The sequence below is a fragment of the Strigops habroptila genome, chromosome 14 (genome assembly GCF_004027225.2).
Source record: "Strigops habroptila isolate Jane chromosome 14, bStrHab1.2.pri, whole genome shotgun sequence".
In the NCBI taxonomy this organism is placed as follows: domain Eukaryota; kingdom Metazoa; phylum Chordata; class Aves; order Psittaciformes; family Psittacidae; genus Strigops; species Strigops habroptila.
The window spans coordinates 5,124,550-5,246,832 of record NC_044290.2 but is presented as its reverse complement, the minus strand read 5'-3'; the positions used below and the strand labels follow the sequence as shown (position 1 = coordinate 5,246,832).

General features: G+C 43.2%; 1 protein-coding gene and 1 long non-coding RNA gene across 3 annotated transcripts; both read right to left on the bottom strand.

The window, feature by feature from the left end:
• Positions 1–11,292: 11,292 nt before the first annotated feature.
• Positions 11,293–114,889, bottom strand: LOC115616504 (protoheme IX farnesyltransferase, mitochondrial). The gene is made up of 7 exons (XM_030505810.1): positions 114,781–114,889; positions 114,106–114,230; positions 112,477–112,801; positions 104,483–104,607; positions 46,266–46,336; positions 26,791–27,023; positions 11,293–13,578 (listed from the first exon to the last, which is right to left on the bottom strand). Exons 1-7 carry the CDS (start codon positions 114,821–114,823, stop codon positions 13,136–13,138), a joined length of 1,365 nt encoding a protein of 454 aa, XP_030361670.1. The 5' UTR covers positions 114,824–114,889; the 3' UTR covers positions 11,293–13,135.
• LOC115616508 lies at positions 16,665–24,841 on the bottom strand. Of its 2 annotated transcripts, none has more exons than XR_003994310.1 (2): positions 24,813–24,841; positions 16,665–16,701 (listed from the first exon to the last, which is right to left on the bottom strand). It is a non-coding gene; the product is annotated as an uncharacterized LOC115616508 (long non-coding RNA). The 2 variants fall into 2 exon arrangements; XR_003994309.1 differs by lacking the exon at positions 24,813–24,841 and adding an exon at positions 23,942–23,986.
• Positions 114,890–122,283: the final 7,394 nt, after the last annotated feature.

Below are 122,283 nucleotides of genomic sequence, written 5' to 3'. Positions count from 1 at the left end.
ACCCGGTGCGATGGCCGCATCCTTCCTTTGGAGGCTGCAGGACAGAGAGAGAAGTGTGGAAGCCCTTCTCCTGATCTGATCCCAGCCAGGATGGGATTTCCCACTCCCCACATTCCCCATGGCTGCAGGGAATTGCCAGCTGGGGGTCAGGCACTGTGGCATTACGGTGTTGGGGGTATCCCAATCATTTCCTCCTCCTCTTTCTCCCCAAATACTTGGATTTACTTATTCTTGTGATGTGCACTGGCTTTTCCAGGAGCACTGTATTTGCTGAAATCCTGACCTGTACAATCTGCCACAGTCCACATATTGGGAGCAACACCTAGAGACCAAACACAACACAACAGCCCATGAACACTGAATTGAGAGCATTTGGCCAAGGAGACTCTTCCCATGACACCACCAGCTCTGGGACCCTCCTTTCCATTTCCTTGTGTGTCAGAAGCAATAGCATGATGCTGACTTATATCAGCTTTACATCGGTTCATGAACAGTGGATTGTTCTGCTCACACTGGCTGTGGTGTGAGCATCTTGTAAAATAATCCCAAGCTATAAACTAGACTTTACAAACTAATTAAACCAGGCAGACTGGAAAGGGGAACTAAGACTCTGAGAGGTGGAGCTCTAAAAGCTGCTCAGTGGGTTAACAGAGAGTTAAGAACAGTGCTCGGGCCACCCAAACCCCCATCAGTACCAGTGCCGCCGGTCCCCATCCTCCTGGCACCAGGTATTTGCAAAGCAGATTTGGGGATGAAGCAAGATGTTTTGTGCTTCAGCTCCAGAGGCAAACAACCAACAATTCCAAAGCATTTCTCTGCTGTGAGATAAAATAGATGGCCCTGCTGGGCTCTCTGTGGTGTGAAGGGTGATACCAACCAAGCAGAGATGAAATGCAGGAGGAATTGCTTTTTAGTTTCCCTCTGTGTGCTGGTAGAGCTCTGCCAGCTGGCCCAGACTGGTAATTGTGAAGGGAATTAAAGAGGACGCTTCCAGGCAATGCATGAATCACAGTTGTGGGCAGCAATCATTCCACAGTGGACACAGGCTGGCTCTCCTGGACCCAGCTTTACTCACCCCTTTACTCGGTGTTCTGTACAACTCAAAACCTGCTGCTTCCGTGCATGGGTCGCTCCATTGCATGTTTCTACACCCACAAGGCAAGAGGAAAACCCTTCATATGGAATAATTCTCCTTGTTCCTTACATCCACCAGCGCTAGCCAGGATAACATCAACAAAATGTCACAGAAAGTTTGGCTTAAGCCCTTAATATATGTCAGCTGTAGGTTGTAAAAGTTGGATTGGCTTTTTAACAAAAATAGCCCCAAGACAGGTTTTACTGGAATTGAATCTTCAACAGTTGGATTTTTTCCCTAGGAATGGCAAATGGGTAAGTGATCAGAAACAGCATCCGAGCAACGGTGGGTCAGGAGGAGGGATGAACCCGCTTCGTCTGAGCTCTCCCTGGAGCAAGGGGTGCGGTTTGGATAAGCGGGTTGGGAACCAGTTATGGCTCCATCCTCCAGACTGACCCATGGGTCTCCTCCATACCTGCTGCCGCCTCTAGAGCAGGGCTCCAGCTTGCTTTTGCCTCTTGCAATTAGTTTAACATCCTACATGCAGCCGTTGTGGGAGGAACACGTGTGTTGTGCCCCACTGATGAGGGCAACAAAGCAACGGGGGCTACACAGTGAAGAACCTGGGGTTGGAAAGAAATGGGCACAAAGAGGAATTCAAGACTGGGTTTGCTCTGTGCTGTTGCTGCAGAGCTCTTGAATCATAATAGTAGCTGTCTTGCTGGCTGGTTAATCAATAAACTAATTGAGCTGCATCAGTACAGTCTCTGGATCCTGTTTCTTGATGATTGATTCATTACACAGATGGCACTGGGAAGCTCCACTTAGTGGAGCACCACTGAGATGGGCCTGGAGGTGCCCAGGTCTGTGGAACACTTGTTAAAGCAGGGCAGGAAGCAGAGAACCAGCACACCTTCAAGCCAAGGTGATCGAAGAACCCAGCAAGGACAGAGGAAGGGTCAGGTCTGCAGGCTCACCTCACCAGCATCCACCTTGGATGGCTCTTCCCAGGCCATGTCCCCTTCCAGCATCTTCTTGGAGTCTGACACAAGGCAGCATCTGCCAGTGCTGATCCTATCCTGCTGGCATGATGCTGAGTTTCACCTGGTTGCTTTATCTCTTCCCAACTAGAAAATCCGTGTTTCCTTCTGTTTTCCTCCCACTCAACAGGCCAGTTCTGAAATGCTCAACATCTTCTTCCTTTCTTCCAAAGACTTGTATGTCAGTGATGGGGCACACTCAGCTCTTCACAGAGCTGCAGGACCCAGTCCTGCTGGCAAGATAAATAGGAGCAGATACCCAAAAACAAGTCAGGGTACTCTTGGAGGTGACCAGCCAACACCACCTCTTTTTTGGGAACACACAGCATCTAGCATACTGAGATGCTGGGCTTTTGTGTGGGACTTCGGGATCCTATTGTGTCCTCTTCCATATGTATGTATCTATAGTGGGGTTTTTTGTCCTTATTGGTCTTTTGCAGTACTCTGAGACGTTCCTCAATCATGGGTCCCAGGGAGAGAGATCCTTCACCTCATTATTCCACTTCTTCTACCCTATGAAGTCCTCAGCGCTGTCCTCTCTCTTCCTATCTGACACACGTGTCCTTTGCAGTGCACCCTGAGCTGCTGGACTGGAGCAGAGGGGAGCTGAGCATTGCTGATGTAAAGATCTTGTGCACTTTGTCCTCCTCTCCTTGTGTACCACAGCAGCTCCATCACTGCACGCATCTGCTGGACTCATATTAATGTCATGATAGTGAGGTAAGAGCCAGGGGAAAGGGCCCAGGGCATTTGGGATTTTGTCCTGAGAAATGCAGGTGTTAGGATTAACCCGCAGAGACACAGCCTGCAGCGTTACATGGATTGGGATTGCTGGACCATCCCAGTGACAGCCAAATGGGTCAGGAGCCACCCTGGGGTGAAAGGCAGGAGGGTGACTGTGCGTAGCATCACTGGGATTGAAACCAGGTCAGCCACCAGCAAGGGAAGTGCCAGAGCTTTATGCAACCCATGAGCCTAAGTGCCACGTACTGCCCCTGAGCCCTCAGACACGGCTCTGTAACCCCACCAGCGCTCAGGGACATCCCAGGGACATCATTGCCTCTCACAGCATCTTGCTGCCGAGTCCCGGTCGTGCTCCCACCGGGGCAGCACCGCTGCACAGATGTAAGAGGAGATCTTGTTTCTCTCAACCTGAAACCATTTCCTTTCCCCCACTGCCCTCCCTCCCCTCACCCCCTAATTCATCCCTAGGGGTTTAATATCTATTTCTCCAAGTGCCACAGGCCAAATTTACTGCTCGCATAACTCCACCGACTTCAATGGAGAAGAGCGTTTAGGGTGCTCCAAGGAGGCGTAAGTAGGAGTGATGTGATGGAATTGAGTAAAGGAAAATATAGTCTGACTGTCAAGAAGAGTTTCCTACCAGCGAAATCTATAGACTGTGGAAGTTTCCCATGGGAACAAGCAGAGACCAAGTTGCTGAAGTCATTTTAAAACAGCACAAGAGAATAGGAAATCAGGCCAGTGACTGGCCAAAAGGAAAGGTGAGATGACATAATGCTACTTCTCCTTCTCTAATTTCTGTGGCTGCATTTGCTTTGTCCATGGAATGATTTTCACGCAACTGGATTTCTCCTTGTTTTCTGAGAGAGGCGACAGCCCTTGCTGCTTCTGGAGAGGTTTCAATTCCTCCGCTAAATTCTGCCTTGGATTAAAGCAATACCCATTACAGCCCCCATCAGTCCTCCTGTTATTCCTGCTGCTTGCAAACCTCTTCTGAGATCTTTTCAAGCTTCTTCCCTGAGCCTTTGGCTCCAGTTCTGTACTTGAGTAGCTGTACAAAATGAGTCAGCCTAGTTTGGGAGTAGTGGCAGGGCTCATCTAGGTCAATGCAGAGGTGTGCCAGGCTATGGAGGCTATCAGATGTGGATCTGTAACTTACTGGCAAGCGGAAGAGAGACAGAGATGGAAATCTTCCTGTCTTTAGGCATCCTTCAGGTAGATTCCTGGTAGATCATCTGCTGGAAAAGCATAAAGGGAAACACTGCTTTCCCTGGTGACTTGTGGTGACTGCTGCCTGCCTGTATGTAAAGCCAGGTCTGCACACGCGGTGGGCATGCCCAGCTACCACCCGCCAGCTTTTGCAATCTCTTACCCACGGACCCTCCTAATGCCTTTCTGAATGACTTCCCATGCGCTCACCGTCTCCACACCAGCAACCCAAAGCTCCACTGTTACAACCTCCTACCTCGCACAGTTCCCAGATAATTACAGATTAGAAGCGGCTAATTTCTATTTTTGTCAAGCTGTCAGAGATCTATGTTTGTTATTATTGTCTCCTAGGTTGCCAGTTGCATAAATACATATGTAAAACCCCCTTTGATCTCGAGGTATAATGACACAGATTTATCAAATGTTTGCCTTTTTCTGTCTCTTTGAAAAGGCTGATTTATGGAGTGCAGTCCCTACCTCCCTTCCTCTCTTGAAATATGAAGTGTTTGTGAGCAGCCAAGGTAATATTTAATATCCTGCCAAGAATCCTTTGCACTTCCTAACAAATGAACTACAACCTAACCAAATGGTTCACATCTGTTTAGCCTCTTCTCCTTTTTAACTAAACAAATTAGCATTAGAATACCTGGGAGGCACACAAAGTCCCTTTCTAGATGACAGAACACAGACAATTATTAGCAAGGGGAGTAACTGTACTGAAAGGAGCAGGCATGGACCTAGCAGATGTTTTCACATCTCCTGTAGTGTCCATGAATGACCCGCACCGCAGCGGACATGCTGCCACAGCCTTTTGAAGTGGGTGAGGAGTCCATTCACAGCCCCCTTCTGAATGAAATTAAAGGCAATTGGCCTCAGCTAGTTAAATGTTTCATTTAAACCCTTTCCAGCAAAGATGAGTTTTGCTGGGTGGGTTTTTCCCCCTTTATAAAGTGGCTAAAATAAAGAGCATCACCCCTCTCCTCCTCACCCACATGCCAAGCTTGGTGATAGCATCCTCAGGGGAGGCAAGAGGCAGCTCTGGGTTTATTCCTCTTTTCACCACTGGCTTCTTGTCCCAAGAGCACCAAACCACCCAGCCTCATTGCCCTGTCCCTCTGCTATAAGGGGTTATTTGGGTTTGAGGAGAATCACTGGGCCCAAACAAACATCTGCAAAGTGTATTTTGGATTATTACAGGCTTCCACAGGCTGCACAGAGGCAATTACAAACTCACACCCCTGCAACCACGCGGGGCCTTTTGAGCACCCCTGCTCCCAATGCAGCCTCAAACACCTTTTGATCAGAGGGTCAGGAGCAGGTTTTGGGGCTGTGGATGGGATGGGGTGAGATGGGCCCTGCACTAAGCACTCATTTAGTCGGGTTCAGCGTGGAGGAGGGAGCCAATGAAGCCCATGTTTTATTAGGGCAAACACTTAGCTTTTGTTGTAAATGTTTTGGAAAAAAAAACACTCTCACAGAGATACTGCTATTAATATATCATCCGACTAACAAGTGATTAAAACCAACAGCAGCTACTATGAAAATGTGGCTTTGTAGCCCTGGACCGCATGGGACGCAGCAGGGAAAATCATTCTGAACACACCAGCGGGGTGCAATTATAAATAAGAACAGCTCTGTAAAGGCTACAAAAGCAGCAATAATCAGTGCAGCCTGTGGTTTAGTCAGGACTAAAGACATGTACGGAAGGTGCTATTTATTACCAGAGACAGGGACACCGCTGGATGAAGGGGTGCAACTTCAGGATAAGTCAACAGAGGGAGTTCATTGCCATCGTGGCCAGGCGAGCCACAGCCAGCGCATCCCTGCGAGCGGCCCGAGTGCTGCGTGTGTGTGTGTCTGTCTGTCCATCCAGCACGGCCTCCCTGCAAACCTCACTATAAGCAAAGCTTATGAGGGGCCAGCAGCGCTGGAGCAGGTCCATTAGCTCCAAGCTGTGGATTCAGTGTCTCCGGCACAGGGCATGGCTCCAAAGACAGACCCAGCAATGCTGAGCCCTGCAGTAGTTCACACAGTGCTTCTTCCAGTGTGGTGGCTCTTCACCTCACCCATGGGCACCTCATGAACATCTTTGTGGAGCAGGAAGCCCAGCGAGGCTGCTCCTGAGCACTGCAAATGCCATTGGAGATGCTGGGTGACTCCCAGGGACCAGCCCTGCTGGGCAGCAGAGCAACAGCGCAGGGCACAGACCCCTTCCCATTCCCAAATGGAACTGTTTGGCATCTATTGCCAAGTCCTGGAGGCAGTGCCGGGCTGGCTGAGGTTGCTGGGGGTCCCCTGGGGTGGGGACAGACCCGCACCCCGCACTGTGCTGTGAGTGAGGAGCACAGGGCAGAGCTGCTGCGGGAACATCTGCCTGCACATGCCTCTGCTGTGCTCATCCCACTGCTCATCTTGGCAGTGAGGAGGGTTAATCAGCCCCACTCCCGATATACTGCCAGTTCCTGCCATTCCCTGTTCCTGCTGAAAGCCAAGTGCACGTAACAGGCAGATAGTGGCCTTAAGCAGCAGGCGAGGGGCATCAGAAGGAGGAGATCTGAACAACGCTTCCCTGTTGCTGGCGTTGTTGAGACATCCCTCTTCCCCTTGGTGTGCCTCAGTTTCCCTTCTGCCCTGGCTGGGATGGCCAAGGTGCAGCGTGTGGGTCACCCGGCCCTTCGGCTGCTCTGCAGTGTGTATCCCTGCAGACTATCCCTACAAACCGCCGGGTGCAGCTGATAAACTCAGGCTGTTCCCATCTTGCTTTGGATGCGGTCCAGCAGCTCCCCTGGAAGCGCAGCGGAAATGCCTTAATCACCTCGCTTGCATCTCTGTTTCAAGTCTAATTTGATGCAGGGCCTCCTCTGCCTGGCCAGGAAAACATCCCAGACATCTCCCAGCCTTTCTCAGCAGCACTAATGTTGATCTTCCTCGTTGCTCAGCAAACAAAAGACGAGTCCCTGTGCCAGCAAAGGAGCTTTGACTGCCATGTGCCTGTCTGCATCTGTGTGCATGTCTTGTCCCATGTGTTGGGATAAGAGGGTCAGCGTTGGAGCCTCTCCTACCCGGCTGGAAGCTCTGTCCTCCTCTGGCACCGTGGTCTGGTCTCTAGCCTGCACCACCACAGAGATGCCTCTTTCTCTCTTCCCCCTTCTTGCTTTTTGGAGGAGGAAGGTGGTCGAGACGTCCGTACTGGTCCCAGTTTGGTCAGTGTGGGAGGTCAGAGCCCTTCTGTTTCCAATCACTCACGGCAATTCTCCAAAGTCCGTGTTTCTGTTTAAGAAAAGACATTCTGGTTACAGCAGCAGTTCAGATGGGTACAAACAACGTACATGTATTTTATAGAACATATTTAATGCAAAAAATGAATCAAAGGGAAGCTGTAGTTGCAATAGGAAGCGTTAACAAGGGGAGCAGGGGGCAGAAGGGACCTTGGCATGCATCTTGCACAGCAAAACCAGGGGGAAAAACTCAACCACCAAACAGCCCCACTCTGGAGAGATGTGAAACCCTCCCTCTGGGTATAGAATCATAGAATGCCTCATTTAACTGGCAGGACTGAGCAGGGCTCCTAGGAAAACAGTGATACAGGTATGAATTTAGGGCAGCTTTTCCAGCTCTAGCAGGGGCAAGCAGGCATCCTCCTTTCCATGCACCTCTCTTTAGTCCTTGTGCTCCCCTACAGCAGCAGCAGCAGCCCCCCGCCAGCTCCCCACTATGGTCAGAGGTGTCAGCAGCGATGCTCAAACAAGCATTTGGGAGCAATAACCCTGCAGGGACTCAGGGAAACACACGGTACCTCCCCAGACCGGATAAATGCACCAACCTGATCCCGCTGCCAAATCGTCTGTTCTCGCTCCAAGGCCCGGAGGTGCCAGCACTGGTTCGGAGCAGAGGGAAAAGCGTCTCCGCACTGTGGGAAACCGGCTCGTTTTGCCAGCCTGGCTCTGTGAAACAGTTGAACTGTGCCTTTCTGAAACACTGGAAACCAAAGCCCAGCCCGAGGCACTGACCCGCTGGAAAACCTTCAGTGCAAACAGTTCAAGTCTGGAAGCAGGAAAGCAGAGGTGACGGAAAGTGTACGAGGCAGAGCTGATGAGAGAGGTCCCTGCCAGCTCTCTGAAGCACGTGTACTTCTGAGGGCAGTCTAAATGGCTTTGGGACACTGTACACTGTGCTCAAAAGACCTTTTCTTTGGGTCAGGGAGAACGTGAGCCCCCTGGTCCTGACAGCAGCCTTTTGGAGGGGTTGGCATCCTTGTGACACGGCAATCCAGACCATGCAAGCGCTAAGAGCACAGCAACTGTCTCACGTTCAATACTGCAAGCTCAGTTGAGAGAAGGATTAGGAAGGCAGCTCCAAAGCTTGCTAAATGTTGTGTCGAAGCCCTAAAAGCGTGTGGTATGTTTATTTCAGAGGGGACTAAAAGCCATCAATGGAACCACCCAGTAAGTCATAGTCTGAGGGACTCTCACAGAGGAAGGCCTGACCTTCTGCAACACCTCTGACCCCGCAACTCAGTTGTCATCCTTGATCCCTGAACTAACAACACGCTGTTTGGGAGAGGATGAACACTGGAACCAGAGGAGTTCCCTTTGGCAGGGCCAAGCACTGGACATGCACTTGCAGGAGACAAGTCCTGCTCTGCAGGAATGACCTCCTCCTTGACTGGAAGAAGAAAGAGCAGCACCAAGAGGCAAACAACCCACCCGAGGCCACCCCACCAGCATGAATGGCATCCTGCATCCCTTGCTGGGGCCGGCTCTTTGCCTGGTTAAGAAATACCATGACTAGAAATGCCATTAGGGACAGCCTGCAACGGAGCGTATAGTGTTACCACCTCCAGCAGAGCTGCTTGGTAAGAAAACAGTGCTGATAGTTCTGTTTTAAAAGCAAAGTGTTCTGTAGGCAGCCTGTATTTCCAAGCAAGGGGGGATGGATATCTAATCACCTCTGGAGAGCAACCAGGACAACATGCTTTCTATCTGTAATGATAATGATTTCTAATAGTATCACTCTGTTTCCATTCCTACTCTCCTGGGACTGTCAGGACTGAAAAGGACGTGTGTGTTTTGTGTAAAGCCTTGAAATGCCGTGGCCTGGCTGAGTGGGAAACGCTGCTGGAGCCAGGAGAGTGTGAATGTGTTACTCTGCTGGGGCAGATTATATCCGAGATTGATACAGGAAGCGAGAAAAAAACAAAGCCCAGTGGGGGAAACGAGAAGGGAAAGAGCTGTGTGCGCAGGGATTGGGTTTCCTCATTCATGCTGAACAAAGCGCAGAGCCCCCCCAACTGCCCAGCTCGCTGGGATGCTGCCACGGTGCTTCCCACAGGACTTGGGGGTCCTGGAAGAGCTTGGGGCACCTCACCATCTCATGGCTCAGCTCCTCGCACTGTCCTGCAATGCAAGTGTTGTGCTGAGATTAAGTGATTTGCTGATGGTCAGAGCAGAGAAGACATGCGGAAGGAATCATAATCGCAGACTCGTTTGGGTTGGAAGGGATTTTAAAGCTCATCCAGTTCCAATCCCTTGCCATGGGCAGGGACACCTTCCATTAGCACAGGTTGCTAATCCAGCTGCAATGCTCCTCAAACCATCACTCAGCACTCTCTTTACAGAACCGTACACAAAAAGGGGTATGGGACTGACAAAAACATGGGCTGCTTACTTGCCCAACAAGGTGAAACATCATCATTCCTATTTTATGGATGGAGTACATTTCTTCAACAAGGAATCTGAAAAAAATGAACATCCCCTGCGCCTCAGGGCTACTGTTTTATCCACAAAACCACACAAAAGGGTTGAAGTCCAAATAGACCGAAACCCAGCTTCATCCTCTTGAGTCACTGCTCAGATTCCTCTGTGAGCTTCAGTACAGGCTTCTGTTGGTGCAGAGCTGCCTGCTGCCACAGCAGCACACGGATGGGACCATCTCACCTACCAGCAGACCCAGGGGTAGGAGGTCCATTGCACGTTGCTGCTGGGTTTTCTCACTACCACATAACTAGCAGGTATCCTCCAAGTTCATGGGGAGATCCTGAGTAACCAGGATAATGGGATGACAAACAACCTATATTCAAGCTCTCCAAATGGAATAAGGAAACAAAACACTGCAATTCTACACAGGAACTGCTGTTTTGGATTCAAGGAGCTCTGCAAAGCCTGATGCTTGCCCAAGTTTCACTCCCAGTTGCGCAAAGCGACCACATCCAGACACTTCAGTGCACCTCAGCTGCAGGATTTGGGCAGCAATAGTACCGGATGGGGATGTCTGACATTAACCTTCCATGTAGGGTCACAGGGACCAAAAACACCCCTAGATGAGGGCAGGAGGTTCAGTATTTGTTTCATTTCCATGCTGGCACCAGCAATACTGAAAAGGACACCTGAAAGCAGCCCCTGTACTATCTGTCTGCAACCCAGATCTCAGTTTGGCAATGTTCTTCTTTTCAAAGCACATGCACCAGCAACAATTCCTAAAGGTGGTAAAATGATAGTAGATGCTTTCATCCATACCTGACACATTTGGTAGCAAAGCAGAGAACACCTTCTAGGTGAAAAAAAAAGCTTCTTTTCAACAAAATAAGGTATTTCTTACCTTTAAATCCCACATCCACTCATTCTAAACCCAGGCTTTCTCTCCTGCCAAACCGACTGGGTGTGGAGATGGTGCAACCTGGTGACCTGCACTGTGCAGACACTCAGTGATGATTATAAAGCTCCTGTCTAGCCCTAAACCCCGCAAATGTCACACATTTAGGTCCAAGAAATGAAGATGACTGCTCTTCAAAACAGACCCACAGGCATGTCCTTGGGACCTCTCATCAGAGCAGAGTTTGTCAGGACAGCACTGACAGGCCATTCCAAAGCCTGGCTCTGTAATGACTTAGGAGAAAACCACAACCCTCCTGCCTCAGCACAACTCGCTGCCTCTGGGAGCAAAAGCTGTGGGATTTGTGAGCCATCGGCTCTTTGCAGGTTCCTCTCCCAGCTAAAGGTTGACCAAATTCTTCGGTTTTGCACAAACCCCTTTCCACTCACATGCAACCTCGTTTCAGTGTGCTTTTTGCACAAGAAACCAGGATTTCACAAGCTCTCCTTGCTCTTGCAGTGACCAAGAATATTGTTGCTGCAAGAAATGCCACAAAACGATCAAATACCTTTGCAATTAAGCAGAGTTTCAGTAAGTGAATTGTTTAGAACAGATCTGGAGCATTCACCTCTCTTGCTTTGTACAGTATGTACTTTATTGCAGAGAAGACCGGATGCATTTTTAAAACAAATTCAGGAGTTGCACAGTTTCCAGACATTTCTACCAAGTGCTGCCCACAGTAACTCGAGTACAACAGACACACAGTAAGAGGGAACTTGATCCTGTCATCTGCAATCACTTGAGAGAGGCAGGAAACCTTGCAGCTGATTTAAGAGCCATGTCAAAGAGGTGGCTCTGCTCCTGGAGCACCTCCACCAGCCCAGCAGAGGTTAACCGTGTCGCTCCTGATGCACACCAGCGTAACCGAGACCAGACGTTGGTGTGGTGCATCATGAAAGCAGGCAGTGAAGGTTTTATGTCGGTGTGATACGCACGCGGTGGCAGATTTGTGACGCCTCCGGAAGGGTTTTATTCGGGATCAGATGAGAAACTGTGTCTCCTGTTGCTGTACCTTTGGATTGATGCGCGGCCGTGCTGCCCAGTCCCTCTCCACATGGGAAAGAAATCTTGGCGTGAAAACACATCAAGTCATAACAGGCACTAACTACCACAATAACACAGTCTTTGTCTACCCTGGGTGCTGCTGTGCTTGGAAGCATCCCAGCAGGGCATAGCCAGCCCCAGGTAGGCTGAGGGCGAGCCAGAGCCCCGTGCTGGGATCACAAGCACATTAGACTGTGGCTAGAAATGTTCTTCAGCGTATCAGTTAACAAAGATAATGCAATTCTTAGTGAGACCATCCACAGCAATTGCTTTTGAGAGACACTGGCTGCATCAGCAATTTGAACATTTTAATATTACATAAAAAAAAACCCAGCTTTTTTCCTGGAAAATGTGTTTCCTTATCAATTAGATACCCTCAAAGTGAAGCCTTGTCCCTGAGCCACCACAGTGGGATACTAAATACAATTCAAGCTCTTGGTGCAGGTCCAGAGATCATCTGAGGACACCAAGACTGAATGGGCTGGCACAGGACACATCAGCATAAAAAAGCCTTCAAACTACCAGACTCTGAGATCTGGTTCTCACCTCCTACACCTTTTCAGAGCTTCACTGACATAAGCAGTAATGGGCATTTTTTTACCAGCTGAAGATCTGACACACAGGGCTCAAACTCTCATGGCATAAAACCACATGGGAGTCTGAAATTCCCCGTGATGGATGTACAGCAGAATGGCTCAGAGTGTGTTCAAGGAATACCCTAGAGAAGAGCTGTTCATCTGGAGGCTGGTTAAATGCTGATGTGTGGTGTGCTGAGAGTCTTCTTTACTCCACTAGCATGTATGAAAGCTACAAATCTACTGTGATGAATGGGAACCTTGGGAAAAGTAACCGAAAAGCCTCAGGAACTGAAGGCTTCTGTGTAACATCAGAGCGGGGATGGCACAGACCGAGACAAGAAAAGTTCACCCAACCCACCACATGCCTCAAAGCTGAATTTGGAAAGGATGCTTGGGGAGCAGGGGTGATCAATCATTCATGTGTCGCTGCCTGACGGCTTCGCCAAGGCTGCCAGTGCTGGCGGTTAGTGAGTGTGCGCATTGAGACTTGCTAAGTGAAAACCTACCCACGAGATGAGAGACCACGACTCATGGAGGCTTTGGAAGGCCATTCCAAAGTGATGTGCTTCTGACATCGGCTAAATCATAACCCGTGATGAGTGAACAGGCCTGAGGCCCGTGAATGCTTTAAGCTCTCCTGTCTATTCCCTTTCAGAAGAAAATAGAAAGTTATCGCATGAAGTGGTCGCTAGGCACAAATAAGTCTTCTTCAAGCAGATCCCCACAGGTTTCCCCCTTGTAATCACTAAAAATACACTACCTGATGTGTCACAAGGACGACAAGTAATGGACATTTAAGGCAATCTGATTTCCATAGCCCTCCCATGACTTTCACCGAGCAGATCGCCTTTGTCTTCCTTCTCTAGGAACGATTTCTTGCATGTGAACATGACGAGCAGCAGCATTGGTAAATGCCACAGGCTGCAGAAGAAGAGCTTCCTGGAGCTTCTGCGGTCTGCATCCCTGTAGAACCGGAAGCCGAGGTAGGAGATGTAGAGGTTGATAGGGAGTGAAATGATGGGGAAAGTCCACGTGGTGATGTCGAGAACAGGAGCCACCGCTGAGAGTCCGATTAAGGCCAAGCAGTGGCGCAGAGCCACCCGCCTGCACAGCCCTGGGTGGGTGACGGACATCATACAGTATCCTCCTCGGGAGTAATCCTCCCTTAGACCCCAGCTCAGGGCGTTGAAGTGAGGGAACTGCCAGGAGTAGAGGATTCCTCCTAACAGCAACGCACCTGCAGTGGGAGAGGGTTAAAGGTGTGTTAGAGGGACACTGCAAGAGAAAGAGCTCAGCCCATACAGAAGAGCAGCACTATGAAGCTGTGCAGAAGACAAGGCTTGCTCTGTCAGGTAGGATGTGCTCTGTTCTTAACAGCATTTACATAGGGTTGCACGAGGTGGTTCTGCTGTTTTCAGAGCACTTAATTTGAAAAGCATTTCAACAAGTCGCTTCCTCTTAACGAACAATTGCTAATTGGTTTCTGCACCCATTCAGTCTCTACCTGAGGGAAGAATGATGGAAATGAAGCAAAGCCGGGCAAGGGATTGTTTTCCCAGGAGCCTTTAGCTTCTCCTCCCGGGTTCCCAAGTTGCTGTATCCAGAGAATTAAAAAGCCAGTAGGCAGAGCAATGTCACATTGACCAGGACCAGGCAGCCCTGCTCCATGAGAGCAGAAAAGGAGGATGAGCTGCTTTCTGCTGAGAACTGGGGCAATACCAGCACCGGGTAGCCCAGAGCAAGGCTAAGCTTTGTGTGTGCCTATAGTGAGAAGTGAGGGAACTGCTCAGGGAGTGCCTGGATCCCCAACCTCGGGCAGGAGCTGCTAATGAGGTGACAAAGATGATGAACTTTTATCCCTTCAAACCCATTGTAGCAACCTCTAAGTAGTTTGCTCAAGTAACTCTACTCACACCAATTAGCTGCTTTTACATTTAATAAAGAGCTATGGAAGCACCACATGTTCCCCAGTTATCCTTGGGACATGGCACAGGGCTTATCAAGGCAGAAGCAGCTTATATGCTGATTTCAAGGAGGCCCTCAGACTAAACTCCCTGCACTAATTTTGTCTGAAGACACAAAAAAATCCCCCAAGGCTGTTGCACATTATGAGCATTCCTGGATTTTCCTTTTGTTTCCCCAGCCCTGCTCCAGCATTAACACTTTCTTTGCATCTCCCTGTCTCCATGAGCTCATTCTCTATGGAAACTACTTCTCCATCATTCTCTTAATGACTTGATAGAAACAGAAACAGCAACACTTCTCTGCACTCAGGTTAATGTATTTAAATTCCTCCCCAAATGCTCACTTCTTTCCCAGCAACAGCTTGGGCTCTAAAAAAGACCAAGTCCCTGTCTCCTTGGAACTGTTTCATGGTTCACATCTCTCTGGCTGTACATTCCTTGGGGCATGTCTAGTTCTTGTCTTAAATAGCACACCTCACTCTGGTGGTGTCATGCAAATTACAATAATCTAAGCTTGCAAAAGAGCCTTTGTTTTTTGCCCTAACTTATCAATCAGTGAAGGATGGTCTATTACACTTAAGGCAGGTTTTCCAGTTGCTTATAAGATCCAGTAGTGGTATAGAAGACCCATCTTTTTAACAAATACTCCACCAGGTGAGTACGTGTCTCTGAAAGTTGATTACATGAAGCATGGAGATATATCCTCATATACTGGGCATGCAGCTTTCAGAACACCACTGCCTGCTATGAAATCCAGGTGATTTCCTGGACTACAGTCCAAACCACTTGCATATCCTGCCCTTCGATCCTACTGAAGTGGACTTTCAGCCGTCGGATGCTTAGCCCCTTCTCTGAATTGGAACCTTTTAAGAAGGTTCACAATGGTGCACCCCGAAATTACCACTGACTTCACAAAATCATGGCAACAGAAATGCTTTTGGCCCTAACAAAATAGCATTTGATTCAGTTCTGTGGAAACCTGAGGGAGTAGCTCTTCTGAAATAAACTGAAATAAAACTTCATAAAGGAGCAGCACTCCTTATACTGGGAGAAACAACAGGGGAAATGATTTTGTCATATGTCATTCTATAGCTTTTTCCTTGTCTTCTAAAACATAGTACTGCAGGAAAGATCCTGAATGTGATAAACCTAAGATCGTACTATTTCAAGTTTCACATCTGAAGTGCTTTAGAGACATTAGCTTGTCACTTTTCAGAACGTAGGGCAAGGTAACCTACAATTATCCACCAGCTGAGGAGCCAGGGCCAGGATCCAGAGGCTGTCCCTGCTTCCCACGGCTATGGATGAGCCGGCTTTTCAGCTGGCATGTGCTGCGTCCCTGTGTTTCGGCTGTAACGCGGGCTTTGCTTATTCAATTGTTCAAATGTTTTGTGCAGCCAAGCTCAAAACACACCCTAAACCTCAAACACACAAAACCCTTTAACAGTTCTCTAACTATAACACCATTAAAATGAAAAAAGAAGTCATCTGGAGAAACTTCTAAACACAGACCAACTAAACTACTTGGGGCTGGATTCCCATTTACAAAGCTCTGGTTTTTACATGCAAGCCTTTGGAATTTAATTACTTTGATTACATTACAACCATTGAGATAATTGATATTTTACAGAGAAACTCAACAGTAAAACAATTTAATAGCCCATTATGAGGATTTTAACCGACCTGATCTTTCTGTTAGTTCCCATGTGCCTTGGCCATCCTGCAATTTCCCCTGGCCAGGCTGAGACTGCCAGCTTGTCAGAGATCTTTAAGTGTCACGTAAGACTGATGACTTGCAAAGCACAGCACATGGTACAGTACAATTCAGCATCAAACGAGCTCACAGTAGGAATCCTGTCAAACCCAGAGCAGACACTGTAACACTCATTAATTACTAGATGAATGTTAACTGTGTCATAATTAAGTCAGCAGTGTTTTTAAGCAATCTTACAGCGAGACTAACTCTGGAGACAAACCTGGTTCAACGCAGCGCAGGCTGTTCTGCTGCTTCCGTGCAGTTCCCAACAGTTTGGGAACTCAGTCTAATCAATGCAAATCTCATTTTCCTTTACAGAGTTTATAATGAAGTGAGCACCAGACGAGGTCATTCACAGCCATAACAACTGGAGCTGGCACGGAGGCTGCAAAAGCAAAGCTGGCCATCAGAGCAGAGCGAGAGACAGGCAGCACCCAGGGATGCTGCAGCTCTTGGCCTCCCTCAGCTCCTCTGCTGCACATGGAAAAGCTGAGCGCAGGCAGGCTGATAGAAATCATAGAATCATAGAATCCCAGCCTGGTTTGGGTTGGAAAGGACCTCAAAGCTCAACCAGTTCCAAGCCCCTGCCACAGGCAGGGACATCTTCCACTAGACCAGGTCGCTCCAAGCCCTCTCCAACCTGCCCTTGATACTCAGACTGAGCTCAGGCTACTTGCACAACAACCAATAGCTAGATGTCAAGAGCTTTATTCCTAAATTGGTGAGGAATAAAATGGAGCCCATCCAGAGTGCAAGGGACTGGATTAGTTCGGAGCAAAGGCAGTAGAACATGAAGAATCCACCTGGATTAAGATTGGTACAACATCCACTCACCCTGCTCCTGGTCAGGGTTTGTGCTGATGAACTGCTAAAAACCAAGTACCTGGCTCACGGATATCCCAAACTCTTTGCCCTTTTTGGCCAGATTTTTAATAGCTGAAAGTTTAGCCCATTTATGAGCACTTCCAAACTTGTCACTTCTCCATGTGTGAGAAGCTGGGACAGCCACAAGCAGACACTTACAAATCCTGTTTGATTTGGGAGAGAAACAAAGTCTATTTAAGCAAACAGGACCCAGGTCTCCAGTGTTCTTTCACTCTTGTGTGCAAAACAGGTACAAATGTTTCCTTGTTGAGTTCCTATTATTTAATCACTTTGTACTAGCTTAAATCATCTCAGAAGTCACAGGGTTGCAGAGAACCAGGTAGGCCCTACGACATCCACAGAGTTAAAGATAAATAACAGGTTTTACTGTTCATCATGAATTTTAAGGTTAAGCTATTATTTCTTTTCTTAAATTCTTTTAGAAGTATTTAAATAGTAATAGAGCTTCTTTTTAATAAACAAGAACAAGCTGAGATTTTTATTTTAATATCTAAGATAAAGCCAAAATGTCAAGTAGGTAGAAAATGGTTCTTTCTTTCTGCAGATGTATTTTTATCTAGTGAAATACTAAAGGTTTATAAATTGCACTTTTCCTAAAACAAACAAGACACTAAATTCCAGAGTCATTTGGAAATTGCTTGGCAAGATGATTTAAGGCTCAATAAATTTGGGTAGGACTTGGAAATAATTATGAGATGAGACTTCCAAAAGCAACTAGTGATTCTGGGCTTGCAAACCGCAGGAGCTGACAGTCTGATTTTGACAATTAGAAGAGCAAGAAGCATCCCCCTATGAAGTTATGCTCCTCATGGTGTCAAATAAGACCATGTGGCACCACTAAAATTTGATTAATTTTCACATTGATTTGGTTAAATTTCACATGTTATTCCTTTTAAAGCAATTTAAGATGACCTCCTTTGCTGGATGGTCCAAATCTCAGGCAACGGAGTACTGTCAGTGCCTGAGCCCATTGAGTCTTTGGCCTCTCTGCTAAAAAGAGCACCTAAGAGCAGGGAACTGCAAGGTGGTTTTTAGGGTGTAAGCCCTTACAGGGTGCGAGCTCTGACCACTGGTTAACATATGGAGAGGAGAGCAGAGCAATCAGGTAGCAACAGCTTCTTGTCCTGCCATCCTGGGCTTGCACTGGGATCAGTGACCCAGGGACAAAAAGCTCCAGACCCTAGTGGGAGTCCCCCAAACTTCCAATGTCCTGGAAAAGGTGCGGAATCTGTTCAAGTCTATACATCAGCTCCTCAAGAGCGAGCTGGCACATTCAGCTGCTGAGCCATCAGTGCCAATAGAAATCATGCCCACAGCATCATTCTGAGAAAACCATTTCATTCACGTAAAGCACCCTGAGGACTGCAAACCTGTTTTCTCATCTACTAAAGGGCAGAAGTAATGTTTGGATCCTGCTCGACTGTCTTGTTCTGAGGGTGTCATTCACTTAAGCAGCAATTTGAAATATGCCCCTTTCATGGTGGCAATACCTTTCATCATCAAAGAGCCTTATACATTGTGCAGTTGGCACACGGGGCAGTAGCTGAATCATTTCAGCTGTCTGCCTTAAATAAGACATTATAGTTTGGGATGAGCCAATTGAAACTTTCCAAAAACTTTCTGAAGGCAAGTTCTTCCCAGGCAGAAAAGGACCTTGGCTACAAGAGGGTGCAGGATGGAGCACAGGGTGTGTTGGTGGAGCACCAGGCTCCTGAGCAGGGCAAGCTGGAGCCCAACCAGCCCCGGCAGGCAGATGAACATGGGCCTGCCTGCACAAGTCAAGGCAAACACGTCCAAGGTTATCTACAGAGACTGCTGTATCAGCATCGTGTTCCTGAAAACACACTGGAGACAAACAACTTATTCTCTCTTCTTATCCTTCTCATTGTTCTTTAGACAACACACAGTGCCTTCCCTCCACACAGCGTCCTGCAAACCTCTTGTATTGCTTTCAAGCTCTAGACAGGGCAAACACTCATTTACTTAATAAAACAAAAGGAATAAGGAAGGGGGAGCTGATCTCTAATAGCATCAATTCAAGAATGGACTCGCTCCTTCTGTCTTCGCTTTGGTGCTGCATATGTATGACTGGGAAGAGGCCAAGCAGGCATTAAAATAAACATGGAATGGTTAAAATATCAGCTCCAAAACAGATGTTGAAATCTTACTGCATTTCCCAAAGCTGGTGTTTACTGCCTTGGCAACCCAAGAATGCTGTTTTGCTTAAAGCACAATTTTAGTAATTCTTCTGCCTTGAATAATGTGAAGGAATTTCAAAATCATTTCCAGACCTTGGTAGCTCCTGACTTAGTAAGAGGAAAGCACTGGCCTTTTGTCTCTAGGAAACTGGTATGAGTTTGGCTGCTGCCAGGAGGGGAAGGCTTTCGTAGCCTAAGCTCAGCCTTTTAATGGCTCGTAGTCAGGAAACAACCACACACCGTTTTACTTGATAGCACACAACTGGCTCGCCTCCCTTAAAAGATGTTGAACAAATTACTCCTCTTTAATCCAGACAAGGTAGATTAGAGCTCAGAGACTTGACTTCGTCCAGCTGTATCCACCTGCTTGCGAGCAACCATGCTGTCTCAGACCACATTTTTCACCTTTTCTACAGGAAATCTAACATAACCAGGCCAAAACTGTTCACTGTGGTCCTGCATGGTTTTTACAGGATGTTATGCTTGCAGGAAATGTACTGGATACATCCCCAAAGCTTTTCTTATCTAGCTTTTCTTTTGTGCTCATTCACAAGCTTAACACAGAAAATCAAGATTTCTAACTATGAAGCAATTACGGGGGGAAAGAAAAGATTCTGAAGCCTTGTCACAGCCTTGCTGCCCACTGCAGATGCAATGTGATATTGAACACCCAAAGGATTACATGGGGGAGCTGGTACAAATATTCCCAGTGGTTTGGAGTCACATCCATAACACAGATGTAGTGCCCTGATTCATAAGGACTGGTTTATTAAGCTGGCAGTGGCACTTTCTGTTTGTGAAGGAGAACTGGAAGGGGCAATAATTGCTGCCTCTCCTTGTTCTGGTGATGGAAAATGACTGTTAGGGGAGATCAATTGGCCTCTGACTGACAAGCGTTCAAGGTGTTGCGGCTGCTCCATCCCTGGAAGTGTTCAAGGCCAGGTTGGACAAGGCTTGGAGCAACCTGCTCTAGTGGAAGGTGTCCCTGCCCATGGCAGGGGGCTAGAACTGGGTGAGCTTTAAGGTCCCTTCAACCCAAACCAGTCTGGGATTCTATGATATTGCCCTGATACAATCACTCCTTAGGAAAAAGTTACCTACTATTTAATTCTTCCCATTGCCTTTGGAGGTAGAAAAGGGATCAGCACTACAAAATTTACACCTTAATTTGTGATTATGAAGCCTTCTCAAACATAAAGACATTTGGGAAACTAGATGATCTTAAGGTCCTTTCCAGCTCTCACCATTCTATGATTCTATAATTTTCCAGTCACAAATCTTAACCAAACTGATGCAGTTTGCCTCTATTTTGCCACTGCGGCGTTTCCTGTATTAGCACCACAGCAAGACAACACCCGGCACTTCTGCTTCCACTGGAAAACAAAAGCAGATGCTAGCGCTTGTGTCGGATGCTGTGTGAGCGGCCAAGCAGCCTTGAGAAGGAAAAAAGGGAAAGTATCACTACTAAAGCTTTGCACAAGGTCTCTGGGCTGCAAACAATGGTCCCGGCTGTCAGTGCGGGCACGCACAGCCCTGATTGTGTGCCTTCAAGGTTACACGGTCATGTAAACCAAGGGCGAGGAGGAGAACACTGGGAAACTCAAAAGCTTCATGGTCATGGGTTTCAATAGCTGTTTCTTTTGAAGGATGGCACAAAAGGCTTGTGGAACAGGGGCTGCGATAGACTCCTCTGCTCAGCACATAAAGGGAAGGGATGTTGGCCATGTGTATGGCTTGTCTGCAAAACAAAAGGATGATCCTCAGTGTCCACCAGGAATGGGAAATGAAGTTGGCAGTGGGGTTCTGCACCTCAACGGAGCATTCCTGGCCATTGCCTTCAACAGGAGAAAAGCAGATGTCCCTGGGTATGCTCGCCATGCAGAGAAAAGCTGTGGGCATATGGACACATGCAGGCAGGCACGCTTTTGTGTGACACACAACAGGTTATTACAGCCGAGAGCCTCACAGGGAAACACCTTTCATTATACAGACAAGGTTGAGAAAAACAACAACACTGTACATAAGTCATCTTAGCTAACCCCAGCAACAGATGCCATAAGAAAAGTGAGCCTCTTGGGTAAGACGGAAACACACTCTTTGCACAGACCATTTGTTATGTGCAAGTATCTTTAGGAAGTGTTTGCCCAGGGACTGCAAACCTGCAGAGCCATGCAGATGTTCCTCCTCAACCACCTCTTCCAGGCTCCTCTGGGGCTCCCATGTGTAGCCCAAGGATGGGAGTCCCTGCTGCAGAGACCCCCGTGATGCTCCTGCTGTGTCTCACACCCTGGGGCTACCACACAGTCCCATCTCCTCCTGGTGCCCCAACAGCCACGCATGGAGTAGAGAACTGGGTATGGACACGCTGCCTGTGAATTCATGGGGTCGGTCCCTAGGTGCCCCAGCACTGAAAGTGCTATTTTTTTGCCTCTTGTGAAGATGGAAAAGGGAAAAGAAAAATAGCCCACTGGCTTTTGTCCTAAATTCAGACCAGCTGCTTACTAGTATTGTCCCCTGCCTCGGTTTTTACAGTTTTTACCCCCACAAAGCACACTCCTGGGCCCCCAGCTTCCAATTCTCATATGTCAATGACATGAATATCTCTGCTTCCTCTGCAACAGACCACAAATTCTGCTGTCTTTCGTCTGAGAAGTGAAACCCCGAAAGCTGAGTTTACTGGGGGGAGTTTATAGCCGGAGCCTCCTCTGCTCCCGCTACAGGACAGAGGCCGGCAGCTCCCAGACCTGCTCACACATCAAGGGGCTTTAAAGCTCAAAGTGCTTAACTGGAAGGGACACAATGATCCTCAAGCTCATTTTGGATGCTATTAAGTTGTTGCTTTGCTCTCCCTGCTCCTGGCAGACAAGTGCTACACAAGGGAAGGTATGAGAGGCTCCAGCCTTTGACAGGTTGGGTGCAGCCCCCCCTCACCCCTATTCTCTTTTTTGTTGTTACTGAAACCATCCATCTGCCAAACGTCACCAGCTGATAAGAACTGCCCCTTTTTAAATCCCCATTTGTAAATAGATGTTGGCTGACATAATTAATGTCTACCATACAACACAATTTGAATTACAAAGTAAAGGCAATTTAAAAATCAGCCTCCACATGATTACAACTGATACCCAAGTCTATAAATTCCATAGCCTCAGGAATTATTTAAATTTCTGAAAATGAATGAAAATCAGTACAAGATGTCTTGCAGGAAAGCGAGACCAGAAGTGGAGCATCTGAGATAAACTAAATAGTCTCTTGAGATAAACATTCTTTGGTGCAGTAATACCTACGGCTCCCAGGCCACCATGGGTCTGTAATGTCTGCTCTAGTGTCAGGGCTGTTATCTGCTATGCCACTGCCACCTACTCAGAATAAATCCCCTTAACTGATAAGCACATTATGTTGAGGACCCCTGCTTGTCACTTCCATCTAACTGGGTGGTTTGTATGGACTCTGTGGCACTGAATTGCTCCGCTCTAAGACACCGATACCACTCACTGCCTGGGATCAAGCCTTTGGTGCATCAGCACAGGAAGGTCGGAGGAAGGAGTGCAACATGTCTAAGGCAAAACTATGGCACTTGGAAACGTTTACCCCAGATTCGGTTTTTCTGCTAACTAGAAATAACAAGTTTAAAACGACAGCAAACATCTCTAACAAGCAAGCTGCGGCATTAGGCTGCGGAGAGCCCAGCAACACAAGAGTAATTGAAAGCATGCACACGTTGTGCCTCTCGCACGCCAAAATAAACAGCTCTGTTACTTCCTAAAGATGCCTGTGCACAGGCTCAACAGCAGCGTGGCACAGCCTGCAGCTCCTCCTGTACATGGATCCTGTGCAGGAGGAAGATCCAGCACAGAACAGGACATGCTGCCAAGTTCTGCCTCTTTCTCCTGTCTTTTAGTATAAGGCTTTAAGTGATTTTCATTATTTCCCTGCTAGTCCTTCCTTTGTAAAGTCAGGGGAAACAATCTGAGGGTGTCTAGATTTACTAGGAAAACAAACCACGTTAGAAATAAATAGCACCACAAAGGAGCAATGAAGTCTGCTTTCAAGGAAGCAAATGTGTTGCTGCAAATCACAGCCTGGTAGTTAAGTTCTGCATAAATACACCAGATACGTGGCAGTGATATCCATGTGATAAATTACATTTATCATGCACCTTTGACCATCTCACCTGCACTCGGCTCCCCCAGCGAGGAAATGTTAACATTCCTGATCTTTCATCAGTTTCAAACAGCTGCCATTAAAAAACAACACACACCCCCCTCAACCCCACAACAAAGAATTCCACATCTTCCCAGAGATAACCTTATCTTTCTCTTTTGAAATGTGAGGTTTTCCCTAAATTACGTTGGCAGAAAGTCCAGGGTTTCGGGCAGGATGTTTAAGAGCATAGAATTAAAGGTACCTATCAGGGTAGAAATGGAAGCAAGCATCACTGGGAATCACTGTAAGAGCTGAAAAGATGTGTAGTGTAAGAAATACCAGCAAGTGTTTGCATCACTAGAAATACAAGGGTCCCAGATTTTTATCTGCAAAGATGTGATATTTGCTTCTTGTTTCTTGTGCAAGAAACTGACAAGTATTCATCTCTGTAATAAAGTTATAAACAAAATAAGGACAAACTAAACCAAGGCTGCTCCAATCTGAGACATTTTGCTACTGCCTCTGGAATAGGACACTAGGAATCACAGGTTTGGGTCAGAAGGGAGCTTAAAGCTCATCCAGTTCCAACCCCCTGCCACGGGCAGGGACACCTTCCACTAGAGCAGGTTGCTCCAAGCCCCTGTGTCCAACCTGGCCTTGAACACTGCCAGGGATGGGGCAGCCACAGCTTCTCTGGGCACCCTGTGCCAGCGCCTCAGCACCCTCACAGGGAAGAGCTTCTGCCTAAGAGCTCATATCAGTCTCCCCTCTGGCAGATTAAAGCCATTCCCTTTGTCCTGTCCAACTCAAACAGCCACGAGCATCTCACATCAGTGTCTGTGGACGGCACTGGTGAGGTTACGGCGCTCCCAACGTGATGGAGGGGTGCAGACACGGCTGTCCCAGGGTACCACACTGTACAGTGTAACACTTGGTGACCCCCCTCAAATGCTAATAAAAGGTCTACACTTAAGCATTGTTTTCCTTACAACCAGCAACATGTACAACAATGCGGCTGCTGTGAGAAGATTACAAGGAGAGAAAATCCACAGGAAAATGTAAACTCAAAAAGCCACCAGTTAAGTGGTGAGAACCTTCCTTCTCATTAGTTTCCTCCCTCCCTCCCTTCACATTCCTCTTTGTTATTGAGTGAAATGATTCTCTTTTTTTTTTTTTAAACGAGGTGCAAATGCATTTTCACACCTCTACTGAAAACTAGGTTAAGTCTCCAAGCTAATTACACATTATTAATGAGTTCAACAACTGTGGGTTGGCTGGTTAAAGGAGGGATGCAGGTCTGCATGTCGTCATGCAGATGCACGCTTGTACTCTGCATGGGTCTGATGCTGCCAGGTTTGAAAACTCTTATTGTTCACAATAGTAGAATGTTTAACACTGAAAATCATAGAATCACAGAATGGTTTGGGCTGGAAGAGACCTTAAGATCACCCAGTTCCAGCCCCCTGCCACGGGCAGGGACACCTTCCACTAGAGCAGGTTGCTCCAAGCCCCTGTGTCCAACCTGGCCTTGAACACTGCCAGGGATGGGGCAGACACAGCTTCTCTGCGCACATCAGAGTCTACAGTGCAATCCTTTTCTTCTATTTCCCTCTTTTCTTTTTAAAAGTGTTTGTGTTGGTTTTTAATACTGAATTGTACTAAAATATGACATCCAGGTCACCATTTTCAGGACTCTCCCCAGGTATGCTTCATTACAAAGTCCAGTAGCAGCTCACTAACATTTCTTTCCCTATTAAACAAGCTGCCTGGCCTCTCTGACACAGGCTGGGAGGTGACTGTAAAAAGTTTTAGCTACCCAGAACAAACAATACAAGACTGAGTTATGCACCAGCTCAGACCATAGCGTTCTGACAAAGTCTGCCCAAGTGGTTTAAAGTTATCATCTTCCACTGATGGCATCACTGCCAGGGATTACCCCCTCCAGAGCTGCCAGAGGGACACGTAACCACAACTCAGTTGCAAATTACAGAGGAAGGGCTGACTTGGGACACCAGTGGTGCTCTCTGCTGCCTGCTCTGCTACCGTACAGGGACAGCTTAAGCTCCTTACAAAGCAGGTCTCCAAGAGCAAGTTGTAACTTGACAAATTGAAGATAATGAAAATCAGTGCCAGTTTAGTTTAATGGGCTTTAACTGCAGCAGTTTAGCTGCCATTTTAAAGCCAGGGGTGAAAATCTGAACTGTGACATCCTCTACAGCAAGATCTCTGGTGAGTATGGAGCTCTTCAGCTCCTCCAGGCTGGACTTCGCAGGTGAAGCATGGGCCACATGAGAGTCATCTTCTAACGTCAACTCTGCAATGAGGTGCCAAACCCAAACAGAAATCCCTAAACAAAAGATCCAAGGTCTAAGCATAATTCATTTTCTTCTCTTTCGAAATAGAGCTTCTAATGATGACTTACGCATTCCTTAACATGAGACACTATACATACACATATATACCATTTATAGGTCTAAATATAAAAATAACTTTCAGAGAAGAGAATGTTTGTATAGGAGAAGTACACACATTAAAAAGAAACCACCACAAAACCTTTCATCCCAGCTGCGGATTAGATCCATATCAGAACATGAGTACTCAAAGCCAGTTCATACTGACTTTTATAGGAAGTGCATAGCACAGATGAAGAATGGATTTTGCACAGATTCTGGTAATTTCTGGTTAAAAGCCTTGTTGTTGAAAGTATTATTCAAGACTTAAACATGCCACGCTGTGGGATGAGTGTGAGCTGAAACAATTCTTAACAGACCTGCTAATTGAACTTTGTTAGTTTCTTCAGAATATAAGTCTGTGGAGCCACTTTGATTCTTAAGTTTCTAGCTGGCAGGAAAAACAAGCCCCAATTGTGTCAGAGTTTAGCTGCTGAAGAGATCAGTGTTTTACGAGGGACGTAAAACTGGTTCGCAGTTACTAAAATAGAAATCTTCGTTTGCTTTTCAAGGAGGGGGGAAGGAACATTTAGAACTTAAGACTTTCGAAATGGGCAATTAAGAAATGCACCAATAAATTTATCTTCCTGGGATATTTTCTGGCTTGTGGAAAGACACTAATAAACACAACTGGGAATTTTCCAGCTGAAAGCTCCCGAAGCTGGATCTTACTGAGTATGGTTTTAATCCTCAAATTATGCAACATTTTCTCCCATATGAAGCCCAAAGATGTTATTTTCCTTCTAAATTATTTTTTTTAAGATGGCCTAAACAAATATTCAATAGGACACAGTCTTTCATCAGCTCCCGTTTGCCCCTGAATTGCCCTGTAAGGAGAATGCTACCATCGTGCCTACTCATTTGGTCCTCATAGTATCGCGCTATAACAGACTTTGGTATTACAAACAGCAGAATATATCTGCTTTTGAAGCAGGTATCAGCTCAACAAGCATAAAGAATGAGGTTTACTGCCTTTTGAGGAGGTCTTTTTAGTTATCCCTAAGGCAATGGTGTCAATTGCTCACCCAGATCCAAGGGTTTCATACTCACCAGCATCAAGACTACCTGTAGCCGCCGTCCAGCCCATGACAGGGGGAATGGCACCGACGACAGCTCCTACCCATGTGTTGGCGATGCTCATTCTCTTCATGGGTGTGTAGCAACACGTGTACAAGAAGATGTTGAAGGCTCCCAGAGCCCCGGTAAGAGGGTTTACTCCAAGTGTCAGCAGGGCGATTCCCGGGACTCCACAGGAGGCAGCAAAGCAGACAGCGAGTAGAGGGCTGTGGGAAGAGACCGGAGACACTGAGCAAGAGTCTGTCCTAAAGGATGAGCACTGTCCCGCTCCTTTGCCCCCTCCCAAAATCTAACATTGGATTTTTGTTATTTTTCTTACCCAGCCCACATTTTCCCATTCGAATCCCCATCCTAAGAAAAGCCTTACTCAAAAATTAGGACATTCTTGCTACAGATTAGCAACGATCGGAGATTCTTATTCTTTGTTCACCCAATAAATTCCACTTCTGCAGATAAATAGTCCTTATGAAGAACTGGTGCTTCCAACAGATCTTTCTCTTTCATTTAAATCTTAGTATATTTTGACCTCTGGAAAAGCACCCAGGGGTTAGAGTAAATGAGAACGGTTGTCACTTGTCAGATTTGTAACTGATTGTGATTATCCTTTGACTGAAACACAACAGGGTTAGACACAAAATTAGGAAGCATTTGCAAGGAAAAAGAGAGTACATTTAATCATTTTGAAATTACATCAACAGGAATAAAGTATTTTTTGGCTTTGCTGAAAAAAAAGGCTGAATTTTCTACATTCCTTATGCGCTGTGCTAAGCAGGGCTGGCACACCAAAGCAATCCTGGCAACAGGAGCAAAATTAAAACTCTATTCTAAGTATGACTAGAATTAACTGAAGATAGTTTAAGTTTGGCTAAAAGGGGCAAAAAACAGAGATGCAAATGTGATTCCTGCTGCAGATCAGCTAAAAGCTCAGGGAAGGTTGGAAATTCCTGTTCAAATCTGTAAGAAAGTGGCTGAAGCCCACAATAAACATCCAAATACAATGAACAAGGATGTTTTGTCTGGCTAGCAAACCCACACTTCCTAGGCAGCACTGTGATGCAACCCTAAGGAAGCTTTATTTGTGATCCCTTGCACCAGATCAACATGTTTGCTGCTGGTGGAGATCTCACCACATGGGTTGGTTTGAGGGTGTTTGGTATAATGGGAAGAGAGACCTAAATGCCACTAAGAACTAATGTGGTGTGGGAGACCTTTGGAAGGGTGGAAAATGCCATTAACTGAGTTGTATTTAATAAGCCATGTGGCTAAATACACACTTCTAGTCATCCACGAGAGCAGAAAATATGTGTGCTTGCAACAAAAGTCTCTGCATGAAGTTTAGCTTTACACGTTTTGTCTAACTGAAAACTATGCAGCCTTTGTATTCTATGATCACTTAGCCCTCTGGCCAAATCCCTAACCCTAAAGTACGTGTTGCAAGCACTGCTCCAGCCCTCATAAGAAAAACTTGCTGGTGGGGATGAATTTTATGGGACTTTTATCAGCAAAAAATCCTACCATTTAAATTTAGATTTTTAAGACCTTTGTTGTCCCAATATGGAATGGAGATCTCAAATACCTGCAAGAACTAACACGAGCAAATCTAACATTAAAGATCTGCCTTGAATTTAAATTAAATTAAGTCATTTTATCCAGCTTTTCAAAACCATCAACAGATTTTAGCTCATGGAGCATGCACAGAGCACATTTATACTCCAGAACGACCAGTTTTGGTGTTACTGATGTATCAGGAATAGAGGCAGGGTACATCATTGCTGTCCATTGATAAGGAGATGTATAAAGTTTGTTTTCAGGAGCCACAGCGTGCTGAGCCCTCTGGTTTTGCAGCTAGTGGTGCTCTATTGCAGAAAAGCAGCAAAACACAATCTGTGCTGTTGACTATAGGTGCCGTAGTTCATAATGTTGCCTCTCTGTAGCGAAAGCCTGACTGGGTTGGGTTAAACAAATCGATCTTGACTGATTCCTGAATAAAATACAGTCAGACAGTAAACACCACATTTACACAATACACGCTCTTGAGGTGACAAAAGACCAGTGTGACCCTGCGAGGCCGGGCTACCCATGTTCGCTCCCGCGGGGCTCATAGACATAAATGAGGACACAGTTTGACCTAATGCAACGAGCACTTTTCTCACTAATCAAGAGTGAAGACTCCTGTACACGTCTCCAATTCAAATGAACACCACACACCATGAGCCAGACACGCAGCAGCAGACACCAGCCCTTCATGCAAAGCCTTCCTCTGTGGTTGAGCCCAGCATCACGTCATCCCATGTCGCTCCCCTGCAGCAGTGATATCCCTGTGGTGCCAGCCCTGACACCAGTTGCGTGCTGCCTTCACATCCAACTGATGGATTGGAAAAGCACCTTTAAGAAGGTGCTTTAAGAAGAAAAAGCACCTTTAAGAAGAGGCTTTATCAAAAGGGAAGGGAGGAGTGATGTGGCTGAGACCTCCAAAAAAGAGTTGTTCTGTTCCTGGTGGATGAAACCACGTTTTTGTTTCTCAGTTTCTTCCTTTTTACCTCTTTCAAAGGAAGCTCCCAAAGGCAGTTTGGTTAGTGTCTATAATAGCCCAAATGACCTCAGGGGAGGTTATCAAGTCAATGTGGGTTGTTCTTCATAAGCAGTTGGTCTGTATTACTTTCAGGCATCCTGAAAGTGTCACATTTTCTACTTCTCTCCAGTGTTTCCTTAACAATGAAGGAACTGTGAAATTCTTCTACAAGAGTAATTGTCCGACTTGCAAGTGCCTGCCCCTAAAACTCCAACTGAGATCAGAAACTCAAACTGTGATCTAATGATTCAGCTATGTTATTTCTGTCCCCTAAAATACTACTTGGCATTACAAAAACACTGCAATCAGAAATTGGGACTTTGCTTTCTTGTTGAGACATGAGACAGAGGATTCAACTCACTCTCATGCAAACACATAGTGTTTTTAAGGTCTAGGAGAAGTGTAAGCAACTCCTCATTGGGAGAGAGAGTATTTGAGGAAAATGCAGACATTTCAGTCACTGGTGCAGTTCTTTCTGCTTCAGTGACTCCCAGGATTTCAAGAAGAAAAGAGTGACCCTAGGTTTAAATCACAGCAATTTATGGGGTATTCTGATTTCCACTAGTTTATGGTCTTCTAGGGACCAGTAATAGGGACCATTATGCATCTCCATTCTCACATTAGGTCTGTGAAAACTCAGACATCTGGTGTGAGGCTCATTGATTTGGTGCATGCTCCTTTGCTGGGCTGCCTGTGTCTCACCGAGGGAGCACAGGAGATCTCATTCTGGAGCAAGAGAAGGGCTGTGATGCTGAGTTGCCACTGGATTTGTCCCATCACCTAATGTCCATGCAGTTCCTCCCACAACAGCCTCACGCCACCAAGCAGTCCAGTGTGCATCACACGAGCATCAGCTTTGGGTAACCCAACGCCAGGGAATTCTCTCATGGTGCTCAAAAGTGACTGCAGGGTCTCTGCTGGTTTCCTTCATCGTTAAACCCTGCCATGCAGTAAGTGCAGGCTGATGACAGGCACGGGTACATAAGCCTCATTTCACTTGGGCGTTCACTTATGCTAAGGGAATTGCTCCCATGGGAAAAAAGGGCAATCTTCCATTGGAAAATTGGCCAAGGAGCTAGCTCAGAAAGCAAACATATTGAGCAAGAAACTAGGTTTTATGATGGATTCTTGGGAGGAGTTGGTTTCAGTTATTTGGCTGATTAAAATCAGACTTTGGAAAAATACGACAAGTGCCAAATGAGTTCTCTTCAAATTTCAACTCTAAAATACCCAGTATGTCACCACATTGGACACCTCCTAAAGGAAAACCAAAAACTGGTAGTTCTGCCTCGTTCCTCTTCTCTCATATTGCGAATGCAGATGCCAAAGTCTGTCTAATTTTACTGCTAAAAGACATTCACATTCAAGTAAAAGCTTAAAAGAGAACTTCGGCTTGAATGGTGAATAATCAAACCTTCCCTGATCCAAAGAAAATGTGTTGATGTTTCACTCCTACAGAACTCACCCAAGATAGACCTTCCCCAGTCACACTCCACTGAGAGCATCCAAGGGGAAGAGGAGCAGGAGGAGGAGAAGAGAGCCAGGTTTCTCTTCATTCAACTCAAAGCTTTTGCTGACACAGGGGTGTCTGGAGAGATGCTGTCAGCCAGGCTGGGGAGGATTGCTCAAGGACAGCTCAGAGTGCTGGGGGGGACAGGGAGCAGGCAGGAGGAATCCCATATGGGTGATACTCAGGCACCCCCTTCACACACGACCACAAGGCATCCATGTGGATCCTCACTCACTGTATCACTGATGAAGACTTTGGACAATGCAGCAACCAGCCTATTTTAATTCATGTGCAATAGCATCATCTCTAAATCTAGTTGCCACTTACAGATGATGTGGTTATACGTATATCATGATCTTACACACATGTGCATGAAATATTTGTATTTAATAGACTCTAGAGTCATGGATGATATTAGTTATTGACTCAGAGCGTTACTTGGAAAAATTGAGAGGGGAAAACAAATTAAAGCATTTGCCCATCTGTAAAATGAACGTATTATTTTACCTATTTCACAGCAGAATCAGCAAGCTTAATGCCTATAAAGATCAATAGTGTCATGACTACACATGCTTTTCTATGCTGTCTTTGGCAAAACATTTTGTGAAGACGAATGTCAAAGCGCAGTATGAACTACAATTTAAATAACAGTATTAAAAAGGGGAAAAAAGCATAAAGGAAATTTAGGTTGGAAAAAACCAAGCAAGAAGCCAGACAAAATTCCCTCTTAAAACCTATCCATGTTTAGAAATGTGGAAAAATCCTGTATCAGCATCTAATGCTTCGACCTATCTCTGTGAATGTATTGATGCTCCTATGCTAATAGAGACACAAAGGCCATATGAATCCTGAACAGACGCACTTGTGCCACCAGCGGTTGTCTGCAATTCGTGTTCAGATGTTATGTAAATACATGAGAAACTTAATTTGTAACCTTGTGTTAATGGGGAACTGGCACGCAAAACATATTTACATAAAAGCATAAGCCTGAATGTAAGTGTCCATTTAAGACGGCCTGTGCGTTTTTCAGGTGAAGCTGAAGTGCTTAGAGTTGAAAATGAGATTCAAAGCCTAATCCAGAAGGAAATAAAACAAATTCTGTCTTCTCCTTGTCTGTCAAAAACCTTTTATAGAAACATCACCCACTTCTAAAAGGGCAAACTGAAAAAAAACCCCAACCAAAACAATAATGCCCTTTGGCTTTGCTGCAGCATGCACTGAATACCTTAATGGATTGAAACATTTCAATTCCTGGATGATTATTTTGTGTTAGATCTTATTATTATTGACAACTGTCCCTTGAGCCACAGGGCCAGGGATCCATTCTGCTGGTCCCTGCCCATGGTGGGGGGTTGGAACTAGATGTTCTTAAGGTCCTTTCCAACCCAAACTATTCTATGATTGATTTTATGAACGCAGGGTGATGATCTGAAATGAGCAGGACAGGGATGGTGAAGAATAAAGTGTGATGAAGGGCAGAGACTGGGTACAGCACCCAGCTCTGCTCCCCAGCACCTCCAGCCAGGCTGCACCTCCCCAACCCCATCCTCTGCATCCAGGCATGGGCTGGCAGGGAGAAGGGAGGTGGGAAGAGCAGGAACTTACTTAGAGTCATTTCCACATCCAGATGAATCATAGAAACATAGAATGGTTTGGGTTGAAAAGGACCCTAAGACATCTCACACTAGACCATGTCACCCAAGGCTGGTGACCAATGAAGCCAAGATATGCATCCTTGCTTTCCTCTGCGTGGGATTTTAGTAACAGCAAAGACTCTGCACAGACTATACCCTTTAATTAAACTGCAATTTTACTTAGTTTTTCATGAGACAAAACTGGTTTTGTTTTTTGGTGAGTTTTCTGTTTTGTTCAAGACAGGCTCAGCAAGACCACCACATTCCCTCCTCTCACTTCTGCCTCAGAAATGGTCCTGAATTATCCGTGACTTCAGCATCTTACATGGTGGCAGGTATCAGTGCCGAGACAATAAAGGTGAGACTGACAGCTCAGATTAATCTCAATATTGCTACTCTGGGTGCTAATTCTGTCTGCATAAAGTGTCAAAACAATCTGTAGCAGAATAAGAAAAAGAGCATCCTGAACCCTCACACACAGACAGGCTGAAAATAGCAGGAGCTCGGAAGAAGGTATTTGGCAGACAAAGAATACAAGAGTGATTCTCATCTCTGCAATTTCATTTCAATAGGCTGAGATACGAGTCCAGTGCATGAACACTGTTCCAAAGCCGTAATTAAAATCAGATTTCAGGAGGAAGCATCATAAGTTGCTTATTATTTCTGGAATCTCTAGGTACTAAAAATGTCCCCAGACTACTCGCCAGTACAAGGCTGCTGGAGGAAGCCCCCTCCTCTTCCTAATTTTTTCCAGGTCAGCAGTAAGCTATGAAGGCTTCTGAAGCCACTTAAACTCAGACAAAAGCATCAGCCTGATGTTTTTACATTTTCCAACAGCAATGGGAGGTTACATAAACTGAAGTGCAGGTCACATCCCTTTGAAGATCTCTTTGGCTGCAAAAGCCCATGGTCATTTCAAGAGGAGAGGATGCCCATGGAGATCCCCAGCACAGATGCACCTAACCCTGTGCACAAAACCATCGTTTTCCCCAGCAGCTGGTTTAGAGTTTTGCTCATCTTCTTTTGGCATCTTCTCAATCCCTGTGGCCAGGCAACACTGATGGTTGCCAAAAACCAGTCCCAGGGTAGGATCTGAGCATGCAATCACCATGGCTGTCATATGGTACTGAGCTATGACTCGGCCACCTCCCTCAGCTAGATGAAGATCAGCCAAGAGATTCTTTAAAGATTTTAGTTATATCTTTAAAGATCAGCATCCAAAAACTGCTGAATCCTCCTCAGCAGCTTCCAGAGATCCACCAAGAAAACCAGGGACCACCACCAACCCCAGGAGTTACACCAGGCAATCCCATCCCACTGGGATTGAGACACAACGAGCAGAGGACATTACGCACTGCGGCACCATATGACTATTTGAAAGCCTTCCTGCTCCTAGGACTTAGGTAATGGGGAAGAAGGGCCATCATCTCCTTCAAGCACACATCTGGATTGCATTTGTGTGCCTTCCAGCTCTGCTTCCCCAGATGGACAGATGCCTGAAACCAGCAGTGGGGTTGTCTGCTGGCGCAAGAGCTGTCAGCTCAGCTGACTGCGAAAAATGAGCTGTAAAAGGCACATTTTGCCCTGAATAGTAACGGTAGCTTCCCTGGAATTATTTTTGATGGGAGGTTAAAAAAACCACTCATTCAGCTTCTGAGCTCGAAGTAAAGCACAGAGCATTCAAAAGCAATCAGTAATCATGGCAGAAAACTGAATGATGGCAATCTACCAACAGTGAAATTAAATGTTAACTTTCCACACAAATCCTTTTAGGCTGCATATTTATATATTTAGTAATAAAAACCATATTCATGACCATTGTCAGCTGTGAAAGTTCTACAGTAATAACACCACCACTAATGGAAACTGAAACTGGAACAACATTGCCTGGATCAGTAGCTTCATCACTGATGACTTCTCTAAAACAATTCTATTTTTCTATGCAAAAGACATTAAACTCCAGAAGAGTCTTATAGATAGACTGAGGATGTACCTGATAGAAAAACCATGGCCACACTTCAATCTGAGATTTTAAATCAAAGTGGTTACATGATGCTACATTATGACCCATAATTAGCATAGTTTTGAGGCAGCATGTCTTTTTTTAAGGATTCAAAGCATGACTGACAAAATGTTTTCATACTCAACTACAACTTCCAATTACAGATTGGATTAGTCTCCAGGAGAGATCTTTCTTCCCAATTAAAAGGCAAAAATAGCTTTAGCATTACCAGAATGGACATGTTGCCAGAGCCCTTTATTTCTTTCACGTAGATCTGATTCAGCATCAGTCAGAAGCGTTAGTAAACACAAGCAATCTGTGCTCTCGCTTTTGGTACCATCTTCCACAGGTACATTGTGAAAAGCCCCCAAACCTGCTGATTGAGGCTTAATCTTGTAAAGTACCAGAATTATATTCAACAGTATCTATCAATGAGCTAAAATGGTACTATTTTAAGGGGGGGGGGGGGGGAATGTAGACAAAGATCTTAATAGATATTAATTTATTCTCTCTCAGTCATGCAGGAAAGTTCATGACTCATGACAAGGGATGAAGGATGATGTATTTTAAAGCCAGAATGTGAAACTAAATTACACTTTTAATTGGGAATTCAATTTTTCCCCATCAACTCCAAATATCAGAGTACATGCTTGTCTATCATTTACCACCGAAGACTGACAAGACGTCCTTTAGGAGGTGCAAATAAATGGGGAGCTTTGTCAAGTCTCTTAGTTTTTCCTTAATGAATTATTTAACTTTGTCTTCACAAGTTACAAAGCAGTATCTACATTCTGTCAGTGTCTGGTATGTCATCCCCAAAAATGTGTTGCTGTGGCAGATCAGGCTCTACATGCACTACAAATATTGAATTTTATATCAAATCCCCTTTAACTGGGTATAAAACTACCGCAAGTTTTGAGAATGCCAGAACATGCTTGTTGCAATTCTGCCTCCTTCTGGTTTTGTAACTGGCTTTTTCTGATTTGGTTTCTGATATTAACTATGACAAAGATGTTGATAATCTCAGATGGCACAATAGTTTTCCCCATATACAAAATATAGTAGTGTGAAAAACAGTGGAAACATTCCAAAACCAACTTGTGACACAAAATCTGAGCTGTGGGGAAACTCTGTTTTAAGAGGAGGTATGAAACTTGTAGGTGCTCCCAAAAACCCTAATGAGCTGGGTTAATGGGTAGCATTTAAGCACACTTAAACGAAGACTCCAATACCATAGCATTGTGTCTCCAGATTAAGAGTTTACAGACCCAAACCTCAAATAAACCTCTTTCAAATGCAAATGTTTGGGAAAGAAATCACCCCTAATACCTCTTCTTTGCCCACAGGGCTCAGCCAGGCCAGTCAGCACCAACCTGGATGTGGTTTTGAATGACAACTGGACCATCAGCAGGGAGAAGGGTCAGGATTCAGTGAAGTGATGTCTAAATTTCCCAAGGAATGTCATACAGTAAGAACTTGGCCTATATGGAGCTCAGTGATGGGTAAACATGTACAGCTACATGGGTTTCCTCATGGAGTTGCCACCTTGAGATTTGGAACTAACTTGCCAACCCAGTTCTGGCTTTGCTATCTAATATACTTGTTCAGGAGTATACTCAGTGTAAATAAATACAGACTAGGATAAAATATCCTGTGTCTGTCTCAATTTACTTCTCCCCCACTTGAAAACACAACCCATGTGTGGAGCCCAAGCTGCCCTGTCGTGGCTGTGTATCTCTATTGCTTAAGAGCACAATCAACGCTGTATTTTAAGCAAACTGGAGGCAATTAGTTCCCCTCACTCCACAAAAACCTGAGCTACAGATGTTCTGCCTCCCTTGCCAGAGCGAGGGACTTGAAAACTATCATAAACAAACACAGCTCATTTAAAAGAATCATTTCATCTTGAAAGGGACACATCTCTCTTTTTTATGCTTGTGTAAATCAAAATGGGCTTGATCGATTCTGCTGAAAGTTCCACAAAGACGCGACGTGTGTGCTAAGATGAGGCAAGAGGAATTTCAACTCAGCTGAAAATAGAGAACTGAGTCCCACCCTCAGCATAGAGCTTTCTCCTAAACATATCCCACTCTCATTTCTACCAGGCTAACTCCACGCAGATGATGGTCTTTCACTGTTCATGGGTTCGAGAGTCTGCCTGGAGAACCGAGACCAAAGCAACCAGAGGTTTGGGATGAGACAGCTCACCGAACCCTGGGGACACTTGCAGGTCGTGAATAGCACATTCAGACAGAAACAGAGCTTTTTATGCTGCCCTTTGTTATTAAGCAGAAGGTTCAACTGGGCCTCATAGAATCATAGAATCACAGAATGGTTTGGGTCGGAAAGGACCTTAAGATCATCTGGTTCCAACCCCCTGCCATGGGCAGGGACGCCTCACTCTAGACCATGTCGCCCAAGGCTCTGCCCAACCTGGCCTTGAACACTGCCAGCGATGCAGCATTTACCACTTCTTTGGGCACCCTGTGCCAGCGCCTCACCACCCTCACAGTAAAGAACTTCCTTATATCCAGCCTAAACTTCCCCTGTCTAAGTTTGAACCCATTCCCCTTGTCCTATCACTACAATCCCTGACGAAGAGTCCCTCTGCAGTAACCTTGTAGGCCCACTTCAGACACTGGAAGCTGCTCTGAGGTCTCCACACAGCTTCCCTTCTCCAGGCCAAACAGCCCCAACTTTCTCAGGCTGTCTCCATACAGCCTGTCTCATCACTTCACTTGAAGTAAAAAAATTAAGAAGACCCATACTTACAACATGTTTATGCTCTTGTTACACTTGCTGTACACACCGGAACGCTAATCATAACAGCCCTAAGCAACCCTACAGAGCCTTAGCACGCTCCTTGCCGTATGGCTTTATTAGGTAGGAGTGAAAGGGTGAATAATAATATTCACAGCTTCCCTGCTGACAGGGAAATGTAAATATTTCTTTAAAGTGCTTACAAGACAAACCTACAGTACATTTGAAAAATGTCCCCCTCAATATTTAAACGAAATCCTCCTTTTTCACCTAACAAACCTAACCTTACAGCACAGCAGTAAGTGAGCCATTCATTTTACTTCAAAATCTCAGTCCTCTGTTTAAGAACCAGAGACCAGCTGACAAACAGGATGGATAATATGGTCTCTCCAGAAACATTTTTCTCTGATTTAGCATGATTAAACCTAACGTGCTTCTGCTGAGCCCTCAGTCAGCATTTGGAAAGCAGTGGGTAAAGAAGTCTCAGGCCAGTTCTCAGCCTCAGTAAGATGGAGAAAACTGAAGCTCTAGAGTATTTATAGAATCACAGACTGCTTTGGGTTGGAAGAGACCTTAAAGCTCATCCAGTTCCAACCCCTGCACCAGGCAGGGACACCTTCCACTAGAGCAGGTTGCTCCAAGCCCCTGTGTCCAACCTGGCCTTGAACACTGCCAGGGATGGGGCAGCCACAGCTTCTCTGGGCACCCTGTGCCAGCGCCTCAGCACCCTCACAGGGGAGAATTTTTTCCTTATATCTAATCTAAATCTCCCCTCTTTCAGCCTAAAGTCACTCCTCCTTGTCTTATCACCACAACCACCTGGTTTTTATCAACCTGCTCTTCCAAGAGAAAAGATAGTCCAGCCATTGAGATCACTGACTCTAAATACACCTCCAGGAGCAACACAAATGAAGGAGTTTGTCTATTCGCTACAGCCATAGACAGCAGGACAAGAAGCAGTGGTCTGCAGTGGAAGGAGGATCAGGCTCTCCACACCATCAAGTGGAAGAGTCATCACACAGATGAACCTGTCAAATTGCAATTTAAATCAGACCCTTCTGTCTATCTGCAGTTTGCTCTGCAACACTGCAAGCATGCATTTGGTATTTGTGCAATTATAGCACTCTACAGCATGCTCTTAAGGAGGTGCTATGTTTCATCTGAGAGGTGAAGAGGATGAGGATGCTTGTATTTTGGGACGTCTGCATTATTATTTGGTAGTTAATCTACAATTAGCATCTGGAGTTGTATTTTACAATTAAAACCCAAACAAAAAAGCCCTTTTATACCATCAATGTGCATGAATACAACATAATCATTGTCACACAAGGGCAGCAGTGTGAGCCACTGTGGCTCATGCTCCTTTACAGCATGATTTATAAGTTAATATTCCTTGTGATTCTATGTCCCTAGCAAAAAAATATTAACTAAAACATATCAAAGAGGTTCCCCACATATCTCAGCCTCAGGAATGCAGCTCTTCTGGTCATAAAGACTGGAGAGCAAGCATCTGTGTTAGCACAGCTAATTAAAGTGTAAGAAAAACCTCTCTTCTATCTGACTTGTGAAGTTGATAACACGTAAGTTATAACTTGTATAAGACATGATAAACTCTGTCCTTCACCGAAAGAAATGCACTTCTAACATGACTTACTGTAAACAGATCTCAGGGTCTAGCAGCTTCTAATCAGAGGCAGCTCCGTAATGGACATGTTGAGCGGTGACATTTCCTACACCACTTGGCACACGCTGAATAATGATGCCGTTGTGGTTAAACCAGATAAGGTTCAACACTAACACAGGGAACAAAGTGTTGGGTTTTTGACTGCATTAAGCCAAAATTTACAAACATGAACCTGAAATGTTTGACAGACGCGGGAAGAAGAGCCACCAGGAGAACACTGGAAAGGATCTTTGGGCTTCAAGCTTTCATTTTTTAAGGGGGAAAACTCACTTTAACATCACCTTTGAATGACAGGACTCATCACTAGTCAGTTTAAAAAGCAAAGAGTCAATGGCTACGACTGATGTCCAAGAGGCCCGTTCAGATGTGACACAAAGATGGAAGGATTAGTGTACAATAGCTTGGTTCCCTCCAGCTCACGGGGCTCTACCCCCTGGCGAGGAGCTGACATGAGAGGATAAGACAACTCCATTAAGGAGCCCGTATCACTTCTCTGCAGCGTTCCCCACAAGCAGATGGAGCAGCTATTTAGCCAAATGCACCGTGACTCCTGGTTTATACATGAGCATCTGGGATGTTTCCTGACGTGGGGCGATGTACAATGTACTCCGATTTATCAACTGTCCCACATGCAATTAAAGATTCAGATCAATAATTCGGTGGTAAAGGCTTCTTGGCTGAACTGAAAAGCACCAAGGCGTGAGGGGTCAAGTGTTTCTGCAGGATTTCTATTTACCAAACAGAGCTGCCTGCAAAGGAATGTCCCCGTTGAGCTGGGGCAAGAATTAGGTCTGGGTGGGAGGAGTGAGCTGAAGGCTCTAGCTGAATAGCCAGCAATTTCTTCGTTTCAACTGAAACGAATTTCAATGTAATGTTAGAGGTATTAAAACAACACTCTTTATTGCCCTAAGAAACAAAATAGAGATGTAGTTAGAGCTGTGTAATTTCCTGCTAATACACATTTTGATCTGAGGATAATGTGCAGTATCACCATTTTTCTGTGCATTCTACAAAAGGCCTCTAATACCTTAGAACCATTTAATCAACATCCTATGCAGGCAGTGAATAGATAATTGAAATATAAGTACTGTCATCCATATCCCCTTTGGGAAAGTGACACAGTAAGCATTATATCATTCCATTAGACCATCCTTTGATGTGGGTTTTATTCTCATTAAACTATGTTTTAGCCTCAAGGTTTCTTCCCCCCGCCCCTACACACACTTCTCCATGACGTGACCATGCCAGAAAAACCCAATATATCCCGCTGTTCAAAGGGAAGAAGTACATTTTTACAAGCAATTGTACATGTCAGAAATATAAAGCTGCCTTTTTAATTTCTTGTTTACCAAACAGAGTCAACGACAGCTTCTGCAAAACACAGGGTGGAAAAAACCCAGGGAAGCCAGGAGGGTGGTGGTGGGGAAGGAATGCATTTACTTGTTTTCAAATAATAAAGCCTGAATACAAGCAGGATAAAAAAGGCTGCCGTGGTGGTGTCTGCTTTGAATTGTGCCCTGTTTAAACAAGAGGAAAGCCTCCCACTGAAAAAAGAAACATTTTTATCATTCAGAAAGATCTCAGGGCAGTCCCTTTAAAATGAGGTATTTTCTAAACAAAATATTGGAATGTTTCCCCTGCAGGGAACGAGCATCTGATCTCTTAAAAATGATTATTCTTGAAGAACTGTAGATTTATGGACGTTTTGTTTTATTTGTTTTAACTTAAGTCGAATGAAACCTGTCTGAAATGACCACCCAAGGGAGCAGCCCAGCCAGCCTAAGCAGAGGCTGATCTTTAAATGGGAACCGAAGTTGTACCGAAACCCTTGGGGAGGTTTTAAACTCCTGGCTTAAAGCAGGGCTGGCTAAACGCTTAATGCAGGCTTCAGCGTAAGCCGAGGACATGGATTTCCCCTCACTGATATCAGTGTAGCTTCACTAACACCAGTAGGAACCTTCCTGATTCACATTAGTGTTAGCAAGCAAAGAATCAAGCTAATTACACCGAGTTATCAACAGTGATTACAGGAGGATTTTTTTCCTTGAGATGCACACAGATTTTTGCAGCATGTTCTGGTTTTGTTACAGTTGTAATAGTAATCTCTACTACAGGTAACTGAGTGGGAAACTCAGCTTTACATAGAATTACTCTAGAGTCATGGCGTGGCTTTGAATAAATAGGGAAAGTTTGACATGTTGCAATTTTCTAACAGCTTATGACTGTCCATGTTATATAGCTGCAATTATAACTACAATTCACTAATATAGGAGAAACATCACTGGCTTAGGAGGTCTTTTTGGTCTCATTCTTGAAGAGTTTGGTTTCTAGTTTAAACTGATCAAAGCCAACATTCCACTCTGAAATGTCAACAAGGAGAAAAGCATTACTGTCTCCATTAGCTGCAATAACCATCAACCCTGGCCATAAGAAGCTCATATACAGAACACAGCTCCTTGTGCATTGCTAAATGAGGAGGTTAATGGGATTCTAGGAAAAAACAGTCACAAACAACATGAAGATTTACTTCTCTAAAGGCATCCCAGGCATCATCTGTGTTGTGCCACCTTCTGCCACGTTAATAGATTTAAACTTCCTCAATGGGCAAGGAAAAGCAAGCTTGAGAGTACAAATATTCTGTGTAAGGAGAATGTAATTAAAGTCCATACCATATTATCCTTATATTGAAGGGTTTTGAGACCAGACTGGATAAAGGCTGGAGCAACCAGGTCTGACTTCAGTGCTGACTCTGCTCTGAGCAGGGGATCAGTCTGCAGGACCTCTCCTGAGGTTCTGATGCAGGACCATCCTGATGCTGCCTGTATAGTGCTTCACAGGCTGGGGGACATGAAACCTGGGGGTAAAGCAAGGGAGAAACCCCAGCCCCACTCCCTGGCAGACCCTGCAGCCACTGCTAAGACCAAACCCAAAAGACTTGGTACAGAAAACGGCTGCAAGCTACAAAATGCTGTGGGAGCAGAAGTGAAAGGCATCTCCACAGCCACGAATTAGTGATTTAGAATGTGCTGTTTGAGATTATTTTCTTTAAGATGAAAAAGTATTCCTGTACAACTATGAAGTTTTTTATGGGTGCTTAGCACAGCAGCTCCAGCAGTACTAGAAGTTCATAAACCCAGTCGCTTTTTAACCGGAGTGTGTGCAGTTCTGTGTAGAGGGGCAATCAAAACTGTCACTTGGTACAATATAATGGAGCAGGACACTTGTCATCCTCGAGGCTAAGCTCACTCAGCTACTGCAGCTAATAATATTAGAGATTTATTTAAATTCATCTGCAGGCAAATTAAATCCATTACCTTAAAAAGCAACAGGAATAAATCATACCCAACAGGAAACCACGAAAAGCTGCTGCCGTTTCAGCCCAATCTTTGTGTGAGCCCATGAAATTTTTCCTTGTCAATAACATTAATAGCAGGAAAAATAATATCAGCTGTTGTTACAATGCAAAATGCAAACACGCTCAAGGAGTTTAACACTGCAGCCCAAGTATGACGAACATCTCAAGCTGTTTGGATTTCCAAACAAGACTTGAGGGGGTCAGAGGAGCGAGGAGGACATGTGGGCAGGCTGGAATGATGGATGGCGTTTAGTGGCATGCTGTGTTTGGGTCTCCTCTTGTTATTTTTGCAACAGGATGTCTCTGATTACTCTCTGAATAGAGAATAAGGATGGTTACGTCTCATTGCTCAAAGGGACCATTTTTTTCCGAGCCTTACAAATTAAATGGGACATTGTAAAGCAAAGCAGTCAATGAACTATCAGGTGCTGTTTGTCACAAATCTAGCAACACTGTCAGAAGATTCCCCGGGGGCACCAGCAGTGGGTTTGAGGTGGGCAAATAAGGTGTATGTACTCTTGTGCTTATGGACAGCAGCCCCAGCTCTGCAGAGTCCTTCTCTGTATGGTTTGGTCCAGGCTAAATGGTATAAAATATATACAGCAGGGGCACACTGAGCCTCTAACTAACTATTTCAGCCATAAAGATGATGTGATATGGAGAGGACTTCACAAAGGATGGAGGACAATTGCTTTTCCAAATCCCATCCTTCCAGAACTGGCTCCTGGCTCACAGGGTGCTGCCTGGAGCGACGGTCAGGCCAAAGCTGCCAAACTTAAACACTTCTTGAGTGTCACCAGTAAGATAAAGACACACTGTCCCCAGCCACACCTCCTGTTTATGCTCCACACTGCAGCCACAGAGCATTTCTTTGAAAGCTACTGAGGTTCCCCACTGATGCCAAAGGAAACTGCAAGTCCTCAGCAACTTGTAGAAAAGATGAGGGGAACTGGGAACCATGTGATTGTGTATGCAGGGAAATGAGCACACCCAAGTGTTGCCATAAAGGACAGGACATGTTGTTTTTCAAACAAAAACAGATTTCAAGCAAAGTGAAGGCTTCAGGCAGAAAGGGAGAGATGTTGGAAGCAAGGACAGTCAGAACTGCCAGTTGATCTTACACTTAAATAAACTTTGGGCTGAAACTGCAAATGGAGGCCACGAGGTGAAACACAAAGGAATCATTTCTCTACACCAGCATAGCATAACATTTCCTAATGACACAGCTCCATGAATTACCTTATCTAAACTAGAGATGCCAGCTCATCCAGGCACTGGAGACTCAGGAACACCAAGGACCTCTCACTGGGGGTTACCTATTTGATTCTGGCCCAAGCTCAAAGTGTCTTCATGATGCCACAATCTCTATAAATAATGTCACTGGTGTCAGTGCAGTTTCTCAGTGGGCAGAAATTCACATCAAAACCACCACTGAAAGCCTTTCCAAGCAGCTGCAGTGAGCCAACGCAATGGAGAGTTAACAACCTTCTCACTCTTTCAAAGGGATCTCAAGCTCAGGAGTGGACCATACACAAACTGCAACCCAACCTGACCAGTTCTGTAACAAGGTCTATGTGGAATAAATAAAAAGGAAGGAAAGAAAGAAAAACCATAGGAAATCACAATGTATTTACAAACAGAGTAGATGAAGATGGATCATAGAACGATGCCTCATTTGCACTGGATACCACAGATGTTGTAACACAGCAGAATTTAAAAAAGCAGCAAACATTTCATGACATGAAGCAGCTAAAGAGAAGAAAATGTCAGAACTCAAATGTCAAGACAAATTTTGGGCAAGAACTCTGTCCATACCCCAAGCTTTCTGAATTCCTTCCCAGAGCCAAGACACCAGTCTCTTACGCACAGCTTATCCATCTCAGTCTGGTCTGGTTTTGACTAGTTTTAGCAGAACCATTTAAGGGTTTTATTTAATCAGCCAGGAAGGAAAGAGTTCAAGGAACACCAGGGAATATGTGGCAAAATATAACAAGGTTAGATCACTTGCACTGGATTATTCTCCTCTGGCACACCGCAGAAGAAATAACCCCAGTCAAGGTCTGCATGTTCATGTCTACAGGGAACGAGAGCGGCATTATTCAAGGTAAGTGACACTTTAAAGAACTTTAAATTAGCTGTTGACAGTCAGGTAGATAGATTGACGAGTGATTACACAAAGTCCCCAACATTACCATTTTGTGGTGAAAGCAAATATGAAGGGAGGGGGGGAAGTAAGAAAATCCATTAAATATGGGTTTGCCAATCTGTGGTGCATTTGGATGACAGTGAAGTTCATTTAAGGACACTGGGAACTTATAAAACAAATTGCTTTCTCCGAATCCAAAGTTGACAGAAAGTTTCCTAGCTCTGTTTTTGACTCCAGAAACACTGCAAGCCATGCTAGTAGACTATGATAAAAGCAAATACCAGAACATCCCCCCATCATCTTTCTTCCTAATGAGTGTTGCTTCTTCTGAAGCTAAAGGACCACATGCAAGCGGAGCAGCAGTGCAGCTCCCCTGTACAGCACGATTAGGGCTGACTTAGTGTATGTACAACAGCTGCCCTCACTGCAGTGGTCCTTAAAATATGTTTTTAAATAAAATTAACTCAACTCAGGCATCTGTAATTAGCACCATCCTCGAGAACAAATGGGACCAAGTTTATTGAAGCACTCTATTTACAATGAGAGTGAATTTACCCCGAGGTTCACTTGACTATTTTGTCTCCATTTTCTTGTAATTTCATCCATCACATTTTTTTCAGCCCTCCAAAGGTGATGGATAAAACACAGAAATAAATAGGACCAACTGTTCGCAGAAGCCTAAGGGAAAACATAATTTTGTTATAAATAATCCTTGGCACAAATCATGGAAACGCAATACTAAAATTGTTTGTTGAATCATTTATGAATTGGGCCTTCAGTTTTAGTTTGCAAATAAGCTAGAGGTTTCTGGTGATGTTCTTTTTCACTTTGCTTTTTTAGCTGGGAAACAGCCTTTGAGAAACTGAACTGATACATAATCCAGGAAACAGAGTGAATCAAAGGTTTTTTCTTTATCCAAGGGATTCCCTGTGCTAATAAGGGCTTTTTTTGGGAGGTGGAGAGGGAGGGATTTACTTATGGATGATAATAAACTAAATGATGACAAATTTTTACTTTATTTTCATAAGGTGCCACCATTGAGAGCTTTCACCCCATGTAGAAAAGGCAAAGACCACATGGTGCCTCACAAAACCACTATAAAAATGAGTTGCAGATACCTCTGCTGGGAGATTCAAACTGATGTTCATGTTCTAACAGATATATGTGACTTACTAAAAACAATCTATGCTTTTGTGTTTGTTCTTAGAGGGGAAATTCTGAAGATTTCATAGAATCATAGAATAGTTCGGGTTGGAAAGGACCTTAAGATCATCTAGTTCCAACCCCCTCCCATGGACAGGGATGCCTCACATTAGACCATGTCACCCAAGGCTCTGTCCAACCTGGCCTTGAACACTGCCAGGGATGGAGCATTCACCACTTCTCTGGGCAACCTGCGCCAGCGCCTCAGCACCCTCACAGTAAAGAAGTTCTTCCTTAGATCCAACCTGAACTTGCCCCGTGACAAACTAATGCACAAGTTCAGTGGAACATAACCATGTGCTCCCACGCTGTTCATTCAGTCATCACATGGGAAGAAATACACAACACGAGTGGAAATTCTGCTGTCTTGACAAATTCAGTATTTTAGAGCACAGCCGATTACCCAAACTCCCCACATGAAAGTGATAAACATGTAGAACTATGGAAAAGCAGGGAGGTGTTAAGTCTTTTGTCTGAAATTGCTATTTTTTGTCATCTGAAGAGAGAGAGAATCTTGGAGACAGATAAAAGCAACGTGAAGACTCGTTTCTCATTAGGCAGAGCAGGTGTGCAGAGCCTTACCTGATCTGTCCTCGCACCAGTGGTCTGTTTTTTGTCCTGTTCATATTTGAGTCAAACGGAACCTCAAAGAACTGTAATTAAAAAAGAGAGAGAAGGGGAAGAATCAAAATGAAAGGATGCCGGAAACCATGCCATGCGTGGAATGTGCTGTCTGCGTCCGCAGGTGCTTTCATCTCTAGGTTTGAAGATTCAGAAATACAACGAAAATGGCAAACGCCTTTAAGGGAGCTTTGATAGTTTTTGCATTAATGCTTTTGGCATCCCCTTAGAAAGAAAATCACCTGGAGGACACACACACAGATTGTGCAAGACCCCAAAAGTGAATCATTTGAAGTAGAGTTTGAGTCAGTGTTCTGGTCTCAACAGATTTGACACAGCTTTTATATGTACACCATTACATATACACATCCATACAGTCCTGCCCCCAGTTCTATTTTAATACAAACAAAGCCCTTGCAAATATCGTGCTTCTGGTATTTAAAAGACAAACACTAATGTGTTTTTCAAGGCCATCTAACTTCTGAGAACCTATAACCCAGCCCAAAATCAATCAACTCTTGTAAAATGCTACTGAAACTGCACCGAGCGTCTCGTTCTAGCAGCAGGGAATGAACACACCATATGGTGTTATTTAATGTCACAACCCAATTTGACTTTAAACACCGCCTGTGGGAAAATACAGGCAGCACTAGCTTCATGCTAGGAATTCCTGCAGGCTTTTGTATGATCCCTTTTATAAGGGATGTTCCTGGAAATGCACTTTGCCATACAGCAAAGTGTAAAGCCGTTCAGGTCTATGTGTGCAAAAGAATAGTAAGAATAATAAGCATGTATTTACTTATAGACAGAGTGGGATGTATTTATAGAAGGGCTATTTTCTACTGACGTTATGTCTGAGGTTTTGGGGTAGGATCCCAATTATGGTGGATACGTAGGAAAAGTACCAGAAGAAATCATCATTTCAGACAATCAGCCTGACAGCTCAGCGCAGTCACACTGCAGACAGATTTAAGGTGAGTAGGTGATAAATGACTACAAGATAAAATCTGTGTTATTCCAGGAAGCTGATGCAACCTTTTACACAACACAAAATTAACAAACATCTTCATTCTGACAGTGCCACGTTACTGGTCTTGCTGCTTACTGGGGCTGCATTCCCGAGGGAATGCCAGCGGACAGGGATGTCGGGAACAGCAGGGACCCATCAGAGCCCTATGGGTGCACAGCAGGGGAAAGATGCTTCACTTACAGGCACACAGAAATTACAGGAACCACCTTTCCCATCTATTATTTGAAGAAATGACTAGATAACAATTTGGGAACCTCTGCTGTTGCTCCTATGTATCGCAAGCGTGGCAGGGATTGGATACCCATGGATCATCCTGCCTAAAACAGCCCACAGTATTCTCCACTCCTGGTGATGTTTTTAATCTCAGGTTCAATCATCTTCCTGATGGATTTAACCATCCTCCGGAATAAGGTTGTAAGAAAGTCCTGCATGCATATGAGTGAGAGTGAGTGCCCGTGCTCAAGCCCACATGCTGAAGTTATCCTGCTTAAACAAAACTTGCCAACAATAAGCTCTAAAGCCAAGAAATGTGGCAGCAGGCATCATCTTCATGTTTTGTCATGCTTGTGAAGCTGTCCAAACCTGGGAAGCAACAAGGGGAGAGAGTGCAGAAGGTCAGGGAAGCAGCAGCTGAGCCAGCAAGGGGGACCCAGGCTGGGGGACCCCAAACCTGTACTGCCTTGCTGCCATCCAAGAGTAAAACTCCCTGGGAAGGTGTCTGCCTTGTCCCTTTCCAGGGGCTGGCCAACACACATTAATGGATAATTACTGCCTGTGCTGCGTATTAAAGGCCTCAGTTTGCCCATGATGGATCCCAAACCTACCACAGTTCTGCAGGGGAGGAATCTTGCATTTGGTACCTTGCATTAAAGGCTGCAGATTAAACGCTCAACAGTTTAAGAGATATAAAAGCCTGAGAATTGATACCATCAAGGCAGCTTTTACTTACTAGTTCACATCCAATTCACTACAATTTCTTGAATCTACTACAATTCACTACAGTTCACTGTAATTTCTTTCCATCTGTGTGGCAGAGCTGGCTGGAGCTACACAGCTTTGCTTGCAGTGCGCTTCCATTGGGAGCAATCGGATGGAGCACTGACCCACTTCCAAGTCCTACCAACTTTCCACACCTTCCAACTTTATTATCGATATTCCTGAAGCAAACTTCCTTCTTTGCAGGAAGAAAAAGGGTTAGTTTATGCATCATTCCAGACAATGCTCATGCTTTGCCAGAGCATTCTGGTACAGTAGCAGACAACCCGTTTATTCACCTTTACATAGGCAGCCAACAATCCTGTTTGTTATCTGCAGCACCAACATTCTCTCTCAGCTACAACTGAAGTCAGTGGAGATCCTGGTTTAGTAGAAAAGCACAGAGGAGTCCATGGGGCAGCTACGAGCTCAAAGCACAGAGCATGAAGCTCCCACTTCAGAGGGACTGGTCAGATCTTCATGGCTACAACACTGCCCTTGAAACGTTGGATGTTTCACAAAGAACCTCTATAGGAAAGCACCACGAGTACCTTCGGAGAAGGGAAAGCCCCCCATTTGGATCTGACACCAGCGATTGCTTCTGACAGCTCAGCGTTTTGCTAATGGTTTGTTTCACTGTTACATTTCAGAGACAATTATGTTAAATGAAGAAAAGAATCTCATTTGACATCAGGCTGATAGAGCAATACAAGGGAAAAATTCTGTAGAGCTGAAGCCTTTTCTCCTTGAAGTATTTTGGGCTCTGCTCAGTTTTGCTTTTTTTAAGACACAGTTTTTATTCATATTTGCAAAGTCTGACAGCTTTGACCTTCCTTCCAGTTTAAACTTGTGCACGTGAGGAGATTCTGGCTCCTTATTTAAGTATTTAAGCTTACGGATAAAGTTATTCCCTGTGCAATGGATAAAATCAAAATAGCAAGTTTGAAACTCAATGTATCTCAAACGTAACTAAAATGAACAGTTGGATGCTGAAAGATTTTCAACTTCTGCAGTTACCATTATAACCCAGCAATACCATAACCAATGTATGAAATATTGCCATATATTGAATACAGTAGTTAACCCCCTAACAGAACATACATTTTGCACAAGAAACACTTTTCTGCTGAGTTAAGTAATGAAATAACGTCTGTCTCTGTTGCATACAGACACGGCTGCTCCCGAAATTGAGATTACTGCATGACTCCAGTCTGAATGTTTCACTCTTTAAAAGCTGACAATCTGGATAATCTGTTACTGTCAACTGCACGCACGAAGCTACATATCCAATTGAACTACAGTTAAGAAAACCCCTTTCATTTGCAATGCCCTGGATTCTTTCTCTGAGCTAGTTGCTATTGCATGTCAGCAAGATGCCGTTTATCAAACTTTTCCCATTTTGCTCCCAGATGTTCAGCAAAATTCTCTCTCCACTTGAAATTATTTTCCCCTGATATTCTAGGAAAAATGGAAAAAATGCGCATCTCAAATATCATTCCATAGGAGGGAAAGAGTGAACTCCAACATATTATCTCATGCTCGGCCAACACAGTACTGCTTGTTTCAGCAAACAGTAAATTCAGGAAGATGAATCCTGGATAAATAAATATTTTAGAAGCACTCAAGAGGCTTTTTCCTCAGGAAATCTGGATGCATCAGTTCAGCTGGACAAGGCACAAGATTATCTGCCCTCGGTATTTGGGAAGCTAGCCATCCAAAGGGCAGACCGAGGGTTAAACTGAAAATTCCCTGAGTGACAAAACTTGGCAACAGCTTCCAAGACCCCAACCTAAATCTTAATCAGTATGCATGAACATTTAAAACACGATGATGGAAAAAAATAAATCAGGCCAGCGAGTACTTTGTGGTTTATTTCTCTGGCAAGCTCCTCAGCTTCTTTGTGTAGATCTCATCTAGTTAATATACAGTAATTATATCTTAAACATCTAACAATTCTCAGATTAGCTGCCACATTACCACTTGTAGCTGTTTACACTCACTTCTTTTTTGTTCCTTCAGCTTCTTCCTATTGGTTTGCACTTTGGTTTTAAGTGAAACGCTAAGGAATGTTGAATTCCCTCAAGCTACCTCCTGAAACAGTAGTGAATGCAGAGGGTAGCTCATCATTCAGAGCTCCTGGGGGACACATAGAGTAATGATTTTTATTTGGACTAAGCTAAGATTCCCACAGCATCACCTTGCAGATGGCATTACAATATGCTGGCACTTTGAGGATTAACATGATACGGAAAGACTGAAAGGGCATCCCGTGCCTTTCCAGGACACCCTCTTGTTCTTTCTGTATCATCAGTTAAACACCAACACCACCTATTACATTTTCAAAGACAGTGGCCTGACTATTTGCAGTGAATGAAGGCAGTGGAGCGGATGGAAAGCCCTGAGCACGTGCTGCGTTTGCCACCCGTGGTCATTCCTGCGGGAGGGATTCTAACTACTGAATTATGACAGTTCAATACCTTTACTCCTGTTCAAACACAAACACAAATAGAGAGCATTAAGAGGAACAATATGTCATTCAGTTTATCAAACAGATCACCCACACTTAGGCTAGTAAACGTCTCTCATATACCACTATGGATTTAGAGCGTCTCGAGCACCAGCCTGGCCCCTGGCCAGGGCCAGCTCTAATCTGTGACACATGGAAACAGCAGTGGCTGAAAGAGGCACCCGCTCTTCCATGTATTGACATAACATTTTACTCTAATGCTAAACACATATTTACATCAGAACCGATAATCCAGTGAGTCTGAAGATGGAGCAGAACCCTGCTATTAAAAGACAATTTCATTCAAGGAAACTCACCCATCTTCCCAATGCAAAACCACTCCTGCATCTGAGCAGGCTTCCATGTGATCTCTGGCAGCAGAACTGCCCTCTGGATGTATGTATTTCTCTCTGAAGGGCAGTTCAGGTGAATCTATAGTACTAATAAGCAGATGAGAAGATGAGGTTGTTGGCAAGGAGCAGTCACCTCCTGCCCTGCAGCGCTGCTGGTCTCCACCATCCTCCCTCCATGCCTCACACTGTACTGAAGAGATGGAGATGAGCTACAGGGATTGGTGTAGGTGGTGGCCAGAGCCTCTCCTCAGCTAAAATCTCCTGCTGCAGACCCAAGGAAACATTATTAGCACAATGCAAATAACAACCAGTACAACTGGACTCCCCACTTGAGCAATTCCCTGAATGTCTACAGCCAAGGGTAAAACTGGGCTCTACACGGCAGTCTTGTGGAATTAGATGTTCTGAGTGTTCTCCGACTTAGCCTGAGCTACAGTAAGCTCTGATCCTCTTTAGTTCCGCCAAAGAGCAAGCTATTAACCAGAAACATCACTGAAACACACACTGGAAACCAAAAAGGCACATGAATCAGGGAGGAACGGGTGGACCAAAACCAGGTGGAGAATGTGGTGGAGAGCGGAGTCCAGACACCCGGACAGTAACCTGGGGTTTCCTGGGAAGGTGACACCCAGAAAGCCATTCCTTGCAGCTGGAAACACGGCCTCTAAATTCATCAGGTTTCAGCATTAGCTTTAGAAGGCTCCTATCGTTCCCACGCATTCCAAGGAAAGCTGCCATAAGCAGCAGTGGAAGCCCATCAGACCACAGAGAGCTAAGTTCCTTCCTTTGTGAGCGCTCTTCCCCTCCCCATTACCAAATTATTCCTACTCCTCATGTTTTCAGTGATTTATCTTACATTGTGATAAAGTAATATATAATTACATAAAAGGAGAAGAAAAACATAACATATAATTTCTGGTAAATAAGATCAAAGTCAGATTATTATTATAGGTTTTCTTCTGCTTTCCTCGCAATCATTTTTATATGAGAGCAACAACGAATAATTAAAGTATATTACAAAAGTCTTTTTATTCAATTGTACACAGATGTGGCTAAAATAAAGGCAAAGGGAAGGATTTTCAAAAGCACTCATGTACTGAGCTCACACTATTCTCACTGAAGTCAATGGCAATTTGACTTCAATGAGAGCACAGACAGACCAACAGCGAGTGATTCTGAAAATCCCACCCTAATTGTACAAACAAGGGAAGGCTTTAGAGATTGCTGGCTTGGAGATTGTATATTTGAGAGTCATAAAGGGCACACAGCACCTGTTTGTCTTCAAGATATGAAAATAAAGCAAGGCAAATATTTTAAGGATTAGAAATGGCTTTTTTCTCCCCCCCCTTTTTTTAAAGGCAGTATCTGAAAACCCTCTGGCTCTGCCGTTCCCACTCCAGCTATGGATCTGCTTTAATATTTTCAATTTCAAAGAGGATTCTAATTAAAACCAAGATTGATGCAAGCCTGAACAATGTTACTTACAGATAGAGAAGGGCAGCTAAACCCCACACTGTCATGTCCCAGCAAACCCAAGGAAGGTCTGCTCCGAAAAGCATCTACCACAGTTTAACTTATTAGTTTTTTAATAAGCTTCCACAAAAGACACATTCTTCTTATTAGCTGGTGTACAGAAGCCCATTGCTGTGTACAGGGAAGAGAACAGGAGGTAACTGCAAAGAAAATGTGCATACCTGTCACTTTAGAGATGTATTTTCAGGATGGAGAATGCAAAGACTCACAGACTTCAATTAGCACTGATTTGTCCCCTGAGATGAATGACCTGCCCTGAGGGCTCTGCTTTTAAGGTGACATGTTCTTTCCTTGACCACTACAAGCATGTGAATTTCTAGGGATTGCCAGAGGCACCCACCGCCACCAAAACTGAGAACCTTTTAGATTTTCCATTGCACTTGGTATTTAAGTGCACTCAATTGGCAGCAGTGTCAGAGCCTGGCCTACTGCTCCGGACTGGTTTTCAGCTCATTCAAATCCTTTTGGTGAGTCTGACCACCAAAACAAATGGTCATAGAATCACAGAATGGTTTGGGTTGGAAAGGACCTTAAGATCATCCAGTTCCAACCCCCCGCCATGAGCAGGGATGCTTCACACTAGACCATGTCACCCAAGGCTCTGTCCAACCTGGCCTTGAACACTGCCAGGGGTGGAGTATTTACCACTTCTCTGGGCACCCTGTGCCAGCGCCTCAGCACCCTCACAGTGAAGAACTTCTTCCTTATGTCTAACCTGAACTTCCCCTGTTTCAGTTTGAAGTCATCACCCCTTGTCCTGTTGCTACAGTCCCTGATGAAGAGTCCCTCTCCAGCTGACACTGGAAGCCTGTTCTGCGTCATTAAACTCCTGCCTCTTCATCAGCACTTCAGCCTAATGACATCCCTTGGTGATATGAGAAGTACCATTACAAGGAGCTTGAAAAGCACATGGCTGTGTTGACACTCAGGAGTGTCAAAGCAACACGGTCCTAACAGAGTGCTGCTCCATGCATGGGTCCTGTCCCCACGCTGAGGGCTGGGGATGGAGGTGAGGATGATGCCTGTCACTGCTGAAGTCTAGCTGGGCGAATCCCTGTGGTTGCACTTGCGGCATTCACCTTGGGAAAAGCAGCAAGGGTGGAAGCAAAGAGGCTGCCTGTGGCCAAGCATGGAATTAATGAAGCAGGAAAAGAGAATTAAGGACTACATGTGGTCTGCAGTTGTATGAGTAGCTTTAAATGAAGTAATGGAGCATTTGCACCAAATTATCTACTTTACCCTTTCATACAGCATTTTTCATCTCTTCATATTGGAATCAAATCTACTAGCATCAATGTGTGGGGGGAAAAACAAAAAAGCTCTTTTAATCTCTCTAATTTCAATGTACGCAATGTCCATGACTTGAAATGAGAGATGTGAATCTCCTGTTTTGGTAAACAGGACTCAGGCTGAGTGACCATCGATGAGCTCAGCTCTTCCCACTAAAATCATATTTTGCTAAGAAGATATTGCAATAAAAAGGAAATAATAATAAAAATAAACCCAGGCTTTTATAAGTTGTTTCATCTTGAAAACTGCTGACATGGTGAGCCACCTAAATAGCATATTCCTGAGGCCACACAGAGGTCAGCCACAGCTTGAGGGGAAATGCAAGCTGGATACCACAGACAGGCTTTCACCTTACGTGATCCACCTTGGAGAAATAGCTTTCACAAGAAGAAATACAGGTTTGTGGCCAGCTGCCAAAGACTTCTAATAATATTAAATATTTACCCTAGAATATTTACCATAGAATATTTAAGTGCTTTTTATTTAGCACACAATCAGTGCATCCACAAACAGAGCTTCTTACTCCGAGCCTTCCTCCAGCCCCATTTCCAGGAGGGGACTTGCCAATCCATGCATCCGGGCTCCTTGAACCAAAGGGAGCAATTTCCATAGTGCAGGATGTTCTGCACTTCCCATCCTTTACTTTTGGACATGGACTTTGTCACCATTGGGCTCTTCCTTTTCATCTTCAAACGAGAATTGCTATAAAATGTGTTTCGGATCTGAACTCGCAGTTAAATAAAACACCTCGTGCCCTTCTCTTGTGCTGACCCAACTAACTGCACCCATAGAACAACCTGATCTGGCCAAAAATGTAACTGATTTCCTTTTGCATCTCACCCAGGCAGGATTTTTGCAAGTTTTTAATGATGAAATACAAGTAAATGTCAGATGCAGAGGTACATACTTCCTGCTCTTCAGGAACTATAGTATTTCTATATATTTTAGGACCAATTATTAGAGTTGAAGACAAAAATACTACCTTTATGCCTACCAAAATACACTCTGAACCACTTTGCAAAGCCATTTTCTCAAAGACATTCCTCTGCATTAAATCATAGTTGTCATGAAGCCAGCGTGCCATGAGTGCAACATATAATTTAAAAAACAAACAAAACTCCAAATAACAATCTCTTCACCAAAGATAGGAATTGCACAAGGTCAGTATCTGGTTTAAGTTACTATATGTCCTAAAATACACAAGGCCAGGTCCTCTGGACATAGTGCAGCTGCTTTGAGCAATACTGCAGATAAAATCTGATACTGAAGATGGCTTAGACAAATTCCTGTGGTGGAATAAAGTTGTTACTCAGGAGCTCTTGGGGGAGTATTTCTGCTGCCCAAAGCAAGTGCTTAAGTCAAGCAGGAGATGCAGAGTCAACCAGGAGACACACATCTCCTCCAGATGGCAAGTGAGAGCAAACAGAGAAGGGAGCTTCTCTAATTGAGATGCACAGCGTTTATTTCTCTCTAGTAAGTACAGAAGGATGCTGAGTTCCTGCCTTTAGCGAGGGCAGTTGTAAAAGGGGCAGGTAACTAACTACACAGCCCTCCAGACTACGAGTATCAGCTGCTCTTCAGTCCCCTGTGCCTACTAAAGAGAGCTATAAAACAAAGCAGCCCCGTTGCTGCTCTGTTCTTGCCCAGGAGATTAGAGCAAGGAAGTGGAAAGGTGAGATTTAAATCACTTCCACACGTCTCCTGGCTCCATCCCATGTGTCCAAGATCCAGGTCATTTTAATCAGCTTCTTATAAATTGTCACTCAAATGATAAGAATACTAATCCACCACAATGTGCTTCCTGCCAGGCACCCGAATGTGAATCCATAATCTGTTCTCTCACATCACACGGACATGCGTTCCCTATAACTGCTTGAACTGACACGTCCTGTTAGCAATGCTTGCTTTCTTTCAAGACAGACCAAAGTAGCAGGCTTGCCTGCTTTTGGCTATGGAAAGGTTATTTATGCAGTTGCATACACAGAAATTACTCATTCAAAACACCTTTTAGTTTTGGAATTAAATTCACTGTTTTACTTGAAAGGTCCTGGCACCTGTGAAAAATCATTGGCTTTGGTCCATCTGTACTGGGCAAAAGAGAAATCTTCATCTCCTCCTAAGAAAAAAAACCCCAAAACAACGAATGAAATCTGGAAAAACTGTGATATAGTCAATCACAAGGGTGTAAAGTGGCATCAACGTTCACAGACATGCCTCAGAAACACAGTACAGTAACTGCCTGTCACAGAACTGATCAGCTGGACTTACACACAGCTCAAAGGTCTCACTAAAATAATTCCTAAAGAGTTTTTCCTTTAAAGACTTGATAGGAGGAAGAGTTTCAAGTCACATCTTTACATACGGCACATTTAGGGCATCTACTAGGTCTATAGGAGAGAGTTCACAAGCGTCCTCTCTGCACTAAAACTTACACCCCACTTTTTCCTGTTGTTCAGATGTCTGAAAAGATCAAGGAACCTCTGCGGGGGATGTGATGATTTACCTTTGCTGGCAAGAGAACAGCCTCATCGCTTCACCCCACCATGTGCTCTCGTGCCAAGAGGAGTCTAGTTTCTAATATTGGGAAGAGCTTTAAATGTTGAGAGATAGTATCAAAGGCACCTTGATGAGTGCAATATTGTAACTTCATTTGTATGACAATGGGTTTGTTATTTTTTAATCTTGGCAATAAAGCAAATTAAGAGAAATCCCTCTCCTGCTGCTCATCAAAAGCTGTGGAATAGATCCTTACAAAACTATGAAGTTTCTGGTCAAGCCTAAGGATTTTACCCATAATAAGTTTTGGTAGGGGATTTCTCTTCATGATTTTATACAGAATGTGGAGATCTGCCAAATAAAGTAACGAGGTGCAGCATAATAACAGCTATCCAAGGTGCATATGATCACTTAGCACCAGCTTGGCAGGAAAAAACCCCAGCAATCATCTACTTTGTTTTTTTTTAAGGCACAAACCGGGACCATTAACTGAGGAAGGCCATCATTATGCTCTTCTGTAAGGGCTGGATGACAAACCTATAGGCTGAGAAGTCACATTACAAAGACATCTCAAAGCAATAATTAGGTCTCACCTTTCCTTCCCCTTTGTTAAGACTGAAAGTGAAGCAAGAGTCTCCTGATGACCCATTAGAAAGCACAAACACCCAAACCTGTTGCAGGGGCATCACATCATCCATCTTTCTAAAGCTGTCAAGGAATGTTTGTCATTCCAATACTGCTTGCATCTCCCAAATGCTAAGATAACACCCCCATCAATCTCAGCTAGAGTTAAAAGAGGAGTTGAAAAATAAATAGTTCTGAGTCATGTTACTAAGAGGGATTCCACACACTATTAATTTTAGCTTGGAAACCAATTAAGACACCAAATCAGCATCACCTCCCCCCTTTTCAAGGTATAATGACCTATTCACTTGCCTAAATTTATTTATTTTGTGACAGTGATCCTTTCAAATGCATTAGAAGCTTAAACTACAATCAGTTTAGTCCTGGCTTCTGGCAACAGGAGAATTTCTGCCAAAAGGAGATCAAAGATATGGACAAGACAGCATGATTCTCTCTCTTTTAGGCGGCTATTCTTAAAATAAAAGAACAGTAATATGAACCATAATGACATATAAGCAGAACTTATCCTAAGCACTGCATGAGCATCAATATGCCGGAATAAATCCGCGCTTTCCACTCAAAGCCTGAGGCAGCCTCTGTCCCCTTCAACCTGACACTGGCTTCTTGCTCACGAGTGCCACCAGCCACGGCAGCACTTCTCTACATCAAAGCAGCAGTGGAGTGATGTGAGTGTGCAAAACTGCCCAATCCTTCTATAAAAGGGTTATTAAAGCACAAACTTGCTGCCCAACCAAAGGGCTCCACGCTCCCGCCCGACTCCTGGAGCTCACGCGATGGATATTACCTCTACCTAGCAGTGACTTGCAGGAGCTTTTTAATATTGACACGGAAATGCCACTCTTGTCAGATTTGTCTTCCAGGTGCCTCAAATGTCACCTTTGTTTGCTAAGTGCTAGTCCAATATGAAGTTTTGAGTATCTGGGGAGGGGAGGTGAAATGATCAAGCCTGCACCTCAGTGGCCTGATTTCCCCTGGGAGGCAGTATTCATCTGAGAGCTTTTGGGGAGGACTATTTCAAGCTCCTTTTCTGTCTGTGTCACCTCAGGGATCTGGAAGCTTTGACTACATAGGTCTCGCTAAAGCTGGAGAGTTGGGGCTAGTGCTTTACTCATCCACAAGGAAAAAAGGAAGAAAAAATCACCTGGATTCAACAAGAGAGTTGGCTGAGGGTCTTCGTGCAAGGGGTTAAAGCCAGACTCTGTGTCCTGGGAGATATTGGGTTCATTCTCCATGGAACTAAACCCAGAATCTGTGATAATGGAGGTGCGTTATAGTCCTAGTCTTGGATCAAAACCTTTATTTAGGAAAGTAGGAATATATACACAAGAAGACTAAAGATCCAAAGTCCAACATCAAGGTACCAATGACCCAGGCAGTCTTTCATTGCCAGCAAGTACAGGGTAAACCACAGAGTTTAATTTGCTTGTCCCAGAGCCCGGATCAGTACATGATTCCACACATCCCATCTATGTCTCTATGGACAAGCATAAAAAATTAATACATAAAAAGCTATCAGGTCCTCTCAAGAAAGGACTGTACAATCAAATCAGCCACTCTCATGGAAACACTTGAAATAAACCCAATTATTACAAAACGGAACTAAAAATTAACATTTTTGTATTTGTATGAACCCAAAAAACATGTGTTGAAATGTCTACTTTAGGGCCAGATTGCAAATTCTTCAGTGAGGAAAGTGTGTGTATATATACCAACTTCTTACAAAACAAAAATACCCACAAAAGACATCCTGTGAAAAAGAAAAATCTGCTTTAAAATTCACATCCTACTAAAATTCAAATGAATTTCCCTAGGTAGGCAAGTCCTTAAACGTATACCTCCATTTAATTATGCTGCAGTTCCTGTGTAGACAAGTCCCAAGATGCTCTTACATGATAATCATTAAATATGAAGTGGTGAAATGAATTGCAACATTTAGTAATGCTCTTTATGAACTAAGATTTATAGAGGAAGCATGAAATAAAACTAGAAGAGCACATGGTTACCACGTCTGCATGTTGTACTGATAAAGAAAAGATAGATATGAAAATAGCCATTGAAAATTATGAATAGCTGGGCACGGGCATCTTACCAAAACCTCTGCTGCAGAAGGTAATGCTCAGCCCACCTACTTATTTAATCCACATAATAGAAGTATTAAAATTAGGAAGAGATCTAATTACATTTTACAAGTCATTTAAACACTGAACACATCATGAAAATAACTGACAGACTTGTGCTATTTAGTAAATACAGTTTTGTGCTTAGCTCTACACTTTAGCACTTGTTTAAACCGAGCGGTGAAAAGGTGAGGTAGAACTCTCGGTTTTACTATAAAAAACATGTATAAATCCAGTTCTGTTCATGGCTGCAGAAAGGATACAAAGGCAAAATATCCCATAGTGTGGTCCCAGGAAAAGGGGGAAAAAAAAGGAAAAATAAATAATAATAAAAGGAATAAAATAACTGCAATCAGACAAGAGAAACTTTGAGCACAAGTGCCTCGTTGCAGCGAAACGCACCTCGTCCACCCTCTCTAAACATATTCTCTTACAAATAAAGGTTTAAAATATATTTTCTACACTAAAAAGTACACAAAGCAGGTTTGGAAGTTTGCTCGGAGGGTTTATAAGCACTTCATTTACACACAAGCATATGTGTTTGCTATCTAAATATTTACAGTTTCGCAGTTGGCTCTCCCAATCTGCATGGGTTTTCTCTGTTGGGTTTCACCGGTGCTATTTCCTCTGCATTTCCCCATTTCCAGATGCTTTGCTCATACAGCCTTGATGGAGAACAGTTGTGCCTATTAGCAGACAAGCTGCTGACAACTAAGCCGAGCTTCTAAAAGCTGGCAGAGAGATAATCTGGCACCGAGATCTGATAAGTTGAAAGAGAAGAGGCATGGTGGCCTGCAAACACTGAGGAGTCAGAGGAAAACCTAGTCAAACCCTGAGCCTTTCCTTAGGATGCTTCTCATCTCATTCCAGAGTACTTCGGTCAAATCAAGGGAAAAATCTCATCTTAGGCAACCACCCCGTTGCCCAGCACCACTCAGCTGTTGCTGGGCATAGCCTTTTGTTAGAAAAAAGGAAAGAAAATGTTGCTCCACGAAGATACAGCCTCCAAAATAAATTATCTTTAGAGATATATTATTCATATTTTTAAAGGGTTGTTTCTCCTGTTTAATTGTTTAAAATATGACAAAGACATTTTGCTGCATCCTCCTCTTTCCTTCCCACAAAGAAATGGAGTAGTAAAGTATAACTGTCATTTTACAGAAGATATTCTTTTGGGGGAGGAAAAAAGGCAAACAGCACCTGGGAGGGCAGGAGATGTGCATTCACACCTCTGAAACTCCCTGAACACCAGTATTCCTGCTATCACTAAGCCATGGTACAAAGGACATCAGACCAAGTCACACCCAGTATGAACCAGCAAGGTCAGCAACATGCCATCACCTCAACCACTTGGTTTCCAATCTCCGTTCTTGCATGGTTCTTCACACCATGCACAGCACATGGTGAAGGACTGGAAGGAGAAAAGTAACCCCACTGTGCACCCCCAGCTTGTATTTTCTTTTCTTGTATTTAGAGCCACAAAAATGATCAGAGGGATGGAGCACCTCTCCTATGAGGAAAGGCTGAGTTGGGGTTCTTCAGCCTGGAAAAGAGTCTGGGGAGACCTTATTGCAGCCTTTTGGTACTTAAAAGTGGCGCATAAGAACGATGGAGAGAGACATTTTAGCAGGGCCTGTTGCAACAGGACGAGGGGTGATGGTTTTAAACTAAAAGAGGGGAGACTCAAGCTGGATGTGAGGAAAAATTCTTTACAATGAGGGTGGTAAAACACTGGCACAAGTTGCCCAGAGAGATGGAGACATTCAAGGCCAGGATGGATGTGGTTCTGGGCAACCTGATCTAGTTGAAGATGTCCCTGATCATTGCAGGGGCTTGGACTAGATGAGCACTGAAGGTCCCTTCCAACCCAAACTGTTCTGTGGTTCTACTGTCCCGATCGCCTATTTCAAGATAACACCAGAGATTAGAGAAGGCTTCAGTTTTATCTCAGTATAAACTTGCTGAGGCAGGTCAGTACAACCGGTGTGGGCACACAGGGAGCTCGTCCTGGTCTGGCCCCAGCAAGGACAAGTTCAGGCAACGTTGTGCTTAATCTCTCCCAGCAATAATGTCACCACGACTTCCCGAAGGATGAGCTGTAGCAGCGCTTCCCGGTGCTGTGCCAGACCAGACAGTGGTTTTATTCAGACAGTGATTTTTCTTTAGACAGCACTGGAATCCTTCCAGGGGAGATAAAATCTGAATTCTTTTTCCATGCAAAGAACTGAAATCCTCATCAAAAATAGAAGACATCATTTATATTCTGATACTCCTCCTCAGGCATCCAGGTTTGGCCACTGTTGAGAGACAGAATTTCTTTGTTTTGACCCCGAATGACTTTCCCAATGCATCTTACAGGTGAAGGGGATTCCTCCCTCTCCTACTGCTGCCCTCCCACCCACTTCCTTAATTAAAGATGCTAAGGTCTAACAGGAACCATGTTACACATTAAAACTGGACCGTGATGCATGAAAATCAGGATGTGGATAGGTTTGGGAAAACAGAGTGTTGGCAATTATTTTAGTGTTTATTTAGAATCTTTAATATGCTTTAAAATAGATAGCGAGGAGGATTAATGCTATTGAACAATAAAGGAGAGGAGAAAAGCACGAGGAAATGCATTCCTCGTTTGTGAAGGAACACCAGGGACCAGGGATCTCTTTCGGAATGCAACTAATTAAAAGTATCTTTTATAAAGTGACACAGCAAATGGAGGTGCTGTTAAACCACAACTATCCGAGTTCAAAGCCTCAGGAGGGCCAGGGCCAGCACCCTTGTTTTGACTGTGAGCGTGCGGGGGTTGCTGCTCTCCCAGACATCAAGGCATTACCAAACAGCCAAGCTGCCTCCACGGTCAGGTTCATCCAAATACCTTTTCCATGAACTAATCAAATAGGCATTTATCAGCTGAAAGAGGAATACACAAATCTAAGGGGGTTTATGTAGGAGTTTCTGCCTTCATAAAGAGTCCTGGAACTTCTAGTCCAGAAGGTCTTAGATTATCACGCCACAGCCAGACTAGTACAAAGCATCCTTGATGTCTAGACCAAATGAAAAGATTAGCAGGTCTGCCCCAGTGCTGATTACACCAGGCTCATAGTATTTTTCCAATGGATGCTTTCATAATTAAATATCAAGTAACAGGAGGCACTTGAACATTTATGTCACCCTCACCTATAATAAAGATTTTGCATGGAGAAGTATTAAAAATCCTTCTATGGCTGTAAAACTATAAAGTATTAAAAATCATTCTATGGCTGTACCAGCAAGCTGTCAAGCTGTAAAGAGAGATCTAGATTTCAGTGAAGAGGGTCCCCTGGGAATGCTGCCTATCGGCAAAGCAGAACAGCAATCACATTATGCCTGTAACTAATATGGACAAAGTGGAATGAGTAATAAAAGCCAACAAAACCCAACTTCCACTCTGATTAGTGATCACAGACTAATAGGCTCCAATTGCAAGTTAAAATTAGGTGGCACCATCAATCCCTCAGGGTACCTGCAAGCAGCAGCCACTGCTAAGGAGCCCTCAGGGCTACTTCAGAGAGGGATTTTTACCCTGAGCTTTGCCAAGGTCCAAGGTTCTTCAAATGCAGCAGTTGTGTTGATGTGGGAGAAGTGCAAACCCCATAACATAGCCCTGAGCACAACAAGAAAGAGTCTCAAGGGCAGCTCCTCCAATCTCCCAGTTTTGGTGTAAGGTTAACCGTCTTGGTCCGGGCAGGTCTATCAGCGCTTTGGGATGAAGAAAAGTGACAGATTTTAGCTGGTGTGAATAGCTGCCTGCAGAATGCAGATCTATCACACTTGAAATTCAGACGGGGCCACTTAGACGAAAAAATATCAAACCCCAAGACTTCCAAATGGAGTATTTATTAGAGAAACAAACAGATAAAAATGGATCTATTCAAAAACATTCCTACTTTCTTGGTAATTTCATCAAAATACAAGACAACAGGCCAGACTTCCACAGGGACTTTTTGTTTTAAACAGCTGAGTGCAAACCTTGAGCAAGGTACTCAACCTTCCTGCAGAACAAAGTGCCCCCTTGCTAAATAAAGCTGATGGGGCTGTGCTGCCTCTGATCCACAGGCAACCATGGCATCTGAAAGGGATTACAGTTTCAGAAATTGCTAAAAGGTTCAGGATAGCTGGAAACCTTCATCTAATTTCCAGCTTAAATTTACACATAGCTAATTTATGCCCATTAGTTCTTTTGCCAACGCTGCTCTACACCCTAGAACAGGTCCTTTTCCTCCTTAGTACTTCTCCCTTGATCTATCTGCAGGGCAATCATACCCCCATGCAAGCCAAGCTCTTTCAGCCACCTCTTTAAGCCTGGCTCTTCATTCCCTCTCACATCCCAGCAAGTTCTTTGCAGCACCTGATCCCATTTGAATTCATTTTTCTTGCATATGGGAGCCCAGAACGTGCACAGTTTTCCAGATGACTATCTGCTAATGGCATTAATAGCTCCCTACCTCCTTCCTTCAGAGTCAAGACTGCATTTGCCTTTTTCCAAGTACTGCAGAGTCATGCTCTAAGAAAAGATTTTTTTATTATTATTATAATATTATTATTCAGTATTTTCTGCCTGAGAAGCCTTCAGGCTTGATCCAAGAGCAGATAATACTCTAAACTAGAAAGCATAAAACCTGGCTTTTAACCTAGGTCAGGTATTAATAGCCCACAGAGCAATCCTGAAGAAGTCACTTATGTTCCTTTTTTCCATTCCCACACTTGCCTATTTAAATCCAGACCTCACTAAGGACAAGAATCACCTCTTCATCTAAATTAACCCAGTGCCTCACAAGGATCCTGGATCCAAGGATTCCATGGCTGGAAATCTTCATGTTGGAAAGTGCCATGAAAAAGTCTAATTCCTGATTATCTTACTGGTTTGTCAGCATTTGGAAAGACATACATATGAGTACACAGAGAGTATGTGTAAGATGGGGTGGGATTAGTAAATGCAAGGACAGCTGCTAACAGCACACTGAAGCACAATCCAAAGGCATTGCCAGGAACTTGCAAGTTTTCTATGATTTTGGGGAATATTCCCATAAACATCTATTCCTGAGTAACCTTTGGGGAGGCTGCGAAGGGTGTGAAATGTACTGAAAGTCCGAAGAAAAGCTGGATTTGGGGAGACATAAATTCACTGGGCAATTTGCAAGGTCTGCTGTAAAACCAGCACGGATGGGGACAGCGCTGGTTAGAATTGTTCTGGGCTCCCAGCATGCTGCCCCGGTTGTAAAAGTGGGATTGTGAACAGAAGATGAATCTTCTTGGATATTTTTCAGTAGTTTTTATGAATTATGTAAATAGACAGTCAATCCTCACCAGGAAATAGCTAAAAACTAGGAAAAACCCTCTTATCTAAAGCTATACTTAGCAGAGGAAACCAATCCTTCCACATGTGTCCCAGGGCACGTGAGATCTGAGCGTTGTTATTAATATACCATCAAGTTTATCAGAGACAAACTATATGCTTTATATATATATTTGGTATATACTATATACCAACCAATAGCCAGACAGGAATTTAATGTCTCCTGGGAGAATGTGTTGCTACCACCACTTGTACAGGTTTCAACTTCTACATACACACTAAACCCCCCCCGAATTCAGACAACTGGAACCCACAATAGGTCTCCACTAAATGCAGCCCCTAATTCATTTTCTATTTAAAAATATAATAGTATAAAGATGTATAATTATATTAAATAGAACTTTCTAAAATCAGAAGTGACTCTCAGCGCTAATATTCTTCTTTTTTAGCAAGTCATTTAAAAACCACATTGGCTGGCAATAACCAGGAAGGAGCTGTGGCATTATCCAAGTTTTTCTGGCACTTGCACCAGCACCTGAGGATCTGAGCTGGGAAAACCCTCCCCGTTCCCAGAGCTAGGCAGGATGCCTTCCAAAAGGCATGTGAAAAACAGAAGGGGTGCTAAAATAGCTTTCTTATCCTGTGTGACACTCCTGCAGTGCTAACCTGCTTGTGCTGCAGTGGCAGGTTCAATCAAAACCCCAGCTCGGATGCACTGAAGGAGCTCAGAAATTAATAGGTGGAACTAACAAAGGCACCCTCAGCTCTGCACAGGCTTTGGCAGTGTAATACCACGTACTTGCTGTCTCAGGCTGCCCCAAATACACGCAAGGAGCCTTTCTAGTGGCAAAGCAAAACTTCTCAGGCCGACTGTAATGCTAAGAAAGAAGCTTAGGAGGAGATTTCAACGTGGAAAGTTTTACTCGAGTGAAGGAAATGGCCGATCCTGGTCCTTCTCACTTATCACTCCCACAAACCCCATATTTCACAGTCATGCTGTTACACTGCCCCAGTACGGTGCCTTTGTGAAAGGCCTATTTTAAAACACACTTTGGCTTCAAGTTCTCTGCCTCAACAACACATTTGCCTGAATTATTGCTAAAAAAAGTTACCCAGCTACCCACCACTTGTCTTTATGGCTCATCTCGTCTGGAGTATTTGTAAGCAAACCAGCCACACTCATTCACAGCTATTAATTTAAATGCCTGCAGGGAAGAAAAGCCTGGCAAGGAAACTACCCTGAGTGTCTGCGGTGGAAATAACTGCAGTAAAGTCAGCAGACCTGCTGATAGGTATCACCGATAGGACAACCCAAGTACGGCAACCAAAAGCTCAGCCAACCTATTTATGGGGAAAGGTTAAGAATTAATTATGCTGGGGATGATAGATCAGTGGTTTGAGCATCAGCTCTGAAATAACTGGACTTGTTGGGAAGTCAGTGGTTGAATTCCAGCGGGGCCAGTTGAAGCTGCTCATCCCAGTGAGGTTGACAAGCTGGGCTCCAGAAGGGAGCCTGGGGGTCATCTAGGAAATGATTTAAAGCCCTAAGTCTTAGTCTTAGGGTTACAGGACCATGCAATGATCTCCCCTAAATACTCACTATACTGGACAACACATAAGCCCCATCCCTCAGGGGTGCAGTGACAGTATTAATGCCTGAGGACACACAGTGACTCGCACCCCATTAATTCACATATCCCCACCACGCTGCTCCCCTTCCCACAGGTAAAATCCATGAATATTCTCAGTGGTTTGGACAATAAATATAAACATATATTTTAATGGCAAACACAGTGGGCAACATCTTCAGCCTATTCTTTATTCCAATGGAAAACAAAAGGATTTTTCTAAACTGGGTTTCTCTGTCTGCTACATGACTGTCATTCATGTTAACTGCTACGCAGAATCTAATCCTTTTTCTCAAGGCATATAACAACATGACAACCATCCCACTGTGAACTTTAGCAATGCTTTAAGGAAATTATTTCTTATTGTGGAAAATTACCTGAGATGTTGTTAGTATTATTACTATTATTATTAACAGCAATTAGCATTAGACAGCAATATATAATTTCCAAACCCAGATACAAACATTAGCAAAATATTTGCCAATAGAAAGCCATGTGTTATTCCCATTGTGTGGGAAACAAATTATAGAATTCAAGTGATTTGTGTCTTTACAACTGAATTGGGAAGCTTGCACAAGAGTTACCACGCAAATAGTCCATTTGGGATAGTTTTGGGTGACTACAAATTATTCTGAGACTCTGACTCACTCTCAAACAAAGTATTCTTACTGCAAACTCTTACAGGCAGACTTTACTATAAAGCAAGAAAAGCTTAAGAAACCACTCAGAAGAAAACAGTAATAAAATTTTATAAAGAAAAATCACTTGTAAAACCATCATTAAGAATTCTATTTTGACTCCGGGCTGAGAACTCAGCTGATGTAAGTCTATCCTAATGCCATTTAATTGAGTTATATAGATGGAAACCACAAAAGAATCCACTCCTGAGCCTACCAGGAAAACAATCTCTGCTCATATTCTCTGCAAATGTTGGTCACTATAAATACATAATATACATGTAAGAAAGAGCCACACAAACAGGGTTTTGGATAGGATATTATGTACTCATAAACAACTTTAAAATGCATATATAACACTTGGAGCAAAGGATGTATCTTTGCATAATGGGAAACCATATGCATTTCTAACCTCCCCATGTGGCAAAGACCAGAGAACAGGAGAGTTCAGGCTTTGGGAACACTTTGGAGGTGGAAGAAAACAGTGATGCCTCAATGCTCCATGAGAAGCTTTGCTGGAGGTGAAGGTGCACCCCAAAACACTGCCAACATCAGCCAAGCAGACCCGTGTGAGTTCCTACTCTTTGACAGGAAGTTTGGGCTCTCCAGCATCACCAGTGCCAGACCCATGGAGGAGCCACTCATGGGCTATGGATGCATCCCATGCTCCCGGGCTGATGCAGTGTGGCAGCACCCACTTCATCCAGCGCCTTCTCCTGTGCTTTTCCACTATGCCAGAAAGCAAGAGGTTACTGGGGAGGTGGAGGAAAGGGTTATTTTAACATTAGTCTACCATAGCACTTCAAGTAAGTGACAGCTTAAACAATACTTTCCAGACAGAAGCAAAACATCTGACATTTTGTCTCCTTGAATCACTAGTGAAAAGCTGAATTCTGGAGTACAGAAGAGTTACAAACCTAACAATTGAAGAATAATAAGGGAAAAAGCATGTACCAAGGGATTTCTCAGCAGAAGAATGATATACTAGACAAAAATAAAAGGATATACCATATGTTGAGTAATAAAATTGGCAAACCTAGTAAGGTTCAAATACTGCTATTATACACATCTGGGCAAAACAGGGAGGGGGGAACAAAAAAAAAAATCATTAAGCAATCTGAGAACCCCCAAACAAAGAAACTGTAAAATTCTGAACTGTAAAGCAAAGGAAACACACTTAATCCCTCAGGAGTTTAAGTATGTATTTCAACTGGGTTATACCATCCCTCATAAGGACATGGAAGCACACAAAAACCTTGAGACACAATATAGCCACTGTGAGGCTGCCGGCAGGAAGCCAACTGGCTGCAGTACCCACCAGCCCTGGCACCTGTTGGGTTTATCATCAGCAAATGCATTACACCTCCTTGGGGCACGCAGGGAAGGAAAATACTCTACAAAGTGCCCCTTTTCCAGTAAAAAGTGCACGACTGTGCACTGCGAGTCCTTTAAAGCGGGGTTTCCAGCTGCAAAACAAGCCTCCCTCAACGCCGGAGCAGTCGGGACTTTAGCGCGTTCCAAAGCAACGTGCAGAAATACATAACCCAAGCAGCAAAGAATATAATCCTGCCCTCATGAAACTCTGTTTCATCTATAACCACACATGTAACCTCTTCCCCGGCCTCCCCTGAGGCTAACTTATTTATGAATGTTCCTATTAAAAATAGGATGACTCGCAGAGTAGCTTCTTTTCCAAGGTGAACAGGGGAGGCAGGATAAACGCAGTTTAATGAAGAAATGCCTTGTGACAAGACATCTCTTTTTATGGGTATGTGTAGGCTGGGTTCATGCAGCCAGACTGAAAACACCGTGCTCATGGGCTGCCCGGTAACAGACCCTTGCCCATACATGCAGCACACCACGTAGGATGGGTATTTTGGGGTGGCTTTTCTTGTTTTGCTATTGTCAAATGCAATTAGAAGTCCTGGGGCTATATGATAAGTTGAGAAGGAAGCTTCACACTAGTGGCCAGTTACTACTGGATTACAACATAAAAATTAATACATATCCCTAACACTACATTAACACAAATTCCCTTTAATTTTTGGCTTTTTGACAGAGTGGTTTATAAGTTAATCTCCTGGCTCCTGGCAACATGGAAAGGTTTGTTATTGCCATGACTCTACTTGTTATTAAAAGGGAGGAGGAGACAGCTTTGCCCTAACAGGGTAGCAAATGGCATGTAAATGTGACCAGGATGTGGGGGATATTTTACAGCTCACTTGAAATTGTGCTTTGAGAAAAGGGAGTTTGGGGAATTAGAGAGAAGATGGGGAAAAGAGAAGGAGCGTGGCTGTCCAACATGACCAGGAAACGTTCCAGAATGTAAGAGATGGCACGCAATACATCTTAATAAAGCAAAATGTGCGAGCACAATGTAAAGGGACACACGAAGAAGGCTTTGAACAATAGCAGGGCGTTGAGGGGAGGCGAAGAAACAAGAGATGCCTTTGAATGCCGAAGGCACAGAAGGCAAAATCTCTGCCATGCTTTTCATCCCTACGAACAGTGACTTCTGTTCAGGGCTTCTGGAAAAGCACGTGGTGGATTTGGAAAAGTCTCCAGCCATGGAGAAAGACCATGATGGAAGATCTTCATTTCGGGGATGACCTGGCAAGATCCTGACAGCTTTCAGCAGCTGTACTCGGAGCCCCAACCGCCCGCCTGCCGCTCCGCCGACGGCTGCGGTCGCCCTCGCTCCCCTGCCTGTCATTCTCAGCCCATATCAAATGAAAGAGAGATGGGGCAACCTTGGCAGCCTGCGTGATAGACGGGCAGGAGTGGGACCACAGGAGGAGCTGCTGAAAGGTCTGAAATTGCTGATGTGTCCCATAGCATGAAGGACACTTGCCATGCATAACGGATAGGATGCTGAGTATTTTCCCAGTATCCCAGTTGGCCTGTGTACCACTTGCTGCCTGCTTCTCAAAAAAGGGGGGGGGAAAAACCTAAGAAAAGAAAGGAAAAAAATTGCTGTGAAATTCTGTGGCATCAGAACAGCTTCTGTGTTTTGAAAGAGTCATTTGTGTGTTGCCATCTTCCAGAATGATGCAAACAAACAGGGGAAGGCAGAGGGAGGCTGTTGTGTTTGCAGTGGTACCTGCCCAGTACCAAGGGATGCGGCCAGTCTCACTGCCAGGAGATGGGGCAGGTCCTGAGGCTAACGGCTGAGCTTGTGCTTGAAAAGAAGGCATACATATACACTTCTTATTTAATACCATGTTAAGAATTAAAATACAAAGACTGCCTGCAACAACCAACAGAATTACCAGCAACAGAAAACAGTTTACTGCTGGAAAACCAATACCCAAACCAACTTAAAAAATACCTAAGTTATTAACCTGAGCTACGGACTTCAGTGCTTGTTCAGGATCTTAGCCACATCAGTACAACCATATAAAGCTTTCCTGGTACTGGAAAAGAGATAAATAAATAAAAAACCCCAACCAAATAAAACTGAGTTCAGCTTCTCAAGGGGAGAGCTCGCATTTATACTTCGCCTCCCAACAGCCTCGAGCGAGCCGCAGCAGCCCTTTCCCTGCCATTCCCAAATTAAAGCAAATCAAGATCTGAGAAATTCAGGCACTGCTTTGCACATCCAAGACTCCAGATGCTTGATTCAAACAATATTCCGAATTCTACTCGTCACTGGCAGAGCTGCTTTCACCCGTGTGGACCTCGCAGCGTGTTATATACTCTTGTATGATGAAGACAGTAAAAAGCACCAGGGTAAAGGTTCAGTAGGACTGTAGGAAGCCTGGTTGTACACCACGGTAGTTTGGACAAGGAGCAGAAACTGCGAAGAATTGATTTTCTTCAGCTTCCCCAGTGTGGAAACCAGGATTTTTTAAACCAAATTAAGCCCCCAAATGTAATTAAATCCATAAAAGCTATGAGGAAATTGAGTCCGTACCACATACTAACGCTTACATTTATAAGCGGTGGAAAAGAAATCCACAGGAAAAAACACATTAAATTCTCTATATTAGCGTAACAAAATAAGGAAGGGAATTCTTTAATAAGTTCTGCTTTTTATGTCATCCAATTACCAAACCCAGCATTTAGGACTCCAGTGTTTCAAATCGAAAGCAATTACAAAAGACTGCAAGAGCGAGGTTTTGGCTAGATCAGTGTCACGACGTGGATGGGAGGAAAGTTGCTTATGGAACAGCAGGAGAATAGAGCAGATTTTGAGAGCATTAAAATGCTAAAAATAAATAAGGATTATCTGCACTACCACAAGTTTGAAACTTTAACTAAAAAGAATATAGGAAATCAGTATCAAATATATGAGACGCTGGATTCTAATAACAATGCTTCTCAATGAGGCAGAAGGGAAAAGCCGACTAAGTCACCATTACTTTATGTGAAAGCTCATTCCTTTATGAAAACATGTAATATATGAAAAAATGTGCTATGATGTTAGATTTTTTCCTCTTATTACAGCTAAAAGATTTCCTCTATTCTGAAATGAGGCACTCGACAGTGCCTTACATGCACTCATGTGCATGAAAGTGATCTCGGTTTAAGGATAATGTATTTGTGTTCAAGCATTTCTATGATAAGATATTTTAAAGGAAGCCTCATCAACTGTTCAGAAACAAAGATTTCTTTTTGCACTTAATGCCTAAAATGCTTCACCTGAGATGTTCAAGTCTGTGTAATTTTATTGATCTCGGGAGGTTTTTCAGGAGACTTCATTCCCAGAGGTAATTTCAAAGTGGAACATAAAGTTTATATTACTTTTCTTCATGGCTTTTTTTTTTTCCATTCTCTTTCTCGTTTTGAAAGACTTCAGCAAATGCAAAGAGCCAGCACATGATCTTCAGCAACATGAATCTTCAGAGGATTGCTAAAAACATTTGATGATGGTGTCCAGAAGTAATGTGAGGGATTCCACTGCTGCAAATCTTTGTAGCACATTATCCGCACAAAGTATATTGTGAGAAAAGCGCTATTATTCGATTTAGACGCTGCAGATCACTTAATGCAAAGCTCTGTAGGTATACCATTAAAGACAATAACAAATATTATTGTGCTCATCAGATTCCCAGTTTTCAACTGCAGTGAAGAAAGCCTCATAAGTTCCCAGTACCACTAAAAAAATCTCGTATGTAAGGACAATTTCCTAGAGATTTCTTTTCATTCCATCAAGTTTCTTAACTTGATGGAATGAGCTGGCTGCAGCCAGCTCTCTCCTATGTGCCCTCTGCAAAGGAGCAAGGCACAGGAAACAAAGATTTTAGGATAAAGAGGGAGCACAATCTCTAAACCAAATCCCCCCAGCGTTCCCCCCAAACAAGAAGCATGTGAAAACTGAAAGAGAATCTGGTCGGTGGAGAAACCGTAGTTGTGGAGTGCGCTGCAAGCGCACATAAGGACAAACAAATGGTTATCTGATGGCTTCAGGAAAAGGAAAGTGTAGGAGGAGGAAATAATATTAGTTACCCTGCAAGTCCCATTTTGCAATCGGAGTAGGAGCGACTGTGAAAGGAAATATTGCAGCTCCACCACCCCCCAAAGGATTATAAATCTTTTGGCCCTTGGGAGCAGGTAAAAAAAAAAATCATTAAATACTAAAGAACAGTGCTGAAACCTTCCTGGTGATAGCATGTGCAATCAGGTGTTGGCCAGTCGGACCCAAAGTGATTTACAGCCATGGTTTTGGTGGGTAAGGAGATTTCTCTTTGTAAATAGCAGAAAAAGATGGATCTAATTTAGCAGTATTAAAAATCAACATGTAGATTTGGATAAATCCTCTAATCTCGCAATGAATTTTATCATGTCGGAGTTCTTGGCCAAGTCTTTGTGGTTTCTTAAATAGTTTTATGAGGCAAGGGAAAAGGATGAATGAAATTTTTCACTTGGAGGGACTGTAATAATTTTAAACCTTGGTTTCAAACTAAAAAGCAATTAGGATAAACCCCAAAGAAAAAACTGATCATTGCAATAAATAATGTCTGAAAACCACAGCAGCTTCGATATTAAGAGGCTCTTTCTTTTAGTCAACTGGGAAACAGCTACAGACTGCCAGTGAAATGAGGTGGAACAAGAAGCTATCAATAATATATGATCTTTTATAAAAGAATTCAAAGCTAACAGGAGACAATTAAAATTGCACTTCAGAAGTAAATTAAAAGATCACTGTGGACTCCTTTTGGATTGGGATTTATGCTTTACAATACTATTGGCAAAAGCCAGAAAACAAAACCCTCTCCACTTCCGCTCCACAAACCACCTTCCCTGAATATTCCCCTGCATCATCACAGTGAAATAAAAATATACAGATATAATACATTATTTATAACATAGCAGAACACGTGAAACGTTCAGTGGCAGATGTTAACAAGAACAGTAGAATTCCCTGTATTTTTAAGGAACGCTGCAAGTTGCTGACAGAGAAGATACAGGACAAAATGATCCTGTTGGCTAATTGAATTCCCAGAGTTCTTTCTGAACAGAAAGGGTTTAGTTAGAGAATCTTTAGCTACAGATATCTGTCATACGTCCATATACATAAATGCACTGATAATGTATTATAATTTAGACCAAATTATTTACAATTCTAATTAAATGTCACCGCAATATAGGATTTCAAATATCGATTTAACTCATCTAAAGCTACATGGTGGCAATGAAACCGCTAGCCTTGATCTCAGCAGGCTTTGTACATTGCAAGGACTCAAGTCTTTAAATGAAACTTTGCTCCCAGTTTTTAATTCACTGTTTTATTCACTGCAATTTTCCCCCCAGTAAAATAATTTTGCTTGTAATCTGGTATTTTTTCTGGGCTGAATTGCATTGATTTCTTGAGATTTGTTAACACAGATTACAAGTGTTCCAAATATTCCTGCTGTAGGCAAACACATCTGCACACCCTCACACCCACACCTTCTTCCTGGAATTTCTTAAGCCGTGCCTCCATAGAAAAGGGAGAAGTAGAAAAACAGATGAAGGGAAAAGCATTGCTGAAGTTACACCACTGGTGGTTTTTTTTGCTCTAAGATACAATAACTTTAAGGTTTTATGTTAGTGAAAACTAATGGAAATAATGATGAGCCAGACTGCAATGGCAGCTTAAGCCATTTCTTTCATTATCTAGTTTCTTATACAGGTTTTGGGTATCAAATCTGAGAAGATAACTTTGGGCTTTCTAAGTGCTCGTAAAACATCAAAATAAACTATGGGTAGGAAAACCTCCCCTGGAAAACACAGTCACTGTGTTAAGGAGATATAAACCCACGACGCCTCATTAGCTACACATCACCAGTACAACTGTTCCTCTGCACCCATCAGCCTCTTTATCACTCTGCTCATCTGCAGCCATCGAATTAAAGCTGATGTAAATGATGGACTGTTGTCATCATCCCAACACACACCTTCTGCGTGGCACAGCCAACGTGGCCTTTATTAGAGGACTTTTCCCTCCCCTCCCATAAGCATTTACTAAAGGAAACCTCATATATAAGAGCATGTGTGTGTGAGTGTAACACATATTTAGCTTCTAGATAAAAACCACCAAAAATGGATGGAATCTAGCCGTGGCTTCAAGACATTAAATACACAGAGGCTGGATCACTCACATATGAGCTAGCAGAGTTGTTTTGTGGAGGCAGCAGGACTACCCTCTGCTGTGAGATGGCTGACAAGTACTCAGCATTCAAAAGACAGTCTTGAAACACTACACATCACACAAAAAGGGGGAGTATATCTAGGAAATTGCTGCATTTGCCTAAAATCTCCTGTTAGATTTACTTCACTTTAAATAAAGCTTACTTGCAAAATGTTAATGCAGCCTCTCTCTGTATCAATTAGCACTATTAGAGAGGGGCTGACCTCCCACCTCTGCAGGCAGTGATTAAGGGCCAGAAACTACATTGATTTTTCCGTTAGCTTGATTTCCTCCAGCCATTCCACTGCCTGGAATTCTGCTACTCGCCCTGCTTATTGCCCAAGGAACTTCACCTTGTCTCAGGAATACTGACTGTTTATACACTGCAAAGCTGTGTCACCACTGATTACTCACAGAAACGAATTTATTCCATTCAATTTAATAAGTACGAGCACCATCGCTGCCAGCAGCACAGAGATGTGCAGGTTAAGGTTCTGCTGCTACAATCTCACCAGCAAAGGCAGGACCTTCGCTGCCCTCCACAATAGAGTTATTTGGAAAGGATTTTGAAGCTAAGTGTACAAGCTTATTAGTAAAACAGACGTAAAAAGCAGGATTAATTATTATTGCAATGCTCAAAACACAGGAGGCATTTAATGAACAGCAGTTTATGCCCCATCCCCAAATATCTGCAGTCCAAACACTGGGTAACACTAGTAAGGGCTTTTTTCCTAGTATCTCTCATCCCAGTTGAGGATCAATTCCTCTACTAGGATGGATTTAACTGAAAATATGGTGGTTTCACCTCTACATAGGAAAACAAAGCTACAGCAGAAAGAGAGCAGCAGCTTACACATCTATCATCTAGATCCCCAAAACGTGAAGTTAAATCAGCAAAAAATGGACAAAGAAACTTTAACAGTAACCACTGCACTCCTGCCAACAAGGTCACCCGAGCGCGAGGAGTACGAGCAACCGGAGCGGTGGAACTAACTAGATCAAGGCCAACAATTACAGCTACTACATGTGTTTTTAACCAATCCTATTTTATCTTTCTTAAAGCAAAGCAAGCACGAGAGAGAAAAATACGAAAAGTTGTGTCAGGCAGATTAAGAAAAGTTTTAAGCCAAACGAAGAAAACCGACAATCGAGGGAAAGCTTCGCCTTAAACTAATCCATATTTATTTTAAAACATATTTAAAACATTGTGCATTACAAAATGCACTTAGTGAACCTCCACTCACAGGGACATATTTCTGCTCTTCTGTCAAGCTTCATTTTTTCCTACTGAATCTAGATTCTGACTAAGCCAAATATTTTTCTCAAAGTTATCTCTAGCTTGCCTACATAAATACATTACTATCTGAAGAGACCCCTAATGTTCTTTGGAGGGCAAAGATGCTGAATAAACACCAGCTCGGTTTTTATTTATATTAATGTTTTAAATAGCTTTTAAAACATTCTGGGAGAGATGATTTTTATTTATAGCTGAGATTTTTGTGTGTCACATTTTTAAACAAAGGGGAGAGAAGCTCTGCTGGGCACATGAGATGTCAGCAGACATCAGAAAGGTGTATCGTGTCAGAAATGGAGAGACCGAATTAGAACTAGAACATCGTATTTGCTTATGTTACTGACTTCTCTCCCTAGTACTAAAGCTGAAATCCTGGGTTGCAGCACAGGTTTTTCAGTGCAACACGCACCACCAGTGAGAAACCCTCCCCAAACCTTCGCGGCATCGCAGCAGCTCTGAGAATAAGGAATTAGACAACGTGACATTTGACAGGCAGCGGATAACAAGGTGTAAAAACTGCAAAGTTCCTGTAGGTAGAAAGAAAGCAAAGCAATGTAGTGGAAGAAAAATTCCCTGACAGCTCTGACACATGGGACCTATTTTTCTCCTCGATGCACATGTAGTTCTCCTACGAGTATAATGAGAGTTGCGCGCATATGGCGAGGAGGAAAGGTTACTCCATACAGCAAACTGCCCAGCTCTCCCCCTTTAAAAATATTATGTCAAAGGAAGTATAAGGATGTTTTTGGTACATTTTTGAGGCAACTGACTTGTTTGCCAAAGGCTTTAGGTCACTTCAAAGTAGAAGGAGGGAAAGGCAAATGTTTATAACATCATGGTGAATGTCTAATGCCTAAAATCAATCACTTGTCTATTCAAAAGATAACTCCACCGATTCCAGTCCCCAAAGTAACAGCTCCATCAATCCAGCAGAAAGCAAGGATAAGAGGATTGATTGCAAAACCTGAGATTTCAGTGATTAGAAAATATTGCTGAATAGCTGAATTACTCAAATGCCTCCATTTAATGTCATCAATGTATTACGCTGGAAATAGAGATGATAAAAAAATCCTTGTTACTTCAGACCAACAACAGGAGCTTCCAAGGAGAGTAACTGAAGCACAATAGCAGATTAGCTGTGATTAAAATACTCACACCTAAAACTGCACAGAGGTTTGAGCATGGATATGCACTACTCTTATCACAAAGAACATGCTTTGGATGACAAACCAGGGGCTGCCACCACAGCTCTGTGATTCAGATTCTTCTCTTTTATCCAGGTAGCAGTTACAGAGTTAACCTTTCAAATTATGAGATGCTAGTTGCTGGTGAACATGCTTCCCTGGAGTTTAAACACACCTTTTCCTCCTGAATGATAAAAAAGCCCTTCTTCTCTTCCCTTTGGCTGATCAGAGCAGGTTCTCTTCCCTTTGGCTGAGCAGGTTCCTCAGCACTACACAGTTTACACCTCGGGTGTGTAAAAACCTCAGCCACTGAATTGTCACTGAGAATTTCCACTGCTTAAGTTACATGCCATTATTTTCAGTGCTGCTTTTTAGTGCATTAAACTTGCTTATTTTAAACCCACCCCTAGGTACAGCACTAACATGTTCCACAGAACCAGGCCCAATCTCCTCCTAGGTGCAGCAGGGTCCCTTTTCTGGAGATGGAAACATCTGTGGCGCACACAACGCAACGTCAGGCTCCCTGCAGAGCCCCGCTGTGCTCTGAAACTGCTGAGAGAGGAACTGCCTTTTCATCTCCATTGCTGGAGAGCAATGAAACACTTTTCAACACCACTCCCCAACTCAGAAAACTCCAGCTCATCTTTCCTGCAGCCACACCATGCCTCCGGGATGGGGCACGACCAAGGAGATGCTCTCCAAGCCACCTGAATGAAGCCCAGTAGGATTTTCACCCCCTATTTTCAATGGACCACAGACTGAGCATTAAAAACATTCCTGGATGGTCGAGATATCCAAGATGGACATCCAACATCAAGCCAGCAAGCTAAAAAACTCAGCTCGGAAGCAGTTCTGCTTAGCTGATCTCGACACGCATGCTTGATCAAGGGGAAAATCAAGACCTGTGGTTGTTTACCATAGGAGGCCTGTTCAAAGCAGAAGGGCACCTTATGTTAAAGTCTTAATTCTTATAAACCTCTAGCATGAGGCTGCAGAGAAGGCTACACCTCCCAGCCCACGCCTACAGAACAAAGTCTGTTATCCAAATGTATGTTTATATGGAATATAGCTGATGTTGATTAAACGTGATTCCTGTTCATTTCAAAGATGTCAAAACCTGAAGTCTTCATACAACACTCCAAGTCACAGGCTGCATCTTTCATGTTAATTAAGAATGTAACACTGCCATCCTCTATAAAGAAGTAATATTCACACATTTTTAAAGTGAATTCAGCCTAAATGAAACCTCATCCTTAATAAATAATCCTTCCCAAACAAGGGGGAAAAAAAATACACCAAGGGAAAAAAACAACCCTACAATGAGCAACACAATCCAGATAATTGCCACCTTGCCAAGAATGTGTGAGCTTAGTTTATAAAGTTCTTTAAAATTCAAAGAAAATTCATTCTTAAAGTAATGATTAAAATGCAAGCTAAATAAATATTAACTTCAGCATTCCCTATGCACCCTCAGCAGAGGTTTCCTGTAAACAGGTTGATTTTCTCCCTAGAAATTACACCAAAGACGTTTCACTGTCTGCAGCCCAGAGACATCAAGCCAGGGTGTGACAGCAAGTAAAAGGAAGAAGCAAAAATATAGTAACAGCGACTTACAACAACAAAGGTTTCTAATGGATTTGTTTCAAAACCATCCTTGGCCACTCTGGATTTCAGCACTGAAGCACGTGCATGAAACTTCCAGGTTGGTCTGGAAAGTTTGCAATAACAGGAATGCTATTTAATTTCTCACTTTGAATTTAATGCTATTAAATTCTCACTTTGTAAAACAGGGGCTAGAGTTCGTGTTGTCACGACATGTGAGAACTCAGGACAGGCTCCAAACCTACCCCATTAGAGCATGGCCAAGCAGCAGGCTTGGTGAATGTGTGTTCACCTTGACTGGAAACCCGGTCCCATATAGCACACATACGGACTTCTACCCATGCACACACAAGTATTTACACATGCACACCCCACCCCAAACTTAAAATCCCTTTTCAACCATTTTCAGAATTCCTCATCCGTGATTAAACAACTCAATTCCTAAATATTTGTACATTAAAACTCATAAGGATTGAATAAACCAAACTGACATGAGACAAGAGCTTAATATGGATATAAACAAGGTGGTCTTCCTTTAATCCTCCACCATGGCTCTTGTAAAGAAATGTGAATGAGTACCAGATCTCATCTAAAATTCAGTGCTGTTCCAGCAAGCATCCAGCAGAAGCAAAACCATAGCAGCCTACGTGATAAATATTTAGGTGCATCTTTTATGCATTACAATGCTACCTCTCACAGAAGAAAATGTACTTTCTAAATGAGGCAGAGTACAGAGGAAAGAACTTTCTCTTGTGGAGTTGATAATGAATGTTATTTGAAGCCATGCACTCCATTCTGTGTGTAGCTAGCTATTATTTAAGGTTTTGGTGTTAATCTCTCCCTCCCAGCAGACTCAGAAACACCCACTAAGATTGTTCACATTAACCACTCAAAAAATAGCCAGTCGGTGCAGAAATCCTGTCTATATAGCTGGCTCCTATGAAACGTACAGACTAATACGTAATACATAATATCCTGTATAATATAACAGTCAAAACTGTTCTATTACTGGAAAATGAGAAAACGTTACCAGATGTGAAGATGAGCACTTCTATAAATTAAAAATAGAAAAATAAAGTCCTGCGAGCAATATATGCCAGTGTGCTCTAAATATAACTTTGCAAGTGTCATGCAGTCCCCCTGTTAACTTGAATTAAGAGTTGACACCAGCCAACAGCAGAGACATCCATCCCCAGCAGCTCACATGCCTTGCTCACGTTTCTTCCCTCACCCGCAGTGTTCCCTCAGGTACAGGCTTTGGGATTCCAGCCCAGCCAGCTCCTGATTTTCCTCCTTTAGTGCTCACTTAGAGATTTAAATCAAGGATTTCAAATAGTAAGGGGATTAGAAAGCGAAACACTGCTTTGCACCTTCAGCATCGCTGAGGGTTGCACTCTGTGTCTTCTTCCAGCACTTGTGGGGCTCACAGCAGTGCTGGCATCAGATACCAGCGTTAGCAACAAGAGAATGAACAAGTTCATCTGTTAAGCGCAGCTCTGCAATAGCTTTCACACTAACAGTCTTAACAAGTCACTCTATATGGGAAGAAACCACTTTTAAAATTAAGTTACTGATAAAAAGACATTTAGTATTAAGAAAAAATCATCTTCAGGTGAGTTTTCTGAGGATGTGTTATGTCCTATGTGCCACGTTCTTCTGCTCAGGTAACAGTTCCTACTTCCCTTTGCTGGAACAATAAAGGCACGCTACCTGCTCTGCATCCAGAGGGTTTCAGTAGCAGAGGATGAAGTTTAAGCAATGAAAATAGGTTTTCCCTGAAACAGCAACTGCTCATTTCAAAAGCAATCTTGAAATGCACCTTTAGTTTTAAAAACCTAGTGAAAAGAAAAGATATTAAATACTCAGCAGACCGTTTCTGGCAGTGTGTATTGGGGGTGTTTGGGTCCATGGTTCCCATGCCATAAGCACTGACTTTTCCCACTTCTCTGGGCTTGAAACAAGCTGGATCCAGCTTTTGCAAGTACAAGCAGCACCCCCCCACCAACTCCACTGGTGCAAGAAGCCATGAGGCCAGGAGCATCCCAAACCCCCAGCACAGGGCATGTATGAGCTGCTGCAAACATTTGCTAGTCCTACCTTAGAGGGAATAAAAGTTAAACCCCACCAAAAACCCAAACAAACCAGCGCCTTACAACATTTATTTAACCAAGATTTCCAAACTATTCAGGAAATCATTTCTCACTCCACCACACTCCGCAATCTAGATTGTGATCCTAACTTATTTTGACAGCCTCCTTTTAAAGTTCTCCATAGCCGAAACGGGGGAAGCCAGTCAGCTTTACATGCAGGAACTGCAAAATCTGGGCTCTGGGCTTTTTGTCTTTGCGGTTTGCTGCTATAATTTAAAACCCACACACAGCGCTGCAGTCTTAGACCACTATTAGAAATGTGACTTTGGAATAAATTAAGAACACTCGTGGGAAGGGGAATTGAACTTTCATGTGGCTTCCTGGAGGCTGTTTTGGCACTGGAGAAAAATCAGACACTGCACAGTAGTGGATTGGTAATAAACTGACCTGTAGCGGGACTTACAGCCACTGTCAGGCACTCGGTGACATGGACAGAAAACATATGTAGAGTGAAATCATGGTCCTGTGTCACTCCAGAGTGCAATGGGAATTTTTCAGTGTGGGCATAAATACATGTACAATACACAGACATTGATGTCCACGCTACTGAGAATGAAAATAGCGAGAGCTTTAGAGTGGGTCTTTCCTTTGCGTCTTTCTTCCTATTATTATTTACTGCATTAAAGAAAACTGTTTATGTTACAGGACTCTATATTCCCTACAATAAATGATCATTATGCAGGGTTTATGCATAAAGCAAATCGTAAATTCGTGAGCTAAAGCAGAACTGTTCAGGTTTTCCAAGCGAGAAAGTGCTCAGTGTTCACTGTGCATAAAAATACATGCACCACAAAATACTCTTTTTTGTAATTAAAAGGTCTATTTCTAGCAATTACCACACAGTTTTCTCAAGTCTTCCATCTTCTTGGACAGACAATGATTTAATTCATGTTTTAATTCATGTTACAGAGAGATTATTATTCCGTAACAGATAAAATAGCATTAAGTCACTTAGAAGTTATTTCAGGCATTATAAAGTTACTGAGACTCCCTGCTAATACGGTTCCTTTCTTTCCCAGCATTTCTCTGTCCCTTACTAATGTAAGAAAGACCTACACAATCGAAGCGAAAATGCAGCTACATGCTTCTCAACGGGAAACCGAAACTGGCTTCGCACCAAGCACATCAGTATGCAGAGATTTAAAAAGGAGGGGGGGAAATCAAATTAAGTTGACTGTCTCCTAGCACTTTTGATGACTCCAATTATAAAATCAAAGCCATTCCCATGTTGGCACCAATGCCAATGGGTGGATGAATTAAATGTGCTTTCACTAGGAGATGCCTCCTTTTGAGGTTCGCTGCCCTCCTGGTTTTTAGTAGTATGTAATAATATTCATATTTAGCTCTGTAAGAGAAATCCTGCTCCTGTTAAAGGCAGCGTTCAATCTGCCATTGATTTCTGTCCAAGCAGACTTTCCCTAAAGAAAATGCAAATACAATGAACTAACTCACTATCCCATGCACAAGAATGAAGCACAAGGTATAAATAAGCATCAAATATCAAGAAAGCAGTAATTTTCCCAGCTCTTTTACATGATATCATAAAATATATGGTATAACTTCTTTATCTTGCTAATCCAAGCAGTTTCTTTCCCCCCTCCCGTCTCCAAATCACTCCAAAGGGTATGTGAAAGCTCAGGCGTGCTGCTGTTCAAAACAGCTCGAAGTCAATGCTAGAATTTACCTAACATTGTTCCTAAAATATGATCATATTTGTCGGCAGAAAGCTGTTCAAGGCATGGAGGCAATTAGTTCTGAGAGCAGGCTCCAGGAAAGGAGGAAGAATCCCCCGAGATTACTTGGGAAAAATGGGAATGCTAAGGGCATGTTGTTCAATGGGATACACCCCCCACCAACCAACCACAGATGTACGATTAAAAGGCCAATTAAAGGAACATTAACCTTTAACCAAAAATATAACAGTAGTTTAAATTAGTCAAGAAAGTCGGAGCAGAATGTTATTCCAAACTCCTTTTCCTATGCAGACTCCTTTAAAGTGTTATCCATTCATTTTTGTTTTACGAGGGCAACACTAGCCATAAAACTAACATTTTTGAGGTTAACACATGGCTGACTGGGAGAAACAATGTTTGCACAAGAATGTGAAAGAAAAAAGAATCAAACGGCCAGACTGCACCACGTATCTGTGATAGACATTTTACACAGGATAAAGTTAAGGTGGCAACGTGAGTTTAAACCAGGGCTCGCTTGTGAGCGGACTGGGTTTATCAGTAAAGCTTGCACATGTTTCTGTCGCACGGTTTGCTACAGGTTTCTCACACTTGATGTTGGAGTATTAAATTCAGATTTCAAAACCCAACCATAAATGCTCAAATACAGGGGTTAAACAGAGGTTTCATGGTTAAACAGAAAGCGGTCAACAATTGAACTGCATTAGGCGATCGAAAGGCATGTTGGCAGAAAGCAAACTCTGGAGTAATATTTAAAGAGAGATGAAATAGTAAAATGCACTCAAGCTGCTTAAAAGAAATAACAAAGTGGTAAGAGACGCACAAAATACAGGGAGCAGGGAATGAAACAGCCCAGCACTGAACCAACACAAGCGCCCGTTCTGAACAGCAGCACCCCGCTACAGGCACGTCTCTAAGTGACCCTGAATTAGCATTCACTGTCCCGGGGAGAGCCCTCACTTGAATGGAGGCTGCCTGATGGCTTGGCTGCGGCGCGAGGTGGAACCAACAAGATTTAGGGAGTGGAGGGAGCAGCCGTGTCCCCGCTCCCAGCCCGCGCTGCCGGGGAGCTGAGCCACGGCCCTGCCCTCCGCACCCCTAAAACAATGCACTCATTACGCATTCGCCCCGAGTTTAGACACTGGGCTTAATATGATTAGTGCTGCTGTCTACCCAACTTAAGTGCTGACGTGGGTTTGAAACGCTGGATGTCTTCTGCTACCCAGAACATTCGCTCTGAAGTCTTCTCAGAATAAAGATGAAATCTTTTCACATGGGGCATAAAAGAAATGCCAATACTCATGCACGTAGTCCCCACTTGCACAGTTCTGCCTTGTTTGCTGGTGGGGTTTTTAGTTGGGTTGGGTATTTTTCCTTCTTTATTATTACCAGCAACCACAAAAAGTATTTTCCCATAAAGTTTTTAGCACAACTATTTTATGGTTATGGGTCTCCTAGACTCTAAGTGTGCCATGTAGGGTATTTTCTCTAGCTTCCCACATTAGTGTGCTTAAAAACAGTTTAATAACAGCAGTGAACATTTAGGGGGGTTTATACCATACTAGCAGAAGAAAGAATAAATCATTAAATGAATGACTTGAAGATATTTACATAAAAGGCTAAAAACATGTACAAAATCTGCCTTGAAAATTATTCTGACAGCATTTTGGTATTTAATGGTGTACTTATTACTGTGGCTATTTTAAATGTCTGTCAAAGGAACTTTATATTTGTGTGCATTTGCTTGCTATCAATTGCCAGAGAGACTCTAAAGACAAAGCTAAATGTTAATTAAGGTTCGCTTTCAAGAAAACAAGTCCTGCAAATGTCTCACGAGTAAATTCATCGTCTCATTTCAGACGCTGTGATCTGCAGGACTGTAAAGCCACCAGCGCAGCCCATGAACTTGAAATACAACTTCAAAGGGAAAACCTGACGTTCCAAATTGTTTTAATACAATGAAAGAAAAAGACAGCTTCAAAAGTTAGTTTTATTAATTGCAGGCAGGCTCCCTGAACAGATCCTGAGCTGGCACGCTCTGCCCTGTGCTATCTCACACGATAAATCTGCAGTGCTGAGCCCCACACTGACCAGATATGCTGTGAGCACGTTGATTACAGCTTTGGGAGGACCACCCAGAAAGACAACCCCACAAAATAACTCTCCTCCAGCAGCATCAGCTAACACAGAATATATGTATGCTGAATACAGCATCTGAAAAATGAAATACTTGCCAACAATTGAAAGTAGAAACCTGCACATTGCAAGATGACAAATCAAACCCACTTACTGCTCCGTAGATGGTATCGGTGTTGGATGCTCGCGCCACTCCAGTGCATCAGCCAATCTGCTTCTGTCCCAGTTCACGTGCTCTTTGGTAAAAGTGGTATTCCAGAACAAGAAAAGAACTTGCCATTTATATGCATAAAAACATGTTCATGCCTTGAGTAGCACTGAAGTTCTTTCTAGCTGCTACGCGTTTCCAACTGTTCCTGCATCAGGCGCTGCAGGAACGCCCTGTACGGTGAGTGTTTCCGTCTCTCCATGATAGTTATGCTTTGCTTTCACTGCCTCTGTTTTAAATTCTCACAGAAGACTCAGTGCTGAAAGCTATCAACCAGATGAGCACCCTATTCTCTCTGCATTCAAGCCTTGGTTATGTTTCTAACACAGGCTGATGCTGAAGTATCTTTAATGGCTCTTCAATCCCATAAACACTCTAGTCTGTGTCTGTGCTCTCCAGCACCACACACAACCCTGCAATCTCCCAAACTGACCCATATATCAAAGCAGAAAAGTCAAAAAGGGCCATTGGACACTGACACTATCTGCAGCTGTTCCTCTGGAGCAGGAAGAGTAAAATTTCAGCAACTGGGTCTTTTCTGCATCCCACTGCTGGGTCCTACAGGACGGTGATCCCCAAAAGAACCGAGCGTGGCCGATTGGATAGCACAAGAGAAGTAGCCATGGACCCATATGGTTTGACTTAACATCAACTGATTAAAGGTATTTTGACTAGTTCTGCACTTAAATTACATGCACCTGTTACACACATTAGTAGCACCTACATCCTATTGCAAATCCAAGGTCCCTGGCCTGCGGATGTATAACTCAAGAAGATTACGTTTCACATGTTTAGCACTGGAACAGAGTAGATTTATTTATCAATTTCACAGTTTCCTTGAAATAAACCATTTACATTTAAATAATTCCACCTAATATGCCATAAAAATAACATTTAAATACTCTAATTTATACCTTTTTATATAAATTGCACTATTAATTTTATGAGCTGTGCAAAAATAATTCATCAGCATCAAGTTTGTATTGTGTATTTTCAGGTTTTCCAGAGCCAACCTATAAGAATCATGAGAGAAAATGTTCCTGTCTTTTAATAGCTTTAAATTCAGTAATTAACCATACAAATAAAGCCAGCCTATTTAACATGTATAAACTCTTTAGATGCATTAACTATTTTTGCTCTGACATCTGGTCACTAATATATATGCTTTTTTCTGCCTAGGAAATGGCTGGTCCCTTGGTTCACACACTAGCCTGAAAGTGATTTAGCTTCAGGTTTGGGCCCATTTGGGGCAAACAGAGAGCTAAAAGAGTATTATGAACACAAATCATGTATCGGGGGCACACGAGCACAGAAGATAGGTAGCTATGATGCAGTTCCAAAAGCCTCTTTACCTTTAGGTTACTACAGAATAACAGAGAGGACAAAACCATTTTATCGGAGCAAGTCATATAGCTGGCGAGGGGAGGGAAAGGAACAAGTTTCTAAGCACACCAATGACCCTCCAGATCTGAAACAGATGCAAGTGCTCAGTGAGTCGGGCAGGGGAGGAGGTACTTTCTCTTTTGAGACTAATAAGAAAAGTCAGCACGCTGGCGAGAAAGACAAGGCGAGCGCAGCAGTGCTCTGGAAGGCGGCTAAAGTGTGTATGCATTTCCTCCACCTAATATTCAACATCCTGGAGTGGGCACTAACAGCAAAGAAAAAGTCTGATTTCAGAAGCACAAACCATTCTTCTAGCCAGACACATGGAGCAAATTTTGGATGCCTTATATGATGCATTAATCTTAAAATCACCACAGTGAAGTCCTCCGAGCTTCCCTCATTCCACATTGCAGTTGAATCACAGAATTATATCACAGGATGGTTTGGGTTGAAAGGGACCTTTAAGCTCATGCAGTTCCACCCCCCTGCCACAAGCAGGGACACCTTCCACTAGAGCAGGTTGCTCCAAGCCCCCGTGTCCAACCTGGCCTTGAACACTGCCAGGGATGGGGCAGCCACAGCTTCTCTGGGCACCCTGTGCCAGCGCCTCAGCACCCTCACAGGGAAGAACTTCGCCTAAGAGCTCATCTCAGTCTCCCCTCTTTCAGCTTAAAGCCATTCCGCTTTGTCCTATCTACCTCTTTTTCTTAGCCTGAACAGGAGACTGTAGTGGTTGCAGTGATCCTCCCTTTATAACAGCAGCTCAACACTTGAAAGTGCAGTAATTCCACCTGGGAAAGATGGTTAATATACCTCACAACAGTAAGATCTCAAGATCTTGTTTCACCCAAGAACAGAACATGCTCAGCTGGACAGACCACTTGGCTTTTCTATCAAGCTGTTCAGCCTTTTAAGGGTGAAAGCTGATAGTGAGGAATTGCAGAAGTACCTTAAAATATCAGGTGAGTAGATATCAAATGATGGGCAGAGGCCGGTATATATGGAGAAATGTAAATGTTATATTGCCCATGGAAAAGAAACCAAACTGCTCCGAGCTGTTCTCCCTTGGAAAGGACACCAGTGGGTATGAACACACAGGTCTGTGAAAGAGTCAGTCACTATTCAGAAACTATTTTAAGAAGAAAAGAAAGGCAAAAGCTAGAGGCACCATGCCAGAGATAGCTGATTGCTGTGACTGGTTACTGTCCCAAGAGGTCTCATTTAATTTTAATTAATTTCATTTAATTTTAATTAATTCTATATCCCTGTCTCTACCCTCAGGACATGCAGTTGGGGTCCCCCTTTCTCAAAGAGAAAACTAGAAAGAAAAGAGAAAGGCAGTCACAGGTACAGAGCAGCTTCCAGGTAGGAGAACTAAGATGGAGCAGCTTTACTCAGCAAGCAAAGGAGAATATGAAACAGCTCTATAAAAATCATAGACAGCATGGAAAACCAACAGGGAGGTGAGTGGTCACTGCCTCCCTCAGTGCTAAAAAGGGAAATAGGACAAATTCATGGTGGAAAGTTTTCACAGATGCAAAGACACCATCCTTGTTTTGAGGAGTTTCTGACACAAAACTTGCTGGAGAGTCTTCTGGAGACTTATCCCTTTATGCCTGTGCTCATCTTAACTTTAAGTATCCACTACCATATCCTTTTGTTACTGATTTTCATCTACTGAAGCAAAATACTCTTTTCCATCTCCACTCCAAGCAAGCGTGGCATGGAGAGCTCAAGGGATAATGAAAACGGGAAGGACACTCAACAGTGCAAAACTGGGGAAGAGCTGGAGGCACTGACCAGCCTTTTCCAGGAGCGCCTCCTGTCCCTGTGCTCCACAGAGGACAAGGAGAAGGTCTCAGCTCCTGGGATCTCCCACATCAGGCATTCTCCTCCTGATGCTGCTGACAGCCAACAGGTCAGGAAGAGATTAATGAGGAGGTCTTAGGACCCAATGGGTCCAAGACACGAAGGGCATCAATGAATCCTGCTGAAGATAGAATTCTTGCCCTTTGGCCTGACCTGGGATGGTCTTTCTTATGTAAGAAACTAAGGAAATAAAGCTTGCTTATGATTTAAAACAAGTGGGGAAGGCTGCTTATAGACGTACTGTTTATGCTCAGCACTGAACATGCACTGAAAACTTGCACTTTCCCACATTTTTCCTTAGGGAATGTTGAGCCAAGCAGCCCCACACCTCTCCATGTCCCACCTTGCAACAATGACAGATTGTCAGCTTCTGGGATGCTCTGCAGACCCTGGAGTTAATGCTAGTGACATCTCAAGCCATAAAAATAAGAGTTACGGACATCTGGAGCACTCTGCATCCTACCATTTTGAACAGCTCAGCAGCCTGGGATCTGTGTGCCTGCCCTCAAACATAAAACCATATTCATAAAGAAGTCAGAACCCATCACAATTAAGCTACTTTCAGTATTCAAGATCATAATCAAAATCAAAGAGATGATTTACTCCAAAGATTTCGAGTGACATCTGCTGAAATAAAAAGATAGTTTGGAAAAAGATTGTAAAAAGATGACTATGTTATTACCAATAAGTTTTACATCTGTCATTAATTTTCACTTGGTTTTATCTGCTCTCCTAGTCTGCATCCAATTTCACATTGACTTGTGTTTTATTACAATCCCAATGCAGATCCCAGCAACCAAAAAGACTAATAATTGCCTATGAAATGCCTATGAAATGCAGCAAATAGCAAGGATCTCGTTTCCCTTTACGTAGCAAAGCATAAGGTCTTTAAGCAACTGGCAAAAAGGAGTATCAGTAGTCTTTAAATTGTCTCTTTCTACAATGTAAAGAGGCTACAACTATGTGTGTAGAAACCAGAACTTTCCCTCCAAACCTCGAAAGGGTTAAATAAGTTACACTTCTTGAAAGGGTTAGTGAATGATGTTGAAATGGCACAGAAACGTTCTCTGGCACAGCGTACCCTAGACAAACTTCCCCCAGTGGCCATAATTTAAGGCTACTTTTAAAAGAGCCTTTTAAAGCTCAGTGCAAGAAAGAACTGCTGAGGCCTGTAATAGTATCTCTCTTGCCTTCCTCCCCTGAAAATACACCGAACTCAGAAGTATACATTTAACACCCAAGGGTCCTACCTGTCTTTAAGGAATTTTTATAAAGTAGATGGCTACCTCAGGCTATTTAAGTACTTTGTAGTAAGACATCAATGGCATGTATAGAGATACTCCTTTGATCATTACACCACTGGAAAAAAGCATAAGAAAACAACCCCTAAATCTTCACCGTATAAATTTACACTTGGAACTCAGCGACGTAAGAATCATCATACTACAAAACCACAAATAGCATTCAATTTACTCGCTGTGTTCTCGCTCATGGGACAGAGCCTTTGATATTCCCGAGGATGAAAAATGAATACATTTTAGTCCAAAGATGATCTGTGAACAAAGCCCTTTTTAATTTGGGTTTCCTATTGAAGCGCAAGAAATCAAAAGTGAACAGGGGAAATCAATAGCTAAAGCCAATTATTAACCCAAACCAACGATACACGAATGAAATGGAGACTTTTCTCTTTTGTCATTTCTAGCAGCATAGTTCTAAACTTTTTTTCCTGCTTTTCAGCTCAGAATTCAAATTACCATTAATATGAGGCAGAATTTGAGCCGGTTTCATTTGCGTTGCCTGCACTGAAGACAAAGTTCTGCCTGCCTTTAACTGTGTAACAAAAAGCCTCGACACGCACAAAAGTTAGTTTTATTTTAAGGGCTGCTCTTGACTAGCGAGAGGATGTGAACATCTGTGAAAAACAAGTGCAGAAAGACGACTAAGATATGTAGATAAATCATTAGTTATATTAAGATATGAAACAGGCACCCAAAGAATGGCATAAAATGTAAATGAACTTTGGGATCTGGTCTCTTAATTTGACAGCTGTTTGACAACTGCAAAATGGAAAACTGACCTCAGACAACTGTGTATAAATGAGACTATTAAGCAGAAGAATTTCACATGGAATGATACAATATACACTGCAGTAACTCCTCACATGGGAATAGATAAATGCAGACTGGAATTTTTATTGTCTTTGAAGGTGGTGATGTTAAAAAGACTTGAATTTCACAAAGAGGAGCTGTACGCATTATCACAGTTAATGCCGCTTGCTGAAATGCAACGACTGTCGCCTGCAGAAGTCCACTCACACGTTACTCACAGGCCTTTACAAAACATACCCAACCAAGCAGCTCTGGAGACACAGAGGGAAACATCTGAAACATCTTCTGCACTGGGACTGCAAAGCTGAAGCCAGCAAAAGTAAACAGTGACTAAGTCATGGGATAATTTATTTGAGGGTAGTCACAATTACACATGGAAATATCTATCACCAAGAACAGACCCTGATCCATGGAGAGAGTGGCTTAAGGAAATATTCTGCAATTCTGGCCCCTATGGAGAGGCATTCTTGGAAAGAAAGGCAAGGCACCAAGGGGGAAACATCTACCATGACTGCATGAAGCATGGTTTAAATCTGATACTCTCATCGGCATCAGAGAATTAAATAGAAAACAGGGAGAAAGCCTACTTTTAGATGTAACCAACCATTTCTACTCATAGTTCTGCTCCAGGTTCCACTGAAAAAGGCAGATCTTCCAAAAGCATCCCCAAGCACTACTTCTTCACATTCTCCAACAATACAAAGAGCCATTTGTGATAAATACGTTTCATTCCAAAGCAGTTAAGCACTTGGCTGTTTCTTTTATTTCTCTCTTTGGGACAAATAATTAAAATCAGCCTTCCCTACCTTTGCTTTTAACCACAAAAAATAAACCACAGAGGTTGCACAACCTGCAACAGAAGAGACAAAAACCACCCAGGCATTTGCAGTGAAATCCAGAGGTTGCAGCTCTTCAAGCACAAAAGGTTAGCAGGAACAGCAGCAGAAGCAAAGCAGCTTTTGGGGGTTAAGTGAAAGCGAAAGGTGGATTTTTGGATTGAAAAGCAATTTGCTGAGCAGCTCCTTTAATTTTCAGTAGCAGTTTGGGGCTTTTGGGGTTGGTTGGTTGGATTGGGTTGGGTTTTTAAATCTGGTGTTCAGTTTTATGTCTCAATGTCATTCCATTTATTAGGAACTAAAATGAAACTGAGAAATAAATGAAGCACATCCCAAAGATATAAAAGAAGACATGAGCACCATCACCAAGACCTTTGTCATCCAAACCTATTGTAGCAATGAGTCCCACTGTAACTGCAGACTCCTTTCCTTCATTTTTAACTTGCCTTTTGCTAACAGCTCTCACTCTTGTTTTCAAGAGACAGTAAATAACCATTTCCTAAGCATCTTCTCACTGCCAGTTATTCTTTACAGACCTTCACCACACTCTGCCTCACTGACACCTACTAAATGCTATTCGGAAACTAATTATGGCATTGTATCAACAATGTTCTGGATTTATTCTTACACTGATTTATTCTTACACATACCTGGCATAAAAACAGCTCTCAGAGTTCAAGATTACTAGTCCTTACATATGACCAGAGCTAAGGAACATCTGCATGACGACTTGAAGAAAGCTTGTGCTTTATAGGTTATCCGTTTTCTCTGACTCTAGCAGTACTTCTAATAAACCACTTTAACTCTCCCTACAAAACCTGCCCCACTCACAAGCCTCTGCATCCCCTCTTGGCCCCACTTCAAAAGAAACTTTAGAAACATCTAGACCGGGAGGGAGTTAAAGTCAACCATCATCTTACAGAGGAGGCACGAATGATCACCACCAGGAGCGGTCCTCGCTCTGAAGGCTTTAATCAAGGATGAAGAATGTGAACCCAACACACAGATCGTAGTTCAAGGTTACTGCTGAAACTCTGCCAGGTGATATTCTGTATTTGCCCCTTCCAGACACTGCTTTGCTACTTATCCACAAAGCACCAGGAACTTTCCTGGAAGTGAGAACTGAACAGAAACAGCCTGGAGGAACCAGGGGCTGCCTCTGCTGGGAATGACAGCAGAAAGGCCTTGGAATGGAGCTGGAACCAGCACAAGAAGCGAGTCAAACACGCAGCAGAGGCCTCTGCTTCACTGTAACTTTGTTTTGTGTTTCCCATTCAGTTCTCTCACTGCCTAAGGCTACTTGAGATAAACATTTTTATAAAGGATGCCCTTCAAAGATAATATTTTGCTTTTACTGCCCTTTAATAAACACAAGGCATTGGAAGCCTTAATGCATCTTGTAAAAGATTATTTTTAAAAGTATCTCATTTCAGAACATAAAAAATGAGTTTGAAGCTGAACTCTCCAGCCTGCTTTCAAATGCCATCACCTTTATGATGCTCTCTGAAGTTAAAACGGATTGTCATGTCTCTGTTCGGAGCATCAACATAAATCTTGACTGTAATAAGAAAGAAGTCTTAAAAGGAGGATTATAGGGACTGATTTTCATCTTCTAGAAGTCTGGTTTACTTCAAAAATTTACATAATCTATAGAGATCCAGACAGAGTTAGCCTTTAGTGACCTGAGAACATCAAACCTCAGAGATTCGCAAACACATTTGGTTTCAAGTCAAAGCTTATATTATTAAACTGCTACAACTCTTACATTTCCATCCACGTGTCCCATTTTATTTCTTGCCCTACTTTAATGATACTTCCAACATGCCTCGTGCTTTTTAATCTGGATGATGCACCTCATGATTTTGGGATTGAAAACTAACCTCCTCCTTCAGTTTCCATACAGATCTCATAAAGAACAGAAAAAATGGATTACTGCCCAGAGCTGTGGTTTACTCGTTCATTAAACAGCTTACACTTCGAATCCTCTTAAAAAGTCACTTAGTGGTAAACGGCTATTTGACACTACAAATAAAAATGTTTAAAAGAATTTACTACAGCTTTTTATTCATACCGGTGTTATAATCCCACTGGGGATAAAGCTGAGTTTTTGGTGCAATTCGGACGACTGTTTCCCACCAGAATCCAAGGAATTGTGGAGAAATCTATACACATTCTCCACCTTCCCAAGGAATGCGTCAGATGCCCATCGACTGAAAGCATGACAAATCTTAAACCAAAAATCCAGCCGTCAGCAACTGTGGGTAGAAGAGATCTTTTTAGGACAACTGACAAATACCCCAAGAGTTGGCAGCATCGATATTGTACATGCCACATGTGTTCGTCCCACCATAAATCAGGCAGATCACAGATTGGAAACCTCTTGCACAGCGTAGGCACGCTTCCAAGAATCAAGCAACATACCTTGCTAGCACCCAGAGCCAAATCCAACCTAATCCATGAGCAGAAATAGAGGAGAAAATTAAAAAGCATTTTAGGAGTGAGAATTTTAATCAGTATAAATCAACTCTCAATGACTTTCTTGTTTCTTCTGGGATGTGACGTGTGTTGGCTTCTAACAAACGCTAGGCTGATGCCGGTAAGGAGCCTCACCAACACACACAAGCTTTGACAAACCTTAATACTTCCTCCAGCACTTCCAAGGTTCAGTTAAGTCACGTCCAAAAAGAAGATGGATGGTCCTGGAGTTTTTACATGCTTAATGCAGCTTGTTTCCATTCAAGACTACATCTCTCATGACAATAACTACCTTCTCTGATTTCTACAGACTAATCAACCCGCCTTTCAATCTTCCCTCTATCCTGCCCTGGAAAACTAAAGTATGTAACTCAAAGAAGTGGTTTGGTTTTTAAAGGCAAACCCACATACTTTCACACTCTGTAACTTCCCAGATTGCAAACTCGGCAGGACACACATCATTACCTTCTTATGCTGGAAAATCACCAGACTCTCAAGACATTATTGCAATACAGATATTGAATAATACAGTTCTGTGCTACCACCACAGATACAAAGGGAAAGATCCTCTGTAACTTGAATCTGCTGTCATCCACAGACTCCACTTCAAAGACCTGCTATGGTGCCTTCAAAAATCCAATGTTTAAATGCCACAGCATTGATACAGGAGCAGATGACTGCTACTACATATGATGGGGAGTTTCCAAAACTGGAACCAAACCCACCTATTGGTGCATCAGTTCTGTTAGAGAGCACTTGGTCACGCTCTCAGTGAGCAGCTACCCTGACAATCCTAGAGGTGCTTATCCAACAAACTCCTTATGGAGTTTGAAGGAAAAATCAACAGAGAATTCACTGTGATAACTGTGATAAACTATCAGGACACTTCAATTCTGTATAATGAAAAAGGGTCAATATGGCCAAGGAAAGAAGAGCTGAAATAATTAAGCACTTCATGCTACACTGTCATCAGACCTTCCAGTATTAGTAATTGCATGGGACGCAGAGACATTCACCCAAATTCACAGATGCACTTCATATGCATCTGTTACATCAGATTGCTATAGACACCTTGAAATACAGTTACTCTGTACATGTACATGTACTTTTCACATATACATGAAAAGTCCCTAGAAAACAAAGGTTTCACTGTTAATAAATAGCGCATCTCTTCCACCTCACAGTTGCAGCAGTCTTAGCAATTGCACAAGCTCTTTTTCACTTCTAGTGAGGAACATCCATAGCAATCGCTCTTTCACTCATTCCCAGGAAAAGGTGTGCAAAGACCCTCCTCATCCCTAAGGTATTCTCTTCTTCCTTCTTCCTATTCAGCTACAACAGAGAAAGAGCTGTTTCCCTTGGGACACCTCCCTGCCCAAAACCCACTCCTGAGCTCTGGCAGATCAGGCCAGCAGGATCACCTTTGCACTAGGCTTTACTGTAAGATCTTGCAGCTCTAGAAAAAATAAGTCAAAAGCCACACCAGGTAAATGACCACCTTGCAGCCCATACAAACAAGAAGATTATGAGTGCTTGCTCCAACCCTACTTGCCTTTCCCAATGCTAGTTGCAAAGCATGATCAGCACTCTATCCTAGGTCCAACTCTTCAGAGCCACAGTTGTTGATAATCAGAGTGTGTGACAAAGACAAAGCAGAGTAAAACTTGGTATTAACAGCAACAACAGTCATAGGAAAGTAAAGAAAGAGGACTTCTACTCCATTTTACTGCACATAAATCCCATCCAGCACTATGAAGACAAAGCAGAATCTGAACTCCTGGCATTTACGTAGTATTTTTGAACAACGGAAACTGGAAGAGAAAACCCTCAAATAATTCAAAAGGAAAAGGACTGTTAGAATGCTCCGGGTTTGTGTTTCCAGGAGTTATTCCCTAAAGAAATAGTATCGGTAGGCTGGTTCAGGGAACCAGGAAATCATTTTCTTTAACCCTTGTGAGTCATACTTCACCTCATACTCATTATTTTTCGCACAGCGCAGTACACAAAGCACTGGATTGCTGGGTTTGAAACTGTCAGGAGTCTAAAACTCAAGGCAATAAACAGGATGAATACAAAACACCATTTAAGCTACAAAAAGAAAATGACATTTCACTAATTACCTAATAAGATCAGGATTTAATACTTGCATTGCTGGAGAAATTCTCAGGTATTTGGAAAACGTCAAAACATGTAGTTAAAGACTGACAAAAAAAAAGCAAGAGTAGTTATTTTTACTCTTCCTTTTCTAAGCTTAGAAAGGCAATACCCCTATGGATCAAAAGGCCAGATAAATCTTATTAAGTACTAGGTTTTCCCTTTTGTCTAGTGCTCTCCCCACATTCCATCATTTCAGTCCTTTGAAATGCCTTTGTTCTGCCTGTGATCAGGGTTTCCAGGGGAAATCTGGCATTGGATCTAAAGGGAACCCCACACCACTGAAGTATTCCTGACAATTAATCATTTGGGCAAATTATTTCTTTCTTTTCTCCCTACCTCACTTGCCCCCAGTATTTCCAGAGAACCTTTTGGCATGGTGCTAGTGACACAAAACTTCCTGCAGCATCGAAACACATCGTCTTGAGGATTCATGTGTGCACAGAAGTTTCTGCAGTTGTCACCTGAAACTTCCTGTCCATCAGACTGATATTTCAGAATAACCACAGGAATGTTCTCTGTATTCACTCTCAGACTATGTCTATCACCAAAGCCCATGCAGATGAAAGGACAGGTTCAGCTGGGGAGAAATCACGTGCAGGACCACAGGGCTCTTTCCCTTGTGCCGTCCTGGCAGCGCGGAGGAGGCTGGGGTGCCACAGTCACATCTTCTCCATAAAAATCCCCTTTACCATCCTACCCAATTTCTGGTCTTCCTCTAGGACATAAACTGCTCATCAACAAATGCAACCAGGGAAGGAAAGTGTGCACCCCATACTTCAAGTGATTGCCCTCTTAAGCTAAATAACAAACAGCGGGACACACTCATTTTGTGCATCTACAGAAAAAATGTCTTTATCAAATCAGAAAGCATGATCGACCCCTTGAGAAGAGGCACAACATTAAATAGAACTGTTTATCCACTACATTAAATATAACTTTTTATCTATGCTTTATGGTTTTTGTTAGATTTTAACATATATCAAATATAACATAAGAGAAAGCATCAAATCAAAACACTTTGGTTTGAACGCCTCTAAAAGCTGAAGCTCTGTGCTAATAATGAAACCACAGAGGGAGGCAAAGTAGTAAAAAAGGATGCAGTTTTCCTTAGTTTTATTGTCTTTGATGAACATCACACTGGTTACTGGGGTCTAAGTGCCCATCCCTCCAGGGCTATGGGAAGGCATCCACTTTCTTTCAAAAACTCTTCCTGTACCATACTCACACAATATGTATATATTGGAAAGAGAATTTCTTCCAGCAATGGTATGCATTAATTCATAATATTTTTCCAAGATCCTTTATCAAGTTTCAGTTGTAGGTCAAATAATTTATGCTTTGCAAAGCTAATCTCTGCATTTAAAATTTATCGGTCCTTTAGAGGTTGGTTCTCATTAGTGCTCATCATTTTCACTGCTCATGAAATACATCTTCACAAGCTGAGCCAGTCCTACTCGATATCAAGGATTCCTACAGGCTAACTTGATCTAACTGTTGCAATTATGAATCATCTGACGGAGCCATAAGTTATGATCTTCAATGACCACTAATGAAGGTTGCCTAGCAGTTAAAATATCAAAGCAGCATATATCAGCACACTCTAGAGCATGAGATAGACTTCCAGTGTTGCACTTCTCCTGTATTTATTATATACTGTAAATTACATCCCAGGCTGCCTTCAACACTGACAGTCCTGTACTCCAGAGTTAAACACCAGGTTTTAATAACCACTCCTGACAATCTTTTGATCGCTGGGGGGGGGCAGATGAAAGGCAAGGCCGCCTGCTGCAGGCAATCTGCTCAGTCAAAACAAAGGGGACTTCAGAGGGAGACAGAGATGCATCAGGTGTTAATCTCAAATGAACAACCAGGAGTGCCGGCTGATTGACTCACTCTCCGTTGCCAGCCCAAAAGGGGAAGCGTCTGCCAGTGGGCTCCTTCAGGATGCACGCAGAAGGCAAAGGTGCTATTAGCTAGGCATGAAGTATTTTGATTTGGAAACCTAAAACCTTGGAAAGTCATTTTAGGCTCTTCCTAAATCACTTTAAACTAATCATTCAACTCTCTGATTTTTCAACTATGCTGTATGGAGCAATTCTTGTTGGCATTTAAAACAAGTTCTCTCATTCAAACACAGCAGCGTGGTAATCTGCTAGGGGAAGAGGCAGTACAAAGAAAAATAAGCTTCCAGAGCTTTGAGAAGTAGACAAGACAGAACTTTGAGGTGATTACTTGGGAAAAACCTCCTGCATCGAGTGGAGGTGGGCTGGATGATCTGACAGGGCTCACCTCTTCCAACTTGGGTCTGAATGAGAGCATATTAATAATGTTAGCATCAGAATAGAAAGTTCCCACTACATACTTTCAGACACTCAGTAAAACACGTATTTGGTAGCAAAAGTTTAGGTGTGATGAGAGAATACCAACAAACACCCTCTGAAAGGAACACAACTCCTAATGTCACATCATTTTATGTTCCGCAGCCACAGAGAGCAGTTTACTTGGGGTCTTCCAGTCCAGTGTAAACCGACTTCACTTATATGATCAAAACCCCTGCATTAAACATCTCTCAGATGGGGAAACTGTGAAAAAAGTAGCATTGCAGGGCCTCTCATCAAGCTAAACCTAGAATATTAATAAAAGCTGCAGAAACAAAAGAAGATAAAAATAAAAACCCTCCATGCTCACAAGATCGATGGGACCCTACCATGTACAAACCTCCCAGGTTCCTCCTCACTCACATGATGGGGCAGGGGGCAAGAAGGGTTGAGTTAATACTGAAAAACTATTTCAGATGCTGCAGCTTATTCGCATCAAATCATCACTGTCACTGCTTGACAGCCCTGAAACAAAATGCGGGGTTGATAAGAAGACTCGGATCCAACATGGGCACATCTCCCAACCACCCTCCTCCTCTTCCCAGTGATGCAGGTGTTCACAGTAACTAATTCCTCATGGTGGGTTTTTTGCCCTGCGTGAAAAATGAATTACAGTTTTTAGTGGCTCAGCAAACTAGAACAGTTACAGCCAATATGTCTGGAGAGAGGAACAAGGTGTTGGACTGACAATCAGCGCCACATGTTCTTTCCTAACATTTACTTCAAAATTCAGAACGCAAACTTACTTTTTCCTACTCTTTCCATCCTATTACATGACCTTAAACATCAGGTATTTCAGAAAGCTACAAATACACAACAACATCAAGTTGTTATGGTTGAGTGCAGGAATACAAGCATGGTAGCATGACTCTGACTGATGACACTTTGCTTGGCCATTATGGTATAAGCTGTTTATCTGAATTGGATCAACTTGCCCATTTTATTCCCTGGAGTCCAAGTATTGCTGCTGAACCCATATGTTCAAAAAGAACTCTAAAAACGTTGCTTGAGACCATCAGTACAACAAACTACAGCTTCACCTACAGCAACGGAGGCGCAGAACAAACTGGAGGAGAGGCTGGTCCAGTTAGACTTTATTTAGCCTGGTGCCCATCACTGCAGAAGCCAAATGACCGTCACAGTTTGTCTTAATACAAAAGATCATACACAGGGTCCATAGGCTGGCAACTGAACTCAGATCCTGAATTTCACTCCTTTATTTTAACACCAAATCCATCCTTCCCTCCCATTACAGCTACACTTCTAAGGGATCATCACTGCCAAGAAAGGATGACGTGAAGAGCAAAATGCAGCCATCAGACCAGACCCTGAAGGGACAGGGATATTAACTGCTCTTACATCTGTTCTCTCATTCTATTACTATTATATAGTAATATTCTCATTACTATTATATAGTAAATACAGTATTTTTACTATACTTCTTATTTTCAGCTCTCCAACTTCAGCTAAGATCATAGAATCAACTACGTTGGAAAAGACCTTTAACATCATCAAGTCCAAGATATTCAGTCCAGTGTGCTTCCTTTTCAAGGTACCATCAGTCAAATCCAACCACATCATTTTATCTCTTGGTTACTAAATTCAAACCATTTTAAACATCCTGCTTTCATCTTTATTAGCTCTCTCCCACTTTTTAACTGTGCTGCAGCTACACAAGAATGTACATGACATATAAAACGTGCACGTGATTCCTTTAACATTTTAATGTCGTGTATTGTGCTGTAAACATCTCTTCATGTTTTATCTCCTTCTCCATAAATCAAAGACTAGTATCTTAGAAGTCTCAAAAACGATGTGTTTTCTCCATAATATAAATGTAAGGCTCTACTCCTTGAAACTTGAGTCAGCTTTCAAAAATCATCAAAACCCCACGCTGTGAAAAAGGAAAAGATTATTGACTAAGTTAATATCATTTTCTCCCACTCCATTTCTATAACAGCATAAGTACAGTATCAGAATAGTTACAAAACTTGTATTCACCAGTCAAAATCCCAATGTTTTCATTGTTCTTTTTTTGTCACTTGTAAAGGAATAACACTAAGGTAAAACACCTTCTCGTGTATCCATACCAATATACAACACTGAGAGAGTCAGGAGAGTGGACAGCATGAAATAGAAATGATTATTGGTTTTATTCAGGGTCAACATGCAGTTTACATGATGAAACATCAGGTTTACAAGCTGAAACACCAGAACATATCTCCACTTCCTTACCATAACTGCAATTAATAAGACTGATCTCTTATAACGAGATTTTCCAGAGGTTTTGGCTAGCTTAGTAACGTTACAGTAAAATGTGTCTCAGTCTATTCCTTGGTAACTGCATTAAGTGATTTGAATGTTTTACTATTAAAACCCACTGTAAAATACTGGTTAGAAAAGATAGAACAGCAATAAAGAACACCTGTCCAAAAGAATTTTAAGTTACTTCATTGATGGAAAAAAGAAAGAGTGCCATTAAAAAAAGAGGGGAAAAAAAAGAGGAAAGCTGTTTTAGCAGGTGGGACTGAGAAGTGGTGACATGTTGTAGTACAATACTGAAGGGCTGAAGGATATAACGCGGTGTTGGGTGATGTGGAAGAGAACCAGGGACCACTGGCTTAGCGTGCCACTAAAATGCTAGATGAGGTGTGAAGTACAACTCTGAAGTATTGTGATACGAAGGAGTGAGGCAGAGGCAGAACTGCTGGGAGAGGACAAGAGAAATAAAACACTATCTTTGCTTTGGCACCTTCCACCTGGAGTCTACTCCCTTTGAGCCCACAGAGCCAAGACGCTCTCCAGGAAAACCCAAGGACTCTCCAAGATTTATCCAGATCCCCAGAATTCAAAACATTTTCCACCAGCCTGAGAGATTCTGTTTCTCTCAAACTACTGTCTAACATAAATTATTCCAAGATACTTTTCTTGACATTTGCTACACAAACATTTCTACAGTGACTTTGCTGTAGAACAGGCACCACGTTTTTCCATAATACAAGCCCATGCTCAAGTACTTTGTCTTTTTATCTTCCAGGATGTTTTCAAACACAACCTTTTCACTGTCATTTCTGCAAAAAATTAAGTCATCATCTTCTTCAAAATATCCCATTTGGCAGAATTGCCATAAATTACATTATTTCTACTGGCATTGGAAAGTACAGCTAGAATTTACTTTACAGGTTGTGAAATTTGCTTGTAAACAGGCACCTCTGGCTTTGGGACTATAGTGATAGGACAAGGGGTGATGGGTTTAAACTGAAACAGGGGAAGTTCAGGTTAGACATAAGGACGAAATTCTTTACTGTGAGGGAGGTGAAGCACTGGAATGGGTTGCCCAGAGAAGAGGTGAATGCTGCATCCCTGGCAGTGTTCAAGGCCAGGTTGGACAGAGCCTTGGGTGATATGGTCTAGTGTGAGGCATCCCTACCCATGGCAGGGGGTTGGAACTGGATGATCATAAGGTCCTTTCCAACCCAAACCATTCTATGATTCTATAAATATTCAGATTCTACTTCTAGACACAATGGAAAAATACAACATTGCCAACTCACATCATTTTTTATCACTGCTTTCTTGTTAAGCACAGTGAAAGTGGGGCAAGAACTTCCCCTCTGTAACTTTCTAGCTCTTGCACTTAGGAAAAAGAAAAATATGTTTCAAGTATGACACAGCATCTGAAATCAAGAGAGGAAGTGAGTACGAAAAGGTTATTTTAGACCAACTCTGTAATGAAAAAAACCCTGACCCTTGGTCTCTGTGAATTACTTAGCCCTGACTCCCTCACAGTAGCTAATTCAACTTAAATAGTTAATTCAACTTCATTCAATGGGGGTAAACTGGCCTCAGCTCCTACCAGACTGCTAAAATGAACTGATTGAGAGAAGAATAAAACCCCCAAACCACAGAATTTGAACAGTTAAAAGTTTGTATCAATACTTCCACAAATATCACGGAATCTCTACTACATTTTCACAGGACCAGGCTCTTCACATCCTGTCCTAAATCACAGGGAAAGAATCTTAAACAATCGACACTTTACCTTCCCACAACATATTTGAGGACTGTAAATCATGCACACAGATTTATCAGGGAAATGAGAAGTGGGAAAGACAAGTTGCCCTTAAAGATGTACAGATTTATGGCAATATGGGAAGCGGAAAGATGGTTATCATATAAAAAGGTCCTTAAGGGATCGCAAGGAGCAACGAGGGAAACATGAGTCATGAGCTGCCAGAGAAGGGGATGCGTATGGGGAGCAATGGACAGAGCAAAGTAGCAATAAAGGAAGTTCCAAGTCAAATGTGCTCCTTCCCAAAGGTCGAGACAGATACCCAACCTTAAACTATTTATTGACAATGAAATTCCCGGCCAATTCAGACCAACAGCACTGGGAAACGGACCCTCATGGACTGAAAAGATCCATTGATAAACAAGGTCATAGACCACAGCTCTTTTCTTTCACTTTCTTACCAGCTCTACTTCTTTATTTTCCTTAGGAAGAGTTGCCTCAAAGGCCTGTCTACATCAGTAAGTGGCTCAACACGAGCGAGAGCACAAACTTAGAGCATTCAGCTGAGATTGTGACAGACAGTTTTACACTTTGTGAGGCTGGAGGAACCTTCTCTATTTAGCAGCATATTAACAGCTGTTCATACAGTGAGATAGCAGTGAGGAAATAGTGAATTATGAGCCCAAGCACTGAGTTATCACACTCTTAACTTTCCTTTCCCAGCCCAGCAAGCCTCGAAAGTGTCAAACTCCAGATTATAGCACAGGATTCCCGGTACTCTCGAGTATCTTGTGATTTTAAGTAGTAAGATTTTAAACTGTGGCTTCCAAAAGTTTAAGAAGCGGCTACTTTCAAGACAAAATACAACCCTGAGCAATACATGGAAGCTGAAGACAAAGAAAACCAGTTATTTCTGCATGAATATCATCTCTATGTATCAAACTCCCAAGAAAGACAAGTTGCACACGAGTCTCTAAACAAGCAATATTTCTCCTCTTAGACCAGTAGTATCCACAAAGGTGAAAGTAAACCTGACAGTAAATATTTCAAAAGATAAGTCAGAATGATGTTTTAATATTAAAAGAACTGTAGGCAAGGAAGAAAGGGAGGAAAAAAGCTTTTCTAGCCAGAGTTGATGTGAAAAATATATACATGATAACCAAAAGTATACTTCAGAAAACAGTGGGACTTACTTAAAATCACTTTTCAAGTCTATCTAAGTGTTTTCAAGTTAGGCTACCTAAATATTTCCAAGCAACTAAAAATGATGCAGCATCCTTCCTATTTTGGAGAGAAAACAGCCACAAAGTTAGCTGACTAGCCCAATTTTAAGCTCAGTGAAAACAAACAGTAACACCTGCACTTACTTCAGCCTGAGCAAGGTGTGTGCATATGGGTGCAATCTCAAAAAGCACATCAGGTGCCTACCACAGAGGTGTTACACAGTGTAAACATCAGAGCCCAACTCAAAGTGACTCCAGGATGTAAAGCAAAGGAATGCCCTGTTCAGCCTTCCTAGTCTTCCAGCTGAAACCATAAAGTGCTATCAAAGGCAGCACTGCTACTGCCACTTCTTCTTCCAGGCCATATTTAGCACTGAAAGTGTTACAGCCTAACAGCAACTTTGCTTCACAACTGGATTGTGGGAGAGATCAGCATCCAGCTCTACAGGCACGTTCACATATGCAGGGAAGCTCAAGTTAAGCACCTGGAACTTAAGGAGTCACATGGAAAAGACGAGGGGTGATGGGCACAAGTTACTCTCAGGGAGATTCCAAGTTAAAGGAAAGTTTATCCCAATGAAAACAAGCAGCCATTGGAATAATCTCCCCAGGAAAGTGGTGGATTCCCCAGCACTGGACACTTTAAAGATTCAGCTGGTCAGGGTGCTGGGACATCTAGTTTAGGTCATGCTTTGCTTAGAAAGGTTGGGCCAGGTGATCTTTGAGGTCCTTTCCAACGTGGTATTCTGTGATTCTACAATCTCCACCCATGTTCCATGGAGATTTCCTATATGTTTTATAACAGGACATGCCCTGATTCTAGACTGAACAGAAACACACAAACCCCACCAAAGTCCCACTACAGACATTTAGAAAGGTGCTCTGAGCCATTCTTTGGACAGCTCTGACAAGATCATACAATAACACAACTGAAGAACCAAGCCCATAAGGCCAGAGCCCCCATGGCTATTGTTATATCCAATTACACAGTTCTTCCTATGTCATTTTCAGTGACCCAGGCTTGGTATTATCAAGATAAACATTATTATTGGGAGGCTTAAAACCTCATCAACTCCATTCTGAACAAACACAATGTGCCTAGCAACTATACTTTAGCTCTCAGACATGTATTCCTTTCGTGGTGTCAGTTTTAGCAGCTCAAGAGCTCAGGCAGCAGCTGAAGGCACAGCATTTCCAGCCACACATTTACACTCCTTGGCAGCAATTCAGAAACCAGGATGATACCAGTTTGAGGGACAGATGACGCAATGGACTGACCTGATTGATGGAGTTGGCAGCACAGGATGCCAGTCCAGTTCCAAGGGAAGCGAGCACGAAGCAGGTCAGGTCAAACGGGACTGGGGCCATGGCAAAGCCAGCAGATGCTGTGCTTACAACCAGAGCTGCAAGACAAGCAAGAGCACAGTTCAAAGCACCAACAAGAAACTGACTCCTTTGTACATATCATTAGAGTTAAGATTTTTAAACCCTGTAAGAACCCTTGTGCAGATTAACTTTTTCTTACTTTTATAGATCAAAGTAGCTCCAGGAACTGCGTACAAGTAATACTAATACTCTACATAAAGTCGTCAAAGATGAGAAGGAGAACTGTCAGGGATGAAATGAGAAACCCAGAAGCATCAGCACATTAGTAGGAGAGGTGAGAATAAACCTTGTGTCTCTGTATTTTCTATTTTATGGATCTGCTACAGGATCAAACTGCCTCATGCAGCACATACAGGACACATGCTTGTTCCAGTAATTCACATGCCACTGCAAAGTCTAACATGGAAGAACAACAGTAAGAAAAACCCTGAACTGAGAGATAAGCATTTGTTATGATTATAATTTATACCAAATTATAGCAGGAACTTAAATAGTGAAGAGAGCCAAAAAGAGACTTGGGACATGCAGATTATCACTGATGAAGCCAGGAACTTCACTGTACAAGTATCTCTTCACACTGTTCCCATTTAACATGCCCACTTCAGGCAGGAGGCACAACCACATCATCACGTTGACCCAGCAGCTCTTAAATGCCTTAAATTTTGAGTGGATTAATAAAAATCCACTTCTGTCATCCAAAAATATAACTTTAGTACAGTACTGCAAATCACATCCTTCAAATGAAAGTTATCTAAGTCTCAATCCCAATATTATACTTACTCAAATAACAGGTCTTATGAACCTCACTTCTGGCTAGAAGTAGTCCGACATGAAAAATTCCTTATACTATAAAGTCAGCACACATACTGAATATCTTGCTAGGACCTGGAACCTTACGATCTGAAATTAATAGTTACTAAACAGGAAGTATTTAGACTATATTCTACATGTAATCACTGTTCCAGACATCAGCTCGCTCAAATCAAAGCATCAGAATGTTCTGATCTTCCTGATTCCTACGAAGTCGCCTGTTTGTCTGGAGTTAAATGACAAATAAATAACCTTGGCTGACTGAAAATACATGGATTATCTACTAAGTAGAGTTACTTGAGATGAAAAACTAAATGTCACAGCAAGGATGCACATGCAAAGTGCTACTTTTAAGAACTGCGTAAGAACCTTAAGATTTAATCCTAAAAAGACAGTGAAGAAAACTTGCTGCTCATCAAAACTTTTTCCTAAGTATTAAAATCCATTGGCAGCTGAATATTATTAAAATAATATACATAATATTATTACAAGCCTTGTTACGGATTCACAGGATGTTGTGCAGATGGCTGTCACACAGGCTGGCTGCGAGCATCTCTGCCTGACACCAAGGGAAGCCCCTGAGCGTTGATTCCCTATCAGAGCATCACTTAGATATTAGGAAGAAGTTCTTCCCTGTGAGGGTGCTGAGGCGCTGGCACAGGGTGCCCAGAGAAGCTGTGGCTGCCCCATCCCTGGCAGTGTTCAAGGCCAGGTTGGACACAGGGGCTTGGAGCAACCTGCTCTAGCGGAAGGTGTCCCTGCCCGTGGCAGGGGGTTGGAACTGGATGAGCTTTAAAGGTCTTTTCCAACCCAAACCAATCTGTGATTCTATGAAATAACCACAGATTCTGTAACCCCACCAGACAGACTAATAGACATGAAGGTTTCTGAAAGACTTGGCCTCATTTAGAACACAAATAAAACAGCATCTTCGTTTCAAACCTCGTGGATCCTTCTTAGTGGAGTGCACAAGAAAATATGAAATTGGTTTACAACTGAGTTAAAAAACACACTGCAAAGATGACAGTGAAACAGAGGCGCCTGCATTTCTAAGAGTGATTACATTCATTTTTTCTGCATAATAAATCACACGTTCACTTCTAGACAAGGATTTAATTAAAACTTATCTTAGAGAGCACTTTACACCGATTTATTACGGAAAAACACCAACTCATCTACTGAAGAAGAAAGGTGGAGCAGACTGGCAAACAGTGTAACATTACCATCACACTGACCTCCAAGAAATTCTAACACTGTACAGCTACAGCACTAATTAAAGTCCCCATTGATTTCTCCAGATTAATTTCAGCCACTCATTTCAGTGTGACTTATCAGGATCTCATTAAAAGAGGTTGTCCTACATCCTCTCACTTATCCCATTAACCCAGGTATTTCCAGTTGTTGGGCAGTGAACACCAGGCACTCCCCACTTGCCTCACCATCCAGCAATTTCCATGCAACACGTGAAGAGTAAATAAGAAAACGTTCCCTTTGGATTGGGAAGTTTATTTTCTTTTACCGTGGAAGCAATAATTTACTCTTTTACTTCCCTCATGGAGGAAAAGTATATTTAATTGAGATCACATCAAGGGAATGAGGTCATTGACTGTTTGTTTTTTAATCCCTGTTAGTTTAGTGCTTTAGGGGCCAAATTAACCTCACCTTATTGCATAATAGATGGCATTGATCCTTTCAAGATTCGTTGATGAGAGTTGGCATTATATATGCTCTTCAAAAAGAAGCCAGGATTTAAACTTATGAGCTCAGCTTAAACCTAATTTTCAGTCTTCTAAACATCATTAGCTTTCACAAAAATTAACAGGGGACATTTGTCTCCCATTTCCATGTAAATGAAAAAGAAAATGCTAATGGATCAGTGACAAAAAGAGTGAATTATTATGTTTCTAGCATAAAAACGCATTCATAAAGTCCACAGTGTATTCTTTACATTCCTCTTCACCTTCATTGTAATGTGATCTGCCTTTAGAAATCCCTATATTTGTATTTATAGCATGCCAATCACTGTGCCATATTTTGTTTACCTCCTATTAAAAAGTAGCTGAGCCAAAATAAAAATGTAGAAAGCCAAAGCAAACCAATTCAGCTTTAGATTTCCTTCCCACTCATATACTGATGATATATTAGTACATATGGACAGACAAAAGCAAATGCATTTCTACTTTAATTTAAGAAACAATTTCACTGGTTTGTGTTTATGTACTACTTAAGGGAAACTAACTTGCCAAAAAATGATGGAATTTTCCTTCCAGAGTTTTCACACTTTCATTTCTGGAGATCTAAATGGAGCATCAGTATTAGTGCTATACGACTGACCAATGTTTCCTTAGATTTGTTTGGGTGAAGGCATATCATAAAATCCCAGACTGGTTTGGGCTGGAAGGGACCTTAAAGCTCATCCAGTCCCAAACCCCTGCCATGGGCAGGGACACCTTCCACTAGAGCAGGTTGCTCCAAGCCCCTGTGTCCAACCTGGCCTTGAACACTGCCAGGGATGGGGCAGCCACAGCTTCTCTGGGCACCCTGTGCCAGCGCCTCAGCACCCTCACAGGGAAGAGCTTCTGCCTAGTGTCTAATCTCAATCTCCCCTCCGAGGTTAAAGCCATTGCCCCTTGTCCTGTCCCTTGGGACCTTGCAAAAAGTCCCTCTCCAGAGTTCTCGTAGGTGCCCTTTAGACACTGGAAGTTGCTCTAAGGTCCCCCCAGAGCCTTCTCTCCTCTTGTTGCAGATTTCAACCCGCACACTAAAGATGGCCAAACTCCTGAAGCAAACTTCAATCTGGGACAATGATTTAAAACAATTCTTTGCATCGTATCACATAAAATTCAAATGCAGTATTACACACAGGGCAGATAATATCTTTTTACCATTGAACAATTTTAAAACGCTTTGCAAAAATAAACTGTGATAATAGTTTATTTTTACTTCATTAGGTTTTCCTTGTAGCATGGAAAATAACTTGCCAGAAAGCTACCACTATTAAGCTTTCTTTCTTTGATAGGATAATAGTTACTGTTGTAATTACCGCTAAACGAGAACTACTTTGACAGGCATATGAAATATATTTAGAACTGAGAAGATACGCTAAGACACAGCCCCTTCCTCAACAGGCTGGAAAGTTACAATAGAAATTCTACAGCAGATTAGAAATTAGCAGTTAAAATTACATCTGTCCCATGTTAATACATCCACCTCTCAGAAAAGTGCTACGTAAGGTGCTATTCATCTATCTACTCAGGTTAGATGTAAGGAAGAAGTTCTTTACTGTGAGGGTGATGAGGCACTGGCACAGGTTGCCCAAAGAAGTGGTGAATGCTCCATCCATGGCAGTGTTCAAGGCCAGGTTGGACAGAGCCTTGGGTGACATGGTCTAGTGTGAGGTGTCCCTGCCCATGGCAGGGGGTTAGAACTGGATGATCTTAAGCTCCTTTCCAACCCTAACTATTCTATGATTCTATCTAGTTGGTCGTCCCCACCAAGAGACCAGTGTCCAAGACATCCTTTAATACAGGAGCAACAAGAAGAACATAGAATCATAGAATAGCTAAGGATGGAAAGGATCTTAAGATCACCTAGTTCCAACCCCCTGCCATGGGCAGGGATGCCACACACTAGACCACATCACTCAAGACTCTGTCCAACCTGGCCTTGAATGCTGCCAGAGATGAAGCATTTATCACAAACACAGAGAAATACCCAGTGAGAATACTCAGCATTTTTCATATCATGCCTTCATCCCACTTCCCCCCCCATTAAAAACTGAAGTTTAATTTTCCTGTGGTTTTGCATCTATCTCATCTTAGTTTTCAGCTGTGATCACTGAGGAGAACCTTACAGAAATGTAAACGTGAAGTTGTATTTAAGAAGATGAGACAATCCGAAATTCTTCATGTGTTTGCATTATAAATTATTACAATTTCCTCCTATTACTGTACCTTCACATGTCTCTCTCCTATTCGCAGTTACACATAAACTTTATTCTCAACTTGAAAACAATATTTATAATCCTGAAAACTTATCAGACAGAGGCATTAGCTTTCCAAGTGCCTGCATGGTAAGACACAGCTGTGCAGACAGCAGCCAATAGAGAACACTGCAGAGAAGGGAAAGGATGGAAATTGAACCCAAAAAGGCAGGTTATGCGACAAGTAATTAAAAGTTCCCTAATTGTTTTCCATGGCAAAAGAATATAAACAAAAATCTTTTCCTGTTGGTGAGGCAGAGCTTCTAATGGCAGAGGCACAAGAGCTGCAGTTTACATGAAGCAGGAGAGTATGGTAATAGCTAAACTCATTTCCTTTCAAAGATGAATTACAGTTCAGAACACAAACAAACATTCTCTTTACTCCAGCAGTGGGAGAAGAAAAGGGCACAAGGAAGTCCCATTTTAGCATAATGCAGAGTTTGTTTTTTTGTTATTTCATGCTCTAAAGAGTATAAATAAAGAATCTGCCAAAAAACCCCCAAAGCACCACACAGGATATGAGATCTATCAGAACTTCATGGGTGAAAGGAATTGAGTTGTGTGTCATTTGTAACTTAAAAACTGACCTCAGAGGATTTATTTTCCTTTTTAAAAAAATATAATAAAATCAAAAGAATGACACAACCATATTCTTTACAGAATGTATCATTTGTCTAAACAATTACACAAGTTGGGGGGAAAAAAAGCGCTAATTGTTTCCTTGCTCCCTACACTACACCCAGGATTTTTCCTGCTCGTCTCCTACTCCATCCTAGGGCCAATAAAGACCAACAACAGAATTCCCCTCCTACAAACTCCTCTTCAACCAATTTATTCTTTTACACTTTCTACTTCCAATAGTATCTTCGCACCCTCCCCAGATCATTACTCATAAAGATCACAACAAGAAGAGAGGTTGAGGTTTCTTTTGTATCTCTATACCTTCTCAACAGGTTTACTACACTTGGATCAAGAGCAGCACATCTCACAATGCAGATACACACAAAAAAATCTGACAGGAATGAAATTCTGCACCCTTTGCCTTCTACAGATTCCAAGTAACACCCTATTTTAAAACCAGTACTTGCCTGCCTGTCAATATTGCCTTTTGCACTTAAAACTAGAAGCTGTTGAAAAGTTTCACAGCAACACTGAGGCCATACAAAAAAAGTATCACAAAAAAAGGGTCTTTATCCAGAAAAAGACCCTTTTCCACCGTGTTGCATTTCTTGAAACTCCTGTTTTAAGGAGCATCAGTAATACTCAAATGTGGTAGCAACACGGAGCTTACCCATAAGGAATATCAGTAAACACAAGAAATACACTTCAAGTGCTTAAAACAACAGTTCATTTTCTCTCCCTCTCTCTGGTCATTTAAGCATGGCATTTTAACTTTGTGTTTCTGGATCTATTGAGATTTTTAATTTAGTTCTACTTCAATAACTAGCACAGCTTTCAAGTTCACATAAAAGAGCCACTTAAATTAAATCACCTCATTGAATATGCCAGAAGATGTAATTCTCCATACAGCACTTGTAAGTTATCTATAGTGAGCCCAACAGAAACAAGATATTACTAAAACTGAAGAGCACTGGGGAGGAAAAAGGCAAGATGCGTGTTATGCAGAAAGAAGGAAAAGGCAATAGTTGAGGTTGTACACACAATCACAGAGTGGTTTGGGTTGGAAAGGACCTTACGATCACCCAGTTCCAGCTCCCTGCCATGGGCAGGGACACCTCACACTAGACCATGTCACCCAAGGCTCTGTCCAACCTGGCCTTGAACACTGCCAGGGATGGAGCATTTACCACTTCTTTTGGCAACCTGTTCCAGGGCCTCACCACCCACACCACAAAGCTGTTGCAAATCCGAAGTACACTAACCCTGATAACTGCTGAATGTGCTAGGAAGAGTTTTATAGACCTAAATTTGAAATTACCGTGGCTACCATGGAAAAGTGACATGGTGAAGTACCAAAACACATGCTTTTCATCCCTCAAGCTTACTTACCCAGCTCTTTACCAGCACCAAATAGGTGCCTTGAGCTTTTTAAAAGAATGAGGAAGAACACTTGGACAAGATCAGTTTTGTCAAGGCCAAAACATGAAAGGTTTCATCAGCACTGAGAACTATAAAGGCTTTTTGCTAGAGAAAAATGTAAATGACCACTGCACGCTATATGTGGTCAGTACAATTTTGTCATGGAGAAACAATGAAAATGTATATATTGCAAGACAAAGTTTCAAGAAATAAACTGAATCCAGGACTTTTATTATAACAAATCGTTATGGGAAAGAACAACAGTTTTATTATCAAGAATTTATTTCATCCACTGGAGACAGCACCACAGTAGGGACTTAGGAAATTGTATTACTGTTCTTGGCCCTGATACAGACAAGATGTAAGGCTTTGGTTGGATCATTAGTTTCCTTAGACATAAAAGTATATATAGCACTACCTAGCAGAAAGAAGTAATTTATAGTTTTAAGTATTACTATTAGAACAAGGGAAAAGAAAATGTAGTTAAGCTACCAGGCTTAACAAACTGCTGGTTTGAAGATACACCCTATCCTTGACTAGAGAAGGAAATTATACCTTCTTTTTTAATTGGTCACACTGAAACTATCTTCCTTTATAATATAGGAAATGAATTGGATTATCTTTTGTTGGGACTGTTAATACTAATTTCACAATAACTAGTATTTAAGTGAAAATTAAGTAAATAAGACAGAACATTGGTAACCTTAAACAAGATGCCTTTACTGCATCAAACAAGATGCCTCTACTTACTGCAAAGCTCATAAATTCACTTGTAACCCAGTTTAGTAACACTCGTTTCTGATTCCCAAAAGCTAGCTGGTGATATAATGCAAGCTCCTCCTCACTGCTTTTAACTAAAATTAATGGGAAAACTATAAAATGCTTCCATAAAATAATTTTTCCCCACGCAACAATTTTTCCCTGCAATTGACCCAGAGGCTTTGTGCCAGTGAAGTGGGAGTTATCACACAAAAACCTACACAGTACCAGCAACATGCTGAAGAACTGTGATATTAAACAGGATGCACAGAAGTGAAAAAATGACCAGTAGTACCTGTAAGCTTAATCTTGGACAAGCGTGCCAAAATTCCTGGCAAATCATCCAGCCGTAACTTCATCTCTTTCCATTGTCTGTCTCCTTTGGCTTCTACTCTTACTGCTGCAACTGAGTCTTCAGTTTCTGCAGCTGACTTCATTTCTCTCAACTCATTGCTGATTGATGCCTCAGGCAAAGGTTGATGCACAGGTGAAATTGGTCTAATCTTGTGTATAACCTTTTTTTCTTGATCCAATTGCTGAAGCTCACGAAAAGGAGATGCAACTGAATCAGACTTAGGCTTGGCTCGTTGGCTGAGGTCCTTGTTGCATTGTGTTACATACTGAATAGAAAAAGAAACATTAAGATGAATAGTTAAGAAGATATTTATGCCGACTTGAGGCTATTACCATCATCAATATTATTGCTGTATTATTCTTACTGTTAGGAGAATTACTTCCTATGATGACATGACTGAGTTATCCTGAATTTCAAATGCTTATTTCACATGCAAGAAAGTTCCAGAAGCTGGACAAGGTATTACAAAAGCAGCTTTTCAATTCACAACTGCATCAATAATGGTTACTTAAGGTGGAAGAATTGCTTCTTGATAAAATTACTCCCTCCTCCACAGCTGCAACAGTAAAATGTTTTATTCATTCCAAACCTCCAGACAACATAATTTGCTTTACAACTGATCAATTCACCTTCAAAGAGGTACACACATGCCCATAACAACTCCAGTCTTCAAACAGAAGCCCTGAACTTTTTGCATCTTTAAGATAGGAAAAAATCAGAAAAAATGCCAGAAAATACAATCTACCTCCTATGATATAAAATCACCTCCCACATTAGGATATTACTATTTATACCAAACTTCATGCTGATTAACTACACAACCATTTTCAATAGCAGTTCAAGTGAACATGCATTGAACAGGAAGTTCAAAGGCAGCTTCCCCTCGTTTAGAACTCTCACAGAATAAAACACAGAATAAGGAAAAGAGCATTTAGCTCTTTTTTAGTTACAATGACCAGAACACAACTCTGGGGGAGCAAGATACATCTTTTATTACCATCGTCTTCTGTGTGATACAATTTCAAGGGCTTGAATGATAACGAGAGCCCTTTTAATACCTCAAATTAACAGCACAATAGGGTTACAATAGGATGTAACCCATTAAGCTACCAAGCTCAGGAGTCTTGATTCAAATTAACTGATTAACTCTTCAGTCAGAACAAACTACCTCCACAAGTGAGTTCCATCTACCACTTGTACCACTGCTAGCCAAGAGTTTACTTTCTTAATAGCATTTTTATAAATAATAACTTCAGAAATCACTTCATTTCATGTTTCTCATCAGGACAAGAGTGCCCTGCTTCGAAAGCACAGAAAGCCCCCTGCCAAGTAGAGGACACACCACAGCACAAGGCACTATCCTTGCTACAGCAGGTTTCCTCCAACCTCAAATGTTTTAGATGCCAAGTGCTAAACCCTGATGCAGTGTAGAAAAGGAGACACTTGGAATTGCCAGAGCTTGGCTGATAAAAAAAATACTACTTTCATCAACTAATCTCCATTTTGACTCATCACATGGAACAAAATAAATGAAAGTATGAAAAACTTGGAACAGACTCCCTGACTTACCATTCGTTTGAGGAAGTTAAAGTACTGAAATGTAATCAATCTGTCATTGGCTACATGGCACAGCTGTACAAACTGGCATGGTATCTGCCGTATTCCAGTGTTCTTTAGACGCCAGACAAATAATCCTATTTAAAGAAAAAGAAAGAGAACATTAGATTCCACTTCCTTCTCTGCCACTGAGTGCTTTCAATCGAGACTACAGCATCTATTATCAGCTGTGACACAAAACAGCCCAACAAATGGGAACCAGGGCTGTGCAGGTGAAGAACTGGCAGGTTCTTCAGGTGAAGAACTAAAAGTACAGCTTGTCCTAATAGAGTTTTCTTCTGAATCTCTCCTCTCCCCAGAGATGGGTTTTAAATCTATAGCTCCACTACTACCCCTATATGCTATTGACCAAATCACCTTGGCAGAACAGCACAAGGAAGCAGGTGACACAGGGCAGCACCAAAGTCAAACCTCCTCAAAGAGCACACCCCTGTGTGACACCGCACCGACACCCTTCTCTGGGGGGATGCACACAGCGATACATGGAGCAGCCCCAAGGACTACTCAGAGCCTAGGGTCGGCCCGGCCCCAGCCACCACCACTCCGGCCCTGCCCACCCCACAAGGCTCAGCCCCCCTCCACCCCCCGGACCCCACCGGGGCCTCGCTGCCCCGCGGCCGGCGGTACCTGCCAGCGCCCGGGGCGGGCTGCAGCGGCGGGCAGCGCTCATGGCCGCGGCGCCGCTCCCGCCGCTCTCTCCCCTCACCGCCTGGGCGCCGCCATCTTGCCCGGCATGACCTCCAAACGCCTTCCGGGTCGGTGCTTCCCGGGGCGGGATGAGGGGGCTCCGGGAGAGGCGCCGGGATCGAGACGCTCCGCTCTGCACCTGCAGGGATCAGGATCCCCGCCGGGCTCCCGTGGCTCTGCCACGGCGTTGGGCTGTGCAGAGGCGGTCCGCTGCGGGATGTGGCTGAGGGTTGGTCCGGCAAAGCGGGTGGCAGAGCCGCTTCCCCACCGAGCGCCGCCTGCAAACCCGGCACTGCTCCCCAGGGGAACCGCTCGGTGGGGTCAGGGTTTGGAATCATGGAGTCAACGGGGTTGGAAAAGACGTTTAAGATCGAGTCAAACCATTCCCCAGCACTGCCAAGGCCACCACTAACCCATGGCACTGAGGCCTCGGCTACACGGTGTGTGAACACTTCCAGGGACGGTGACTCCAGCACTGCCCTGGGCAGCCTGTTCCAATGCCTGAGCACCCTCTGGGGAAGGAATTGTTCCTCATCTCCATCTAAACCTCCCCTGGTGCAGCTTGAGGCCGTTTCCTCTTGGGGTATAATAATGGATGAAGGCAACGAGGTGGGAGCTGGGGCTGGACTGGGCACTTAATCAGAGACCTTAACCACGAAGAAGTGCTCCAGAGCCTTGTCTGTTTGTTTCTGACACTGGCTGCAATTCCCTCATCACCATCCCTGGGCACATCATCAGTGACGGTGGCATCTGTGACAGAGCAAGAGGGTGCTGTGGAGCTCATGGGAAGATCACATAAAACAACAAGAGAGGTCTATTAAAAAATACATGAATCCATGAGGATGTGGAGTCTCATTCCCAAAAGGAGCTGAGCTTTAAAGAGCTAAAGCTGGGTAAAAAGAAATACAAATCTGTTTTTAGTTCCTAAAGTAATTTCATTTCCAATTTCATTTCCATACCCATTGGATGAAGTTACACATTTTAGGAGGTCATACTGAAGAGCTGACCCAGCTGTCATCTCATCCTCCCCTCATTCGAGTGCTGGGCATGGCCGGATCCATTGCTAAGCTGACTCACTTTGCTAACCTGAAGGGAAAAAAACCTATTATTTTACTGGTTTAACTGTTTAAACTCACCCTGTGCAGGGTCTGGTAGGTTGAAAGCTGGTGCAAGGCACAGAGGAAGGGGCCTTGGGCTGGAGTCTGAACAAAAAGGGAAGGGAATGGTTAGGACTGCTCAAGCTGTAAAGCGTAATTGCACCCCCAGGCATCTTTAAAATGTTTTCTCTTAAGAGTTTAAGTTCAGGAGATGTAGGCTATCAGTCACTTAAATGCTTTTGAAAATCATTCTCAATATTTTAACATGGAAATCTTCCTCAGAACCATCTTCCTCCCAGGCTTTCATTTCTTTATAGTGCTTAAATTCATGCAAAAGTCATCTTAAATCATTACTAGGAAGATAAAATGAAAACACTCACTCTAATTCACCAAGAATATCCTACTTTGAAGCATTTATTTCCACTCTCTTTCTATCTGGGGAGCTGGGGAGAAATTAGGACTTCAAATTTCTTACAGTTAATATCCTGTTTTACTCCGGGTTCTCACCACTGAGCATATATCACTTTGCAGTTCCTGTTTGCGTCTCTAGTTTTTTGTAACTTCCACAGATTTGGCCTCAACTGAAATTTACACCTGCAAAAACAGAACAAACATCACGTAGCAAACACGCACAATGGTTACACACAGGGCTGGAATGGTCGGTTGGGTTTAGGGCAGTTTGGGTCAGAAAGGAAAAGGTTGAGGTAGCCAAGTGTTCCATGTCAGGGCTGAGATTTAAGGTTTAATGATTTTCATTGCCTTTCACTTGGGCAATAAATTGCACCCCTGGAGAGAGGGGGTAAACCACGACTTTTCTAATTAAGGAGAATGTTATCCACGGGCCTCAAGACAGGGCAATACCTCTTTGTGGAATAATAATGATGATTTAGGGCACACAGAAAGTCACATACCCGTTTGGGTTTAACCACTAAAGCTACTCCTAGAGAGAAAAAGAAAACTTAGGCTTTTTAGTGGACACAAGTATTCAAGAGAGCTGTATTTCAGCCTAAAATGGCTCCACAGGCTATGGATCTCATAAGCAAAGGTTCAGGTTTGCACAGTGCTCCTTCTGCAGAAGCTGGCTCCGTGGAAGGCTCCGGAAGGTACCTGGGCAAGGAGTATGGCCCTTCCAGGGAGCTCCCACCATCTAGTTCATAAAAGCCCAGGTACCAGTGTCACAGGGCCACATGCAGAGCTGCAGGAGGAGCCTCATCTCACAATCTAGTTTACACTGGAGATGTCACAGGGCGCCACGGTCAAGCACCATAGTGGGGCAGAGCAACTCCTGAAGCATCTCTAACTATTGTGCTAATTGCTAAGATGGGCAATTGCTGGGGATCTGTGGATACATCCCTGCAGTTATAAAGTAAACACTGCACCTACAGGTCTGTTTGCAGGGTGATGCAAGGGGCGTTTAACCACGCGACTCCCATTAATGTTAATTATAGAGCACATATTAACAGCATTATACGATCCTTTTTCCTATTAGCACTATCATAAATCTGACTGGTGGGGCTTAATTAGAGCTCAGCAGCAAAATGCAATAGTTTGGTATGGGAAAGGGCAAATTTGTAGAGACAGCAAACTATTATTATACTTTAATCTCAAAATCTCCCCTTCTCCTACTCATAACACCAACAAGATTGATTTGTTGTCAGAAAATGATTTAAAGACCGACTGTAAAAATATTATATTTTCCTTGCTTTATAGAATGTGGCATTGATGTTAGAGCTCCACAGAGACTTGATGTACTTTCAGATAGGGAACTCTAAAAGCCAAGTGCAAAATAAATAAGATGGCATCCTGCTGTTATTGTGGTAACCTTTACAGATCATTTCAGAACTGTGACTGTTGTATAGTTTAGTAATACACCATGGCGGAAGCGGGAGCTTAATGCAATTCTCCCTCAGTCAGGATTTGCTTTTTGGGGGCCCGGTATGGAACAGAAGAAATGGTGTCCAAAGTGAAGGGCACAGGGACACATCAGAAACGCAGAAATAACAGATAAGAAGAACTAAGAAAGTATTATAGGCCAAGCCAGACTGTAATGGTAGAAAGCTGATTGACTGCCTAAGGCACCTAGACTGAGCAACAGATCTCTGCTCAGCACTATAGTTACCTCCCTGCTGAGATCTCCTTGGGCCAGGGCTTGTCCCAGACGGAAAACTCAAGGTGATTGTGGTGACCAGTTAAGTAGTTCCATGAGTCACTTGTAATGGCATAGGTTTGGGGGGGTTCTGTGATTTTCTACAAATCAGCATTTGTGGTGAAAATACTTTACTTCAATGCGAGATTGACGCATAGACGTATTTTATCCTTAAATAAAGAAACCCCACAACCGGGAGCAAAATCTACCCACTGAGAGCCTGAAACATTCCAATTCCATGCTATTAAAGATTTGCTTTCAGCAAATTCACTTCAGCAAGTGGAAAGTAGCAGGTAAAAAAACCCAACACATCAAACCCTTCCCACCATTCTGATTCCAGTGTTTCGGAGTAGTTAAAGCTTCCAAGAACAAGTGAAATAGTAGTCCTGGTAGATCAGGGCTCGGTAGCCTTTCTGAAGTGGTGTGCCAGACTGATTTCTTTCCCAAAGTAGAGTTCAGATATACCATAGGAAATCAGCAGAAGCTAGAAACTGCTGCCTCTTCCCAGCTGTCAAAGGTGGCCTTGTGCTGACCCTGTGGTATGCCATTTCTTGGCAAGCCCTGTGTTGAATGCTCACCACCTGCAATGGACTGTGAGCTGTAATAGCTTCAAGTGAAAAACTTCCAGCCTTTCCTTAGGTAGAGCTTTGTCGAGTGTCTGGTGTAAATTCAGCTGAGATCAGATTTGGAGCTGATGTCAAATCTGGTCCAAACATGGAGGTGATGGGGAGTCAACAGCAAGATGACGGGGGATGAACCCTACGAAAGCATGAGAGGAATCATCCCTAATAAATGGCAAGACCTGCCTTAAGCCGCATGGATTCACAAAGGAGATACATAGCCACTGCAAGCCCCCATCGCATCAGAAATCCCTTTGTAACTCACCCTGACATTGCTGTTTCTGACAAGCAGTGATACCTCTTATCCCTTCAAGTTCTCAGCCAGAGTCAACAATAGCTATTTCCAGCAGCCCTTTGCCCTGAAAACGACATTCTGAAGAAAAGGACCCGTGTCCTGTGCTCTTTCAGCTGAGAATTGCTGCCTGAATATCTCCAGAGCCCCTTTCTATTTTTTCTTTCATACCTCCTTTCAGAGGTCTTTCTTTTCCTGGAAAATCTATGTGAAATTCTCAAGCTGCCTAGGACTCAAAAGATCTAATAAAAATAAGATTTATTAAGAGTAGAGGGAGGAAATCAGATTAAACTGAAGAAACAGCTTGCATAACTGATCTCCTATACTCAGCAACTGCTCAGGAAGTGCTCGGTCCACACACATTAACTGTTTTGTGGAAGTGCTTTTCAGCCTGATAGCCAGAAAAGGCAGGCAGCAGTCTGCAGAGTGTGTCTTCTCTGCAGATATGGCCATTAGTTGCACAAAGCCTACCAGTGCTCAGCACCAGATGTAAAGCTGTGTTTTGCTAACCCACTATTAACTCAGTTTTCCTACTGCTCAGGAGGAGCAGACACCCCCAGCTGCAGCAGAGGGACGCTGGGCACCAAGACCCTTCAAGCTCCAAAGCCCAGTATCTCTCTGCTTCTGCCCACCAGCAGCTCTCAGTGGAAGAGATATGTGCATGCTATGAGACCTGCAGGAGTGCTCTTTCTGCTTCTCCTCCCTCTGCCTCATCACTCTTTTCTGCTTACCTCCAGGTGATGATTTGCTACCCCTATCAACCCATTACTCTCTCCACCTTCCTGCTTCGCTTAGGTTCAAACCCGACCCTGCCGGTGCTTGGAGGGCTGGGAATGGAGATAGCCACCACAAGGATCACTGAGAAATGATCCACAACGTGGCAGTGGCTATGAACACCGTTCCCACACCCACTGGAGCCTGAGTGGCCTTCTCCTCCTCAGTGGTGGAAGACCAGGGTTGTCCTAAGACACCTTTGCCAGCGTTCTAAGCCTTCCCATCAGTCTAGGTCCCGCAGGCTTCTGCCCAAGTCAGGAAAGGACAATATACACGATCTGGATTACTGTCCAACAGTGAGAAAGCAGCACAACCATGACCACGTATTACAGACTATGATTTATAGTTGTACATCATTTGTGAATTCTAGACTTTTAGGTAATTCAGCTGAACTTCAGAGAATCAGTTGTTTCTGCACATCTCTACACTTCATCTTGAAATTTAAGCCCTGAACCAGCTTTTACTGAAATCAATAAATATTTCCATTGACTTAAAAGGAAGCTGAATGAGATCCACTGCTAGTGCTCACACATCCCTAATTAACTATGTGCTGCAGCATTGAGGTGAGGGTCGAAGTGAGGCTCCTCAACCATCTCAGTGACAACTGGGACTGAAGCCCCACTGGCAACCTTGTGCTTGCTCACACTTGGGTTTGTGCAAGACGTGTCCTCTCTTGTGGTAGCCGTAGCTCCAGTGCCTGTAACATGCTCAGCACCTCGTGCTGTTGGTTTCACAGACTTAACAGCTTCCCAGCAACTTTCCCATTCCGTGTTACTTCCTCCTGCCCTGCGCTATTTCAAGCCTTTATGTAAGAAGCACCACAAGCCCCTTAACACTAGGTTATTTGGACAGTTGTCCTGCAGAATTTCTCGGGCTCAGCAAAAAGATGCCTTCTGCTGTCATAGCAGCACCAAACACGTAAGTGCAAATGACTGACTTACAAGGGTAACAACGCTGCTGAGCTTTGCAATTATGTGCAGTGCTGCTATTGTATAATTGATCTAGGGAATTCAGAAATTATTCTATTTATAGTGCCGAGCACTTCTGAGAACACCCGAAGTCAGCTTAGGGAGAGCTGCAATGCCCACTTCCCATGCAGAAAAGACAAGTGATGTGGTTGGTGTGGGAGCAGCCTTGCTCTTAGGGAAAGCCCAGCTGCCTGCTGGCGATGCTGTCTGACTGGTAGGAATTCCCTCTACTCCTCTGCCTGCCTCATCCTCACCCCAAACAAGTGCAGTGATAGCAGATCCTAGTATAAATAATGCAGCCCATGGCAACTTCTCAGCAGTGTGAGACTGAACAGCTCACAGGAGAGGATGGTGGCACTGGTGAGACAGGACGTGCTGTGGACAAGGATTGCTGGGACTTTACCTCCACCGCTTTCCCCATGCGCTTACTGCCCTGACCTGCAGCAGTCAGCTAATCCTTCCACCTGGAGCTGCCATCTTCTCACAGCACACCAGTTAAGCAAAATTTGATCTTGTTACTTGGATTGATACCTAAGGAAAACCCAAAGCGCTGCAAGAAGTGGTCCCAGTGGCTCAGACACTGGCACTTTTCCTTCTGAGTCAGCGCTGAGCCTGTGCCCAAGCATGGTACAGAGGCACGGCGTGGCAGGAGGCTTTGCCTTTCAGGTGTGAAACATAATCGAGGTTGTAACCAGTCATCATCTTATTCCCCTTATGCTTTCGCATCCTTGCTGGCTGACTGCTGCCTGGCTGAGCTCGGCATCCCCCGGGAAGCAGCACTTCCTCGCAATAATTGCTTTACACCTACCTCACTGGTGAGCACAGCCCTCCCTGGCTGGGAGATGGGAGGGTTGTCTGATTTCCCTCCTTCTCCTGGGTGTTAAGCTAGACAAGTCCCTTGTGGGAGAAGAGTGAGAAACTCCAGTGTTCCCCCTCACTATGAAGGGAGGAATGTTTTATGGTTTATATTTTTCTCATTTGTACACTAATCAATTTTGTTTCTGAGGAAAAAATTGTCACGTAAGAGAAACACACCAGAGCTGTATATAGAATGGTTTGGGTTGGAAGGGACCTTCAAAGCTCGTCTAGTCCAACCCCCCCTGCAATGAGCAGGGACATCTTCATCTAGATCAGGTTGCCCAGAACCCCATCCAGCCTGGCCTTGAATGTCTCCAGGAATGGCACATCCACCACCTCTCTGGCTTCCAGCTCCTCCTGTTTGTTGCCCATGCTGTGTGTGCATGAGACACCCCTCAACCCTACCACTCTTAGTGGTAACCTATGTCCTTCCACAGCATCTTGCAGCCTGGGATGCTAGATGGCCAAAATAAAGGAATGCCTTGCTTGTGTTTCCAGTTAATCTTCACATCACAAAATACATCCAAGGCACAGTAAGTCTCTTTTTCAGAGAAATACCATACGTCTCCTGTTGACTACGAGCTCCACAAGATGTCTGTGGCCTGCAGGCTGCAGATCTAAGACCATAAGCGAGCTGATACCAGGAGAAGGCCATCATGGTCAGGACAATTCATCTGCCTGCAGACTG

What these genes read in the sequence shown, in the direction of transcription:
- LOC115616504 (XM_030505810.1), bottom strand. Translation starts at nt 114,823, where the DNA reads ATGAGCGCTGCCCGCCGCTGCAGCCCGCCCCGGGCGCTGGCAG. An exon ending in CTGGTGCGAGGACAGATCAG is followed by an intron (nt 27,024 to 46,265) that starts GTAAGGCTCTGC and finishes CTCTTCCCACAG; the next exon opens with CCCTCTACTCGCTGTCTGCT. An exon ending in TACAGGTAGTCTTGATGCTG is followed by an intron (nt 13,579 to 26,790) that starts GTGAGTATGAAA and finishes CTCCCACTGCAG; the next exon opens with GTGCGTTGCTGTTAGGAGGA.